General features: G+C 44.3%; 6 protein-coding genes across 17 annotated transcripts in view; 1 reads left to right on the top strand and 5 right to left on the bottom strand.

Annotated features, from left to right (window-relative positions):
- LOC309884464 (fer-1-like protein 4) overlaps positions 1-28403 on the bottom strand; it is a 37178-nt gene extending 8775 nt beyond the window's left edge. Inside the window, exons 1-37 of the mRNA XM_082773439.1 lie at positions 28320-28403; positions 28154-28209; positions 26820-26908; positions 25630-25729; positions 23858-23949; positions 23193-23234; positions 22925-23092; positions 22584-22644; positions 21414-21545; positions 21195-21257; positions 19944-20028; positions 19509-19668; positions 19120-19303; positions 18294-18480; positions 17711-18075; positions 16910-17018; positions 16224-16422; positions 15366-15486; positions 14684-14784; positions 14035-14122; positions 13540-13656; positions 12336-12488; positions 11898-12081; positions 11202-11326; positions 10663-10797; positions 9337-9510; positions 8978-9094; positions 8526-8687; positions 7946-8108; positions 6837-6928; positions 6293-6424; positions 5615-5663; positions 4654-4760; positions 4158-4289; positions 1153-1263; positions 552-679; positions 1-70 (exon numbers count right to left, since the gene is read on the bottom strand). The exon at positions 1-70 is cut by the window's left edge and continues 101 nt beyond it. Coding sequence (XP_082629565.1) covers positions 1-70; positions 552-679; positions 1153-1263; positions 4158-4289; positions 4654-4760; positions 5615-5663; positions 6293-6424; positions 6837-6928; positions 7946-8108; positions 8526-8687; positions 8978-9094; positions 9337-9510; positions 10663-10797; positions 11202-11326; positions 11898-12081; positions 12336-12488; positions 13540-13656; positions 14035-14122; positions 14684-14784; positions 15366-15486; positions 16224-16422; positions 16910-17018; positions 17711-18075; positions 18294-18480; positions 19120-19303; positions 19509-19668; positions 19944-20028; positions 21195-21257; positions 21414-21545; positions 22584-22644; positions 22925-23092; positions 23193-23234; positions 23858-23949; positions 25630-25729; positions 26820-26908; positions 28154-28209; positions 28320-28398 — 4632 coding nt within the window. The 5' untranslated portion in view covers positions 28399-28403. The remainder of the gene's footprint in view (positions 71-551; positions 680-1152; positions 1264-4157; positions 4290-4653; positions 4761-5614; positions 5664-6292; positions 6425-6836; positions 6929-7945; positions 8109-8525; positions 8688-8977; positions 9095-9336; positions 9511-10662; positions 10798-11201; positions 11327-11897; positions 12082-12335; positions 12489-13539; positions 13657-14034; positions 14123-14683; positions 14785-15365; positions 15487-16223; positions 16423-16909; positions 17019-17710; positions 18076-18293; positions 18481-19119; positions 19304-19508; positions 19669-19943; positions 20029-21194; positions 21258-21413; positions 21546-22583; positions 22645-22924; positions 23093-23192; positions 23235-23857; positions 23950-25629; positions 25730-26819; positions 26909-28153; positions 28210-28319) is intronic.
- A 3845-nt stretch (positions 28404-32248) lies between these two features.
- On the bottom strand, positions 32249-73827 carry CPNE1 (copine 1). Of its 3 annotated transcripts, none has more exons than XM_082773104.1 (17): positions 73711-73795; positions 70970-71020; positions 47558-47686; positions 47119-47298; positions 46272-46346; positions 45960-46031; positions 45233-45316; positions 44656-44745; positions 41214-41312; positions 40220-40306; positions 40059-40118; positions 39499-39632; positions 38784-38838; positions 38654-38705; positions 35498-35631; positions 33891-34127; positions 32249-33064 (listed from the first exon to the last, which is right to left on the bottom strand). In XM_082773104.1, exons 3-17 carry the CDS (start codon positions 47684-47686, stop codon positions 32948-32950), a joined length of 1605 nt encoding a protein of 534 aa, XP_082629230.1. In that variant the 5' UTR covers positions 70970-71020; positions 73711-73795; the 3' UTR covers positions 32249-32947. The 3 variants fall into 3 exon arrangements, with proteins under 3 accessions (XP_082629230.1, XP_082629229.1, XP_082629228.1); XM_082773103.1 differs by having other exon boundaries at positions 70970-71052; positions 73711-73769; XM_082773102.1 differs by lacking the exon at positions 70970-71020 and having other exon boundaries at positions 73711-73827.
- RBM12 (RNA binding motif protein 12) lies at positions 61965-73797 on the bottom strand. Of its 2 annotated transcripts, none has more exons than XM_082773101.1 (3): positions 73711-73797; positions 70970-71020; positions 61965-66573 (listed from the first exon to the last, which is right to left on the bottom strand). In XM_082773101.1, the coding sequence occupies exon 3, from the start codon at positions 66549-66551 to the stop codon at positions 63909-63911; it is 2643 nt and encodes an 880-aa protein (XP_082629227.1). In that variant the 5' UTR covers positions 66552-66573; positions 70970-71020; positions 73711-73797; the 3' UTR covers positions 61965-63908. The 2 variants fall into 2 exon arrangements, with proteins under 2 accessions (XP_082629227.1, XP_082629226.1); XM_082773100.1 differs by having other exon boundaries at positions 70970-71052; positions 73711-73767.
- Positions 73828-76534: 2707 nt separating the features above from the next.
- NFS1 (NFS1 cysteine desulfurase) lies at positions 76535-89929 on the bottom strand. Its single transcript, XM_082773665.1, has 12 exons — positions 89724-89929; positions 89368-89484; positions 88673-88756; positions 86955-87107; positions 85814-85907; positions 83997-84131; positions 82577-82734; positions 80896-81001; positions 80647-80728; positions 79210-79293; positions 78999-79088; positions 76535-78329 (listed from the first exon to the last, which is right to left on the bottom strand). Exons 1-12 carry the CDS (start codon positions 89892-89894, stop codon positions 78266-78268), a joined length of 1338 nt encoding a protein of 445 aa, XP_082629791.1. The 5' UTR covers positions 89895-89929; the 3' UTR covers positions 76535-78265.
- A 24-nt stretch (positions 89930-89953) lies between these two features.
- Positions 89954-93726, top strand: ROMO1 (reactive oxygen species modulator 1). The gene is made up of 3 exons (XM_082773666.1): positions 89954-89993; positions 91650-91780; positions 93534-93726. Exons 2-3 carry the CDS (start codon positions 91650-91652, stop codon positions 93640-93642), a joined length of 240 nt encoding a protein of 79 aa, XP_082629792.1. The 5' UTR covers positions 89954-89993; the 3' UTR covers positions 93643-93726.
- Positions 93727-95867: 2141 nt separating this feature from the next.
- On the bottom strand, positions 95868-127805 carry RBM39 (RNA binding motif protein 39). Of its 9 annotated transcripts, none has more exons than XM_082773158.1 (17): positions 127436-127801; positions 124146-124208; positions 122259-122308; positions 118192-118386; positions 113169-113234; positions 113009-113059; positions 111470-111587; positions 110737-110889; positions 110113-110250; positions 108209-108274; positions 107106-107310; positions 106825-106902; positions 100722-100754; positions 99547-99622; positions 99267-99372; positions 96961-97039; positions 95868-96871 (listed from the first exon to the last, which is right to left on the bottom strand). In XM_082773158.1, the coding sequence occupies exons 2-17, from the start codon at positions 124194-124196 to the stop codon at positions 96771-96773; spliced, it is 1566 nt and encodes a 521-aa protein (XP_082629284.1). In that variant the 5' UTR covers positions 124197-124208; positions 127436-127801; the 3' UTR covers positions 95868-96770. The 9 variants fall into 9 exon arrangements, 7 of the variants coding, with proteins under 7 accessions (XP_082629284.1, XP_082629283.1, XP_082629287.1 ...); XM_082773157.1 differs by having other exon boundaries at positions 113009-113062; positions 127436-127800; XM_082773161.1 differs by lacking the exons at positions 113009-113059; positions 113169-113234 and adding exons at positions 122572-122927; positions 123851-123923 and having other exon boundaries at positions 127436-127799.
- Between the last annotated feature and the right edge of the window lie 13749 nt (positions 127806-141554).

The following is a 141554-nucleotide window of genomic DNA, read 5'->3' as shown; positions in this document are numbered from 1 at the left end:
CAAGTCATGGTCAAATATTGCCACAGTGAGCTCTGATTCCATGGGAAAGGAGACTGTCAGCTCCACGACTCTGGACAGAAGAAGATTGGGAAAGTGCAGTTAGCAAGGAGATATGAAATACATGCTCTGTTTCACCCATCCTACCCATTTAAGAACTATATTTGCCAACCCTAAGACTCTGATAGAATTTGGCTCTGCAAAGTTCAGTGTGTGGAGTTTTTAGTGTGCATATTCAAATACAGGAGTTATTTATCCAGGAGTGTATGCTGTTGGATAGAGCTCCTTGTTGGAGGTAAGGACAAACATCTCCAAAGCTCTGTTGCTGCTTGGCTTGCTACTTTGTCTGATAAATCAAATCCTTTGAGTGCTTCACTCCTAAACCCAAACACTCCTGTGACAGATGGAGGCAGGAGACTTGTCTGGCACCTTTGTGTTATAGCAGAAGATTCTCCAGCAGAGAGGAACAGAAGACTGCAAACACTGGGCCATAGCCTGAGCCCTATATTTACACTATTCCCATTAATACTACTAGAGGAAAACTTCCTGCATACTCTCCAAACACAGGATTGAGCTGCTTTGGGATGTATCGCTCCTTGGTGTCCTTCCGCTCCTGCCCCACTGTCACCACCACGTAGGGGTCTGCTTTGCCATTGGGGTCTGCTGGAGACAGGTTTGTAGCCTGGAATACACAAGAGGTACAGCCATACATCAGCTGCAGAGAGCAACATGCATAGCAGACACTGTGTGGGGCCTGAGACCACCCAAGCTCACTGGTCAGGTCTCTCCAGTAGCTGCCCCAGCAAGTGAAACACATTTGCTGCCATGCAAATCCCCATTTAACAAGAAACAGATGTCTCCAGCTGCCAGCCCGCCTGGTTGCTCACTGTCTCAAGGCAGATGACAGGAGCTGGGCAATGCCCATCTAGATTCTTAGCACCTCATGAAGATACAAAGTCCAGTAGGTTCTCCATGGTCAAGGAATAAATACAAGCCCTCACTGTAACAGACTCCAACTGGCCAAGCAGAGCCTGTAAGCCAGTATCAAGCCTTTCACAAGTGCCACTGCTCAAATTTACCAAGTGGAGAACGGCAGGAGGTTCTTAGGAAGGGATAGACCTCCAAGCATTACCGTCACCACCACAAGAGACTTACCTTAACAATATAAACTCTAATGAGAACCTTGATGGGCCTGTTCCTTGGAACACCCTGGGAGACCCTTGGCTCCTTGCTAGCTTCCACAGTAGGGTAGACATAGAAGGAGCCCTGCAATAAAGACACTGCAGATAGAATCATAGAATCATAGAATCGTTAAGGTTGGAAAAGACCTCCAAGATTATCTGGTCCAACCATCACCCTACTATCAATGTTACCCTCTAAACCATGTCCCTAAGCACCACATCCAACCTTTCCTTAAACACCACCAGGGACAGTGACACCACCACCTCCCTGGGCAACCTGTTCCAATGCCTGACTACTCTTTCTGAGAATAAATTTCTATTAAATTCCAACCTAAACCTCCCCGGCGCAACTTGAGCCCATTCCCTCTAGTCCTATCCCTAGTCATCTGCAAGAAGAGGCTGACCCCCAGCTCCCCACAATTTCCTTGCTGGGAGTTGTAGAGAGCAAGAAGGTCTCCCCTGAGCCTCCTCTTCTCCTGACTAAACAACCCCAGCTCCCTCAGCTGCTCCTCATAGGACTTGTGTTCCGGGTCCTTCACTACTTTCGCAGCCCTTCTCTGGACATGTTCCAGGGCCTCGATGTCCTTCTTGTACTGAGGAGCCCAGAACTGAACAAAGTGCTCAAGGTGCAGCCTCACCACAGCAGAGTACAGACGGACGATCGCCTCTCTGGTCCTGCTGGCTGCACTATTCCTGATACAAGCCAGGATACCACTGGCCTTCTGGCCACCTGGGCACATTGCCGGCTCAGGTTGAGGCGAGCATCAATCAGCACCCCCAGATCCTTGCCTCTGCACAGCTTTTGAGCCACTCTGCCCCAAGCCTGTAGCACTGCACGGGGTTGTTGTGGCCAACGTGCAGGACCCAGCACTTAGCCGTGTTAAACCTCATCCCACTGGCCTCTGCCCATCAACCCAACCTGGCCAGATCCCTCCTGATTTTTTTTCTCTGCACAGCTGACAACTTCCCTGTACTCTCCCGGAGTTTCCATCCCCTTCTTCCACCAGACATAAACTCTCTTTTTCTCCTGGACACTCAGCAGAAGTTCCCTGTTCAGCCATTCCAGTCTTCTTCCCTGCTGGCTCATTTTGTGTCACATGGGGACAGCCTGCTCCTGAGCCTTTCAGCCTTCCTTCTTGAGGAGGGTCCAGCCTTCCTGGACCCCTCTGCCCTTCAGGACTAGCTCCCAAGGGACCCCCCCTACCAGTGTTCTGAACAATTCAAAGTCTGCCCTCTGGAGGTCTAAGGCAGCAGTTTTACTGACATCCCCCCCTGACTTCACCAAGAATAGAGAACTCTACCATGTCATGGTCCCTCTGCCCAAGACAACTCCTTACCACCACATCTCCCACCAGTCCTCTGTTTGTGAACAGCAGGTCTAGGGGGACACCCCTCTGGTAGGCTCACTAACCAGCTGAGTCAGGAAGCTGTCCTCCATGCACTCCAGGAACTTTCTAGGCTGCTTCCTCAGGGCTGTGTTGTATTTCCAGCACGTGTCCGGGAAGTTGAAGTCCCCCATGAGAACAAGCACTGACGATTGAGTGGCTTCTGCCAGCTGCGTACAGAACGCCTCTTCTGCCTCTTCATCATGGTTTGGCGGTCTATTACAGACCCCCACCAGGATGTATGCCTTGTTGGCCAACCCCCGATCCTTGCCCACAGGGACTCTGCTTTATCATTCCCAACCCTGAGCTCAACAACATCGAAATGTTCTCTAATATTGTCACGTCACCTCCCCTCCTAAGTTGCCTGTCCCTTATGAAGAGCTTGTAGCCATCCATTGCAGCACTCCAGTCACAGGAGTGGTCCCACCTCATGTCAGTGTTGGTGATGAAGTTACAGTTTCCCTGCTGCACAATGGCATCCAGCTCCTCCTGTTAGTTGCCCATGCTGCATGCATTGCTGTAAATACACTTCAGTTGTGCCATTGCCCTCACCCCTGACCCTGGGACTCCTCCCCCAGGCTCACCTCTATCAAGCCTCATTGCATCTCTGTCCCCCTTCATACCTCCTTTAAAGCCCTCTCAATAAGCCCTGCCAGCTCCTGGGCTAGAATCTGTTTCCCTCTTTGAGACAGGTGGGACCCATCAACAGCCATCAGGTCAGGTGCTGAGTAAAATTCCCCATGATCAAAAAATCCCAAATTCCTGCAATTGCACCAGCCTCTCAGCCATGTATTGACCAACTGGGCCTTCCAGGTCTCCTGAGTATGGAGGGATACTCCCAATGATAATGATCAGATACAAAAGAGAACATCTTAGATGGGATTGGAGCCACCAAGACCAGCCCCTCTTGCCAGCTGGGAAATCAGAGCCATTGCCCATGCAGACAACAGACACCCTGTGCCCATGGGGACAGCCCTTTACAAAAGCACCATCATGCTTGTATGGCCCAGGCCATCCCTGTTTGCAGGTTAGGCTCTCAGACCACTGCCCATGCCAGAAGATCTGAACATTTCCAAGCACATAACTGGACTGCCAAAGGTACCAAAGGCAGGAAGACACCAAAGGTTTCCTAGGGACCTTCATAAATCAACCTTTGTAGTTGATGTTTCAGTCTTCAAGAGCTCCTCTGTGGGAGAACGATGCTTATTTTAGACAAGCTTTGTTAATTTTGCAAACAGTGAAACTCACAAATACTTATTTATATACTAAACATACCCAGAGGCCTCAACCAGGATAAGTGTTCCTTCATGCTTCATGCTCTCTCTTTCTTAAGAGGTAAAAAAAATAAAATAAAATAAAAAATAATAATAATAAAAAAAAATCTAACGGAGGTGGATTTATCAGCTAACAAAAGACCACAGCACATAGTTACTTTGACAGGCCCCTATAGTACCCTGGCCATGCCTCACCATGGCCTCACATATTTGGACACACTCATCCTTGCTGAGGCTTTGCTGGCATCTGAATTCTCTGAGACACAGGTCACCCTAAGAATTTCCTTCCATATACAGCACAAACGTTATTCAAACGATACCTTGTACTTCCCCACAAAATGTTCATCCTCATTTCCATCTTCATCTTCATTTGCTTTGCCACGATGAAGGGGAAAAATACACAGCCAGTCTTCAAAATTACCAAACTCATTTTCCAGCTCAGAGTTATAGATCTGTAAGAAGTAGAAAGTCATCTTAGGACTTTTCCTGATATCTTAAGGGGAGAAGAGTCCCCTTTAAGAAGGGAAAGACCATCTTTCCCCTGCTTTGACCATTTCACCTTGTCCTGACTTACCCCAGTATTACTCAGTGCTAGGTTTTCTTTATGACCCCAGGCCCATCCTCTGATGAGCACATGCATCCCAAGTGAACTTCAGGATCTCACTAGCTGTTTCAGAGCCCAGCAAAGATGGGGCCCAGTGCACACTACTGGATCAGGTTCTCTATCCCATTCTAACCTCCACTGCAGGAAAGTGAGGACAACACGGAAAAAGGGCATGGGTTGAAAGAGGCCAGATCTGTCACCCCAATACTTACTTGAAGGGTGGCAATGAGCTTCCTCTTGGGTCGAGCAGGTTCAGCTTCAGTTACTGCCTCATCTTCTGCTTCCATGTCAATATAGGCTGCATTTAAATTGCCTCCATCTAGAAGTGTCAATAGGAGACTGGGAAATGCTCTGATCTCTCCCATCATGGCAAGTGCCCATCCATGAAATGACCCCAGCAACAGCTTTTACTTTCAGCCAGGTCTTTGACTTGTGTCAGGGTAACTAGAGTTATTGCTCTCCATAACATGTGTTCTCACAACATCTCAGCTCTCCCAGCAAGACAAGTATGCATGAGAGGACAAAAATCAGCACAGACCTGCCTACCTGAATGGCTGCTCTTCAAGAAGAAAGTGGGCAAGGACAGAGCAAATAGAGGAAGGTGCCTGGAACCTTCCACAGGTGACTGGACCCTTCCATAGGATTCACATAATTTCTATACTTACTGTCTCAACAATTCAGGTCATTGCTAGGCCAGTCACCGCTTACGCCTCAGCAAATCTGAACCTACAGCTGTAACACTGTCCTCAGATCCTCTGCTTTTTATTAATGTTTTTCTGAGTTTATTTTTTATCCAAGGTGAGTATCCACAAGCAGAGTGAAGCCCAGCTTCCAGGCAGTTTTTCCTTTCCATCATCCCTTCTGCCCATTCCACTTTCACTTCCTGCTCCCACCATGGCAATCCCATGATACTTGCAGCCAATTTTTCTGCAGAGTTTTGCTCACTCAGGAAGGCTCTTGATTCAACAAAATTTTCCAAACTTTCTCAAGGCAAGTTTAATGTTTTCAACTTGAAATGGCTTGTTAGCCTGTGCCAATATTTCTAGTCTCTCTGCTCCCTTTTGTGTTGCTTTTGCTGAATGTTGCAAAACTGTTGCCCCTCAGATCCCATTACCACAAGACCACCACCCTCTACGGCAGTGTAGAGCCTGTCTCTCCCCACAGAAGACTCACCTGCATCATTCAGGTCATCATTCTCAGCATCTTCCTCATCAATGCATGTCTGAAACACACACAGACAGTCATCCCACATTGCTGACCACAATGGCTTCTCTATCCAAGCATAGGACACTTCCAAAGCTTACTGCTAAGTAGAGTCAGCAATATGCAGACTGAGATCATTTAGCATTAACATTTTTGCAGGAGGGTGTTCAATGAGTACTTTATCAGCATACCTGAAGGAAATAACTTTTCCTCTCCCCAGATCTTCTTATTGCCTTTTTTGATTGGGATATTGGAGAAGCAAGGTAAACAAGGAAATTTGTGGCAGACCTGCCCCCATAGCCCACCCTGGGAAGACAGAGTGAAAGTCTCTGCACTGCATGAAAGTCCCTGCACTGCAGCTCAGATCAGCAATGTCACATTTTCAGGAGTGTCTTAACATGATCCCAGTCACATTATCAAAATCATCCAGCCTCAGGGATGCTTCAGCATCCCCTGCCTGCAGAAATCAGCCCACCTGGTCAGTGTTTGATACCTGACTATCTTAAGAGTGCTTGACACTCAAAAGCATACATCTTCCTGCAGATCCATGCCACAGGGCTACTGTGGCACTCTGTGCTGATGGAATCATCTTCCACAAACCAGTGCAGACACTTCTCCCCTCGGCTGGCAGCTGTGACAAGAGATTACCTGGTTATACAGCTCCTTCAGGGACTCATAGTATTTGGACCACCAATCCAGTTCTTCCAGATCTGGTTTCTCCTCTTCATATTCATCCTCTTTCTTTGCAAGCTTATTAATAGGAATCTTCTTTAAAGGAGCCTTAAAAGCACAGAGCAAGGGCTCAGAGGGAGGCAAAGATAATACAGGACACCTACACGTCCTGCACTAGTACCCTGATAGCCCCAGCAAAGGCTCAGCTTTCATGCAGAGCACAGGAGGTGCAAACCTACATGTAGCCTGGGTTCATGCTTTGCTATGAAAGCATCAGTATTCATGGCACAAGGCAACACAGCTCTTCTCCCTGTGCCACAGCCCAGACATGCAGCAGTGTCAATGACCAGCAGAAGCAGGCATGAAACTCTTCCAGGAGACAGCCAGGGGAAGATCAGTGTTTGAGTCCAGAGCAAAAGCTGGTGGTTGAAACTTAACTCTGAACTTCAGAACTTTTTGTTTGTAACCTTCAGTTTGGACTTTCAAACCTCAAAATTCCCTGGGTCAACACATCACTCACCTTTACCAGACACAAGGGGTGAATGCTGGGACCTGGGTCACCAGTAGTAGGGCCAATCTTAGAGGGAAGATGTTGGGATGAGACTTTCCTAGCTGAGATGAAGAGAAAGAGCATCATGTTCTCATGCATTTAGTTCTGCCCACAGCTTCCCAACTTTGTTCAATTGTTATTTCACAGGAAAAACCCCTCTCTTACCCACCATGATGTGATTTCTTTTAAAGCTTTTGATAGCAGATTGTGCCAAAATTTTACTGGAAAAGCAAGTACATTGCTAAGACTAGCCACCATCATCTACATGCATTACTGACTAGTAAGAATTCAGATTTATGAGATACACTTGCCCTATTTGGAAACTACCACGGATCAATCTTTTGCTTCTTAGTCTTCATATCGTATTTATTTACATACTCACAGATCAGGAGCTTTGGTTGATGCTGTCAGAGAGCTATTGGGTTAATCTATTCCCAAATGAGTAGTCCCTGACCCAAATCCTTGGTTGTAGTGGACCAGCTCACACTTCCTAAAGCTTGACAGAGGTCTCGCTGGGGACAGCCCTCCAGTTCAGTTACACATAGGTTTGGAATAGGTGAATTCAATAGTCCTTCACAGACTAAAAAACTCTGATTCCAGACACAGACTTCTCACGGGAATAAGTTACCATGTAATATCTAGCCCCAGCTAAATGACTGGCTGGATTAAGACATATTCACAAGCCATTCTACCTCCTCTGATTTCCACAACTGCAAGACAAACAGTGGCTGGGAAAAAGGCTCCAAAGAGATGGCATATCCACAGGTGAAGAGTCCTGTCGATGTGGTGGGGAGGAATATGATAAGCTAACCTCGGAGAGAACAGTCTGCAAACTACCCTCTGCCAACCCTAAAGAGATCAGCCTTATGCCATTGCTTGTCTGCAACCACTTTCCCAAAACCCGTCTTAGAGGACCACAGCCTCCAAGGCTAACCTGCCTTGGGCTATGCTTTTATTCAGCATCTTATGGTTCTTGGATGAGGACTTTGCCATCTGGCTACAGAGAAGAGGGGCGGAAGATCTCTGCCATGGGCAGAAGCTGCCTGCTGCCTCCACAGGAACCTCACCGAGCAGCTCACCTCTGGGCACATCTTCTGTTTCCTCTTCTTCAAGTTCTCTTGGAGAGAATTTCATCACGTCGGACACAACATGGGTTCCCACCAGCACAGTGCGCCCAAATGCCCGCTTTTCCACAACAAAGATGCTGAGGGGAGGGTGCAGGTAGACCTGCTCAGGGAGCTCCTGCAAAAGAGCCATGCAAGGGGTTTGCAGGAGTGAGGGCAATACCAGTGGCAGACCCACTACACACGAGGAGGTCTGATGAGAACCCTTACAGCTCTGCCCTAAGACCAGAGCCTCATGGTGACAGAATCACAGAATGGCCAAGGTTGGAAGGGACCTCTGAACATCATCTAGTCCAACCCCCCTGCCGAGCAGGATCACCTCGAGCACATTGCGCAGGAAAATGTGACAAGCAGCTGAGACTGCTCTCAGTGGGCTTCTTCCCAAAGGTTTTGATCTGCAGCCAAACCGTGGGAGAGCAAAACCCTGGGGGCAGCTCCCCTCCTGTGCCCTCACCCTGAGCAAGCAGACTGTACGTGGGTGCAGGACAGCCATGGTGCACCCCAGCATGGTAGGAGCCCCCTTCCTACTACTCACCACATCCATGTATTTGACCACCTCGGTGAAACTGGGGTTCTCTTTGTAGGCCACAATTACCTCTGACTCCACCTTCTTGCCAGCACATTCAATGATCACCTGGGGCTGATCCACCTCAAACAAGTTGACCCGCTTCAGGTCCCGCAGGCCCCAGAACAGGATCTAAAGCACACAAAGCTGCTGGTCTGCTCCAGATGTGCCAGGTGCAGCCCAGCCATGCAGCCCTGCCTGCAGGCGCCAACACAATCAGCACAGACCCCAAGAGAGGCATGAAACCGCTCTCCCAAGGTGGCCACATGGACCCAAACTCATGCTGCAGGCACAAACACAACAGCTTTGATTGTTAAACCGCTGAGCCCCAAACCCAACTCCCTCCCCAAGCCCTGCCCTGTCCATGGGCTGGCTGGCTGCGCCATCTGTTGTAGGAGCCAGCCCTGCAGAAGGCAGCTCACCTCTATGCGAAACTCCTTCAGCACTGGACGGATGCCCTCCGGGATAATGAATCGTCCATCACGGGGGTCTTCCAAATAGCTGGGCTCCTTGGGCTCCACATCCTCAGGCAATGATGGCTGAACAGACAGAGCCAGGACACACTGAGCAGCGAAAGACATTTCTCCTCTACACCACATCCCCTCTCCCTCCACTCTTGTTCTGTGCCCACAGGCTCTGTCCCTGCAGCTTCCTTTCAGTTGATAGCCAGTTGAATTTCAACAGGGAATCCTTTGGTGAGCCCCATGCAACCAGCTCTGCACCTCTTGGATCTCTCCCCCAAGTGCCAGCAACCATGTGCATCTTCCTCAACGCCCATTACCTCCAAATAGCCACTGTAATCCAGCTCAATCAGCTCAAAAGTGGCAATGAGCTCCCCAGCCGCTTTGGTGCCTTTGTAGACATCAAAAAACTGTAGGTCAGGTTTGCTGTATGGCTCATCAACCAGCTTCACGTGTGGGACAGCAAAGGCCTGGCCAAGGAACTCAGGGGAGCCCTGCAGGAAAGGAATGGGTGAAATTATCCCTGCATTATATCACCACCTCAGAGGAAAGACCACCACTAATTCCAGCCATCTGAGCCAGCATCAGAACTCTTCTCCACCCTCTGCTCCATCCAGAGCCTGGAGCAGCAACTCCTCTTAACTCCTGCTCTTCTTCCATATAGAACTGGACAAGTGGCATGGGACCATGGACCAGAGGTCATCAAAGCTAGATCAGGTTCCTCAGAGTTTTCTCCAGTCAGGGTTTGAATGTCTCCAAAGATGGAGATCCCACAAGCTATCTGAGCTCTAGGCTCAACATTTGAATGCCATCAATGTGAAACTTATATTAAGTTGGCATTTTTTCTTGTTCCAACTTGTGTCCACTGCCTGTCATCCTGTCCCTGTGTACCTCCAAGAGCAGCCTGGCTCCATCTTTTCTACCCTCTCCCATTAGCCAGCTGCAGACAGCAATAAGATGCCCACTCTGCCTCCTCTTTTCCTGGCTCTCAGCCTCTCCTTGCTCTGTTCTATGCTCCAGCTCCAGACATCTTGGTGGCCTCATCTGGTCTCGCTCCAGTATGTCAGTGACTTTCTTTTACTGGGGAGCCCCAGACAGGGCCTAGGAAAGCTGCTGAGCTACATGGGAGAGTCCAGTGCATGGGAGAGTCCAGTTATGCCATTCCCCTTGTGATAATAAAGAGGCGCCAGGAGAAGAGTGTGACTTCGGAGTACTAGTGAAGGGGGAAAGGGGAAGACTGAGGAGGGAGGGGAGATGACAGAGGGGAAAGAACAGTCCTGAGATCTACATCACCTCCCCGTGGCTGCAAGCCCTCTTCATCGAGAGCCCACTAAGGAAGCAGGGCAGACAGCTGGGAGAGGCACACTGCTTTTCCAAAGAGGGGAGATCCTGGATCCACCAAGGAGTCGCCAGAACCTGGCTTGGAGCATCTCTGAGCCATCTGTAGCCCATAGCCAGCAGCTTTGTCCCAGCTCATAGCAAAAGACTGCAGAAAATCTCAGTCACAGCCCCCAGGACTCACTGCCACCAGCAGACCAGGAACCAGAGATGTGGCTCCTAAGTGCCTGCTTGCAGCACCCACATATTGCTCTTCTACCTTCCTTGTCATTGAAGGGACAGCAGGAGGGCTGTGTGGCCATACTTACAAATTTACTGTGGTTGAAGAGATTGACTATAACGATGGGAGTCTCTGTTTTCAACTCTTCTCTTTTCCCATCAATAATGAGCTGGTCAAACAGAAGTAACTCATTCCACATTGGGCTCAGTGTCTCCTCCACTGTCTGCAGACAAAGACGGGAGGCCTGAGCCTACCACAGCCCATGGAAACAAATCACATGCACTTTGTAAAGAGAGTGGGGAAAACATGAACTGATCTCCTCTCCCCCACAGCTGCACAGAGCCAGTGCCTGGCAGAAGAGATGGTAATAGCATGAGATGGTACAAGCACTTGGGGCCAACTGGCAAATGGCAATCAACCCTTGAGACCATGCTCTGCTTGGCTGTTCTGTCAGATGTTCCCTGAAAGTAGCCACACTGCCCAGAGCACAAAAATACCTCGTGTGGAGTTACAAAATTTCCCAGAGGACTGACAAAGTACTGGCTTTCAACATGTCAAGGAGGTATGATGATTTTTTCTGTCCCCAACTCTCCAAGAAGGCAGAAGCAGGAGTTTGAGGGGTCTCACCCTGGTGGTCTGGCAATAAGTTGAAAACACCACTCTTGCAAATGGATCAGAAAGGCCATTGTCACCTGCAGGGAGGATCCCTCGAGCCTGATACAGATGGGCTCGGAGCTGGAAATAGCTGAAATCTGGTAAGAAAAAGAGAAGAGAGTTCACAGTTCCCTGGTCCAGCCCTACCTCAGGCCAAAAAAAAAAAAAAAAAAAAAAATTAAATACATAAATTAGGAAGAGCACGGTCCAGCCAGATAAGACCGGGTGCATCCCACAAGGGTACCACTTCTAGGGGTACTCACTACAGGTCTCAGAAGGCCTTTAAAGCTTTGACCAAGCAAGAGAAGCTCAGCAGGCTCCCCAGACCTGGGAATTGCCCCTGGGAATAACACATGTGAAATGTGCAGTGATTTCCTGTGAGTATCTGCCATTGGGGAGCACCACTGGGTCTCAGCAAAGGGGCAGACCTCATGCTCATTGCCAGTTTGGCACAACATCCAGTGCCTAGGAAGCCCCCGTCTTGCCAGCTGCTGCAGCTGTGAGTGTGTGAACACATCCTCTTCAGAACAAACTGGACCTGCCTGCCCCAGTCACACCTCGAAGATAATGTTGAGATGATGGGTCAGGTCCTGCTCCTCAGACACTGACCCTGGGGCAGGACATCTCGTCTCTCTACTTGCCCACTTACGGTTAAGCCATGGAACTCACCATCCCTGCTGAGTCGGCTGGGAAGGCTGTACACCGATAACTGGGTGATCTCCTGCCCACTCTCAGAGAGGTACTTGAACTCCTTGGGCAGCTCCACCATGCAGTTCTTTGCGTATTTGGTAACCCCGAGCCACATGTAGATTTCCAGTTTGGCAAAGATCTGTCCAGTATGCAGCCCAGGGACCTGAGAGTGCAGGATGTTTAGCAGGTTGCCCATCCCAGCCATGCCACCTTCAGACTAAGACCACTGGTGTTGGCCTGTGACCAGCCACAGAGCACAGGAGACATGGCAACATTTCAGCAGAGGCAATCATCACTGGTGGAGCAAGAGCTGCGTCTCCTTGCAGCCACCAAGATGACAGAAAGGAGGGCTAAGAAGAAAATAGGGGGAAGCAGCAAGAAGGAAGCAAGAACATGCTGTTTTAGTATAAACTATACCTTCAAAAAGACAGTCTGGATCTTTGCACAGTCCTTGCCTTTCTCCTCTTCGACTACCGAGTAGAGGATGTTCTGTGCAGGGACTCTTGCGTATGCCACACGCCGGTTGTTGCTGAGCATCCAGATGAGAATGTCAGGGAGGGTGCACTGGGGCTGGAGGGAGGAAAGGGAGGCAGAGCAGTGAAAGTCTCCTGATGCACATGGGGCTGGTGGCTGCATAGCACTTCGGAGATCCAGAAGCAAGTGACAGGGCCTAATGCTGGGCACATGCTTCTGAAATTCAGCCCTGCAGTATGGCTCTGCAGTTTTCCTGAAAGGATTTGTGACCCTCCCTAATTTTCATTACAAACACCAGCAGGACACACTCACCCTCATCTGACACTGGGGAGAGGGAGCCCTCATGAGGCTGGAGAACAGAAGCCCAAATGCTAATCCATGGAACCGAACCACACCTGCTGCCAATACGGCAATGCCAGCACCCAGTGTACAAATGCAGTTTGGACTCAGAACAGGCTTGCAAATGAAGGACATGCGCGGATGTAAACAATTACTTCTTTTAAATCCTAGGTTCTACTTGCTTGAAGTCTGCCCTCACTTAAAAGCGTGATAAAGATTGAACTTTGCTTGTTGAAAGGCTTCTCTGAATTGCATCAACATCTGTTCCAGCAAACAGTGCACCCTGGTTTACACTAAAAGTATGCACTTATTTTCCAGAGATGTTTAAAATAGAGCCAGTAAGACTCTGAACAAAGAGAGTCTCTCTTACAGATGAGAGACCTTATTGCAATACAAGTTTTAATTTGCAGGAAGGTCTGGTGTTGGTCCCCAGGGGGACTGCATGTAGGGCAAGGCAAGGCTGATTTCCCAGGCAGGCTTCCTGCATCCCCACTGTGGGCATGGCCTGGGGCCAGGTAGGGAGGGCAGGAGAGTCCTGGCTGCCTGGAGCTGACCCAGCTCTGCCTCCGAGCCACTACTGAGCCCTTGGACTCCTGCTCTGTCACCACTGGTCCAGCAAGGCTGCGAGGCCTCATCCCTCATGAGGGTCATTGCATGATAACTTCCAGCAACTAGAAATTGGGATTTTACATGTCAGGGAAAGATTTCAGAGAAAAAGCCCCATTTCAGGCTGGTAAAAAGCTCAGCACCCTCTCCTTGCCCATGCCCTCTCCGGGTTGGAAATGGAGTGCTCCAAGAGCAGCTGTACCTCTTGAGCCATGAAGCGTAGCTTGGCCAGGATTCTCCTCGTCTCCTTAACCTTCTCCTTGACATTGGCTCGAGTCAGCTGCCGCCTCACACGGAGCCCCTGCTTCGCATACAGGATCTGAACAGACAGCAGAGTTGTCACATGCCCAGCCGTGACCCATGCATATAACATTGGCAGCCCTCACAGGGGCTCTGTGGGGAAGCAGAGGCCACATCCACCCTGCCCCGTTGCACCCTGGCATCCACCAGTTCACTTGCCAATTGTTGAGAACAAACCTCATGAACCTGTACTGAGCCATTTAGTGAAGGGTGCTGAGAACTGGAGACTCCAGTAACTCATCAGTTCTGCTGATACCAGCCAGTAATAGAAGTCCGTGAGCTTTTGCATCATTTGGGGCAGATCAATTAGCATCAATTCTAGACGGCCCTCCAGAAGCATCCCCCAAAGCAAGGATTACACTGGCTCCCTCCACCACCCTCAAATCCCACAGCTTACGATGTTGCGCATCATGTATTTCGTCCGACATCTGTCAAGGTTGTTTGGATGTGCCATTGTTTTTCTCTCTGCACTGAGTGAATATTGCCTGCAATGAGAAAAGCAGCACAGGCTCTGCAACCCATACACCCTGCAGGGGAGCACAGTTTACACAGCATGGCCACAGGTTCCAAACCCCTGCTACTAATCTGGAGGCATCAGGAACCTCATCTCTGTAATGCCTTATTTTCTGTAACCTCTTTGATCAGAAGGTACACTGGAATTTGCTCAGCACTTAAGGCACTGTCTTTTAATGTCCCCATTCCAAGGCTAGGGACTGATGTGCATATTGGACCCCACCAGGCAGTTGCAATGATTGAAACATGAGTCTCTTGAAAGAGTGAAGGAAATGTCCTAACACTTAAGAAACACACAGGAGATCAGGAACATCAAGGCTGCAGCCTGTTACCCCTGTGCTTCCCAGGTGTGGTGCTATGTGGTGTTCTCTCTGAGCTTGCAGAATAATGGGGTCTTTTCCCCAGGTTGTCCCACTTTCCTTCTACTCATCCTCCTCTTGAAATCAAGAGTGAAGGCTGTGCACAGCCCAGGTAGGACAGAATATAACCTCCTAACCCAAAGTCAAAAATCAGGAAATCAGGGACATGAGAACCTGCACCCAGCTGCAAATTCCTCCAGCACTTCTCGGAGCCTCTCTTCTGCTTTAGCCTTTGGCCTTCTCATGAGCTTCTCCACATCATCTAGCCCCTGCTCCTGTGGGGAGAGTATAGCATTTAGGGACCTTGCACCTGGCCGTGGGGTCACAGAAAAGCATGGCAAGGATGTGTTTGCCCCAAATGTGCTGTTTTGCAGAGCTGGGACAGAGCTAGCATGGCAGGTCAGCGCTGCACTGCCAGAGACTCTGAGACTTAAGGATAACCTGAACACTGTTTGTAACAACACTATGTGCTTCAGTCTTGAGCAGTCACCAAAACACACAACTGAGAGCTTTGCTTTCAGATTTCTAAGCCTGAGCAGGAAAGACAAAGCCCTGGGAAATGATCTCACCAGAGGCTGAGAGCCCATTTACAGCAGCATCTCCCCAGTGCAGGACTGGCAGCAGAGCAGCTCTCTGTCATTGTCTGGCACTGCCACTTTCCAGGAGACACTGCCAGGCTGGGGCAGGTGGGATGGAGCCCCACAAGAGACACGGACTCACATGGCAGGGGGTTGGGGTGGGGGAGGTGGGGGCAAAGTTTGAGGTAAATATCTTGAAGAGCAGCTGTGCATGATGTGAGTAAAACGACCATGAGACAGGAAGCCCTGTGCCCCAACAGCCTCCCCACACATGCTACCAGGCGTTCTGCCAGCTTGACAATCCAGTTGGAAATGCAGAGTCTCCAGGTGTGATCCTCCCAGTAGCTCCACACGTACACGCAGGGTTTCTCATGTGTCATGGGCAGGCAGCCATATGACCTAGGGGCAGCACAGGAGATTATGGCTGCTGTTTGCAGAAAGCACACATGCCATGTCACATGGCAGCACTTACACAAGGAGCAGCATCTGGACTCTGTCTTCCTCACAGAGAACCAGCTGTTTTGGGCTCTGTACCATGGACATAGATTCAAACTGCTAGACAAGCCCTTTGGCATCCCAAACCAATGCAAGGGGTTTCTAGCAGATGGTGCATCATGTGCCCAGATGAACGAGGCTGATGGCAGTGTGGGATGCTGCTGAGATTCCCTGCTGCTATGAGATTGAGTAGGAGCAGGCACAGGGCTCACAACACAAATACCAAGACCTTGCCAGGCCCATGGGATGAGACAGGCAGCATTCCCAGAGTAGACATCTCATTAGAAGAGCTTGTGTGTGTCTTGCAGCATAGGAGAGCATGTGCCAGAGCACTCCTCTCCTTCCTCCATGCTGGAATCAAGCCTTTGTGCTGTTGTTTATCAGCCAGAAAACGGACTGCTGTTATTGATGGGTTACAGTTCCCTGTGGCCCTGTCCTTGGCCATCTGTGGACATCATGCAGACACCATGGGGCCTGTAGAGCTAATGGGCAACAACAGCCAGCTAGGATATGGCAAGCTGCAGGGTTGCAAAGCAGAGAAACACTTGCACAGTACTCACATTGCTGAGCACTAATAGCATCTGGAATAACAAAACTGGGAAGTTCAGGACCAAGGCAAGGGAGAGAGAAAGAAGACTCACCTGTCATACTCCATGGTCTCTGGTTTCTGGCTCTTTGTCACTGATTTGTTCAACGGGGCCAAAACTGGGCCCAGGACTTCAACATCTGTCTCACTGTCAGAACCAAGGTCCAGCAAAGGCTGCTTTTCTTCTCTCCCTTCTCCCTTCTCCCCTTTTTTATGTACTTTGGTCACAACCTCTTCAACTTTGCCATAGTTTCCTTGAATATAGGCATTAAAGAGCAAACAGGTAAGTGGGATCAGTATTAAACAATGAGTTAACCAGCTTGCAAAATCAGTGCAATCACATTCCCAAGAGAAGCACATGGGTCTGCACTGCTTTCAGAACCAGCACTTCAGTACCATCCAACCATCAAAGTATCACATGGACAACAAGGAGGTCTGAGATGGAGCGGGGAAATCACAAGGAAGTTCTTGTGTATGCCTGCAAGTTCCACCAGCTCCACCAAGTACACATACACATACTGCAAACCACCAGTCTCACAGGAGAGCATCCAGACTTTTAAACTAATTAAAGCACTGTGAACGCTGCCTGGCCTCATACACCATCCTTCTTGAGCTCCTGTTTTGGAGACACAAATTATGTGATGACTGGCACTGCAGGACCACAGTGCTGACCTGGGCTGGCTCAGGGAGGTTCCCACCGTTCTCATAGTTTCCTGACTTGGGACCCTGGGGAATACATACCTATAGAGACCTCAAAGCTGACAGGCTTGGAGCCAAGTGAGGAGTCCATCATCGTGGCTTCAAAGAAGGCAGCAAAGAGGAGGAATTCCTCTTTCTTCCCCAACGCATTCTGAGCAAGGAGAGAGAAATCAGCCCAAGCCTTGCGTAATAGAACTCTGCCTCAGCAGAGATTTTGGAGAGCAGCAGGGCATGGCTGATGCCTGCCAGCGCTCCTGAGGGCCTTGCCAGGGCACCAAGGACACCACAAGGACACTGCTGAGGTCAGTGCCACTGGGCTGCCAGGCATAGGGCAAGCTTGTCTGGACATCCCAAGGGTGTATTATGGAGCTGTGGCTCTGGCAGATGCTCAGCCATCAGCTTGTGTAATGCTACTGAAGATGTTTGTAGGCTAAGGGATGGCTTCTGTACCCATACAGCCACTGCTTATCCACCTTTTAGAGACCAAGTGGAGACAGAGCCAGCTAGCAGCTCCTTGACTCTGGAAAGAAGCATGTCCTCTAAGGTGGCTATGCCCTGGGAATAGCACCCACATGAGGGTCTTTCCTGGCATAGGAAAGACTGATGCATGCATGTGATGCATGCAGGGGTGCTCCAGCCTCACCGAGGGAGGCAGTTTTGGGGCTGCAGGTGGAGCCTTGGCCCTTGCAGAGGCTCAGAGAGCCCTTGATGGCATAGCAGTGGGCAGGTTGGGTTTGCTCTGGCACTGTCACACCAGCCAGCATCCCCACTGCCTTTTCCCCATTAGCCTACACATGCATCAGGTTGGCATGGGTCAGGTCATGCCAACTCAGCAGGACTCACCACAGGGAGTGGATGAAGCTCCTCCACCTCCACAATGACCTCCCCAGGTTGCTCAGCCTCCTGAGAGCCACCAGCCTCCTCCTCTCCCTGCAGCTGGCTCAGCTCTTTGGCTTTCTCCTTGGATTTTTTACTTTTCTTCTTCAGTCTCGGTTTGCTTAGGGCACTCTTCATCTTGTCCACAAGCTTCCTCTCTGCCACACTGGGGCTGCTGAAAATCTCCACTGTGATGGCCATGAGAATGCGCCCACGGTAGAAGATTCCCTCACCCACACCCTCATTCAGGTCCTTGTGGATGTCTCGCAGAGCTGAATTTTGGGGGGAGCCATACAGGTTCACCCACGCTGGGCCAAACGTGGGGTTAAAGCCTGCAGTGACAGGGCCAAGGTCTAATTACACCACAAGGTGCTGCTGCAGAGACCTTTCCCTCAAGCAAACAGCCCAGGACACACAATGTGAGCGTGTTCTGCCCAGACACACTCCTGCTTTCCACCTCCAGAAAACCACCGTGACCTGAGCAGTGGGTGTCCAGCACAGGCCTGCCCACGCCACCCTGCCCCAGGGGAGCAGCCATGCCAGGCCTCACCATTCCTGCCAGGGTCTGAGATCTGTTGCAGGTCAATGTAGTGTGTGGCGATGGCTACATCACCAACATTGGCATCATCCAGCACCCGGACTTTTATCTTCTTGGCAAGAGGTGGGAACATCTCGATGAAGCTGATCTGCTCATTCCACTCAGGCTCAGTGGTGTTGCTCTCCACTGATGTCTCCCCCTGGGAAGGATAAAGTGTGAAAGCCATGCAGTACCAACCAGACCAGCAGCCAGAGCAAGGGATGCCTCAGGGCCCATCTGCAAATGACATGCCCCCTGCCATGCCTACAGGTGGTACTTGGCAGGATCTGGAGATGGCCAGGTCCCTGCCCCTTCCCCCAGGTCCCAGCTATTGCTCTCTGCTCTTCATCAGGGGGAGCTGTCCCAAGGTGCTGGCCAAGCGCTGCACAGCCAAGGGAAACACTGACCACAAACAAGCAACACCACCAGACACAGAGATGTCATAGGGTCCCGTGGGAGAGCCACTAGGCTAACCAGGGACTGAGTGAGGGCAGCTGGCTGGCCTAGCAATTTCTCTTCTTAATGGGACAGAAACCTCAGCTATTGGTGCAAGAAAAAGGCCATTAGCTAAGTAAACTCTCCCAAGGGTGCCAAGCTGAGTTCAGCCCCCTGTGGAGCACTTCTGCTCTGGGATTTATTTGACCTTCTCCCCGTGTTTAGGCTTGGGCTATTCCAGCCTGTCTCCAGTGGGATTGCCACGTCACAGCGTCACTACCAGCAGCAGCAGCCCAGCATGGGCTGACACAGACAAGGGAGGATCAGCCCGGCCCCACACAGATCCCCCAGTAGACAGACTCACCTGCTGCCCGCAGAATGAGACCTGCACATATGGGTCAATAAACACTTTTTTCTCCCCTATGATCTTGGAGAAACCACCCATGATGCCTGCACTCATGCTGGGCAGGCCCTCAGCACGATACAGCTTGATACAGACCCTGGCCCAGGGTCTCTCTGCAGGGACTCTCTTAGGCAGCAGAAGGTTCCTGAAACACAAATTCATGTTCCAGCTCTTGCATGGAGCCCAGGAAATGTGATGCCAGGAAATGACCTGGCTGGCAGGATGTTTGGATCCTGCCCCACCAAAGGTCTTCCCCCATCAGAAGAGGGACTAAAGGGGCAAAAAAACGTGGCATGAAGAGAGACATGACTGTTTTCTTCCGGGGTCATGCAAGACCCTGCTGCACCCACCTTTCAATATCCTCAACATGGCTGCTGGAGGAGGTGGGAAGGGAGCCCACAATGTCCCCGCGTGCAGTGACAGAGATGTTGCACTTCACAAAGCCTTTCACGCCTGCCCGAGTGTCTGTGGGGTCACTGATAACAGCCCATTTCTGGAAAAAACTGTGGTCTGAGAGAGGAGGGAAGGGATTCATTATAAAAAAAGCCTTGGTTGCCATTTCACATCCAATGATGTCTGCACAAACATTGCCCCAACCCTCCCTCTGAAGGTGCAGGAGATCTCACAAGCCTACAGAAAGGCTGGAGGAGAAGTGAGTGCTGGTCCTTACACGAACACAGTGATTTAAAGACAGGACCCTCACCAGGCCCAGAAGAGCCTGAAGGAAATCTCAGCTTCAAATGAAGTTGGGGCAAGGAGCAGGTACACTGTGCAGTCAGTCATACCTGGTTGGCTGTACACTGTTACAATGTCCATCTTGAATGTTCCTATGCATGTTGCCAGAAATGGTATGTTCTTTGAGTGAAAAACCTGCAGACAGCAGAAATACAAGAGATGCGGGCAGCAGGGCAACACATCCAGACATCCCCAAGGAGGATGGGATGCTAGGAGATGCCTGTTCCAACACACAGCTCAGGTAGCAGCTGCAAGCTCCTCATGCACATTTATCCCCATCTAAGTTAGCCCTGGGCCAAACCCATTCCTGACCAAACCATTCCTGCAAAGTCTACCAGCCCGCAGCCCACAGCCAAACCTGGGCCAAGGCAAATTCATGACTTGCAACCAAGTTGGCTTCTTCTGCCAGCCCCAGATAAGATAAACACCTACAAAGAACAAAGGGCAGACCTGCTTTCCTGCAGGGAATCCCTGTGTCCACACCAGACCAGCTTCTCTTACAAAACCCAAGCCATGCTCAATGCTTGCTGAGCCCACACAGGCAGAAAGGATGTGCAGACTTTTGGAGGGAAAACACCAGAGATCAGATGGCAAAGAAGGTACTGGCTGGGTTTAGCTACCTTGAGAAAAGCCCCATAGTGCTTTGGATGAGGGGATTTTTAAGACCCCTGTCTGCCTGGCTGGGCTCTCCTACAAGCAGAAAGCACTGCTGAGCTCCCTTGTGCTCACCCTACATTGGCCTCCACACCAATGTGAGGCCAATCCACATCTGAAGGGATGAGACTTCTGAGCAAGGGACATTAGGACCCTAAAACCAGTGGGGCAGCAAGGCAACAGCAGAGAAACTACACCAGAGGCTCCACTGCAGTCACTGGAGGCAGAAAAAACCTGGAAGTGGGGAGGTGAGAAGACAGCACTGCCCAGCACTGGCTCAGAGCGGGGCCAGGGATGGATCTCTGCCCCACTGTGACCATGGGAAGGTCCTTTGGTCTCCCTGTGTCACAGCTCATAGAATCATATACCAGCTTGAGTTGGAAAATACCTTAAAGATTATCCAGTTCAAGCCACCTGCCATGGGGAGGGATGCCACCCACTAGATCGGGTTGCCCAGAGCCTTGTCCAGCCTGGTCTTGAACACCTCCAGGGATGGAGCATCCACAGGTTCTCTGGGCAGATGACTCTGCCTGCTATACCTGGCTGGTAGTATTAGCCTTGCTTTGCCCATCACTCCCAGCATTCACACACACAAGCAGCAGACTGTACCAGTTACAAATGAAGCACCATGAGAAAGACATACTTACTGAAATCTCTATGAGTCTGTGAAATAAAACTTCCCTTGGCTCATGGAATTCAAACAAAAAGTACTAAAAGAGAAGAGAAAGACAGCTGAGCCATGGGCTCCCAACAGAACCCCAAAAATGCCTTTTCCTGAGAGCAGCCGCACCCAGAGCACCTCAGGCATGGATGGCCTTGGCCACTTGGGACACAATGATGATGAAGCCTTTCTCCATAACACATACCTCATTGTAGAAAGGGCAATTTGTAGACTTCTGTGTCACTGTGTGCCTCTTTTCCTCTCCAACCTTGACTACCACAAAGGGGTTAATGTTCACCCCTACCAGCTTCTGTGCTTCAATGATATTAATCCCAACCTGAGGAAATGTGGGAGAAAACCATCACATCAACACTCTGCTTCTCTCTGGCTCCATTCTGAGCTTGTTCCAACAATACCAGTATGCAAACATGCAGGGCCCTCAGAACAGGCAAGAACACAGCTGCTGAAATCTTCTCTGGCCGGCAACAAATCAAACTGGTATTTGAGACATTTCTTCATTTCAGACAGGCAAGGAAATTAAGCCCACATCTTTGACATGTGTCTGGAACTGTCTGGAACATGGCTGTCTCATTTGCTGTTGACTGGTTACAGGTCTAAAATGTGGGAGAAATGTTCTCACAGTATAAGCAATTAGCTAGTCATTAGATTGAAGAGTAATAGCTTCAAGGAAAGGAAGGTAGGAAATTCCACCCCCACAAAAGCTTTCTGCTAGATGGATAAGACCAAGCCCTGAAAAACAGGAGACCAGGATGCAAGTCCATGTTTACTCAGAACCAGGATAGGATATCCAGCCTATGACCTGGCCCTGAAATCTGAAGGGCAAAAGTTGTGACTGAACCCCACTTCCAAACAGTGGTTTCAAATCAACCTGGTGTAGAGCACTGTCCAGAGTCAGACTCCTGGGGTGTCTGAAAAAGCCCCTGCAGCAGACATCCACCCCCAGCCATATCCCACAGGCATCCATGAGGGCCTGTGGAAGGTCCTGGGGAGGTTGGCAGGCACCAGCCATGCCCAGGAGCTCTCCAAAGCTCTGCTCAGGCTGTGTTTTGCCACAATACTCTGGGTGTCAGGGTGATTCCTTTCTCCTGTTTACCCACCCCATGTGACTCAAAAAGAAATTCTGTCCTGGACCGGCTGGTTTTGGAGCTAGTGCTTGTGGATGCTGGATGCAGACATTCAGGGAATCTTAGACCTTGCCCAGGGAAGTCACACAAAGCAAGAAGGTCTCTTCATGCTAGAGGCCCTGCTAGAGTATACAGCAACTGGAGAAGCTCAGGCCCACAGGAAGGCAGTGAGGGACCTGCTGCGGGGGCCAAGTGGCAACTGCAGGGACACACACCCAATGTTTCAGTACCTGGAAGCTCTGTGGGGTTGGGGTGGCAAACAGGTCCCGTGTGGAGCAAAGTCTGGAACGGCTGCACAGAAAAACAACCTGGGTGAGCTTGTCCCTTCAACTGCATGGACCTAAGTTAGACCCCACCAAGGGAAGCAACTTGAAAACCCAGCAAGTAACAGCCCCTCAACCCAAGAATGAGCAAATCCAAAGCAGATTGGGATCTGTTTGGGAACACTGAAATTTTCTGATATTTTATGGAAGCAAAATGCCACGAGATGCAGGATTGCCCCCAGCAGTCACCCCAGGAGCTGGCACCTCCCACTCCACAGCCCATGCAGGAAGAGCACAACCACAGATACCTCTTCACGGGGCTGAAGACAATGCCCGAGACCTCCATGTCAGATACATCATAAAAGTCTTCTTCCTCCTCTTCTTCCTCCTCCTCAGTCTCCAGTCCCTTTGCTAGCTTCCTGCCCAGCGCAGCTGCCTTTCTGTCCATCTCACTTGCTCTTGGCCCCTTGGCTGCCCTGAAATCCCCCACCACATCACCATCAGTGTTGATGAGTGGGTTGTGGACTCTCCTCCATGCGGGAGGGTGAGTGGATAACCTCAAGCACAGATACTTACTCTGGCTCCTCAAATCCAGGATTGTGGATGATTAACTCTGAACTGTAAGGAAAAAAAAAAAAAAATATTTTACTGAAAAAAAAGAACTCTTAACCAATGCACTTAGGAAACAGTGACAAAACCATGCTCCTGCTTGTCTCTTGACCACCACACCTTAACACAAGCATTCTCCAAATTGATGTTTTTCCTCTTCCCACCCTACATGCCCTCTGCTTTGCCTCTAGACACTTCAGAAGTGATGCTCCCTGGACCTTGTCATCCTGCCTGCCCTGACACCTACTAGCTTTGGGTACCTTTGAGCTCCACCTGTGTGCAGGGTGCCTGGGGCTGCTATGGTGCAAATCCATGCTCTCTGCAGCTTTGCAACCACAAAGTCTTGCTCCTATCAGCCAGGAAGGCTGCAGAAATGCCTGGGAGTCCAAAGGGGCTCTTGGGATGCAGTGGGTTATTCCAGTCAACCACAAGGTGTCTTCTTTGTGAATGCAAGATGTTTTATTTCCAAGAGCCCTGGTCACTTACTGCTAATGCAGAGCAGAAATGCATCAGCCTGGCTAGAGGTGGAGAGTCAGTGAGGCTGGATTGCATCTCAAAGAGCTCTCGGTTGCCCTTGGCAAAGGCAGCTGTAAACACCACCTGGAAATTTTCACCTCCCAGGATTTCAATACCTGTCTTTCATCTGATAGACAAAGTCCTCTTCAACCCAGGTCCCAGCTGAGCCATCTGGAGGTTGGTAGCGCAAATCCAACTCAATGTAGATCTAAAACCAGAAAATTAAATTGCCTGAGAGGTTGGCAGCCACACAACACCTGCAGAAATGCCAACAAAATCAGGAATAGATGTGTGGAAGGAAAAAACAAGTGAGATGCGGGTGGAAAGAAGGCAAAAGAGGAAGGTCACAACCCCTGAAAAGCCTCATTTCGTCAGGCTCTCCTTGCTTGTCTCCATCAGCAAGCTGGAGTTAACCAAACTCCATCCCCTACAGCTTTCCAAAGCCTGAATAAAATCTGGATCAAGTTTCCAAATCTACCTCTCAGTAGGCTGAAGTGGACATATGAGCTGGGTCCACAGCTCAGGCCCTGGAAAAGGGATGTCTCTGGGGAGAGAAATATAGCCCTGGGAAGCAAGAATACAACAGCTGGGAGAGGCAGCAGCAGAAGCTGGATGGAGGCAGAAGCTTGGGATAAGACTAGGTGATTAGCTGAGGCTCTGAAACCCCTTTAAAGCACCAGGAGTTAAAAAGGGGTACAAATAACTCAAGTTCCCATGGTTCCAGGGAAGAACAGGACTTGGAATAGTAGGATCTTGTTCACAGTTGGCAGAAAGAGCAGCAGTTGAAGCAGCCTCTTTCCTTCAGGGACTCATCTTTTCCCAGATGAGCTGAGGGTCTCCAGCTGCTCTGGTCCCACTTACATTTTTCTGCCCAGTCTGACCCAGGCAAAAACTAACCCATCAAAAATGAAAGCTCTTGGATTTTGGTTGGACTAGGTCATCTTCTTGGGCACTGCTGTTAGCACAAGGGAAGAGGTAGCTGAGCAAAGGGTTGAGGCCACAGAGAAGCTCTGACCTTAGTGTAAATGCCCCAGCTCAGTCCCTCCAAAGCACCACCAGCTGCCAGCTGGTCAGCCTGGCCCCCTCTCCCTTTGCCAGCACAAACGTTTCCACAGTGAGCTGCAGCAGGCTAAAAATCATCCTGGAAACACCCAGCTTCCACCTGGGCTCGTGGTCACTGCACCATGTCACCACAGGGGTGACTCATAAGGCCCAAAGGAAGGACAAACAGAGGTGCAGCACTTCGTAGGGCTGCCAGCAGCACCAAGCTCTGTCTGCACCACCTCTCCTCCAGCCCTGCCCTGGCACAAAGCCCTGGCCATCCAGAGCTTGCTGAACTGTGCCTCACACTGTGTGGGCAGGGAACAGCTCGTTTTCTGCTTGTGTTCACTTTCTGCCAGCACAAAGGGCTAGTGAGCCCCGGCACCAGGGCGGGCGGGGAGCAGGAGCCATGGAGCAGAGGGGCAGGCAGGCATCAGACACTTCTGCTGCTACAGACCACCATTAAGACTTTATGTTTAACTCAAAAACTGCCCGGGCACAGTGCTGGAAGGAGATGAAATACCAAGTCCTGCACACACCCCTCAGTCCCATGGAGGTGTTGTTAAGTCTCCCACTCCCCATTTACCCACTCAGCAGGTCCTCAGGTCCCGCAGCCCACCCCAAGCACTTAAGGACCTTCACAGAGCCACTTCATGGGGGTGAAGTGGCTGCACCCCTGCACAGACAGGGCTCCAAGCAGCACCTTGTGCTCCTCATCAGCCCCAGATCCACCTGGAAAGCTCCAGAGGTTTCCTACAACGCCTTTCTGAATGCTTATAGGCCTTTACACCTGCTCAGATGAGTGATGGAGCGGTGCCCATCCCCAGGCTGCCCACAAAGGACTTACGCTGGTGATGCTGTGGTTCCTGTCCACAAGGGCCTCCCGGAGGATCAGCCTCCCAGATGTCATCAGGTGCTGGAGGCTGAGGTCAAGGGTACCAAGAAGCCTGTAACAAAATCACAGGCTGCAGCAACATAATGCACAGCATCAGTGTTTTCATCCTGGGGGAGGAGAGCACCAGGGGTCCAGCAGCTGGACTGACCCTCATGCTCTGCAGCCAGCTGAGAAGCAGAGGCTTTACACACAGAAATACATCACCAGAAAATAAGCTCAGGACTGCAGGTATGTCCACAGCAAGTCAGGCCAAAATCCACACAGCCCAAAGGGACCTCTTGCTGGGGAAGGACCATCCCTGCTCGCTGCAAGTGGTGATAACGCGTGTGGAGTTCAGCAGCTTGTGTCACTGCTGTCTGGAGTCCACTCTTATTTTATCCTCTAGCTCCCTGTGGCAGCTGTGCCAGCAGCTGAGCTAAGCCCAGCATGAAACAGAGGTTCCCACTGCCTTCAAAGCCTTTGGAGTGCATCACAGCCCACCCAGAATGCAGATAGGAGCAATCAACCCCAGTCACCCCCAGGCCTCCCCCATGTCCCCTCTCACCTCCTCTTCTTCAAGATGCAGAGCCTGCCTCCTCTCTTCCCTGGAGGAAGAAGCCTCTCACCGGTACAGCAGCATAACAAGACTTTCCCTTCTGTTCTTCTATCCTCTTTCTACTTTTGAGCATCCCAGAGCACTGACCAAATGTTCTGAAACTGTAATCTCTGTCACCCACCATTACTCTGCCCATCAGCGTGGATAGATGATGCCAGTCCAGGTGTTTCCCATTGAACTTCTTTGCTCAGCACCATCAGGACTGAGTGACTTGTTACTGTTCATCAGTTTGTCCTAAAGCAGTCTCTATTGACATTTCAGTCGGAGACAATTCCTCTGATCTATCTCCGATAAGGAAAGCATCCAGTAAACAGTGGCACGAAGTTCAGCCACATTTTCTGCTCTGTTACAGCAAATAACATTCTTATTTGACTTTGTACACACAGCACTGCTGCTGCATCAGAACAACCAGCTTCATCCCTCTTCTATAAATTGTATCCTGTTTGTCTTCCTCCCGTCAATTCCAAAAAATCCTTTCTGATCTCATTTAAAGTCCAGTACACTTCTTCCCCCACCTCTGCTGGTCACCAACAACTACAGGACCTACCTGTTACTGAAAACCTTGCTGCAGTTGTAAACCTTGATGGAGAGCACCTCTCCCATGATGAGCTTCCCATAGTGAGGCCAGCGAAAGAGCTGCAAGCAAACAGTGCACAGTGAATCTCCTCAGCTCTCACTGCTTCTGCAGCACTGGGAGGTGCAGCGCAGATACTGGATAAAGTGGAGTTGTCAGTGACATGAATTTCCCCGCAGTATCGAAGATCATGATGGAGCTAACAGGAGGGAGATGAAAACTGCGACCTGCCTCAAGCACCTGAGTCCCTGCAGGGCCAGAGCAGGCTCATGGCACTGGGAAGCTGTGAGCTGAGCTCTCTGGAAGGTAAGGGTCTTCTGCTCAGTTTTATATTAGAAAGATCAGTCCCTGCAGGCACCTGGAAGATGTGGCAAAGCCAGCCTTGGACAGGGCAAGGTCCAAAGAGGTGTTTTGTTACAGCCATTTATTGTTCTCTCCTCCTGAAAGTGAGGCTATCTAGCCACAGAAAGCTTCACGTGCTCCTTTTCTGCAGGACCTCCCCAAGCCTCCCAGCTCCTGCAGAGAGGAAGGCAGCTTCTGCCCACATCTGCAGAGCACTTTCCCCCACCCTACTGGAAGCAGTCAGGCCCAGAGCCATTTCCCCATCCCCTTGTTTTATATGCACCAACTTTCAGCTAAGGATGTCCCAAAACTTAGCTGCTCCCAGGGATGCCACACCATGTCCCTCCCTTTGCTGCCATCTGTCACTGCCTCCATTCTAAGCCTCCAGCACATGAGGGAGGTGGACAGGGGGTGACAGGCGGGCAGGGAGCCACCAAGCACAGGCACGCTGCAAAGATGCGTGAGGCTGTGATTCACCCCGCTCCCAAACTGGCCAACTGGAGGCTGGTGAGATGGACAGGTCCCTGCTGCCCTGAGTCCTGCTCCTACCCACCCTGTGGCTTGGTGCCGATTGGGCTCACTGATCTGAAAAATTGTTTTGAGGAGGGCTCATTTCTGCAAGAGCAGCCAGGCTTTCCAAAAGGCAGATTAGGTTAATGCCGTGCACATTACAGATTGCCCCAGTTGTTGGTGCCTCAGGCAACACAGAGACATCCAGATGGGACAGGAGATGAGAGACAGGACTCTCCTGCAAGTCCTGACAGCCAGGCATCACAGGCTCCAGCATGGGACAGTGAAGATGGGCACAGGGAGGAAGGCTTCCCATCCTATTCTGAGATGCACACCCCATCCTCACTCGCCTCCTGCCCCACAAGGCATTGACCAAGGGGCCACCCAGTCCTGGTCCCTGTCCCTACACCCCAGTGCCCCCTGCCCTGGTCCTCACCAGTTGTCACAACACTCACCTCCCCGAACACGGCCTCCGAGCCACAGCGGATTTTCCTCGTCTTCTGCGTGAAGCCTTGGGAAAGAGATAGAAGGCTTGGGCTCTGCCACAACCAGCACGGCCCCGGCTCCCCTGCTGGGATGACAGCCCCCCGCCATGCCTCCCTCCCTGCCCACTGGGCCCACCTCGGAAGCTGAGCTGCACCTGCCGCTCGCCACGGCCTGGCAGGTGGGAGAGCCACCGGACACCGACACTGAGCGCCATGGAGCCGCCGGCCAGCAGCGCTGCCCCGCTCCTCGGCCTGCTCCCACTCCTCAGCCTGCTCCACCCGCTGTGACTCAGCCCCGGCTCAACCGGCCGGTTCGGCCGTCCCCTCCCTGTCCCCGCTCACAAGGCTGGCACTCGGCAGGCAACGGCTCCCCGCTGTCTCAGAGCCAAGCAGAGGGGAGCATTTGGCCATGGGAGGCTTAGGGGCTTGCTTTGCAGTAGCCGGGCCTTGATGGTGTCATCCTTGCGCCCTGCAGCCGCACCAACAGCATGGGGAACACAGCCCAGGGAACCCCTGCAATGGGAGGCCATCTCAGCCACACCTCACAACAGGCACGGTGGCACAGCGGGGATAAGGGCTTCCTCCAAAGCTGGAGGACACCGGCCTCAGTGCACTGCTAGTGGCGGAGCAACATGGTGAGGATGGAGCTCAGATCTGCCCCTGGACAGGCGCCCAGGACCTCTGGAACTGGAGCCGCAGCCCCTCTTGTCCACCACCCCGATGGCTTCAATAGCACAGATCGCAGCTGCAGCAATCAGAACCCTCCACAGGAAACTGGGAGGCTGAGGAATGGGAGCCACCTGGGACAGGTCATGGCCCACCAACCCCTAGTGGCTGCAGTTCCTGCTGCGCTCCCGATTTTTGCCAGGCTCAGCTGCAGCTCACAGCTCACCTGTGCAAGAACTCATAAATTAGAGAAGCTGGAGCCCAGGCACAGGCCAGATCAAAGTAATCATGTTATCATGAGTTCAGCAGGATTTTGCAAATATTTCTTTCTCCTGAGGGTCTCCCACTCAGGACCCTGCGCCAAAACACCTGCCTGCATGCCTGCCATACAGGGCATGTTCCACCGGGTCAGAGCAGCTAATTCAGCTCCACAAACACCAAGTGACTGAATCATGCCTGGGCAATGCTTGGCTGCTCCAGAGCTAGCCCTGCAGCTACCTACTTTATCTTCACCTTATCCAACAGCTTACTCAAGAACCAGGAAAGAGGTGCTGGTGGCGGTAGAAATGAGACGTGGCAGACAAGGATACTGCTTCGCTGCATGGCAATGAAGCACAGCAGGTGGGTAGTGTCTGGCACCACATCTGGGAACCCAAATGAATGAACTATTCAGTCTAAGGCAGCAGCACAGAAAGCTGAATGCACTGACCCTTTAAGCCAGTTGTGGCTGGAGGGGTAGAGGGGATGTAATTCAGGTTGTTGAAGCAGGCATTCAGACCACCAAAGAGTGTTGCTGACAGACAAACCTGGTACTTGCTCAAAGGAGATCACAAGTCATCTTCTCAGGGAGTCTGTGTGGCTTTCTTACCCCTTAAGAGCCTGATCTGCACCAGGAGGAAGCTCTGTATGGGCAGCATGGCAAACTCTGACCTGAAGTGTCATGAGTATTATTGCCAGGTGTCCTAGAAGTAAGAGCTCCCTGAGGAGCTCCCACATAAATAGCTTTCCATTTATACAAAGCCCCAAGGCTAAAATACCTTTGGTAACAGGAAGTGCCCACGTGCTTCTTCAATCTATGGCCAAGGCTAGGGTAAGCAGACTTCTGAGGTGTTCTGAAAGTCCTCAGGCCCCAAAAGGCTCTTCATGCAATCACAACTCCAAGCCTGTCACAGGACAGTGAACTACCCCTGTGCCCACAGCAAGATCCTGCTGCTTTTGTCCCTTCAGTGGAGGCTGTGAGAAGGGCCCTGGCCAGCACAGAACATGCGTGATTCTCCAATGGATATCTCAAAACTAAGAAACACAAATCAAGCACCTCCCTTGATGACAAGGATGCTATACCTACAGCTGAAAGCATAGGCTTTACTAAATTGGAGGTAGGTCTGCAGCTGTTCTTTTTCTCTGGATAGACCAGCATGCTCAGAAGGAAGCGTAGCCCTTGAAGGGGCAGCTCCTCAGAGTGGGACTCTTGCCTGAAAATAGTCCAAAAGGCAAGGGTGGAATGTCTCTCAAGTCCAGATGCATCATGGAGAATGGGTGGCAGCAGTTCTGGAGAGCAAGGTGCCCCCTGTGCCATACCTCTCAGCTGAATGTAGATTGTCTGCACATCGGAACAACTCGTGAACAAGAGTCCAACAGGACACAGCCTGAAAAAGCTTGAGGAGGACATAAAACCAAAGAGGGATGTGGAATGGCATGGAGTGCACAGTCACAGGGTGAGAAAAGCACAGCCTCCTGGGGAAGGAAACCTGAGCTCTTATCTGCCTTGAGCAAGTCATGCTGCAAGCCTGCATTCCAGCTACGCCCAGGGCAGCACAAGGCACAAAGCATCCCAGCCTCCAACGGAACTGCCCAGCAGCAGCCTCCACATTGTCTAGAACAGGAGCCCTAGGGAGAGTCAAGAATGAGAGAAACCAGTCAGAACTATGCCATCCTGCTTTAGCAGCTTCCAAGTTTGACCCTCCTGTGGCTTTTTATCTCAGCGTAGAGCCATGCAGCTCTTCTCCTCCTCCAGTGACAGCCTTCCATCCTGTTGCTCATTCACGTTTCAGCCACTTTTCTGCAGGTAAGCAGCACCTCCGACTGCAAAAGGAGGAAGTTCCTCATAACAGCCTCTACCACATCTTTTTTTTTTTCCTCTCCCAAACAGGGAAAGTCACCCCTATCATCAAATCCAGCATCTGCAGTCACCTCAGCCAGCTAAGGAACAGATTTTCTAAGCTCCCTTCATAGCCATTGAAGACAGATGGATACTAGGAAGGATTCTTTTTCCTCCTTTTGAGCAGGAACTTATTTAAAAAGGAGAGGCAAAATGCATTTCTCACTATGCATTCTGCTGTCTCAGAGTTCATATTCTGCCTCTAAAGGCTGGAGGAAAGTCACAACATGCTCATAGCTTCTTGCCAAAAGAAGTTAAACTGAAACCAAAGACTATGCAATGCTACTGGTATTACTTGGGCCAAAGGATCGTTGAAATTTCAGTATTACTGCTGTAAGCCTCCTTTAAAGAAAAACATTTTAAAAAGGCAAGAAAAGGCACACACATGTATACACATACTGGACTCAGATTTGCTTGTACACCTAAGAGTGAAGGAGGGCTCTGCCTATAGGTTGTAATAAGCTGAAAACACAAGTAGAGAACCACAGGGCAGTTTCTGAGATGACTTGGCAGTTTTCCTCCCTCTCTTCCATGCTTTTAACACATTTCAGTTTATGCAGACACTCAACTAGAGAGATTGCTTGCTTTCTCTCAAGAATCTAAGTGCAAGAAAACTGGGTGTTGCAGGCTAGAGGATGGACTGTTTCAGGCAAGACAGTCCAGCTTCCTCTAGAGTGAGGAAGCTGCTGCTGCCTATAGAAACTGGAAGAATACATCGTGGTCAACACAATGTTTGAATGAAAAACTAACATAAGTTTTCTTTGCTGAGTAGTGGTCATAGACCAGCTGCCCTTCAAGCACAAGCTATGAATTAGTTAGCTGGTGAATACAATCCATAATGACTAGTCTAGTTGAAGATACGGATCCACACCACAGTTCTGCTTTCACACATTTGTACCCTACCATTTTCATAGGTTGAATCACCAAGGCAGTCTTCCAATTTCTTCTCACAATTTCCTGGTGTGTGCAGTAGAATAGACAAATTCTTTCGTAATTTCACAGTAAAGAAACAGCTCATCTCTGCAGGACAGGGCTGCAGGATATACATTCAGCAGTCTTAGTGATTAACAGGTAACAAAACTAATGATAGACAACTTGCTCTGCTTTGCAGCTGTTCATGCTCAACCTAGGCTGAACGACCAAGGCTAATACTATAGCAAAGATCTTCCTTAAACCACGCATAAACATTGCTGGAAAACAAAAGAAAAACCCCAGAAATGAAACGAGACCAGACATGCCTGTAAATGACAGCACATTATTTATTTAAGAAAGTGATGACAGATTGTAGTGCAATGACAAGTCCAACTTCCTTTATCTCCACAGAAGCAATTTTTGCTAATACAAAACTGTGATTAAAAAAATAAGATGATTGCAAAGTATAGTAACTGAAATTTAAAAATAAACCTTTACATATAAAAAATATACTGGCACCTTATGAAGGCACAACAGGAACTACCTCAGGCATCTAGCCAACTGACTTTCATACCAACCAATGCAGATGGGTCCCCATTCCCAAGGCAGCCTGACAGAATAAAAAAAAAATTATCAAGGAACATGTACACAGTATCATTACTGTATATATGATTGTCCTAATGAACATTGAAGCAGTGTTGCGTGAGCAGTTCAGTGCACATGCCCACTCTAGCACCAAGCAGCAGGTGGGCCGTGCCAAGTATGCATGGTATGATGTATCACTATTTCAAGGCATAAAACCAACAAGGTTTATTTTTCTTTGACAAGAACTGCCAACAGCTGCATTTCTTCCTTATTTACATTTCTTGCAGTTAGAAACAGGAAAGATCAAAGATACAGAGCATAAGCAGGTAAGAGTATTAGTGTGAATGGTATGACATTAAGGCATCAAGTGTGCAAGGGAAGAGTGTGAGTGCAGACAGCTCTCTTCACTGCAGTGATACATATGGCTAGGGTGAGGATGCAATCTACATCTTCTTCGTTTCCGGCAGCTTCACAGGTGGCCACCCCTGCAATTTATAGTATGAAACCAGCTGCTTTGGCACTTCAGCCAGAACCATCTGGGAAAGAGCTTCTCGGGGAGCCTGCAAGGAACAGTGAGAATAAATCAAAGATACTGCAGGGAATGGAATTACCAGCCCAGTGACATACTCTCTTACAGAATTCAGACTGTAGCCCCCACCTGCCAGGCAAGCAAAGTTGAAAAGACAGCACAATCTGCCTTTCGTCCATGTCTCACTCCCTCTGGTTCAGTCTTGCTGCAGTCTTAGGAGCACTTGCAGTCAGTCTCAAAGAGTACTCTTGCTGAAAATCACTTGTTCCTACTCCAAGCCCAGACTCACACAGCCTTCGTATGGCCTTGATCTGGGTGGGACACTGCCCCAGCCACTACCAATTTGTCTTATTTTGGGTTTCCATTTAACTCCATTCTTCAACCTCATTCACTGCGTAACATGCATGAACACTAGTTTCCCATCAGAAAAAGCAGGGAGGAGCTGAAGAATGATAGGACTGCTTTCAATAGCAGGAAAGATTCCATCTCAGCTTAAATTTCTCATGGGACTCAACAACAGAGACCGAGACAAAACAATCTCACTTCCTTGACTAAATACTTGCATCCCAGGAGAGAAAACACCTCCTTTACTCCTTGTAACACTGCGATAGCCAAGAGATAGTAACGATACAATGAGAACTCTCTAAGAAAAGCTGCAATAGAGTTATGAGGCACACAGTTTTGAATCCAGAAGCACGTATATCTCAACTCTCACAAGAAACAGTTTGGACGGTGCTCTACCATACACTTTGGTGCCTGCAACATTAATAAGCTGCCTAGACACATGCTAATTTTTTGGATGTAATAACTGCACATATGCTACAAGCAGAATTCACACAAAGTTAAAAACAACTTACATTTTTGAACTGCTGGAAAGGCACAAACTGAACAATGTCCCGTGCAGCTGGCTCTCCTGTTAGGGATTTCAGGATGCCATTGTCCCCATCAAGAAACTCCATTGCTTTGAAATCAGCTTTACCAACTCCAACAATAATGATAGACATCGGCAGCTTAGATGCATTAACAATTGCTTGCCTGGTTTGATCCAGATCAGTGATCTCTCCATCTGTGATGATCAGCAAGATAAAATATTGCTAAAAAAAAAAAAAAAAAATACTCAGTTAGGGAGTTCAGCACCAAAGCTCACATAACTGAAAGCAAATGAAGCAATTTCTTATTCTAAAAAAGCAAGCAGATTGTGCAGTGGATAAGACAAGAACAGAACGTTAAACGAACTTTTGTTTATTCCCATTTTTTTCTTATGCAAACCACCTTTCCTTGTGCTTTTCAGGGGAATCCTCTGCATTAGATAAAAGATACAGGATTACATTCAATTTATAAAAAACAATTACACCAGTTGCCAGAATATACTAGCAATGACCAAAGTAATCCTAAATCAACAAAGGTGCATAAATAACTCACTGATGGGTGCTGCTTTATTCACTGACATCTCAAAAAGGATAAAATACATTATTCAATATCTGTTTGTAATTCAAAAAAACTTTTTTTTAGTTATCAGTAATTTAAATAAGTATTAGAAATCTGAACATACAGCGGTGACAAATGTCACGACATGATGACACTCGAGATGACAGAAGGGGAAGAACACAGGAGCTTAAGAAAAATAGGAAGATTTCCCCCAATTGTTTGAATAGCTAAAAAACACCCTCAAAAATATAACAAGTGGCTCTCCCTAGACCAAACACCCCACAGTGTGGGAAATTAATTTGATGTATGCACAAACTTATGTAGAACTCAAAATCCTTCTACAGCTAAGACCATAAAGTATCAGAGTGAACATCAAAATTCCTTCTGATTGGGTGGTCAAAAATGGAATCAGTTAAATACATCAGGAAATACGATCCCTTCATTCTTTAATACAATAAAGTTTTAAGATATGGAGTTGAATTTTAACAGCAGTCTTGGCCATGCAAGCACACAAATGAGACATGCAATGCAACTGCAGACGTAGTATGGGTGTTCTGCAACACGGTTAGCATATTGATTTGCCAATTCTCACACCACTTTGGTAGTTTGGCCCTTTAGATATTTTGATTCTGCATGCAAACATGGTGGGACAAATAGTCAAGCTCTCTGACATTTCTTAGATGGTCTTTGTATACATGCTCAAGTGAAACATTGTTTGGAATAAAATACACAGGGCCCCTTTATATTGTGTGCTCTCCCTACAGGTGATGGAGTCTGGCGAGAGAGGTTAGGGTGAGGCAACTGCTGACAAAGTCCAATTGGTCTAAAAGCCAACACGGGACCCCTGCATACTTCACTGGTACAGGTTCACGTATGAACCAAGGGAGTAGCAACAACTTCTTTGGAAGCTGGTAAGAGAAGACCAAACTTGAGATCCTGAGGAAGAAGAATGCATCACTTTACCATACAATTCTATCCCACCATGAACACAGGAAACAGAAACATCACCCATTTGCAGGAAACGACACAGACTCACAGAAGCAGTTCCTTGTTGCGCTGAGTGTGCAGCAAACCTTGCCACATGGTTTATAATGGGAGAGAAGTTGGTTGGCCCATAGAGTCGTATCTGAGGAAGGATCTGGCGATAGGCATCAACTATTCCTTGGATCCCTGTAACACAAGGAATGCAAGCTGCCAAAAGAGCCTCACAATTTCTCCAGTAATTATTCTATAAGCATAACTGAATAGTGAATCAAAATGATGATCACTCACACACAGCTGTGAACTCCTAAAGGACAAATAAACAGCAGGATAGCAGCGAATATACAAAGCAAAGGTCTAAAACCAATGGACATCTGCAGAGACAAGATTTCCAGATTTCTTCACCATTCTGTATTCTTTACATTATTCTTTATGCTTCCAACATAATAAAGTTCATGGAAGTTGATGGAAAAATAATCTAGTGAAGGCATGCTTATGACCTTGTCCTTTCTACTCTGTCATCCAGTTTCTCTTGTTTAATTGCTTACTATCTAATTAGACAACAAGGTCAGAAACTCTCTGGAATAGTTAACTGCTTATTTTTCTCTTGTGTACACTGACACCTGGATTTAAACATTTCTGTAAGATAAACCTCTAAGGATTTTCCCCTGCAAGAAGCTTTTCTTGTTTTCTTTTTTTTTTTTTTTTTTTTTCCTATAAATGTGATCTTAAATGGTGTATTTTCTTGTGGAGAGCAATTTAGATGGATCCCTATATTAACTTGTATTTATGTACTTTCATTTACTGATGCTGCTCACCTTGTCCACCACATGTGTTTTAGTGCTTTACCTCTGAACTACTGCACAGGAACCATCACAGAGCAAAGGCACAGATTCCAGTGAAGCAGACAACACAGAACTGATGAAGGAAACACTTGGATTTTAACACCAGTTCTCAGATTCCATTCTTTCTTGGCCTTAGACTGGAGAGAAAAACTAAACTGGGGAAAAAATGTTCGTTCAAGAAAAATTCTGCGCCACTCCATGCTGAGAGAGTCCTTAATCCTAGGAGTTCTTAACCTGGCTTACAGACCAGCCATTGAGATTAGCTGAAACAACTACTGCAAAAGATGGCTTTAAGGAAAATAATATTTTGAGACAACCCTTTAAAAGATAACATTCAAACATATTCACATTGCTGAAGAAGTAACCACAATCTCTAACAGACTTAGCAGATGGTTGCTTTGAAAGTGTGACTAACAGACACATTGCTGATCTGAATTCACTACCACCTCTAACATAACAAAAGTAACCAAGTTGCAGCAACAAAAATTTCCGCACAGACTGACAGAATAACAGAATGGTTAAGTTGGAAGGGACCTCTGGACATCATCTGGTCTAACCCGCTGTGCTCAAGCAGGGACACCCAGAGCAGATTGCCTAACAACCATGTCCGGCTTGTTTCTGAAGATCTCCAAGAAAGGAGATTCCTTGGCCTCTCTGGGGAACCTGTTCCGTTTCTCAGTCACCCACACAGCCCAGAAATGATTCCTTATGTTTAGAACCTCCTGTGTTCCAGTTTGTGCCCATTGTATCTTGTCCTGTCCTTGAGTACCACTGAAAAGAGCCTGGCTCCATCCCCTTTGCACACTGTGAGATGCCCCTAACCCCTCTCTTCTCCAGCCTGAACTGTCTCAGCTCTCTCAATCATAGAATTATAGAATATCCTGTGGCAAGTTTTTCGTAGTGGTAGGCTGCAGGGATGGCCTCTCTGGGAAGAATCCAGAAGCTGCTCCATGTTAGATAATGGCCAGTTTCAGCTGACCCCAAAGGGACCCACCACTGCCCAGAGCCAAGCCAACAAGTGATGTTTGTGCCTCTTGGAAAGCAGATTTAAGAAAGGGAAAAAAAAAGAAAAAGAAAAGAAAAAAAAAAAAACAAAACAAACAAACTGCTGAGAGAGCGAGGAATGAGAAAGAGTAGATATCAAGGTCAGTGAATGAGGTGCTCCAGGTGAAGGAGCTGAAGTTCCCCTGCAGCCTGTGGAGAGGCTTGCACACAGTGCTCAAGGTGAGGCCACACCAGCACAGAGTATCTGGTTGGCAGCACTGTGCTTGATGCACCCCAGGACACATTTGGCCCTCTGGGCTGCCAGGGCACGTTGCTGGCTCATATTTAACTTGCCATCAACCAGAACCCCCAGATTCCTTTCCGTCCAGCCTCCTGTCCCCTACATACAGCCAGAGCTACCCCCTTCTAGGTGCAGAATCTGGCACTGGCTGTAGTTAAACTTAAAGTGCTTGGTGATTGCCCAGCCCCCTCATTAGTCAAGATCTCTATGTGAGGCCCCTCTGCCCTCGACAGAGTCAACAGATCCTCCCAATTTACTATCATCTGCAAACTTACTCAAAACACTTTCTAGTCCTATGTCCAAGTAATTTATGAAAACGTTAAAGAGAACTGACCCTAAAATAGAGTCCTGGGGAACCCCACTAGTGACTGACCACAAGCCTGATATAACCCTTTTTATTATAAGCCTTTGAGCCCAACCTGCAAGCCAATTGTTCACCCATCATATTCTATTTTTATCTATCTGCATGCTGGACACTTTGTCCAGAAAGATATTGTGAGAAGCAGCATTGAAAGCTGTACTGAAATCCAAAAAAGATTGCATCAACAATTCCCATGGTCAACTAGATGGGTGACCTTTTCAATAAAAGGAAATTAAGTAGGACCTTTCCCTCGTGAATCCATGTTAGCTATGACCAATGACCACATTGTCCGTCAGATGTTTTTCAATAACTTCCAGAATAATTTTCGCTATAATTTTACCAGACACTGAGACTGGCAGCCCTGTAATTACCAGGGTCTTCTTTCTTGCCCTTCTTGAAAATTGGAACATTTGCCAGTCGACTGAGACCTCTCCAGATTCCCAAGACCATTGAAAAATAATGTAGAGAAGCCTAGCAATGACATCAGCCAGCTCTCTTGGTACACTGGGATGAATCCCATCAGGTCCCAATCACTGAAGCTTATGCAGACCACACAGAAATCTGCATCAACGCAATTTCACTCTTGTCACCATCCAGGTAAGAGTACTTGTAGTTTGCTGCATGTCTTCATGCTACATATGCTTTTCACCAGTTATGAAAGAAATGCAACACTTAAAATCAATCCCTGTCAGTGAAATATTAATAAAAAGGTGTCCTCACCTTGACAATAAGGGTTGCTGGGATTGAAGTTCAAAGCAAACTCATGAGACACCTAGAAATAGGGATGTTACAATCAGTTACAGAATACAGAGATGAACAGAGCAACTGCATAGTGTTGCGAAGGCCTTACCTGCCAGCTAGGAGGAACCTGAGCTCCAAATCCAAATGCAGGAAACAGCTTGTCCCTAGGGAGAAAGGGTAACAAGAAGAATTGTGAAACAGCAATTCTTTAATACTTCATTATTCTGTTTTATTCCCAGAAAACAGTTGGAGACCAAGGTTCAATTCCTGCCCTGAGGAATGGGTACGCCACCTAGCTTCCCATGGCCAGTAGCCAGCTACCCAAGTGTTTCAGGCAGGGACCTGACAGATTCAGAATTTGTTTCAATGCAGCATCCTACAGGACTCTTGGGAGATTTCAGAGTAGCAAGAGAGAAGCCAACCCAGTCACAGCTTGGCTGAAGGACAGAGCAGGCTGAACATGTTCCCAATGAATTAAACAAGAGACTTGTGTTTGAAATGCACCATCAGCAATAAAGGATTAGCAATGAGCTAAAGCAGCATTCTAGAGTAACCCAGGCCATAAAAGGGCAGATATGGGAAGACAAATCACTCTGAATTAAGCAGTGCTGCCATTGCCTTTCCTGGCAATGCCAGAAGCAGGAGGAAGCAGCAGCAGCACCTGTGGGGATCTTCCAAGGAAAGGCAGCATCTCAGTCACCCAAATGCTACAGCTCTGGAATGAGCTATCAGCCTTGATCAATGACACCCGCTGTGACACATTGTGTGTCATTTAATACACATTTTCATGTGGTGACTAGATCAATCAAGAGCCTCTTACATACGTGTCATAATCCTGGACTACACTTCCCACGCTCCAGATGGCAATCAGGTACTCATTTATCCCATCTGGGCTAATGTAGTGAAGAGAATCTGGTGACTTGGGATCGCCATTGGAGCCAGTGAAGTCTATGCCCACCTAATCAGTTCAGAAGACGATAACACAGGTCACTTAACCATCACCATAAGCAATTAAGAACCAACCATAACCAAAAACAGAGGGCTAGGCTAGCTCCACACTGCTCCCTTCCTCCCAGGCACAAAGTCCATACAGGAACGGGCAAACAAGCCTGCACACCTTTTCAGACAGGGTCACATGCATGTCTAAGGAGTAGTAGTCCTTTCCACTGACAGACTGAGAACTGATTTCTCAAAAGAAGCATAAGAAACTCAGGATCCATTAAATTTGCTACTTAATAGCAAAAAGTAAAAATTTACAGTTACTTCTTTTTGGCAGTCTTCATCACTTCCTAAGAAAACACACACTGCAAACTGAAGTACTAACCGCAACTCCGTTGCCCTTGTCTTAGCATCTACCAAGATGTGCAGCGGGGAAACAACTCACCGTAAAATTAATCTGGCAGCCTCCCATGATGTAGTCCAGGAATGAATAATCTGTTTCAATCTAGAGAAACAGACAGACAGCGTTACACCTCCTCCCCACAAAAACAGATTTCTTTACAATGAGAACATAAAAAAGCCAAATGATGACAATAATCTTCCTACCTTGCAGGATTTTATCCTAATAATGCCAGAGTTTTTGTAGCTCTTTTTCTTCTGTTTCTTCTCAGGATGAATGCATTCATATTCCACCTACAGAAAGCAAGCATTCAAGAAGCAAGTAATAGAACACCTGCATTTCCAGCAGTGCAAACTATTGAAACAGAACAGTGTCAGACATTACGCAATTTCAGAGTTATCCAGCAATATTCTGAGACTTCATTTTAAAAAGGTTTGTGATTACTGTGGCTGTTATTTGACAAGTTAAATTGATGTTTTTGCTACCATCATTACGCAAAGCACATACGTCAAGACTTCAAGAAAGTCCCTCTTTGGGACATGACTGTTAGTCTGTGCAGAATCATCGAACAGTCATTGTAACAGAGGACAAAAAAGTCTGTCACAAATGCAAGCGTTTCTCTTAACATAATCACATTCTTTATCAGTTAAGGGAAAGGAATGAACACAAACAGATGAGGAGAAGGCAAAGCAGGCAGAGGGAGGGAAGGAGGCCAAAAACCCTAGGTCACAGGTTCTCAATGGCAGACCCTTGGAAACACCATTTCTCTCCTCTAGCTGAAAAAGCAACCAGAGTGCTATTAAGGGCAACCAGCTCAGGCACAAACGTTACCTGAGAGGAGTCCTACCTCTACGCTCTTCTGTTACAGCATTAACAAGAAGCTCTTTTGTTTCCACTTGGCTCAGCAGAGACAAAAGCACAAAGAATTGCTGGCAAGAAATGGCACATGGCCAGCAGACAATGGGCTCAAGGATGTCTGTAGGAACAGGAGGGCTAACAGTACCCAAGAAAAACAGTAGTATCCTCCCCTTGTCAGTTTTTTTTTTCCCCCCCAGATACTGGCTTAGTAATACAAAGATACAAACAAAAAAAAAAAATCACTTTTGCAGACAAAACCTAAAAATCTCTTAGAGATCAGTACTAAAAAGGGTTTGTGAAAGACTGAAATATGGACTTAATTGAGGAACTAAGAAAGCTCACCAGAGAGCCGTCACCTGCTTTCTGCAGCTGAGCCAGGTTAGTTTCAAAAATGCCTATCAAGTCATGTGACCCGTCACTATCATGATCTGCACACTGTACCTGGAAGAGAAGAGACAGCAAGCAATGGGCAAGTGTACTGCATTAGGGAGAATGACAGCTGCTGACCACAGAATCCCCCTGCTTCCAACAGCTTTGCACTGATGGTAGTATATTCCCCCATCAAATCTGAACTGGTCTTGTCATCCGTATCACTAACTGAAATCTCACAGTAAAAAGAGACACACAGCATGAATTTCAGTTAGAAGTAGAGAATGCAAAAAATACAACATATTTAAAAATAAAACTGGTAACAGCTATGGCTTAGAACAAAACCAGTACAATGTACATTGGCAACAGCTCCCCAGCCAATCAACAACTACAGAAGCATTTAGAACGTGCATGATACACAGTACAGCAGGACATAAATCCAGAAGCAGTCAATCAAGAAAAAGTTTGTGGACAGCTACTTTCCCCCCTGCTGAAGTTCACGTACTACCCCGACTCAAAAGCTCGCTATGAGGTCTGCTTTTATTAGGCAAGGAACTGGTGTTGCCTCAGTGAAAAATAGTAACAGCTTTCTCCTCAGGACAATGGGACAAGACGAACCTACAAATGACACATAGATAAGGAAGTCGCATCGAATAGCTACATCACTAATCTTGAGGACAGGTTTCTTTGGAGGTTTCCTACTGCCTTCAATCCACAAGGGATTTTCCATTAGTTTCAGTGGGAAATCTGTACAAAAAGCTGGATGAATTGTGGTCTAACCTAGCCAAATTGGAAACACCATGCCATCCTTCAGTCTCTCCAATAGGAAAACAAGGTCACTTTAGAGATTGGGCCCCATGCTTCTTCCCTGTCATCTTTCCCAACCCACCACTACTCCATTCCTCTCTTCTGCATGCTTCACTACGAAGCAACCTCCAGGCTCCTCCATGAACCCCACTCTGCCTCTCTCAACAACTCTAACGTTTAAAACATCATTCAGAAGTGATTTGACCATGTGAGGGAGGTTGCTCAAGGGGGCCATCATGCAGAGGTACAGACTGGGGGTGTCGTTGGTGCTAATACAGCCAAGACATAACTGCAGAGAATTTTAGCTGCTGCCACCTCTACGCACCTCCCTTTTTCCTCCTGCTTGCTCTTGTCCACTCTTGTCCATGCCAAAAATACATATTTAGGACCTGTTCCTGTTATCAATTCACAGCATGATATAGCTTAAAACAAACCTCCTTTTGCAAGGGTTTTCTAAAATGGACTTAGATTCACAGCATGTAGTCTGAAGAGTGGTGCTGCTACAAACAACACGTGGAAGATGTAACGTAGGAACAAGTACCTGAAGCTGCCAGTAACTGCTTTCTGAAGCAAGGCCTGACCTCAGGGGTCAGCTAGCAATACTGCAAGATACTGTATGCAATTATTCTCAACTGAACAATGCAATATTCATTAAGAACCACGGAATATACTCAGTGGGTCAAAGACCCCCTTCAATCTACAAGAAAAATTTCCGACATTCACAGAAAATGGATTTGCCTTTATGCACTTGCCATCAAATGCATGGACAGGAAGGGAGTTTTGTTTGTTTAAATCTTACGTTTACTATTTCTATTTAAACAATTATGGGGGAGAAAAACTGCTTTTATTTGCCCTTTTTCTTAAAGAAACTGTAAGAAGATTACAATGTGTCAAAGAACTGAGCTGTTGTTTAGCAGGGAACAAAAACAACATGACTGCATCACAACAAAGAAAGAATTACCAAAATATTAGGCAGCATCGTTAATTTGACCTAAAGATTTATGTTTACAGACGCACATTTAGTGCACGTTTCCCACTACAGAAGTATCATGCGTTGCTAGCAAAGCTAATGTTTATGAGACACAACAAACTGACTTATGCACATACATGGACATTTTCACTATGTTGAAGTACAAGGACTTCAGCAACCATTTTTCTACATGTAACTGTTCCAAAAAAATCTTAGGCAGCCTCGAACAAGAGATTCAGAGCATCACATACCAAATGAAAAATGCAACTCCAGTGCAACATTACATTCTTTAGTGCTACTGTTCCCACCTGTCTCAAGTCCCTTTTATGATCAACTTCCATAATCCGTAGGGAAAAAGATAATATTTAATTCTTTTTCTCAGATGCATTGTGAAACTTAGTATGCTATTTGCACATGCATCAAGGATTTTATCTGAAAGGAACTAACAGCAAAAATTTTAATTTAAAATTTTTAAAACAGCTTTTCAAAGTGAATTCCAAAGCACAGAAAGCTTCCAAAAAAAAAAAAAAAAAGGAATTTAGACTGTAGTAAATTGAACTTCAGTAATGTAATGTCTAAATCATGCCATGTCATGTCAGTTTTGACAAGGTAACATACATCTCTTTGCCACTTCCTTTCCACATTTATTTCAGAACTTTTGGACCAAGACTTCTTTCTGACCTAAGACTGTTGACTCCCCTAGAGCAAAAGCTCACAACTGCCACTGAGAACATTGTCACATATTCAACAAACTCAGCAGATTTGAACATCTATTTCCAGGTTAATAATCTCAGTAATTCTTTCGATCTCTCATGCTGCACAAATTAAAAGGTTAGCATGCATTGCTTTTTGCTAAACCTTTCAAATCAAACTTCTAGCATGAGGTTTCTTCACAAACAGGGTGAGGCAGGAAAATTCTGCAAACGGAAAGTGTTTAGGAGTTAGATAAACAGAGACTATACTCAACATAAGACTAGTTATGGCTTTAAATGCCTTTGTATTATCAGTGTATTGCTTAGAACAGAAATTGAATTAATTTGCTAACAGATTATTTTTGTAGAAACTTGTAGAAAGTTGTAATTGGTCAGCTACCACCTCCGTAATTCAGGACCAGAGAACATTAATCATCATATGCAAGACTACAAGGAACTTCATTTCTGACTCAAAACCAAATTTCTTGTTCAAACATAAAGAAAAACAGCTGTGATAAGCCCACCATTCTTATGAATGGACAAAGCTGTTAGCTGCCCACTCTGTCAGTATCCTAATAAATTCAAGTTTATCAAGTACAAGTCTCACAGTTTTTACTTAGTGTTAGAAAGCCACAATTAAACAGAAAGTCCCCAACCTGAAATGCTAACCAGAATAGCCAAATAATCATTTATAATTCTTATGACGATGAATCATTAGGAAGAATGTCACTTCTGCATTCCCTAACTTCTCAATTTGACAACTCACAATGTTTTAGGACAGACTTCATACTTAATAGACATATAATCACTTATGTGCCATACTCTTATTATTCCAGAAGGGCAATCTAAAATTTTAAATATGACTAGACAACCTGATTACTCATAGTTAAGATAGCAACAGATTGGGTTTCTCACAACAACAAATTTGAAATTCTGAAGGCTGTACCTTGATAGGTTTATTAAAATCAGCACCACAGAAGGTCTGCAAGGGAACACTGAACTTCCTCCAGCATGGATTTAAGTTGTTCTTAATCACCTTAAAAAAAAACGACAGCATAATGTCACGTGAGGGATGCGGTATGCAAGTTACTAAGAAACATATCATGAGGGTTCTGTACTTCTGTGGGGCTATCTGAACAGCCCCAGTCAGTTCCACCTTGACAATGTATGGAACACCAAGCAAAAAGTTCTATTAAAAATAGAAGATAGAAATACAAAGTAGGGTTCAATTGTAGAGCCACGCCAATCATCACCACTGAAAGGCGGAAGAGTCCTACCACTCTTCTTCTCCCCTGGTGCACGGTTGGACTCTTCATCAACCCAGCTTAACCCACTGACCAGACAGCAAATTAACCATTTTCTGCCAGGTCAGTGAGCCAAATCCCTTTTTTTTTGGGTACATTACAAATTTCATCACAGAACTGGTGCACAGCATGACCAGTAGCAACACATTCCTGGTTTTGGTAGGAGCTAGCTGTCAGATCAACTCAACACTAAGAAACACATCAGTGTAGAAATACTACCTCTGATCTGTACACCAACTGCCACATTCCAGCATCGCCCTGCTTGTACAGCTCCAAAAATGGATCCGATTTACCTAGGAAATCCTGCAAACAAAACCCCGACAGAACTCATCAGACTCCTGTGTTTTACTCAAATGAGAGAACAGCTAGCTCATCAGTACGTAACATTTCAAACAAACCACAGTCAAACAAGCTATACATTTGTTTTCCTCTTTCATTTTGTTTTTCTCTTTTAAACTGCAGCACTTTCAAAGCCATCATAATACATCATCTCTGATTCCAAGACTGTGCTTCCTCAGAGTATTTTGTTACTATGAATTATGCCATTCTGCTTGGCTTAAAATAACATCAAGGTAGCACGTCTGAATTTCCACCTCTTCTGCTTTAGTATCATTACAGAAAACCCAGTTAACTGCACAGTTACAACAATCTAGACAATTATTTAATATACTAACACATACATTATTCCAAAACCAAAATAATCCTCCAGAACCAAAACCTGGTGGTTGAAATTCGCATCTAAGACTGTATTTTTCAGCATGTTGTTATGTCTCTAGTTCACTTCATTATCAGTAACAAAACACAGCAAGCCTTTCTTACACAAGGATTACAGAGCTTAGTTGAAGGTTTACAACACAGTGAGACTGACTATTTTTACAGTTACTGCCTTTTTACTAGCAAAACCTACAGAAGCATGAAGTATCATTAAAAATAAATCAATCAATACCTTCTTGTCCAAGTTTCGGGCTTCAATTTCTAAATAGACAACCCTGGTATCTTTAATCTCCTCTGCTGAAATCTGTGCCAAAGGAAAAAAAATATAAACATATATACATATACACACACACAAACACACCCTACAGAGTTTTGCTTATGCTTTGTGCTTGAAGAAACTCTGTGTATGGTTACAAATGCATACCTTTCCTGTACGCATGCAGAATTTGAAATTAGACAAACAAAACCAGAAATGTTACTTTGTCCCAGACCACATACCAAAGAATAAGAAGACATTTTTTCCACACACAACCAGGTCATTTACCGTTATGGTGCCTTTTCCTGCTGGCTTTCCCTCCTTCAGTTCCAGAGGTCGAGTGAACACTGAGCTGGACACAACCTGAGGTTAAAAGACAGATATTATAAACATCAAGGTAGACAAAAAACAAAGAATTATTCTTTAGGATTAATTTTTTAAAACTCTCCTAAAAAGCTCTAAAGGGTTTAAGTCCATTTCCTGCAGTGACAGATACCAGTTTGTGCTTCTGAAATGGTTAAGCAGTCTTAACATTTTCCCTCCCTATCCACAAAGTAATATCCGCTAGTATATCTCAAACTTTATATTAGCCTCCTATTATTGCTTCCCCCAAGATATTTACATTACAAGTAATCAAACAGCTGCTGAAAATCAGAAAAGACTATTTAGCTAATCAAGTCTTTCTTTAATATCTCAAATACCACCTTTCTTCTCCTACCCAACAATACAAACTCCTCTTCAGGAATCAACTGCAGAATCTCAGACAGTCTTACTTCCCTGAATTTATGGTCTGACGATCTTTTTGTGCAAAGGAAATCAAAAAGGCTCTGTTGGAGTTCTCCAGGCTCCACGCCTTCCTCATTCCCAATCTCCCATTAGTGCTACAATTGCTTCTTATGTTCCATAATGACTGGTAAACCATGCACATCTAACCTTCACTTTGCACTCAACGTGATTTCTCTAACTACATTCAGCAGGGACACAAACTAACATGCTAAATAAGCGTAAGGAACAAGATGTTTTGAAACGTGAATGTGGCAAAGCCTTTCATAAACCAGCCTTGCTTCCCGTTTTTCACAACAAACCCGGTGCTTGCTGCTACACTGTACATCGCTGCACGTGTTCCCCTGTGTACCTGTCCCAGCGTGCACTCGATCCCTCCAAGGTAGTCATCGTCGTTTAGATCAGGGGACTTGTTATCGATGTCATACACACCGAATTTCAACTTCTGCACTTTCTCAAAGTAGTAGTCGACAACCAGCTTCTTCGAAAACTCGGGGTTTTGGCAATTCTTTATCCTCTCCGTGCGATCTAACTGTACAAACACAGAAACAAAGTTGAAGAAAAAAGGCAAAAAAACAGAAAGAGGCCAGGAACACAGCGCGCTCTGATGAGCGCAGAAAGGACAGCACGTGCCGGAGCAGCCAAACCACGGCCCCGCCGCACCTCCAGGCGAGCACACGAGCAGCGAACGAAGCCAACAGCAGCGGGACCCCGACGCCCCCACCCCACGAGCCCCGGGAACGCCGAGCGCGGACCCGACCGCACCGCGGAGGGCGCTGCCGCCGCCGTACCTCAGCCCACTGGCGGCCGCCCACGTCCTGCAGCAGGACGCAGAGGGGATCCGACTTGGAGCCGACGTCCCGGTCGAGGAGGCGCTGGCAGGACACGGACAGCTCCACCCTGCTCACGCACTGCGCCATCTGCGGGCAGAAGCGCAGAAAGGGTCAGGCCCGGCGGCCGCTCCCGACCCCGCAAGGTGCTCGCGGCGGCGGCGGCGCGGCCCCGGGCGGTTCCGCCCCGCGGTGGGGCCGGGCCGCCACCCTCAGCCCGCCCGGGGCTCCGAGCCGCCAGCCCGGCCGCGGGTCCCTCGCCGGGAAGGGCCGGCTGCCGGCCCCCGTCCCAGCAAGATGGAGGCGCCTCTGCCCGCGCCGCAGCGCCCGGGCCGGGCTCCGCTCCCTCCTCCCCCGCGGGCCGAGCTCTGCCTCGCCCCCTGCTTTAGGGCTCCCGCTGCCCACAGGGACGCGGCTACGGCGGTGCCACCTCCGGGCAGAAAGGGGCCAGGGAGGACTCAGGGCCGCTCCGCGATTCTCCCTCAGGCCTTGAGCTTTCGCTATTGGGGGCGGGTGTAAAAACGACGGCACTTTTTTGCCCTTTGAAGGGGGCAGCTGTTGGTTCAGTATGGCAGTTGCCGAAGCTCCTGCTCTGCCTGTGCAGACACTCCCCCCTCAGCCTCCCCCTTGCTAGTCTGTGACAGGAAATCTGCTCGGGGAGGCTCCTGCACGCAGCACAGAAGCCGCAGAAGCAAAAAGGCCTAAGAGCACGGCGGCTGGACAACCCCCCAGGGGGCAAGCTCTGCCTCGGGTCCTGTCCTGTCCTTACATGCTACAAAGCCCCCTTTCTTCGGGTGCTGCCTTCACAAAAACAGAAGTGATAGTTTTATTGCATTTCAGATTACAGCCAGTTTTGCTGAAGGAACAGCTACCATCAAAACTGAAAATAAGCCTTCCAGTAGCAAATAAAATATTGTGCTGCTTGAAAGTTCTAAGAAATGCTTTGAAGTGTGATTTTTTCCATAGAGAAGCTACTTGAGCAAGGTAGATTTGTTTGGCCTTTCTGGTATTTGCCTATCCACATAGCTTTCTCGTACTTGCACGGTGTAAATATTAATTATCTCAATAAAGAGATGAAGTTTTATTAGACACCTTTTGATCCCCTTAGTGCACCACTCAGCCCTCCCAATCTGCAATCTCCCCAGACAGATGTTACCCACGTCACTTAATACACTACAGCTGTAGTGATTGCAGCAGGACAAACAGTGCTGAATAAGAATTAGCAAAGCTTTAGACAAAGAGGATAACTGTTCATCTTTCTAAGGTCATCATCATCTGCTTTAACCCCAGTATCAAAGAGGCTAACGTGAAGTAGTCTGCACTGTTCAAACAACTAGTTAGAACCCTCTGTCTTCCACTTCAGCTTCATCCAACCTCAAATAAGATTCACAAAAAACCACCATCATCTTTAATACCACATTTCTCCTAAAAATCACAACAGTTACAGGTAACAGTTTTTCATTACCTACACGTGTTGTTCCACCAGACCAGCTAACTTCACACAAAGTCTCACCTCTGCATAGCCTGCAGTTCTACAAACAGCCATACACATCCACATGACATTGTTTGACAACAAAGATCAGGACAGCTAGCCTTGGCTTCAGGGCCAACATTTCTCCTCTTTATTTTCCGTATTGCAACAGACTTCTGTACCATCATGTAACCACTTTCCCTCCCCTGTACAGCACAAAGTGATCAGGAATCAAGTTGAAAACGTCAAAGAAGTGTCTCCCCAAAATCTTCTGGCATCTCTGGACAACAGCCATCCCTTCCCAGAAGGGAACATTACTATAGGTCTGAATTTGCATGTAGAATGAGTCCCTAACCATTTGTTCAACGCCATGTTACAGAGACACTGATGAGGAAAGTTGAGAGCTTGCACTAGGAACCGTTAAACCACACAAGAAAGCCAGAAGGTAAAGTGAAGCACCAGTCTTCACAATCACCTCCCACATGCTACCTGAATCTCTTCTCACATCTGTAGTAGTGAAACCATGAAATTACTCCACTGTCTCAAGGAACTGTCTTTCAGTACACCACACACAGATAAGCCTTTTTCTGCTATTCTAGATTTTAAAACATAAGAAATCCCTTGCAACACAGCCCAGATGGATTGTTTCTGTAGTTAGACCAGAAAGGATCCTTTCCAATTACATCTTCCTGTTCTATTTGGTGACTGCAGGGCACCAGGTGATGCACCCTTACGAAAAGAGGAGAGGTAGCTCCTCAGCAGATTGAGATAAAATACTCACGTTTCATTTGAAAGTATCAGTTTGAATCTTTGCCAGCATTTGTTTATATGTTGCTGCCTACAGACATCCTTCAAAAGCCCACACTAAGCTTTTTTTTTTTTTTTTTTTTACTTCACAGCTTTTCAAATACACTGTATGGTGTTCTCCAGTTCTAATCCATTCCTTTAGAAAGTAAAACAGAAAAATCCTGATCATGAACTACTCTACGTATCTCAGCAGAAAGAGGAAAAAGTAGGTGATCTGTCAAGACAGTTTATTTCAGTCAAGCCTGAAGATCTGCCTGGCCTCTCTCTAGGTGAACTTGGGTTTTGTTTGTTCCAGTTTTATTAATAGCCTTACTTTTATTCCCTGATGTGCATTCAAAGAACCAAACAATCTCATTTACCTCAAAGATTCAAGTCAACAATTGCAAAAATAAATTTCACGTTGTCTGAGTTTTCATAAAGCACACGTTTATGTATCCATTCATACACAATATATTTAGCTTGCAGAATTCCAGTAATTCATCTTTAATGACAGAATATTGTTTACATTTGTTGTGACAATCAAAAAAAATCCTTTTTTCAACAGTTCCAGAAACTCCGAAATGCGTTGATTTCTTATTTTCACCTCACAACAACCCTAGATGACTAATATTGATGTCTTATTTGAAACTTCTGGTTTCAAGAAGTTCAAAGACAAAGGATATTCCCAAAATGAAAACAGCCAATAAAGCAAACTGGTTTTCATAAAAGTATTAAAACACATCCAACTTAGAAAGTATTTATTAGAAAATGATCCTTAATAGCTTGCAACAACAATTTATCAAACAACTTACTTGCCACAGGCAAATTAAGGTACAGCATGATCTGGGAATCACAGCGCTACTCTAGCTGCACAAATTCAGAGATCGCCAAGTAAAAATGAACTCCAAACAGATATATTCAAATTCTGTTTAGAATATATAAAACAGAGCCAGTGGATGCATCATAGCATAACAGGTTCAGAAAAAAAAGGTGACATAAGCAAGCCACTGGGTAAGTGTTGCCGTTAGAAAAGGCTTGTAAAATCACAACTGATGTTACACCACCAAGATCAACAATTTACACTGAGAATAGCTGCACACATCTGATCCAATGCTCTCACACCTCGGGGATCTCACTGTTGAGAGGCATCACCCATGAAGTTTCATCTTGAGCTGAATTCTGCACACTCCTTTCTCAAGGGAAGAGTTTCCAGCACTCGGCTTCAGATCCATCAGACACCTATGTTTTTGCCTTTTGTTAGGACATCACATAATATATTTTCTTTAAAATATGGTCTTACATCACCTGTGTTACTCCTATGAACTCAAGAGCAGGACACAACCCACAGAAGTCTACGCAAGATCCTGTGCTTGTAATCCACCAGTACTCCATAGAAGTTTTTCACTACTCAACCAGAAGTCATTCCCAGTTTTCAAGTAAACGCAAATCAGCTCCAGACCCTTAAGAACTATATATGCATTAAGAACTGCTCAGACAACCAAACTGAAGTCCAGTTTAAAAATGTCAAAATGATTAAGTCTTACTACACATACCACCTCTGCACTGTAAAGATGATCATGAATTCCAGTTGTAATACACACAAAAAAGTAAATGCCATTTCATATTTCCAAACTGTTCTACACTAAATGGAGGCACACCAATAAATAAGTTGGAAGAACTGCAGCAAGGTCCTAAATAATGTAACCAAGACCCCCCCCCCCCCCAAAAAAAAGCTGCATTCTAGGAAAACCATGTAGGAGATGCATGCTATACATGTAGAAGACTAACCCATTATCTGCTACTTTCTGGAATTTTATACAAGCTTTTCAGAATTTCCAACAATTCTCACATATTTTTATAGGAAAAAAAGAAGTTTTCACACAGAAAAGAGCATTCTCCAATGTAAACAACATTAACTCCATAGATGAGCCTAGTAGTACCTTATACTTCTCTATTATTCCTGTACTGATTCTGCTTATGTACCAATGCTTAAAAGAATAAAACAAATAAAAGAAAGCAATGCCCACCTACACTTGAAAAAAGCCCTACTTAAAGATTTTAACTGTACAAATTCATAACCTTGAAGGGTTTCACATTTCCCAGAAGTGTCATGTATTGGTGTTTGAGGCATAAACAAACTTCTCTGTACTTATCTCCCTGCAAAATGAAGGCCATCAATTAGTAGAGCCAGGAGCAACGCCTTCTGGAGAGAGGAATGTCAATGGTAACACAGAATCCAGACAGTCTTGGGTCAGCTTGGTTTCACTGCTCCACAGAGGAAGTAATATAAGCAAGGATTTTGCACAAGAAAACCTTCAGTTTATTTTCAGTTATCACTAATAAATTCTCAACTGCATCTCTGTATACAACATTCATACTACATCAATTTACACAAAATACTACACATCAACTTAAGAACTTCGTTAGAACTTGAGCTTGAAGTTTTAATGCACATGCTCAGAAATAACTGAACTCAACGAGGTTATTTGGTACTATTCTGGCTATAGCTTCCACCCTACGTTGTGCTTACAAACACCACAAACGCCAGCAATCCTGTTAGCAAAATGCACCAGCAATAACAGCTTCACCATTTTGGTGTTATGCTTCCCAACAACTCAATACACCTAGCACTTGTAACAAATTCCCAGTTAATAAATCATAATTTCCCAACAACCCTAAGGTAACCTTAGGGTTGTCCCTTGCTTAGTGAAATCTGATGTCTTGCATTTATCACCCTTACTTCTTCAAAAAAGGCTTTCTTTCCTCCCAAGATCCCTATGTGCACAGACTGTCAGATATAATGCTTTCTCAGGTTACTAGTTCACTTTTCAGAGGACAGTCTGTAACATTTCAGATTTCAATATTACAAAATCAACACTGGTGCGGAGTGCAGAAGTAGTGTCAGCTCCACTTTTTGTATGTATTACCAAAATAAAAATCTTAATATGATCATACTTTCCCACGCCTCATGAGGCCCTGCCAGAAATAATAAAGCTAGATTTTGCATCACTAGATGCACTAAAAAGCATCTTCATTCAGAGCTGAAGTCATGAGACCCACATGGGGAGGACAGTGCACAAAAATTACTAGTGATTACAGCTCCTCTGCAGCACTCTGGATCTCCCATGGGCCCCACAGCCCAGACCACTGAAGAGTTACAATTTTCCACCCTTTCATTACTCCTAGGGATTGATCGGGAAAGGGACAGGTAGGACTAGCAGTAGAAATTTCTACATGCAGATAACAAATTCTGTTCTTTATATGCAGTGTTTCATGTTATCTGGCATCATGCATCTTGATTGATTAATCAAAACTTTGGAAAAAGGAGGTTGCTTAGCCATTATTACAAACTTCACTTGTTTCACATTTCTTGCTATCTGCTAATCATTAAACAAAACATTAAAAGCACCTTTCTAACCAACGTGCTCTAACCAAGCCAGGTGCCAGCCTGATGAGTTACCTGTGCTCCACCCAGCAGCCTGAACACCTGGGAAGAGCAGCCACGAGGACAGGCACACGGCCCCCAAGCAGGGGAAAGCTGGCACGCATTTCTGAAAGGCACAATGTTTGGCTGTGCTGACACAGAAGTGACCCAAGCCCTGACCGAGGTAGGCAGGTGGCCAGCTGCCAACACAGGCAAGCCTTTCTGAGCTCCAAATTTGACTCCAAGCCATAGGAGAGTAGATTTATTGATTACAACATGCCCGCAACACTACTGAATATAGATGGAAGTTATGACCTACTTCTACTTACTGAGCTGTCTCCACACGAGCCAGAAGCTCCAGGATCACCACCAGAATTATGTTTTCTGTACCTAAAGGTGGCCTCCTGGCCCACATGCTGCAGTGGTGCTGTGGCAACCTGACCTTTGGGAGAGGTCCAAGAAATGACTGAGCAGGGACAAATCTCATTTATGCTAATAAAAATAATAAGTTTAGGACAGTTTAAAAAAAAAAAAAAAAGTCCATGTAATCATAACCAACAAGGTCAGAAGAAAAGCCTGTGACTTTCTTAGTATAGTCTCATTTTGATGAAGTAAACAAACAGATCAACTCTGATTCTATTTCAAATACTAGTTTGAACCCGATTGTAGTGTATGACAAGCTAACACCTCAAAGTTAAGCCAGTTATAAAGATAAAATCTTAAAGAGCTTGTTTTACAAGCTCCTCCTGTGAAAGAAAAAGCAGTTCCCCATAACACTTAACAGCAGACTTAAAAAAAAAAAAAAAAAAAGTATTGAAAAACTAACCTAAAGCAAGTTAGGGCTTTAGAGTCAATCATTCATTTGGCTTAATGTGGAACATGTAACTGCAACCCTTGAATCACTCATTAAGTTCACCCACCAAATAAGACTTTTTCTGTACTTTCTACATACATATTCAGCTGCTATACTTTTTGCCCTGTGATTCTCAAAAATTACCAAAATATAATGAACTTGATTTAAAAACAAAAACAACCCAGCTCAACCACTATGACCTTGTAATAACACAACACATTTTACACACTTTTGCCTTTCTCAAGGAAGACTTCGTTTTTTCTATTGAAATTTAACTATTCCAATCTCAGGCACAACCACGTGAAGATTCTGTCCCGTGCCTCAAATTAATTAAGCTGGTTATGGCTCAGACTTCCACGTTGAGCATGAACTCCTCAAGCAGAGACTGAAGACTGCACCATATTCCTCCTCTATTACACCATGCTGCAACAGGGCCTACAGGTACTTCAACATAACCCTTCTTACTTACACACATCCATGATTTTTGAGGATACTTCTTGGTGTTCATTCTTCTGCTTCCTCTAGCATCCTCTACCTTTCCCAAGAGCTGGAAAATCAACGCCCAACGCATCCCATTCTTACTCTAGAGCCTGCATGATTTTATCTACTCCCTCAAACGCAGACACGACGTTATACAGGTGACGGTGCGGCAGAAGTCACTGAGGTACATCTCTTCAGACTAGTACATACTGCACCAACAGCATAGCTTCAAAATAAAACTTCAAGGAACATGTCAGCAGTATACATTTTTACCAAAAGTCTTCGCTGTTTTACCAAATGAATTCACACAACTTAAGAATTCCGGTGATCACTTAATGAAAAATGGGCCATGTTTCTTGTTTTTATTGCACTACAGAATTATGACTAAAAAGGGTGAGATTTCCCAGATGAACTTTGGATAGTCAGTTCTGGGTTGCTCTGGAGTTATTACTGCACAGTGACAACCTTTCCTAGAGAATGAGTACGAACATAAAGCAGAAGCTACCTCTCAAGTTTTTCTCTCCTTATAGAATCACACTACATCTCCAAGGCTCTCTCTTCCATGGACTTTATCTCCTCTGAAATATGATCCAGAAACAAACCCTGTAATATTTCTGCAGGGCTCATAAGCAACCGATTTCTTAAAATGTATTCATTGCTAGTTTAGCCTCATATGCCAACATGGTCTTTCAATGTTTACTCCTCCTTCTGAGTACGTCCTTTCTTCAAGGTAAAGATTCACATTCCCAATACTTTTCTGACACTTAATTATTGCCGTCTGTAGTTGCATATCTTCACTTCTTCATCCTAATCTGTTGCAGAATAATGCTTAAAAAAAAAAAAAAAGAAAAGAAAAACCTGTGAAAAGCCACCACCACAATAGCCCGATATCAAGGAAGTACAACCAAGGAAAGGATTTGGTAAAGGAACTCGAAGTTGTTTGTTTGTTTTCACCTCTTCCCCCATTCAGACTAACAACAGAAGTATTTAAAAGGCCAGGTGAAGAAAAGCACTACGAAAGCACAAGACATTTACCTTGTGTCCCTTTTCTGTCCTCCTTCAGATCCAACGTCTCCTGCCAGTCTACCTTCCCAACAGCATGAAGTCACCTATTAGAGCTGCAAGTTCAAACTACTCTACTTATCCCAGCACAAGTGGTCCAAAATGAACATATACTCTTCTTTCATTTAGGAGATAGATGCCATTACTGCAAACAGACATCTCCTCAAGTGCTTATTCTATGTCTGCTCTCTGTAGTGTATACTCTGCAGGTTTTCAGCCTCTTCTCTAAAGAAGTCTGCTGTCAGTAAGTTTGACTTTATCTTATTTTCTCCAAGTCAAATAAACCATTCCAATGTTTTTAATGAACATGACCAAACTAGGGCAGTGGAAAGTTCATTTAGCAAGTAATAGTTATTTGATGAAAAAGAAGTGTAAATTTAACAGCTGTAAAAGTATGAATTACTTTTACTCTACACAGAGAGAGAACTTGGAGTTACCACCATTAGATGGAACCTGGAAACTCGCATCAGAAGTTGCAGCTTCTCTGGGCACCAGAGGGCTGCCTCTGTAGGAGAACAGCCAAATGCCTAAGACAAGTAAGATGCCAGGACTTAGGTGCCAAGACTCAGCACACTAACAGTTTGTTCACAGATTCTTCATCGACGGGGTTTTTATGTGTACCTAGTGCAGCAGGATTTGAAGATCACCAAAGGATTACAACAACATCTGTTTTTATATTATAGATGTAAATAACCTTGGAGTGTGGGCTGCTCTTTAAAAACATTCAAAAACAACAGGTTCATGCCACCTTTTCAAGACTAGCAAGGGGGAAGGGAATGTTATATACTTCTATCACCTCACCACAGCATGCACAGATCTCTATTACAGGGACCACTCTTGCCTTTCACCTTCCAGTTCATAACAGAATTTAATGACAACGCTACAGTCATATTCAGCCAGGTCACTGCACCAAAATAGCTGGTATTTTGTAGAGATATAAGTAATGTGGAGACTAACATTAGGATTTCTATTACATAGTAATTTATCATTGCTTTTGTTTAAATCACAGTATTTTTGTATTGGAAAACTTACACTTCTGACTTAAGTTACTTTCTTAAACGCACATCTAAAGACAAATTTTCACAAGAAGTTTCATGCTAAAGCATGAACCATCCAGCAGAAGGAAGACACTGCTTACACACTCTCCTTTCTACTGCCAGGATTAGAATAGCTAAACACCACCGCATTCAAAGAAATAGCATGACACTTAGCTTGCACTGCAAGGAATAAATGCTATTTGGATTATCACTAACAAAAATATGGTGTCAGTTATCCAGGGGGATGGATGCGAAGCTGGATGACAAGCCTCCTTAAAAAAATTCAGGGCCTTTGTGCAGTACATTGTTAGGTGGTATGTACTTTATCTAACATACTTTAAAAATTTTCTGAGATGCCTTAACATGCAATTTACTCAAAATGCTTTTATACATACACAGGTAGTATCACTGACAAAGGAAAAGAATTACAGTGTCTTTGAACAACTGACCATCCAGAACAGTTCCGATTTAAAGCTTAAGAAAAATGTGGGTACTTCACAATCTTACATTAACTGTTCCTATTAGTAAACAGCAAGCCATTTAGATCAATTACAGACCTCATATTCTACCATTAATAATTCAATTTAAATCTCATATTAGTTTAGAAGTTTAACTGGCTACTCACTGTTTTATTTTGCTCTTTTTTCACACAAGCTCGGTGCGAAGTTTTTAGACCACAAATAGTTTTCATTAGATTAAGGCATCACTTCGTGGCTTTTTGTTTTGTTTTTGGCTTTTTTTTTTTTTTTTTTTTAAACTAAAGCCAAGGTGAAACTTCTACCTCCACTTTAACCCTAGCAACTTTTCACTGATGTGAAAGCTGATGCTTCATTAAGTTGCTTCTGCCATTGATTTAACAGTGACCAGAAGGACAAGCTCACTATGCACCACCACCCTGCACACACACTTACCTCACCTCTGAAAAGTGTTCAGGTCCACAGATGAAAAACTCTATGCTCTAAAACCCGCTCCTTTCATTCTTAGAAGACTAGACCTAAGACAGAAGGCTGTCTCTGCAGGAATGCTGTAATAAGGGGAGGGAGGGGGTCCTAGAGAGGTTAATTGGCAATATTTAATAACTCTACCTCCCCTCCGCCCCTTGATGAAGAGGTTTTCCCTATATTCAATGAACTGCTAGTGTCTGATTTACTTTCATTAGCCTCTTTGCTTTTGTAGCTAGTTGCATTTAGCTTTCCTCAAGAACATGGGATTTATAAATATTGTCCTTTTATTAGAGACATTTGGCCAATAATGAAACTGTATAAGAAACGTAAAAGAAGTTTGAGTTGAGTTTCCTGCCAAACAAGCAAGGACTTTTCACATTCCATATCCGTTGTCCTGTCAAAACAAGCAGTGACATTTTAATAACTTCTGAAAACGACATTTTTTGTAAAAGATGATTTTATGGAACACGTTCTCGCAGATGCTGTCAAAGCACGCAGGTCACCAAATAAGTAGGTGCTATATAGAGGCTTGAAATCTTCCTCAGCAGGCAAGAACAATTCCACAAGTTTTTAACCGAAAAAGGCACTTAAAGTTTCCTAAAACGAATTTTTGAAGTAGGTTAGGTTCTGACCACATTGCAAGTTTCCATCCCAAAATCTGTCTTCATTTCTACGTGGCTAGAAAACATTTCTAAGCTTTCTACTATCACACAGAGCAACACTACATCCACATAACTGTATATAATGAGAAATGACTGACGTGAAACTAATTGTGTGTAACCGTGAAACAGATAGCTGGAAGTTCTACCTACCTTCAGATGGTCAGAGATCAAAGTCATATCATCCTACAGATTCTTTGATTAAAGACACTGAAATCTTCCTACTGTAGTTACAAAAGGTCACCAGCCTTCCAGAAGCAGCGACAGGTCCAAAAACCTGACTCTGCCAACCATGCAAGTTTCACGCAGGATCAATTCCTGTTTCCCTGTTGCAAGCCTGCCAAGTCCTAATTTTTCCATTTCAGAATTTACAGGGAAATTACAGTCCCTCAACCATGTACAGTAAAGGCCAAGAAAACGCTTGTTATCCCCACCCTATCAAGTTATCCTGGCAGTAATCTACTACCCAGTAAATGAAGAACAACAGTCTATTCATTGGTAACATAACAAAATTCCTCCCAAAAGCTGGGCAAAAACAGTGAAGTTAGCATGAAAGCAGTAAATTCAGAGTTATAAAACTGATTTTGTGGAAAATACTCTCATAAAAGAAATCTCTCCCAATTTGAAAGCTTGCATTAACGTGTTTGAGATGCAACTGCTAAGGCTATCTTCAAATAGCTATACATGTGAGAGCATACAAGAGAAAGCCAGCCAAAAAGGAAGAAGCTTTGACCTACAGCAATGAAAGAAACTGCCTGCTTGCTTCTCTCCTGAACTGCCATGCTGTGTATACATATATAAAAACAAAAGAACGACAAAGGAAACTGCGCACAAGTGAGTGCCACTCGGTGAAAACAAGAGTCACAACTAAACCGTCTACCACCTGTGAACCACCACCTGCGTTCAGTCTGGAGCAATGGAAAAGAAACGCTTCTAGAACTATGTGTTTTTACATTTGGTATTTAAATCCACGAGTGAGAAGAATTCAAATCAGGAATGTGTGAAGCCCTCCAAACACAAACAACACCCAAATACATTCCATATAGGAACAAAGCTCTGAGAAGTCATCTATATAGGAAACAAGCTAGAGCATACCTACCTGATCAAAAGTTAGGGAAAGAAAAGGGGAGCTCCATATGCAGCCACAAGCCTTAGTCAAATACATACAACCAACCGAGGAAAGCCAAATCCTTTCTGTAGGAAAGCCAAATCTTTCAACATCATGTTATCACTGCCGAAAACAGGTATCAAGAGCTCCCTTGAGGTTACCATTCCTTCAGAAGCATTTAAAAGGCAGCTTCACTTCCTCTTTCACCAGGAGGAAGAAACATTCAACTCCATACACAAACCATCTCAGATTTCCCAAAGACATGCAAGAGAGGACACACCCACAAAACAGAAAGCAGCACCAGCAAACCTGCAAGGGGCAAAGACAAGCATTTATCTGGCAACACTGCTTCCAGGCCCAAGGCACCATTTCTGAAAAACCTCTCACAGAAACAAAATTTAAAATTGCTAATTGCTTCCTATTATACCAGTCCAGGTTCAAAACTGCCTCGTTCCATCAGTTATCAAAGTTAGAAGCTGACCTTTTGCTTGCACTGGTCTTTGTATGAAACAGAAATTGCAATCCCCTGATTTAGGGATAATCATCTAGAAACAACTACTCTCAAATAGTGGTCCACAGTCCAAATAGTAGGTCCGTAACATGAAGTTGTTCCAAGTTTAAAGACTAGAAGGCCAACAAGGTTCAGAGGCGCACACAGCTCAACAAGACACTGAGGACCGACACCATTCACTGCTTTGGAACCACCACGCTAGAAGACTGAGGAGGAACAAGATACAGACACTGAAATCATGATTTATAGTTAACGCACCATTTGTGTACCTTGGTAACCAGAAAAAAATATATTTTTCTCTAGAGTCTGCAGTCTTTAGTATACCAACAGTCTCAGGGAAAGATGCCAACAATTTTATATAGTAGAAACAACAATATCTTCAAGGACAGCCTGAACAATTTAGCACAACCGACCAGCAGGTATGTTCTTTACAAGGCAGACCATCAAAATCAACTGGAGCACAACCAGTCTTCATTTTTGCATCAATCTTCCTCTCTATTTGCAACAAATTCAAAGCATAAACATTCAAGAACATTTAACACTATGAAAGGAACAGCTTTCATCCTTCTTAAAACTATAAAGCCTCAAACTGCTTAGAAGCCTACACTGAAAATGCGGCAACACTAACATCAATTCTCTATTGAAGTGTTTTCTATAGTATTACCAAGTTCAGATTTGTTAAAAAAAAAAAAAATCTGATTGGAACATTTACGTGTAACTATTTGAAAACTTGGTAGCCTTGATGTTATGCTTTCACGTAACTGTTACAGTTCTCCCATGTGGGTCACAAATTTCTCATTGAATAATTTATTATAGCCATGCTTTCTCTTGTGAATGATATGATTGCTGTTAAACACACACAACGTGACAAAAATATGTAACGCTCTATCACTTATTTTAACAAGTAGTACTTCGACACAAACACTTAAGGAACTGCTAAAAACACCAACTTAACCAGTTGCATAAACACAAGTACCTTCTTTCCATAATTGGAGGAAGGTGAGACACCAGTTTCGCTGTATTGTTCCAACCAGGCTATACAGGATGTCAGTTCTGGCACTCAAAGCATCAAAGCCAGAGCAGCTGATTCCTTCTAATACTACTTCTTGTTAGCAAACAGCGTTGAAGTGTATGAGAGGGCAGTTACATACTTTGCACAGTGGAGACAAGACCCCTAAGGTCCTACCCCTTATTTTTAAGGCTGTTCGTATAAACATCTGCAAAATAAAGAATTTCATCACATCCAGTTACATAGTTTTATATCAGAGTATCCTCCATAGTTTATCACAACATTCAGTTTAAGACTGCTTCTACTATGAAACTGTTCCTATGTTTATAGGAAACCTCTAACTATTATTTACAACTAATACTTGATATAGATCTTTATCTACACTTTAGAAGATCTATAACAATTCAGGACAGCAGCCGTGTTGTTTATACTACATGCTGAAATTCTAAGTATGTTAGGACTTCTGCTTTTTCCAAGGGCCTACACTTGAGAATGGTTCTTTACTCATTTACGCAAAAAAGAAAAGGAACACCAACTGATTGGCAAAACGAGGAGCCCCTTCACTGCCCCAAATCCTTCACTTAAGCATTCCATCCGTGTCCATGTTCCAAACACCAATGGCTTTTTATATTCATTTACACATTTTTAAAATAAGCATTTAAATATCCTTATCCATACAGAAAATCAAGAATCAGAAAGTGATTTCCAAAACAAACCTGCACTTTTAGAAAGTTCAAAGGAACACACACACAAGCATGTTTCACAGAATATGCTGTGTCTAACGCAAACACCAGTAACCCTGTAGCCATTACCAAGAGAATCAAGAGAAATGATATCAAAAGTAACAAAAAAAAATCTGTGTATCTAATTCCAGACACCTGTAGTTTAATTACATTTCACAACAAGGCAAGCATTGCTGTGATTCATTTGAACTTGAAAAAGTTATCACCAGTTTCTGCAAGTCAACACACGCTAATATCTTAAATCAATTCTGTGAACAATGAAGCCAAGTTTTCCTTTTCAGTAATTTTATTCTAATGTGAAACATGAAGAAACAAGCACCCAAGTAACTCCAATATAGTATGAAACTTTAATAAAAGTTGTTTAAAAAACAAAGAGCAAAATTTTAAAAATAAACTGAAAGGCTTGACTCCTAATCACACATCTTTCTGACATCAGCAAGAGTACTTTCAGACTTTCAAAGAAAAACAGATCTGCTGTTGAAACATTACTCCCAAAGACTGTTGAAACGCATAACATGAAGCTTCAGAGACAGACAGTTTTATTAACAGGAGGCTTAATTTTAAACAGTATATACAAATCACATGACTTTTCCAAAGTTGGGACCACCTAATAATCTGTCAAAAAACAAAATTATGCTAATGAATTACAGAAGCATCTGTGTAATGTGACCGCCTCTTTATTGAAGTACACCTTTATACAATCCTTCCACATATTCCTGTACTGTGAAATCCTCTCAGGATGCAGCGCCGCACAGGTTTCCAAATCTCTCCTACATACCACATGAATAAAACTGTTGCCACTTGCACCTCTCAATTTTGCCTGACAACACACTTCAGTGTTCCATGATATGCAACACCAAAAGGCACTGTTTTTCTTGTCCAAAAAACAAAACAGTTTAAAGATTACCATGTTTAAGTACAATGATTTGCAGGGAATAGCAGGATTTTTCAGGCAATGCCCAAGTCTTAAAATTTATCATAAGCCAAGCAAGGATGAACCAAAAGTTTCTACTTTCCAACTTGTGAATTACTTCCTTTCCAATTCTCCATTTTTCCATGAAAGGTTTTACTGCACAGCAAAGAAAATGGCAACTCTTTACAGACTTAAATACAACAGCACAAGTTTATTGCAAAAATATATAGTAAACTCAGTATTTTCAAGTTTTGGAAAAAAATAAATTTTATCTCTGAATTCACCCATAGCAATAATTCACGACAGAGTTGCTGAAGATAAAAGCTTCTTTCATATATAAACTAATTTAAAACTTTAGCTGGACTCCAATCTTCTACTAATAATCACCACTTTGGTTCTCTTAGCAGAGACTCTATGTAAGTAGTTCAAAAGACACATGAGAAATACAACATCAATATCCAACTAGTGTCAAAGATCCCATCCCAACTGGTTCATGTAATCCTAACAAATCAAGCTACTTAAACAATAATGAGTATTTTCAAGTTGTTACTTCTACTGAAAACGTTTTAAGTGTACTATAAAACTCATATGATGTTTGAGGTTAGCTATACTTGTGGCAAAAGTCTTATTCTGCACAGTTATAATTGCAATATATAAATAACTAAAGGTTATTCCACAAAGAACAGCTTGAATTTTACAGAACGATTCTGCTCATACTTAAAGGAATTAGTTCGGTAGACATATCAGCAATGGGCATAATTCAACTGTTCATACAGCGAGAATCTTGGAAAAAAATAAAGATACATACACAAAACAATGAATCTGTGTACACTGAGAATTCATTCAATTGGAAGGGTAAAATCAGGACTTGAAACAAAGCTTTGACCTGTAAACAAAGCAAATTCAGCCAGCTTTTAACCAAATCTAGAAATAGCTATCTATTTTACAATGGCTTGCAAGAGCACCCACTGAAGAGCTTCACTGACTTCATCTATTTCCCTTATCCGAAACTACATAAAACCAATCTAGATTCCTTGATAAGCACTGTGTCCAGTATAGTTCACCAAACCTCTATGATGAAAAGCAATCTGCCTACCTTCTCCACACATTTGTACGGGAAAATCCACTGCGCGCGTATCCTTGCAGTGTTTCTTCTGTAATGGCTAACCCAGTGCTCTGTCTTATCAAAACAAGTCTGGTTTACAGTTTAAACAATCCACAGGTTCTATCCTGGAAATACTATAAAAACCAATCCGGATGCATTTATCACAGCACTATGAATATCTATTCTACAACTACTTCATATTAACAGCTACCCTAAAACAAGTTTTACTTTTCTTGAGCCTATAGGCCTGTCATTTAAATCAACAACAGCTGCCATTGCTTCATCACGAGACTCAAATGCAACCATTGCTTCTCCTGTGGGCATGCCTTTCTCGTTGTATTTTAAGCACACTGAACTAGGGATCACTTGGTAACCATAAAAGAAATCCAGAATTTCATCCACCGAAACAGTAAAGGGCATATTTTGCACTTTTATGACAGTTGGTCCTGGCTTCCCAGACCCTGTTCCAAAACCTGGGGGTCCACTAATATGTATGTTTCCCGGTCCAGGTCCAAACCCCGGAGGTCCACTTAAATGCCCAAGACCACCAGCAATTCCTGGAGGGCCACCACCAAAATTGGGGGGTCCACTTAAATTGCCAGGACCGTTACCAAAACCCTGAGGGCCCCCTCCGAAACCTGACGGTCCACTCAAATTACCAGGACCACCTGCAAAACCTGGGACCTCAATACCTGCACCAGGCAAACCACTACTTGCAACTGCAGGTATTCCTGGTCTAGCATCAGGAAAGCCACCTAATCCAGGTGGCGGCAGAGGCGGACCAAATGCGCCAGACCCACTAAAGTTACCAGGGAAATTAAATGGAGGGCCATTGTTCGCTTCTTTAGGATTCCCCCCCAAGAAGGCATGCTCCTCCGCAGCAGGGGCCTGTGCTCCAGGCACAGGTGCATTTCCTTGTATTGGTATTTTCAGTATCTTTTTCCCTTGAGACTGTGGGTTTCTCTCGATATCTCTCATTTCTTCTACAGTAATCAAACGTAACACAACATCTCTTCCATTCAGCTTTTTACGGTGCAAACGCTCTGCCTTACGAGCATCATCTTCAGCTTTAAACTGAACCAGTGCTTGTCCTAAGCCTTGCCCATTATTATCAACAAGAATTTGTACAGAATTTTCTTCTACTGCCAGTCCCTCTAGAAACTGAAGGATTTCCATTTTTGTTATATTGTACGGAATATTAGATATATGTGCACACAATTTTGGCAAACCTGACTCTGCCTCAGCATTCATGATGATTTCTCTCTGGTCATAGTTAAAGTTCTGCAATCTTTTACGAATCAGCTCTATCTTTTCTAACATTGCCTTTTTAGTAATTGGATGAACTTGAATGAAGCGATTCCCTATGTACTGCTTATGATGACACAAAGCTGCTTTGTAATCAGCTTCATTTCTGAACTCAACAAAACCCTCTCCAATTGCCTTCCCATTAGGTCCATAAGCTATATAGATGCTGTCTTCAACTATATCCAGCTTTTTAAAAAAATCTATTACATGTTTGTTCTCCGATTCAAATGGAAGACCTTTCAAATAAACACAGAAACCCTGTTCATGGGGAGATCTAGATCGTGACCTTTTCTGTCCGCTAGGAGATTTGGACCTAGAATGAGCCTGTGGAGGAGGAGGGTGCGGTTGCCCAGAGGGACCCATGGTTTGCTTGAAAGTTATGTGGCCTCCAGCAGCCACCCACTGTCTCTCTGTTGCAGGACTAACTTCAACATAGCGCTGAATCATCAGCATTCTGTTTCGCTTCAGTGCTTCAAACGTATCTTGAGGAGAAAAGAACTTAACTAGTCCGTTTCCATTATTTCGACCTACATGATCCTTCAGCATATGGACTGCATCCACACGGAGCCCAAGGAAAAAGTCTTTCACATCAGATTCTGTTGCAGAAAAGGGCATTCCATGAACGCTGACATACAAATCGTCTGGATTGATTGGAATTGGTTTGACACTATTTTGAGAATTCATCTGGATAGGATTTACAGGATTCATGGGACCAATAAACAATGGATTCAAGCCGCTGTTCATATTCACTGCTGCTCCAGACCCATTCATTCCAGTGGGTAAAGGTGCTACGGGTGGAGGATTCATAGGAGGCATTCCCGATATGGGAGGCATAGGCGTCATCGGGGGTACAGGGGGCACAGGGGGTATTGGGGGAACCGGAGGAACAGGAGGCAGTGTGGGCACAGGAGGAGGAACAGGGATTGGGGGAATAGAAGGCATTGGTGGCAAAGATGGCATAGCTGGAATAGGAGGGATTGGTGGAGGAGGTACTGTATTCATTGGGGATGCTGTACTAGGTATAGTCGAGCTAAACGTTGGGCTACCAAAGGTACTCCCAAGATTTGGAGGTGCAGTCCCCATACTGGCAGTAGAAAATGTGGATATGTTTTTATTGCTCTCATGCACAGTAGTTGAAGCTGTTACTACACTAGGAGAAGGGTTATTAAAGTTAGGTACAGTAGTGGGCAAGTTAACCCTTCCACTCATTCCAGAACTAGGTGGTGGTCCTGACCTGCTAGCATTTGCTGGTGGCATATCTAGATTGGCAGTTTCGAAACGCCTACGACTGAGTTCTATCATGTTTTGCATTTCGGTTTTACTGCTTAGTAATAGTGTTACTTTAGACCCTTTAATTGTACCACCTGTGCGCATCATACCAAGCCTTGCATCTTCATCAGTGGCAAAAACGATGAAAGCCTCACCCAGTTCACCCCCTACAATATGCACGCCCCCATCAGGAATGGTCAATCCAGAGAAGAAGTGGCGAATGTCCATGGTCCCCGCCACAATCGGGAGACCTTGCAAGCGGATGACCACAGCCATGCTGCGCTGAAACAACACACACCTGCAGATGAGAAAAGGCAACGGCTATGTCAGACTACTGTTTATGACACCATGCAATTACCTACAGACACCATCTACTACATTTGTTTACATACTCCTAACATCTTGCAAAGATTAAGCATGTTTATATTCCAAGTTCCTTATTCGTGTTTGTTTACTTCACGCAGACTGAAGTATTAAACATTTACCAAAACAATTACTATACATTTTGCACTAGAAATTCCAAAGCAACTGTTAAACCGAGACCCGTAAGTGTCAGTGGAAAGAGAACTAGGGAACAGCATAAATTAGAACTATCATATCAATAGTTGAGTATTTAATGGAACATAAGCTAAATGCATTTTAGCCAAGCAAACAAAATTAAGTTACCATACACTGATATGGTATCCACTGTACCTGGCAAAGTGACTGCCAAGAATTCTGTACACCTATGAGCAATAAAAAGTTCTTTTTTTCAGTTGGTGACAGATTTTATCTCCAGGCAGGTGAAGAGGACTGAGAACATACAGGGAGTTATGAACAAAAACCCATTATGGACAACAGCATAAATCACTATCCATCCTGACAGAGGCCATCTACATTATAGCAACGTTAGATTTTACTCCTAGCAGAAGCAAGGGGTCAAGGCAAGAGTGAAGCTAACAGCTGTAAAATAGCCCCAGACATTTTGTGACTATACAGACCCCACCTGAACTAGAACAACACATGTGCATATCCTAGCTGGATATATGGCCTTGAAGATTTTAAAAAAAAAAAAAAAAAATCGAGCCATAACTGTAATAGCTGTAGATATTCAGTATAATATTGCATTTTCAATCTCTGGCATGAGTAAATGACTTCTACCTCTGCAGCTGAGGCTAGTGGACACTTAAGATTGATTTTGAACATCTAGATTTTGAGTTACCTTGCATACATTCTAAAGAACAACCTCCGGTCACATCAGAAGTACAAGATAAACAGAAAACTAGGTAATTCTCACTTATTCTTGACAAAGCTTCACTGAAGTCTGAAAGCAGCATAATAATACTAGCACGATTCACCAGTTCCGAAGCCAGACTCTTATCCTAAATGCTCAGCAGTAGCGCCTTGTTTCATCTGAACCATCTTACCTCTGAAGCTTCTTGACTTCCTAGAGTACAAACCAGTTCAGTAACTACATGGAAGACCTCTAAGGTCACATGTAAGCGGCATTAAAATATTCAGTGGACATTTGAAATTGAGGATGAACCAGATGATACAATGCAACACCAAGAGGCAAAGCACCACCAGAAAGACCATCTTTTAGGCTATACACCAAAGATATGACCAACTGATAGTTATCTCATAACGTTCGCATTCAGTTGAGTACTGTATCCAATTTTGAAGTCAGCTACATTTGCCTGCCCAGGTATTCCAAACAGTTTAGAGTAGAAACACCTTGATTACATCCTAAACTACTAGGTAAAGTCACTATCCAACAATTTAACTATGTGGCATAAGGCTGAACTCAGTATGTAATAAAAACAAGACTAATAATTCTTCCACAGGGAAGAACTGAATAAATTCTGCTTGCACACTGGTTACTCAAATGAGTACTGAAGTATTTTGTTCTGTTGCCCATAAACCAGAGTTAACCCCTTCTGTGCAGTAATGACCTCAAGCAACACACCGCTGTTGGAGGGCATTGGCCCACATCCAGCTGACAGGAGCCAAGCATGGGGAGACCCTTGCCAATAGCAGAGAAGCTCCTTGGCACAGCGTCAGCTCTGCTGCTCTGCTCAGCGTACGTGAACATCTGATTCCTTGCTAGACCATCTTGAACAATACACTGGAACTTCCAAGATGAACATGAAAGCATCTCAAAAATCTACTTCTACATACCACTAGAAAACCCCCCTACTTCACCAAGGAACAACAGCAACAGAAAGTAAAATATATGCTAACCCTCAAGGATTATTTTTTAAAAAGCAACTTTCCCTACTCACGGCAACATAATAAAGCAACACTTGGCATTTACCTCTTCTAGTCACACTTTTAACTAGAGAATAATGTTCATTGCCCAATCACTTTCCAACAGGAAAAAAAAGTCCACATGAAAAATAAACAGGTCAAAGAACTATCTATAAGTACACATCTAATAAATCATGAGACTTTCTGCACTGTTATAAAACCATAATATTTTTCAGTGATTCTGTAGCTTTATTTTAAATTTGCCTAGCGTCAGCAGCAACTTCTGAAATTGGAGTTAAAATTCTTCTTTCTTTAAGGAAGCCACAGTAAAGGCAACTGCAAAATATAAGAGTTTGCCAGATTATACAACAGGACTGCTTTCAAATTAGATGACTCTGAGACAACCAAGGGTTATAGAAGCAACCCTGTTTCTGCATTTATGCTTAAAAAAAAAAAAAAAAAAGCATAATAATAGTAAAACTTGCAAAGAGGTTTACATTTTTCTGTATTACCTATTATACAAATAAATTAATTTCAGAAGTTTTTATGCATCAGCAGTCAGGCATTTTAAGTTTGTTTTTTTTTTTTCCTATTAAATGGAAGATTACTTTTTCATAGGTACTTCCTTACTAATGCAAAAGGCATGACAATCTGATCTGGCCATTAGTTGAACAAAGCCATCTTGGGAAGGAATTTCTCCTCAGATGCGCTGGTGTAGAATACATCAGAATCAACAGCCTGTTAGGTAACTGTATTTACTACTTTACTAGATTCTGTGAACCTAACCCAGAAAGCAAATTAACAGATAAGGCTACAAAAATAATTCTTAGGAGTTCAAGCATCTGAAAACATTAACATAGCTGCTGGGATAATATTAGCAGCTCAGTCTTGCACTGAATTCAAAGCTTCCTTATAAATGCTAAGAAATATCAAAGTATTATTACTGAGTATACTATTTAGGTCCACTCAATCACTACTGACAAGAGAACACAGCAACAGAAGCATACAGTCACTGGGAAAACTAGCTGCAGTGACCTCTGAGTAACTAATGCCATGCATGACATTAAACAAGTGCTCAATATTAAACAAGAGCTAACAGGGACATGGCATAAAAGTTGTAACAAATATTTTTGTCAAAAATATATACTTTAAGTTTTGAGTTATCAGGATTTCACTGCTTTAAAAAAGCAATAGTTTTGCTTCTGTGCTTTAAATACTAAACATCAGAGTAATAACAAAAGGGCCAAATTTCACATTTTTACATACAAGTCAGATTTGTTTCAAAATGCACTTAGGAGACAATAAGTCACTCGCTCTAATTTTCAAACTAACACTAAAAGCAAAGTCCTGTCAAGTATTTCACTGGTCACTTGTTAAAGACAAATATACGTGCAGAGGCAACACCAGGCACAGAACAGGCTGTTAGCACCTCTAAGGTATGCACTGAAGGCAGCTTGTTGGGCTATAAGAACAATTCTCAGGCTGCCTGCTTTTCCTCCTGTATAAACAGATGCTTTAAGGCAAACGCCTTTTTTGTCGTTGCTTTGTATGCTTGAGATCTTGGAGACTAGATCCTCAAGTTCTACTATGGACGAGCCATCCCCATTACCAAGTTGAGGTCAGAAATTAAAAGTAAGGAGCTGTCTAGAATTAATCCAAGTCATCTGATCAATCTTAACAGCACCATCTTTTAAGATGTAGACGTTACACTATGAAAGGGTGTATACAAGATGGTTTCTTCCCCCTAGGCACTAGTCAGTAAAACAAACAGAAATGTTGGGTCACATGCATCAGTTGGTAAAACACCACCGGACTAGCCTTTATGCATGTAAAGGCTGATGCATGTATTTTTTCAATTCAGGACTAAAAAGATTTAACTTATTCCCTGTGAAGTACAATGCCTACATAGTACATACACAGCGTACCTGGCAGTTCCTGGATGAAGGCTAAGAACTGGAATAACATCACTGCTGTAACAAGAATTTGAAATACCCAGGCTGGGACTACGTAGCAATACCTGAGACTGCAGAGTACAGCTTTTATTTGGTTTTTAGATTTTTTTTTTTTTTTAAATGCTAAAATTAACTCATTAGATTAGCATAATTCGAATTAGCTGACAGGTAACTATCTGATCCCTTTAAATACCGCAAAAGCAAAATAGAACCTTCTGAATTAGCTTCTGCACTCCAATAGCTACATTTTCAAACAGTGCAGAATAACTTGAGAGAATGTTACAGACTACCACATGCTGATGAAACAACAAAACATTAGTTTGGCAGAAAATTCTATTTTACAAGAACGACACTGCCAGAACAACCATCACCAGTGGGAGTCAAAGGAATAAGACCAGCTACAGATAATTTGACCCAAATGTTTTGATACCGATTCACAGATTCCAAAAGCTTCAATTATTTCTTAAGGTATACTCAATAAGCATAAAAAGAAGTCTTCAATTCAAAGTCTCTTACCTGCAAAGACAGATGTTTTTTTCTTAACAAGTAGCAGAAGCCAAGCCAATCCTGTGGGCAACCAATTAAAACCAACTTTTAGACTGCAATAAAGAATAAATGGAGGCAAAAATCAATGCAGGCAACACAACAGCAGTAACAGTCCACAAAGAACTGTATATACAGAAAGTTCAAACCTGTGACCACCACAAGGCACTGTGACATAGAACAGACACAAGAGTAAGAGTGCGTTTTCTAATACCTTATCCCTGTATCACTTTTTGATAACTGCATTGCAGTTGCTATATAGTTCATGACACAAATACATGCCTTCTTCAAAGAATATAGGAAGAACCAGCAAACATTCAAAGAATCTTTCAAATTTTCCCATTCCTAACAGATGAACAAGTCACTCTTTCAAAGGCAAAAGTTAAGAAGCAAAGACTTAAATTCTGAATTTTAACATGCTGTTGCTCCATCAATATTTCTTTCTCCAATGGTGCATTTTCTAACTTGAAAAAAGGAAGAAAACCTGTAACTCAGAAAGTCTCCCTACAGCTGCACGTGAAGAACTCTTCAAGAGTCACACAAACTGGTGAAAATAAGCAACATCTCACAGACACCTCTAGGCAAGTCACCTCAACAGAGCACACCATAAGAACTCCCTGAGAGATACCATGCTTTGTAATCTGCCACTTTATAATCCAAACCCTGATGAAATGAACATTTTTTTTTCCATCTTTGAAAGTACAAAGCGTCTTCCTAGGATTACAACTCGCAAAACAGAAAAAAAAAAGCTTAACAGTTTAAGTAGCAACATGTACATTTTGCATTTAAAAGAAGGAACGGAAAACCTCTTACTCTTTCATTGCTTAGCAGACTACCTCATGCTGCAGTTTTCCTTCTGTGGAATACTACCCAGAAAAGAACCATGCTAAAAACTAACTGCCTCCTCCTCACAAAACCCCAACAATCAGTTTTCAGTTATAAGCATCCTTATCAGAGTAAAGTTACAGACAGAATTACTACTAAACCATCCACAAACTCCTTAACAGAGGGAATTAAAACAAGCGCAGATATTCACAGATCTTCAAGGACATTTAACAGCAGGCTCACAAATGAGACGACAAAACTATGCTCTCCAGACTCATATTAAAATGGCTAATGCATTTATGAAAATAAGACTTTTTATTATACCTTTACAAAAAGCAGGCAATCCCATATTAGAGGATTCAACTATATATTCAACTGTATACTTTCATTTCTAGCAGTTTTAAACAGTAGTTTACAACACAGGTAACAAAAAAATGTAACGACCTCAAAAACAGTTTTGTGCAAAAGCATATCTGCTTTTCAAGAAGCAGATAAATCTTTCATGCGCAAGGAACTTTCCAAATAAAAAAGTCGTTTGAGACACTTCCAGTCAAGCAACCACAACGTTGCAAGTGTTCCTTTTGACAACAAGCTGAGGATTTGTAGAGGACTAAGACAACACACTACAACGTGAAACACAACAAAAACCAAACCAAGCAGTTAGTTTTCTTCAGAAAAGGTGTAAAGCTCTGCTGTATATTTAAGCTTTCCAGCAAGCATCATCTGTTTTCATTCACAACTCTGAATTCTCTCAAAGAACACCCATCGCTCTCATTAAGACATCCCTTCCAGTCAACCTGACACGTAAGAGCATGTTAACAAAGCAAACATCGACCAGAGCACAGGTGGTTCAACACCACACCTCTGCGACTTCATGGGAGAGGGTCACCACAACACCCTGTCACCGGCTATGCATGGATATCCGCCCTCCAGTGAACACAGAACCCCTGGCGAAGGAACCTTTAAAGGCGTGCACCGAGGGAACAACCTGCCGATACTCCTGCACAAACCCCGCACATCGAGGGGGATAAGAAAGTCGCCAAGAAGAATGGATAAGTCCAGAAACGACTGGTAAAACAAGAGCCGAGAGACTTTTCAAGACAGCTCAGAGACACTAGGCAGCGGGACCCACTCCAGCACCTTTCTTCCCCCAGAGCTGATTTTCATTTTTGGAAAACAGACTGAAAGCACTGTGCGGCAGCCTCCCTAACGCTCACAAGGTAACCCCGAGGCGCGGTGGCAGCGCCGCAGGCACCGGGGACCTCCTGCTCCGCACCGCGCAGAGCGCTCGCCCCGCTTCGTCCCCGGGGCCGCCGCGGCCGACCCCCGCCCCGCAGAGCCCCGCCGGGAGCGGCCCCGCGCCGCTTCCTGAGGCCGCCGGGGCCGGGCTCCGCCGCCGGCCCCCGCCGCCGGCCCCTCCCCGGCCGCGCACCTCCCGCCGCAGCCCCCGCCGGGCCCCGGCCCCGCCGCTCCCCCGGGCCCGTTCGGCGCCTCTCTCCCGGGCCCCGGCGCCGCCGCAAGGTCACTCGGCCGCCCCCAACGGCCGGGCCCCGCGGCGCCGGCGCTCGGCGCGCTCCTACTCACCTGGGCCGCGGGCGGAGGCGAGGGGAGAGGAGAGGAGAGGACAGGGAGCGGGGGCGGGGGCGGGGGCGGCGGGGGCGCGGCCCGGGCCCCCCGGCCCCGGCCAGGCGGCAGCGGCGCCCGCTCGGCGCCCCCGGCCCGGCCCGGCCCGGCCCGGCCCTTTGTGCGCGGGGCCGCGTGCCAGCCGCGCCGCGCCCGGCCTCCCTCCCCTCGCCTCGCCTCGCCTCGCCACGCCGCGGGCCCGCAGCGCAGCGCGGGGCGGGCGGGAGGCGCGGGCCCGGCCCGCCCGGGCGCCGCCGCGCTCTTACCGAGGGCTCTGCACGGGACAAAGGCGGAGAGCGGAGCCAAACCGCCCCCGGGCCCCGCTGCGCGCCGAGCCCAGCGCCACCGACCGCGCAGCGCCACAAAATGGCCGCCTCGCTGCGGCGCCGCCAGGGAGGGGCGGGGCCGGAGCTCGGGGGGCGGACCCTCGCGGTGCGCGCAGCGGGCCCGGATCCCGCCCCGCCCCCGGCCTGCCCGGGGCGGAAAGGGCCGAGAGCGGGGGCGGCCGGCGCATGCGCAACGCGAGCGCCGCGCCTCGTCTCAGGGGTGGCTGGGGTGGGGCGGGGAGGGGCGGGGACGCGCGGTTGTGGGGGCAGCGCTGCCCTTTTTTAAGGCAAAGTCAGAGGTAGAAGGCTGAGCAGAGCGATGTTGGATCTCTGCTTGACGGTCTGTATCATTGGTTCCGGCACAATAGTAGTACAATGATGATATGACACGTTTTGTGGAAATTAAAGGCAGTACAAGTGAGCATGGGTGTAACTGCTGAGGAAGCAGAGGCATCAAATTTTTAACGAATATAAGAGCCCTGTGGAGACAGGTTGTTCTGACTCCTTCACTTGGAGACATGGTGCAGAATTAAGTCAAATTACCCTGAATTAATGCCCTTTTGGTTGCAATGTCCCTTTGCTGTATTTACACTTCACTTGATTGAATTTCCTGGCAATGCACATAACCAGAGAGCATCCTAACCTGAAGAGCAGCTAATGCTCCTCAGGAGATACTCTGCCACAGCACCTCGATGGACATGGATAATGCTGTAGCTTTCATTTCTAACAGAGGAGAAAATAAATAAATAAATAAATAAACGCTGCATAGCCTCCTGCAAGAAACGAAAATAATCACCTCATATAGCAATTTATTTATTTTCCTACTGACTCTGAGAGTCCATCAGCTGGGTTGGCTTGGCTGTTTCTCATCACCTAGCAGCAGCAGGGGCCAGACCGTTTTGTCCTGAGGTGTTGGGGTGAGGCTGCTCAGCAGGGCCCCCATGCTACCACCACACGGTTTGTATCCCTTCGCGCTCCTATTCATTCCTCTGTACAAGGATGGATTTTGGGTGAATGAATCCAGCTTATCAAATAGCTTGTACTACCTTTTTTTTTTCCTGACTACTATGTGCCAACTACAAGTTTTAATTGTTCCCAGATCATTTTTACAAATGTTCAATATAAATAATCCTTACAGAACCTTCCCAGATTTTTTTTTTCATTCCTCATTTGTATCTGTACTTGAAATCTGTAAATCAGATATTTGTTTCAAATTGCTTTATTGATAACTGTGTAGTTATTTTTAAAAATATCTCACCTCCCTAAATTAAATCTTTTGTTTAAATGTTTTACTACACCTACGTAGCACAAAACCACTTTGATTGTTTAAAGAAAGAGATTTACTTCTTATTAGAGTATCTTGTACCAGACTTTTTTCATTACTCTTTTGGACAGGAGTGTGGAAGATCAGCTGTTAGTGCTCAGTTCTTCCAAGCGTTCAGCTTGTCCATTTTGAAAAATGACATTCACTTTCTTCCAACGTGGAACCTTATTTACCATCCTGAGATTTAATCAAAACTGTCTTCAGTGGTGAAGATCTATTAAGGCCAACTTTGGGGAACTCAGCTTTGCAAAACTGTACCTTTTCCAAGCACGTGGTGTACATACTATTAGCAAAACCAATTCGACCTGAAAGCAGTTGGAAAGTAACTTAAGTCACAGCAGAGAACAGCAGTCCAGTTAATCAGGCAGATACGGGATCCAAAATGAGGTAATATTGTGTTGGGAACTTTTATGTTAATTTGTCATTTTAAAATTCCCAATAACAGCTTTTGGCTGGCTGTATAGCACTGTCAACAAATCTTTTAACCTACCCTCTTCTTCTCTGTCTCCACAAGCCTAAAACAGGTAACTGTCTACTTCTGTATTAGCCTTCCTGGAAAAACATTGCTTTTGTAGTTAGGTGGCATGTTCTGTCAGCTTTTAGAAGTGCTAAAACCCATCAAGGGCTTTTTTATTTATTTTTTTTTGCTTTCCTCACATATTTCCTAACTATCTTACACTACTGAAAGTTTATTTCATTCCTGTCTGTTACTGGCTCAATTTTTATGACTCTCACAGAACGATGACACTAAATCTTCAATTTTTTCAGCTCATATTATTAATGTCCTGCAGATGGCTCCAATTAATCATCAAAAAAGCCCACGAAGCCCCACAGCTTCAGGTTACAAGTGGTTCCATTTGTAAACATCCCGCTTCCAAACAAGCTTACTTCCCTGTACAAAAAGCTTTAACTGCATTCACTGGTTTAGAACTAAACATTCATCCTTGGTATTTCTCTCATGAGAATTATCTCCATTATTTTTCCACATCTTGACCTATAAGCATATTTAAACAAACATTAGTTAATAGTGTGAATGAGTTGCCCAAACCTTTACATGTAGCATTAATATACTAATATTTCAAATATAAAAGGCACTAAGGATCTTCAAGATCTGAGTTCCCTTTTCTCCAAATAATCACAAACTAGGCTATGTGAGTTTTAAAAAATATATTAGATCAGATTGAACATTAAGTTTGAGAGGAGTGACTCATCAAAAGTCAAATGTCAACTAGATGACAGAAAGGGCTTGTGTAAGCGTTCACAGAAAACTTAGGAGTCTATCTTTCACTGCTCTCTAATGGGAGGCTGCAACTTAGCAACTTAATGATTATGCTGCAGAGGTACAGCCAGAAAGGAAGATCCCCCCAAAATAATAAGTGTCCTAAACTTTTTTCTTGATATTACTCTAAGTTTACAGTCACTAACAGAGACTGAAAGTAGCCAAGTTTAAGTGTTATCTGCATTTTTATCATTCATGAAACACAAAGAACAATTTCATAAACATATAGTTCCAAAGCACACTATTACATGCTTAATCCAGAAACCATACATGGCACAAGGATAAAACATAAAACAAACACCTCTAAAACCCAGTTATACATATGGAAGTTTTAAAAATGTTGTGATGAAACATAATATGCCAGTCTTACAATATTAAAGCTGCTAAAGCTGATAAATTCAAATAGAACAATTCAGGATTAGCTTCACATTACAAACAACCAAATCTGTCCTTGGTAACAGAAAAACAAACAAGCTTTTGTAATACAATCCACCCCGTGAGACTTAGCTTTAGCTTCTACGTAAAGTGGTTCATCCTCAACGCAGAAACTATCCAGAACTGGTGACATATTGTCTGTAAGGTATACTAAATTCAACAGCTACTACAGCATCCATCAACCAACCAACTGATCTGAGAGCTGTCTGCTTATGCAACTGATACAAAGGCACTTTGGAATACTGGGTTAAGTCTCCTACTGGAAACATCAAAAAAATAAGAAAGGAGAAACATTGATATGAATTAATCTCAAAACCATTTTACAGACACTTCTCCCCAGCACTTGCAGGGAATGGATTCCTGTGGAAGTCTCAGATAGGACAGAAGTAAACTCTGGCATGCAAAGAGAAATCCAGAACCTCATGTTCTTATCTAAAGACAAAACACCCAGGCTCAGTTGAGCAAGGCCCCCAAAAGTGACAGAAGCCAAGTGTCCATAAGCAAAGTAATGGCAAAGGACTCACTACAAACGAAAAAAAAAAAAAAAAAAAAACACACGGAAAACACTGCACTTCATGTGCTTCCCCACCACCGCCGCCAAAGTTCCAACTAAACTGGTATTGCAACTGAAGCTGACATAGTCTGCATATTCCCCTCTCACAGTCATTCAAGTTTTCCTTTTTATATAAAAACTGCATTGAAAAAAACATAGTGGAAGGGATAGCAAAGTGCATCATCATTGTATTTTAAGTTCTGTAACACTGAAACATATTAAAATTTGGATTAATGCACATTGACCTGTGCGAGCATCACCCAAGTTCCCCTCCCTCCCCCCCCCCAAAAAAAAAAAAAAAGAAAATAGCAAAACACAGTTTTTTGGTAAAAAAAAATCTTAACTCCACATACAACTTAACTGTGAAGGCACCTAGCCACACTGAGGCATCCTTTTCCTCTAGAAACACTGAACTTCTTACTGTGTGAGAATTTCACAAAATATTTAAGCAGCACAAAAACATCTGCAGTTGTAGGGGTACTCGCCTCAAACAAAATGAACTGGAAGCCTGCCAACAGGTCTGTACTGCAAGCAGAACGGCTATACAGGATGCTTGAGAAGGAACCTCTCACCAGGATTCCACAAACACAGGAGTAACACGCTGATCTCATTTTTCACATTAAGAAATACATTTCGAAATAAATTATGTCTCATCATAAATTTCTGTGGGTAAATATAAATGTAGTGGGTTTGATATCATCCTGCCTTTCTTCAGAATAAAGACTTGTTTCATTTTGGCTTTTTAAGACTGTTACCAGAAAAGATAGTTTTCCAGCTAAATTGCAAGTGACAAAAAAAAAAAAAAAAAAGAAAACAGAAAAGTGCTGCATGATTTTTGTTCAGGAATGTACAGAAAATGCATTTTAATCCACGTCCATCTAGTCCATGGATAGAGCTTGTTTTCTCAGTGCTGCGTCCATTTAATGCTTTTGAGGTCAATTCCATCCTGCACCATTTCCCAGAGAGGACTGTGAAGAAGAGAAAAATGAATGTTATCTAAATCTAAAATTCACTGGACGACAACATCAAAAACAATAACCAAAGAGGCAATTTCATCAACTACACAAAAATTAAGTTTGATCTATCTATCTATCTATCTATCTATCTATCTATCTATCTATCTATCTATCTATCTTCCCCTTCTGGAAGTCAGTGAGCTTCACATGTGCTACCCTTGGACAAAATACAAAAGGGGAGAGGGCAGGTGCCTCAGCTCATTTCCTGCATTTTAGGCATAAAGTACATGTGCTTCCTAGAGACTGAGTCCTCATATTTGATAATGGCCAGATAAATCAGGAATATTTCAGTGTTCCCAAAATAAAACAAAATACATAAACACAGTAATACCACCTCTAGCTTAGAAAATTCTAGGTAACCACCCTATGCACTTGCCCTACTCACCCTGTTTCCTTGACAACGGCAGGATCTGGGAGAAAAATGGTTAAAACATTTGTTTGCTCAAAAATTTTTTTGCTACTGTTAAGATCTGGCCCACTACATATTCTGACAATACTACTTGCCTATATACAGGGACACTGACAGATTTTTAAAATAAACAATTACTTTCAACTAAATCCAATTCCTCAAATGATTATCATACCTACAAAGCCTTTAAGTTCAGTAAGAGGATGGCTCACCTCATTTCCCTAAGCCTCTTAACGTGCTGGATGCACTTCTGCACTGTATAATCTACTTCTTCTTCAGTAGTGAAACGACCGATGCCAAATCTGAAAGAGAAACATTAAGAACTGGAATAGTGTGCCTACAGATGGGTGAACCAAAACCACCACATACTTTCAGCAGAAAAGAAGCATATTTGGAAGCAACAGGGAAGACCACTCCACACACCTTATAGAGGAGTGAGCCAAGTCTTCATCTGTTCCAATCGCCCGCAAAACATAGGAAGGCTCCAGAGAAGCTGATGTGCAAGCACTACGGAAAGGGAAAAAAGGCCAATTTCATACTTCTATCCACGCGCAGATTCTACACTTCACTAATCTCCAACAAAGAACACGTCATTTACAGACATTCAATATTACTGTGAATCTTTACAATAACCTATAGCAGGTTCCCCAGCCTTTTGGAAACTACAAGTGAACACAACGCAACAGGAGCAAGAAGAGTGGTATTTCTGCTGCTAAGGAAAAAGTACAGAAGGGGAATGCATTAGAAGGGAATGAGGGTAATAAGTTAGGAGCATGACGAAAGAAGAGAGAGCATAGATAATGTTCTAAGAATTAACACAATGCCAAACAGAAGCAGTAGTACTGCAGACTGAGGTAGTTGAAGTGGAGGCTGTGGAAAGAAGACAAGAGCCAAGGCAGAAATAGCCACAGATGATAACCTATAAACGGGCACATTAAAAAAAAAAAGGCTTCATAAATTGCTATCTGATTTGTATTGCTGTCAATGGAAAACAGTGCACAGAGGAATACAGAACAAGATGATATAGCTACAAAAAGTCAGGAGGCAGAATTTCCACCTCAAAGCAGTAGGAAAAACTGGTTACATGTTACTCAATTTTCACAGGTAGCAACGTGCAGCACAAACCATAGGACTGCTTAGAAATGTGCACGAAGCAGAGCCTCAGAAGAGATTTAACACGACAGAAGCGTTGGGCTTCACAGTCATGTGAAAACTTGTTCTCTCTGTTCATAGTGTCAACACATTTCTAATTAAGATATGCATTTCTAACTGCTTTGTTCTCAAAAGGTGTGGAAAGGAGGGCATCTTTACACTTCATTAACTTCATCATAAGCATGAAGTTGGTCTTAGAAATGTCATTGGTCACTCTTGTAGAGTCGACACAGCTCTGTAAGAGTGTATTAAATTTTCTTTCTACTTTTGCATTAAACTTTGGCACTATTAACTAATTTAATTCAGATACGTGTCCAGACTCACTAGATTCTAATTATGTGAAAATTTCACTTGTGTAAAATCCTGCTGAAGGACAGAAGCTGTAGTGGATCAAATGACGGTAGCCTTTGGAATTAAAGTGTCACTGGCAGCTACGAGTCAAGGCCACTTAGACCACAGTTAACGAATCTACAAAGCTGGCAGATAGGAATTTCTGCTTTTTTGCTTTTAGGATGAATACATTTGACCTTCCTTTACAATGTGCCACTTAAGAGAAACACCTTCTCAGAACGCAGTCAATGCCAGGCTGACTCATCAACCAAACAGGAAAGTACAGGGCACAGTGGAGACCACTCCTTATTAGTAACTTTACAGCAGACATTACTTTCTCTATAAGATACTGCTCTCCTTCCTACATATTCCACCTACCTTCCTGAAGATAGAGCCACATCTTTCAGAGCCATCAGAAGACTCTCTCCTTCCACATATGCAAAAGACAAATTGATGCATCCTACATAAAAATAAATGAAATAGAAAAATGGAGAATTCCCAGCAACAGAAATCTAGAGCAAATCTGCATGGCAGTACTTGCACAGCACGTTGCTAATCTCCATTATTCAGTCATGGACATTAACAACAAGGAGCCAGCTCATAGGGCCAGGATTCTGCTCATGTTACCTGGATAACGATGTTCTTTATCTCCATTCATAACCACATCAGGAACTTCACTCATTATTTTTGTAACCAGTCGCTCTGCCAATTGTGAGATTCGCTTATGGTCATACTAGCAAAGAAACCAGAAAAGAGAGCAAAAAAATCAACAGATCACTAATTCTAGCATGTCTGAGCTCACTCAAACTGCTCATGAGCAGCCATGAGTAGACTGAAGTAGCTGCATTTGGTTAGACTGGGGAAAGAACACATTTGAAACTTAAAGCTTTCAGTACTCTAGTGACTGTTTAAAAGAGAATATTACCAGTTTGGTCCTAACTAGTTCAGTCTTCAAAAACATCATTAAAAATCATTCAGAAAGATCTATAAATACACAAATTGTCAAATTGTCTTTTGTAAACATGGCAAGCTATTTGTGCTTAAAGACAAGTTAGGCAATACAAAAAATGACTTATTTTACAACGCAAGAAAGTGCATCTACTGTGGTAAAAGTGTCTCTTACTTTCTTAGAAGCTCTCAAACTGTATTACATAACAACACACACTCACATATTACTGTGAACTCAACCATAATGTGACTTTACAACACATAACCTCCTAAATAAGAACTGCCCATGAGCATAATCTCATTCTAAACTAAAGACTAAAAAAGCAGTAAGGTATAGTATCAGCTCTAGGGTACAGAAATAGTCAGATACACACGTGCAATTCATATTTGTTTATAATCGCCTGGTCACATTCTCAAAAAAGCTTTGAAGAGAAATAAGGCATTCTCAAATATGACTTTTTTGTTTCTTTGTTTAATGTCAAAATTCTCAGAGATTAGAAAAAGATTCTAGATCTGAGGCTCCTGTAGAATTCAAACATTCAGGCTCTGCGAGCTCTCCCACCAGCAACAAGGCTTCCATAACCACACAGCTAAGATAGAAGATCTCTGCCTGCCCCCCAGGAAAAACCTCCATTTGATTTGTACAGATATCCTGGCCTATGTATCCCACTGGCAGTATTTAAATGTTTTTTTACGTTCCAGCTGTGAGGAATGCATTGATGCATAAACAGGTACAGCAGCATGCAGAGCCTTAAACACCAGGTCTAGCAAATAACCTTTTATATAGGTTAGGTATATAGGTTTTATACAGGTTATAGGTATATATATTTTACATATAAATGACCAAGAAAAAGAAGACACCGTAACATTTTTAGTTGCAAAGCTGCAGTAAACTTGAACATAAATACATTTAACAGAATCACAAAACCATAGAAAGGTTTGGATTGGAAAGGACCTTTAAAGATCATCCAGTCCAATAGATAATGGACTGGAATAATTGATTCGAAAATCTTATTGTTCCAATATATATTACATACTTGTTCAGCTTCAGAGAGGCTGCTAATACATTGGGGCAGAACAGAGAAACAAACACAAGCACTTAAAGCTGTAGTTCACTAAAACAGCCAACTATAAATCTGCTGTAAAACAAGATTCAAACCACATCAAGAAAAAAGGAATTTAAGAAAGCTGAAAATCAACTTTCAGTTATACTTGAAGATCCCAAAACTTTTAATGTTATAATAAGATAATCAAATTTAGTTCACACACAAGGACACAAAAAGACCTAAGGAACCTAAGATCCAGCTGGCCCTGTTATATTATTTTCTGTTGTCCAGGTCAAACACGCTCTCCCACATACCTCCATCTCTTGCTGTGCCACTTCACACGCCGCCCCAAGGCCCACTGCTAACGGAGTGGGCACAGTCCCAGATCGCAGTCCTCTCTCCTGGCCTCCCCCACTCTGCAGGGGTTCTAGTCTCACACGCGGTCGACGGCGAACATAAACAGCACCGACCCCTTCAAACAAGGAAAACAGTTGGATTCATGTGGTATACATGCACAGTTCTGGAATTAGGAGAAGGGACTCCCAGGATTTGGAAACATTCCTTGTTTCCACAGCAAACATGTATCTGGACACCTCACTGGAGAAAAATGTAGTGAATGCATACAGAAGCACAGTATTTTTTAGAAAATGAGGTTTGTTCCCACCATTCATGTTCCTACTAAGTCAGGCTCCCAGAGCTTCAGACATGGGAGAAGTTCAGTTTCTCCCAGCATACTTGAGTCACCTAAAGACTTGGTACTCCAGCCTTTAATCCCCCAGTCCATATGTTTCTCAGTGGCACTGATCTCCAACGGTCAGATTGGATGAGGCAGTTTTTACAGCCACCTAATTTAACCCACCAGTCTCCTCACCTAGAAACTTGATTTCCACACCTTCATGTGCTTTGGCATATACCTAACCAGTGACTGTCACCACAGGAAGAATGGCTGCAATTTCTGATCATAAGAAGTTGGGAAAATTTGTGTCTGTCTCCTGTTCAAAGTTAGTTCTTGAAAACATAATGCTTGTCCAGAGTTACATCTTCAGCTCTATATATTGAAAAAATAAGAAATCATTTTGCCTTTTGTGTCTGAATAGCACACAGAATACAGCAAAGTTGATTTCTGTCTTTCTACATGAAGTGTTACAAACTAAATGGACTGCAATGGTGATAATAGCTAAACTTTTAGTATTTGAGCGTCAGCTACAAAACCTGTAGCTGGATTGTAAACCCCATTCTGCAGGGAAGGTGCACAAAGGGGGATGGATAGGAAGAAGCAATTCAGTATAGAAGATGGCCAAAATCACCAAGAATTTAAACTTTCTACTTAATCTTTTGATCTCCATGTTGCAAGTTACACTTGGATTTAAACATAGCCCTACAGCACTGTGATTTCATTTGAACCACTGCAGTATCAAAGCTGCTTCACACCATGGAGTTGACTTCTGAAGAGCCACTCATCCTAATGCTGCCATCATTATAAAACACCATTTCTTCTTTCAACAAAGCCACCTCACAACCAATAAGTATGAGATCCACTTATCACAGCTGTTAGCCTTACAGCACTGCCTGAACTACTCCAAAGTCAGTCCACTACCCGTTCTGGAACAATTTTCTACAGTTTAAGTAGCAATAGTCACTGTCACATACAGGCTTAGGGTATACACTCATGTAGTTACCTTCTAAGGCAAGCACAAGAACTACAAATCTTTAGAAAAGTGCTTCAATAAATACCTTTGGGCCCATAAATTTTATGGCCACTGATGCTCATTAGATCAATTTTCATGTCGTTCACATCCATAGGAATTTTACCAATTGCTTGCGCAGCATCTGTGTGGAAGAAAACTTTACGTGCACGGCAGATCTCACCTGTAATAAAAACAGAAAAGCATGAAAGAAAAACACATTATCTCATCTAATTGTTACAATTCCAAAAACTCCAATAAAGCATCAGTTTATAGCAGGGACTAATTCTGAGATGACAAAGGAAGAAATGTGCATTTCACATCTCTTTTACACTACATCAAAGTGTTCTAGCTGGTGCCTAGCTGGGCACAGTTTTAGGTAGGTCAGCAGGTAACACTACAGTGAATTTCTTCAGTTGAATAGTTAAAAGGTCTTCTGAGAAGTGGAATTGTTTCCAAACCCACAGCTACCAAAGCACAGCCCTGTTTAAGTATAAACGGCCAAACAGGACACCTAAGTGTCCCCAGATGACTCCACAGCTGGACAAAATTAAAATTTTCAAATTGATTCTTTTTCTTCTCACTGTCAGTCCAGTACAAGCTAGCCTTACTTGCATGCTCATTCTTGCCAAGTGTTTTTATGCCATTTGCTCTATTTTCCAAGTTTTACAATACTCAGCTCCAAAACCATTCTCTGAACACATGCTGATGACCCACATCTGAACTGACTCAAGCCTGTTAATACCCTGAGGGACAAAATTATGTAATGTTCATAGGCAGTGAACTTAAATATTCGCTATTCTTGTCATCAAAAAACTCGTAACTCATCTTCCATAGAATCAATACTTTGCACAGATGCATTCCAGACTTCTCTGCACAGCAGATCTGGCCCCCTGTGGTCCAGCAGGAACAGCATTACTACTGCTAATATGCAGCCACAACCTTCACGAGGCTTACTCTGCAAGGCCTCAGTCCTGGCCTACTCAACTTGTTATCAAGGCATTATCAGAACACTGGCGTTTGAATGTGGGACAACTGTAATGGCCTTGAGAGCACAGGCACAGAATGAAAATAGAGTCCTCAAAGCTATAAACAATTAACTGATGGTCAATTACTTGTCTATAGTGAAGAAATATAACCTTGAAAACCAGGAAAATGCTGCCTTGAGCACAATGAAGGTTAAAGAGGAAAAAAAACAAGGCAGCAGTTAAGCAAGAGGAAAGACAGCTGCACAACAGGACAGCTGCCACAGCCTGGCAAAACAACACCTGCCAGAATCATGCAGGACAGGCACCAAGGCCTAAAACCTGCCTACAAACTCAAACATCTTAAAAAAGGACATCTTTAATACAGAACAGGGAGGATATTTTGGGGTCACTGTCACAGAAGCTGTTATCACACAATCAGAGTGGGATCCTGGGAGCTGCATCGAATCACAGAATAGCTTGGATTGGAAGGGACCATAAAGATCATCTAGTTCCAACCCCTCTGCCATAACCAGGGATGCCACCCACTAGATCAGGTTGCTCAGGGCCTCATCCAGGCTGGCCTTGAACACCTCCAGGGATGGGGCATCCACAATCTCTCTGGGCAACCTGTTCCCATGCCTCACCACCATTCAGAACATTTCAGAAATTACCATTCAGAACAACACGGGAAACAACGCAGCCACTCTATTACAAGGCTATAATCATTACTGAATTTTATACTCATTCCCCTTTTAAAATACTTATTTGGAACAGCATATTACTAAATCCTTAACTGTATTACATCAGCATGACTCTGTAGCATTTTTCTGTGAAAAAAGAATAAGTAAAATGAAGCAAAGTGCCATTAGCTATCCTCTGGAAGCAAGCATCTACTTACCAATGTCATGAATTGGCTGCTTCACTCCTATTTCATTATTGACAGTCATTACAGAAACCAAACCCGTGTCTGGCTGGAATGCAGCCTCCAGCTCCTGATGAAATATTCAAGCACACAGAAGTTATGACTAAAAGCAGAAGCAAAAGATTCTTGAAGCACACATCCATTTTGCTAGCAAGTCTTAACCAGCCCCCTAACTAGCACACAGTCAACAATCCCTGTGGCTTCTGACGAACAGTCCTGGTGACTGCTAAACATGTTTAACTAATCCACACGAACATGGGATACCTGCAGGAAGAGGAGTGTGACAAACTGCATTGCTGCATATCCTAACCATGGTACGCACAGAGCCACCTGACACGATCAAGTCAGCAAAAGTTTTTGCCACGTGTCTTGTATATTCCATGAACTATTTTTATTTTTTTTAAGAGTTAAACACCCACAAGCCATCTTAACCCACACCTAGACAAAGTTAGGCTGACTACAAAGGAATTGTACTATATACACAAAAGCATCACACAAAGGAGGAGTCTGCCAGCGAAGTTCTTATAAAACTTAATTAACACTTCTGTGCCTGCCAGCCTGATCACTCCCCTCCACCACATCCCCACAAACTCTCTCCAAGCCACATGACAGGCCTACAAGCAAAACTGATGCTGACTTGTATTACAGGACACAACTGATGAAATAAGCATACACACTTCCAAATCCCAGGACTGCAGCCCTTATACCCAGAAGGGTCAATTGATGGACAGAAACCAGAAGGGAGCTTTGCAATCATTGTGTTTGATGCCTTGGGCAGCTCAGGTCATGAAATTTCATCACTAACTCTTTTATCAAATCCCACTCCACAACAGCCACCCACAGGCTCTCCACAGGGTATGTGACAGTTCTACCTACATGGACACAACTGCCAGCAGATTGGGATGAGGGATGAACTCTGTTTGAGAAACATTTGGAGCACACGACAGAACAGAAGATCCTGCTACAGCCATCAAACATTTGACTGTGACTCTCCTTCTACGGTGTGCTATTTATCATCCTTTCTCTCTTTGTTATTAAGGGGTCACACGGTCTTCTTCAGCACCAGTTTGAAGCAAAAAGATCTTCTATTTTCACCATCTGTCAGTAAATAACCTACCTTCAAATCTATCAGCCCATTTTTTTGAACAGGCAGATACGTGACACGAAAACCTTCTGCCTCTAAGGAGCGGCAAGAATCCAACACACACTTGTGCTCTGTTTGCGTAGTAATGATGTGCTTATTTCTGGATTTATAGAATCTTGCGACACCCTGTCAGGCACAATACATGAACAAGAAATTTGCTGTTACAACACTGAAGAGAGCAAGCTTTACATAAAATGCTCAAAAACAAGAAATTGCTATATCTATATTATATAATATCAATATTATCATATATTGTATATATTATATTATCATATCTATTATCATATTATAATATTATATTTCTATATCTATATTATAAAAATTATGCAACCTTGACTGTGAAATGCACCGAGCTGTAATTCGTACTAGATACTTTCATGAGTACTCGTTGCACTAAAGCATCTCACTTCAAAAAAAAGCCTATGGAAATGCTAATAGATATAAATTCTTGACACTGCTTATTAACAGAAGCACTTTTCAGAAACTTGTTATGAGTCATATATAATGAGATGTCTGAACAACCACAGGCTCTAGATTAAAGGTTAAAACACAAACTAATCTTAGCAAAGAAAAGTTTGCAATCACCACCACTGTTTTGTTGTAAAGATTTAAATTATGTAAACAAAAGAGCTGTACTTGGTGCACATAAGTTAAGCGTATGTTTTACTTCCATGTAAAATAAAATCGAATAAATAAAAAAAAAAAGCCACACGAACTAGTTTTGTTCAGACTCAATGGAAATGCATTTTAAATCAGCATCACAAAGGAAAACTAAACCCAGAGAATTTTAGAGTATCATTGGGCCAATGGTGGAACACTGAGGTGCTTTTTCAACACAAAGCAGCCCCTAACCCCAAAAAGAAACCAAAACATTGACTATTATATACTGTCCTCAAAACCATGTTCTGGGTACAGCCTGACCCTCCCCTGTTGCAGCTCCACGCTGCTCTCTTGGGTCCTGTCACTGTCGCCAGGGAGCAGAGCTCAGTGCCTGCCCCTCTGCTCCCCTTGGAAGGGAGCTGCATCCTCCTCCTCTCTGGGCTGAACAAACCACGGGATCTCAGCTGCTCCTCATACATCTTGCCCTCTACACACTTCATCATCTTTGTAGCCCTCCTTTGGACACTCTGACAGTTTTAAATCTTTCTCATACTGTGGCACCCAAAACTGCACACAGTACTCGAGGTGAGGCCGCGCCACTGCAGAGCAAAGCGGGACAATCACCTCCCACTATCGGCTAACAGTGCTGTGCTTGATGCACCTCAGGATACAGTTGGTCCTCCTGGCTGCCAGGGCACACTGCTGACTCATGTTCAGCTTGCTGTTAACCAAAACCCCCAGGTCCCTTTCTGCGGGGCTGCTCTCCAGCATCTCATCCCCCAGTCTGTACATATAGCCAGGGTTACCCCTTCCCAGGTGCAGAATCCAACACTTGCTCTTGTTAAACTTCACACTGTTGGTGATTGCTCAGCAACCTAATTTGTCCAGATTTCTCTGCAAGGCTTCACTGCCCTAGACGGAGGTAACAGCTCCACTCAATTTGGTATTGTCTGCAAACTTGTTCAAAAAACCTTTGAGTCCTTCATCCAAATAATTTATGAAAACACTGAAGAGGACTGGTTTAATTTGTTGAAAGATGTGCACAGTTCTTAACAGTTTTAACAAAATATCTATCAGCATAAACCTTTTACCTTAATTGCCATGTTATTTGATTCTGTAGCACCACTAGTAAAGATAATTTCTCTTGAATCAGCTCCTATTAAATCCGCAACTTGCTGTTGAAAAAGACATGCAAATTTTTTTTGTTACTGTAAAATGCAACGAATTCACCATACCATAACACAGTCAAAATGTTTTCAAGAATACACTTTAGAGTCTCAGAAGGGTCACAACTAGCATCTAACAAAGTTATGCTGCAGATACAATAATCTCCATTAATACAAAATACACAAGAAGCTCATAATCATTATTAGCAATGGCATTAAGCATTAGCCTGTCATAAATTAACGTAAAAATTAAGTACACAAAAAAACAGTACATACTGCTTCCAAAATAAATTCCAAAAACACTTATCAAAGACCAGGAGAATGAGGAAATTAGTCCCCTTCCTGCAGCAGCACACTCATGATCCGAAATTCTGAGGCATCTTTGCCTGAGGTATTGCTTTCTGCCATTTCAAATTGCTCTGATGTCACTCCTTTTCCTTTCAATAAATCTGCCAAAGAATAGCTCAACACAGAGGAAAGGAAGTTGCCCAATCCAGCCTGCAGACGACTAACTCACACACACGGCTTTATCACAGAATCATCATCGCTTTTGATCGTCTTTTGGCACCAGATGCCCTCGCCAGCAGGAAAACCACCGGCTGCGTGGAGCCACCACTCACCTGCCTGGCCTTCTCCACGGCGGCCTCGCTCTCCCAGCCGTAGGCGTGGGTCCGGGAGTGTGGGTTGCCGTAGTAGGCTGTCAGGTAGGGCAGCATGCTGTCCAGGACCCTGGGATCCTGCAGGACACAAACTGCTCAGCACCAAGGAGCAAACAAAACGCATTTCTTCAAACAAACACAGCAGAAAGAGGGATTTCTGAGAAGAAGCAGGAGGTGTCACAAAGCATGACACCAACCAGGGCACGGGACAGCGCTGGGCCGGGGAGGCAAAGCCGGGCCGGGGAGGGGACGAGGGCTCGGCGGGAGGAGGACGGCGCCGGCCTCGCAAACCGCAGCGGCAGGGCCCGAGCACGCACCAGCGGGGTGGTGGCCTGGACGTCCATGTAGAGCGGCCGCAGGGCGCCGTCGCCATCGCCGCTTGGCCCTGGGGATGAGGGTCCCGGTCCCGGTCCCGGTCTCGCCGCCACCGAGAGCCGCCGGGGGCCGGGGGCCGCCCTCAGGGCCGCCAGGCGCCGCCACAGCAGCATGGCCGAGGGGGCTGTGCCGGGACACACCGGGCCCTGCCCGCCCCTTCCGCCCACGTCCCGGCAGCGACGGAAGCGGAGAGCGGAGAGGGCGGCGGCGAGGTACGGGCAGGGCCGGGCCGGGCCGCGGGGGTCGGGGCTGGGGTCGGGGCCGCCGTGAGGTGACTGCGGCGCGGGCCCGGGGGTGGGGGACGAAGCGGGGCCGCGCCGGTGCCAGGAGCCGCCCGGGGCGGGAACGCTGACGGGGGGCTCCCAGGGGAGCGGGGCTCGGGGAGCGGAGTGACGAAACCCCGAAAAGTGAGGGAAAGACAGAAGGAAAAAAAACGGGAACCACAGCGCCTGCGGTGCGGGCAGGGCCCCGGAGCAAGCCCCCTGCGCCCCGCTGTGGTGGATCTGTCGGGCTGGGCCGCTGGACGCCGCCACAGCCCCCTGAGTGCCCCTGCTCGGGAGGAGAGGAAAAGGAAAGAAACAACTGACGGGCTGAGATAAGGATGGTTGAATTGAAGGGAAAATAATTACTAGGGGAAGTTTATTAATGATTAAATAATTTAACTAAAGGGGAAAAAGAGAAAGGGGAAAAGGAAAAAGCAAGCAAACAAACAAAAAACGAGCAAAGGCCGTGTGGAAGTGCAGAGGAAAGAAATTCCTCTCTGCTTCCCACCAAGGAGCAATGCTTGACCACGTCCTTGCAGCAGGGCCTCAGTGCATGTAGCCATTGTTTGGGAGGACAGACGTTTTCACAACAGGAGCCCACCCCTCCCCTCTTCTTCCTCTTTCCACCTTTTATTGCTGAGTGTGGATTTGGTGCGTGGACCATTCAGTGGATAAGGAATGGGCCTGAAGGCCATACCCAGAGTGGTGCTCAATGGCTCCGTGCCCAGGTGGAGGCTGGTGACGAGCGGTGTCCCTCAGGGGTCTGTCCCTAGGACCGGTGCTGTTTCATATCTTTATCAACCACATAGACAGGGGGATCGAGTGCATGCTCAGCAAGCTTGCAGATAACGCCAAGCTGAGTGGTGTGGTTCATACCACAGAAGGCCAACTGCATCCTGCTGCATCTTGGGCTGCATCAAAAGAGGAGAGGGTAACAGGTGGAAGGAGGTGATCGTTCCCCTTTGCTCTGCCCTTGTGAGGCCCCACTTGGAGTCCTGCATCTCGGTCTGGGGCCCCAGCACAAAAAAAGACGTAGACCTGTTAGAGCGAGTCCAGAGGAGGGCTACAAAGATGATCAGAGGGCTGGAGCACCTCTTCTATGAAGAAGGCTGAGAGAGCTGGGGTTGTTCAGCGTGGATAAGAGAAGGCTCCAGGGAGACCTAATCACAACCTTTTAGTACTTAAAGGAGTCTTATAAAAAGATGGAGAAGGAGTCTTTACTTAGGTAGGTAATGATAAGACAAGGGGGAAAGATCTTAAACTAAAAGAAGGGAGATTTAGACTAGTGGTTAGGAGGAAATTCTTCACCCTCAGAGGGTGGTGAGGCACTGGAACAGGTTGCCCAGAGAAGCTGTGGCATTCCCTGGAGGCTTTCAAGGCCAGGCTGGATGGGGCTTTGGCCAACCTGATCTAGTGGGTGGCATCCCTGCCCATGGCAGGGCATCTGGAGTTAGATGATCTTTAAGGCCCCTTCCAACCCGAGCCATTCTATGATTCCATGACCTCACAGTTGCCGCTTTCCAGCCCAGTTTGGTTATAGAAGTGTGTGGGGCATGGCAGTAAATCCATCTGTGTTTTTTCTTGTATGTGTGCTTTGTTTTCTAGATGCCTGTGACCGTGGGCCCGTACGGGCAATCACAGCCCAGCTGCTTTGACAGAGTAAAGATGGGTTTCATGATGGGCTTTGCTGTGGGCATGGCAGCAGGAGCGCTGTTCGGCACGTTTTCCTGCCTCAGGTATGCCACAGAACTGGCTCCCATGGACAGGGCACGACAGCCGCAGCCAGGGAGAAATGTTTCCTGCTCTGGGCTAGGATGGGAGGCGCAGGTCTGGTTCTTATTTGTCAGAGAGATGAAACTTTGCCCGTGGATAAAGTTGGCCTGTTCTGGGATGGACAGGTACTACCCGTAACTGTGTACAAGTGGATCACAGTTAGGCAGACCTTTCCCTGCCACTCGTGGTGGAGGTTGTTTTGGGAAGCACTGCTGAGCTGTCAAAATGCTGCTCCAAGAGGAGCTGGGTGGATTCTCAGTGCAGATCCACATGTAGCCATGTCTTAGCTCTCAGGCTTGTCTGAGGTACCCTGCAGGCTCTCAGGTGTCTGTGCCATGTTGGCTTGGGCATCCTGCACCCATGCACAGAGGCAATTAATTACCTGGAGTCATGATTGCAAGAGCTGGTGGTTGCCATTGGCACAACCCTGTTGTGCAGTAGTCCACCTTTCCCTCACTATCCAGCGTAACAGCATGGAGACACAAAATGCTCACTGCTGCGCTGGTAGCTCTTGTGCTGCTCACTGACTGGTTTTGGCACTCTTTGTCCATTAAAGGGAATAAGTGCCTTAGTATTTTGTAGAACTCTTTGTGCTTGAGGATTTTTAATCTGTGCTTAAACATGACTGCTGATTTGGTAGTGAGCCTAAAAAGGAGGAAAAGGCACAAAACCTGATCTGATATGGTTTAAAAAGCGTTCTGATCCTTCTCAGATCCTGGAAGATATTTGTACATGGTACAACACTAGTAGAAAATACAGATTTTAGGTAGGAAGAAGCAGCAGTGGCAGTTCTGTCATTCTTGAACGATACAGCTACATTACTTCTACTGTACTGATTTTTGGGGAAAATCTCCATGTCTCAAAAATTTAATGCATGAAATTCCTTACACACTACAGTCACTGCAGCACTTAGAAGCCAAATGTTACTGGAGTTTCCCGAGAAAAACTATTTTTTTACATTGGTCCAACCTTAAGTAAATGTAAACTGGAGAACAGAAGTGTGTCTGAGCACTTTCAGGCCTTTTGAATTTCTCTTGCATTAAAAATACTGTGTCAGTGGTAAGTAGGAAGTTAGTTTACAAAATGGTTTATAGTTTGATGGTATTAAAAATACCGCCACTGAAGCTAGAGGGGCTGATGATACACCAGTTAAGATCTCTTTATTCTCTAGCAAGTCAAATATTTGGATAGCACCAAGCATTTTTCCCCCCAAAATAAGTATGCTTGGGGTGCTGGCAGTCAAAGCTGCTCCTGCTCCCCTTGTTCCCAGTATCTATGCACTCTTTGCAACCTGTCCCGCAGCTGCATCCGTTTGTGGAGTCAGGGAAGGGAAGTGGTTGGCGGAACTGGGGGGAAATACCTGTACGGTTTGGCTTGAGTGGGACCCAGATGCAGTTCACAGCACAACACTGCTGATCACTGCAATGACGTGGAAGGAGGTACAGCATCAGGCTGGTACCACTGCAGAAAATGCACAAGGACTGTTGCGAAGAGCCCCTGAAGTGCCCAAAGAAACCCTCTCCAGTTTTCTTTGTGGTGGGTCAGGCTGTTGGTCTCCTGACAGAGCCTGGGGCCATTGCTTTAAATTTAGCCTGAAGGCAGGGTATTGGATTTGGGCTCTCATGCAGCCCTTAGCTGGTTGTACCGGAGGATTTCTGCTGTTAATGTTTGTCTGCTTCAGCTTTTACATAATTGTTGTGTTTTTCTTTATCTCAGGATTGGCATGCGAGGACGAGAGCTGATGGGTGGAGTTGGCAAAACGATGATGCAAAGCGGTGGGACGTTTGGGACGTTCATGGCTATAGGCATGGGAATCCGTTGCTAATCTGGAGCTTGGGTTTTTAACCTGAAGTGTCCCTGCCCAGCCATTCCTCCTCTGTACCATAATAAAGTCTTTAGATACCTGGAACTGAGTGCTCTTCATGAAATCGTGAAGCACCATCCTCCTTGCTGTAGCTTCCTTCCGCAGATTTGCTCTTTACTGAATTTTTACTGTCCTCACTTCTCTTACTCCCGTGACAATTGCCCATGACAATGAGAATTGCTGCTTGGGCAGCTCGCGTATGTGCCACCAAACCTATTTCATTGATGCCTTCCCCAGCCTAGGAGAGTTATTCTGTGGTTAATTCAGAACAACGGTCAAATTTTTCTCCTATTGCAAAATTTTCTTCTATTGCATAAATAGTTGTAGTTGACCCTATTCCCGAGTTCTAGGTAACGTGATCATCTCATGCTTTGTTCTGGGGCAAATTCCCTAACAGAGAGCAATGAAACCCAGCTGCTGGCAATGGGATTGAGCAAGTGCTTCTGCAGCTTGCTGAGGGCAAACTGCCATAGCTCAGGCTCCTCCCTCCAGCCTGAAGGCACAGAATTGCTGGAAGAAGCCAAGGCACAGCGAGGAACAGCTGCAGGTACACTCCTGCTGCTGGAGCTGGAAATCACGAACTGGTACAAACAGGAAAAAAGCTCCCACCACCTGACAGCTGAAGGTACTTTGTGAAAGTCACACCTGCCATGGGGGATACCCAATCTGTCAGACCTTGAGCAACGTCTTTGCAAAGCTGTCTGGTCAGGACGAGCTGTACTGGCTGCAAGTTGTCAGCACAGAACAGCACCCCTGGACTGTACCGCCTCTTCCACGGCTCTCACCCCCCAGTATGGGCTGTAGGGCACAAGTGTCAGTCGTTGCCACCTCCTGTACCCGGCTCCTAGGTGACTTTCCATTCCCTTTGACAGGCAAGGTGCCTCACCTCTCAAAGCAAGCTGTGCTAACAGCCAACCCTGCTCCACACATAGTCTCCTCCAGTCTTCCTTAATGGGCTTTTATTTCCTTAAGGAAATAAAGGGCTTTATAATGGGCTTTATAAGGTGCTTCACAAGGAACCTACCATTCACCTGCTACCATGGTGTGTACAGCTGGACTATGAAACGTTTAGCTTAGTGTTGCAATCTCCTGTTACTTGGCTTTTGAAACAAGCCTTACCTTTGCTCCTCTTGTATTTCTTCTGAATGATGGAAAAGGACAAGTTAGCTTCATTGAAGCACAACTCTCAGCAGAGGAGCTTCAGCCAGTGTCTATACAAGATGGAGGTAGTCCAAGTGCCATTTCTCCACTCTTGACGGAGAAGTTGAGATTTGCCAGTAAAAGCCTGTTCTTTGCATGCTATCATGTGGCTTACTAACCTGTGAGGGAAATTCTGTACAAATAAGTTGAGCAATACAGATGCTTTGGAACGGCTGAAGTTTTACCCCAACTAGCAGTGGTGGATTTATACTGGCAACTGAAAAAATAGTCAAGCAAAATAAAGTTAAGCTTTGCTTGGATTTCTTCAGCTGTCATGTACTTCTGGGCCAGCCTCTGGCCTCCTCCCCACAATTTCCTTTCTATTTGCTCCAGTTCATCTTCCCCCCAGTCCCATTTCCATGGCCTCAGCGCTCCATCCTGGATTTCTGAAGGCCATTGCTTACCTGCTGCAGGTCAACCAAAGCTACCCAGACTCTGAATGGCAACCTAAGTAGCTGGAGCCTAGGTCACCACCGTACTGCCTGAAGGCACAGGCAGCATTCTCTGTTCAGCCCATCTTCACCAAGAGAGGCAGATACTCCCTGCCCCTTTGTCACACAGCTGCTGTTAGCCAATGATTGAAAAGTGTCACAGAAGTGACAAAGAGGTACCAAGGCAGCAATACAATTGTCCCAGGTTCTCCAGGGCTGGTGTTCAGATTTCTACACCTGCATGATTTGCAACTATTTGCAAAAGATGGGGGGGAGGGAGGAATTAACCTCTAGAACCGGTCTACAGGTAGCCTGCGAAAGTAGAAGGGTTGTCCGCTGCCAGGCTGGTGAGTAACCCACAAGCCCTCACCCACAGCTGCAGCACACAATGGGTTCAGAACAGCAGGAAAAAGCACCTGCATTTTCCCCTGGAGATAGAGTTCCAGTTTTGAAAGAGTAGATGGAGGGGGCTGTTCAGAATGGAGGCAGGTGATAGATGCTCAAACACCCTGCTTATATGGTATTAGGAGACGGGAGAAATAAAACTTCATAAAAGCCTTTTTAAGAGAATTTTATTTGAGTGGTTCTTACAAAGATTGTTGCAATATGAAAGTCTTTGTTTGATAGAAATATCAAGCTGTCCTGTCAAACACACTGAAGTAACCCAAAAATATATTTCAGAGCTCACAGAGCTTAAAAAGAGCAAAGATTATATGCAACCAGAACAAAACATGTTTCTGTATTTCCTGCTGATTTTCAGACTCTGCTGAAATCCTTCCAACTGTGCTACACTGCATACACAGAAACTTATCTGGAAATGCAGAGATCGTTTTGTTTGGAAACTTAAGACACACCTCACACAGTATTTACAAAGAAACTTTTACAGATACATTAATCAAAAGTTACCATCAAGAAATAAAACCCTTCAATCTTTCTATTCTTACCAATTATTCAGCACAAAGCAAGCTGAGTGGCTGACTGGAATCAGCTTTCAGTAGCCTTTTGAATTCTCCATTTATACACAACACTAAATATGTCCCTTCATAAAGTCTATCTCCGATATTAACCTTTAGCAGACCACCTACATTTAGTGAAATGTAAAATGTAATTGCTGCATTAAAAGAAAGGCTTGTGAAACATTAAAAATGTCATTATGTCCCATCTGCCTTTTACAGAGAATTTGTTTTCTATGAGCTACTTCTCAGTTCCTACAGATCACCTTAGTAAATGTACAAGAATTACAAGGCAGAACAAGAAGTCAACAGCTTTGTATACAGTGGAAATGCTAGTTAGGGAGAATGAACACACTGCATTTCTGCTTACTTCATTTTATTTTTAAAGGTAGCAGGAAGTGTACACAAAATGACATTAAATCCTTTCCTTTAGTTTTATCTAAATAAAAGATAACTCAATCTTCCTCCAAAAAATAACTATGTACAAAACTGACTAAATCCATCTTCATCGTCGAACAGGAACCAGTAGTTGGGTTGCAGTCATAGAATCTGGGAAAAGGCTATGGTATGTTGGAAGAGGTACATACGCTGCTGTAATCATTTTACCTAATCAGAAGATTTAAAAAAAAAAATCAGTATTTGTTAATTTCTGCAATTAAGGAATAAATGCATGTTTCTAGACGAAATCTACTCACCTGCAAACCACCTCCCATGCAATGCATTTACAGCTGCAATGGCAGCAGCAATTGAAGGACATTTGACATACACATTGCCCTGCAATACAGAAGTGTACAGTCTATTAGAAGCTTGAAGATTTCCTACATTGTCAATTCTCATAGACTTCCTTTGAATGGTTGTTACCGAGGCAAACCTGCCTCACCATGTTTCTACTGGTACCCACTGGTACTATAGAATGAACACAAGAATATGGAAGTACTGGAGAGAATTTTTACAAATATGCATTACCATACTGTAGCAGTTACTTCAGCAGGAAGCACGAATCTTTTCTAAGGTTTTGCAGAAAAAATGTGAGACAATGTGAGCTTGTTATGGAAGCAGAAAGCAATGGATTGCTTACTTGCTCCTTACACTGTTTGAATTATAATCTAATGGTTGCCAATTGCACAATTTCATTGTATAATGGAAGACATATGAGGAGTGGCTGAGGTCACTGGGCCTGTTCAGCCTGGAAAAAGAGGCTATGGGGAGGGAGACCTCATCACAGCCTACAGCTTCCTCACGAGTAGGAGTGGAGGAGCAGGCGCTGATCTATTCTCTTCAGTGACCAGTGACAGGACCCAAGGGAATGGAGTCAAGCTGTGGCAGGGAAGGTTTAGGCTGAACATCAGGAAAAGGTTCTTCACCGAGAGTGTGGTTGCACACTGCAACAGGCTCCCCAGGGACATAGTCACAGCACCAAGCCTGTTAGAGTTTAAGAAGCATTTGGACTGTGCACTTAGTCACTTGGTCTGAATTTTTGGGTAGACCCACAGGGTGCCAGGAGTTGGACTTGATGCTCCTTTTGGGTCCCTTCCAACTTGGGATATTCTATGATTCATGTGAAACGGAAGACTGCAAGAAGTTGGGCTAGCCATCAAATTTCACGAGTAACTAACATTTAATGACAAATGCTTAACTGGATGTACCAGTTAAGTCTACCTAGTATACAGTTATTTTCAACAACATTAAGTACTTGTGCCTGGGGACAGGACATCTATCACTTCAAAGAAGGCTGGTACAGTAAGAACAACCTAAGATGGTATCTAACCAGAGTGACAGACACATCATTTGTCTTTTGACGAGATACCTGGAATTGTCTATCTGCAAGCTAAGCAATAAACCAGCCTAACCCAAAGTACTGCAACATTCGCATTGAAAACCAACAAAACAAATGTATACACATTACTGTAGACTTCTGCTTCTGGCCACCTGCTTAAACAGAATACTACCAGTAATTCTTCAACCAGGTCGCATCCTAGCTGAAAGATTTTAGAGGAAAATAAGGTATTAAGAAACTGAATTCAGCCTTCGCTTCAGCAGTATTCTCCAGCCCCTGCTAACTTCTCCCACTGTGACAGCATCCTTTCTCAAGGGAACAATCTGAGGTAAGGGCTCTAGCAGACCACAACCAGGCAGCAGAAAGCTGTTGTTTAAAGCACTGAGTAATGCACACAGTTGTTCTCAGCATCCCCCTGCACAGACATCCAAGCTGTTTATACCGTGATATGAGACAGCAATAGAAAGTTTTAGTTTTCCTTACACACCACACAGATTGGTGCGGTGCAAGAGAAAATTATGCGTTCAGCTTGGACTGCAATCTTTTCACCCCCACCAATTATGACTTCACTGCTGAATACTGACAGCCCTCAGAGTTTAGGAAGTCTGTCTGTCTGGAAAGGAGCCCCAAAAGATTGGGGATGAGAAACTGAAAATGAGAGAAAAACATAACAGGAGTCTACGCCCAGAAAACAGCACAGTGAAAATTTGTGTCCGAAGAAGGTATTTTCAAATACTAGTAAGTATTTTATGTCTGAGCCATGTGTGTGAGCCATTCTGTCCTAGAACGACAAAATGGATTTCACATAACCTAGCAGGTGGTATTAAAAGAAAAGGTTACAGCTGTCACATCATGAGTTAGATGAAGTGAGGCAGAGTCGCAGCTCCATGTGCTCAGAACCTACATGGTATCTACATTAGAAGTCCCTTGCTTTTCAGAAATGCACAGCTTAAGGGAAAAGCCAAAAGCAATAGCTATTGCTATTCTCCTGCTTGCATTCCCACAGCAACTTCAGCTGTGGAAATCTTTAAGAGCAGACTGCAACACCAGAAAGCTGACTCAGAACAGAAGGAAACGATCTATGTTCTTGAAAAAACTGCAAGCCCCTTCAAGAAATTCAGACTCAGATTAAGAAAAAAAAAGTATTTGTAATGCTCCCTCTATCAAGTACAGAGCAACAAAACTCCTAAAAACTACTCAGTGTGTTCCTGGAACCAGGCGTACCTGAGCTGAATTCTTGTCTACATAGATGTGGATAACTCCTCCATGTTTGTTACATTCCTCAATCACATCATCTTTAATTTCTGTATCCCAGCCAGCTTCTTCTTCACTGCAGGGGGTAGAAGAGGAACAGGACAGAGATGGAAACATTACTCACAACAACACTGAACTCACAACCAACCAACCAACCATCAGAAAACCCACCTCCACAACATTCTAATTACTTTCTCACACATTTAGGTCATCAACAAAAGGCAAACAGAAACAATGACAAATCACTTACGTTTGAGGATTAAACATGTTGGAAAGCTGGAAGCACTGTGTTGCAAGTGGTTGTACAGAAGCAGCTGCAGCCAAAACTGTTTTAATGGGAAAAAAAACAATACCAAATCTAAGAATCCGCTATGCATTTTTCCAATTTAAATGGTTCATTTCTCTAAAACCCCAGCATTCAGCAGTCATAGCAACAAATCTAACTAAACTGAAAACTGAAGGCAAAGAACTCATTAGCTAGTCACCATCTATTATAGAAAATTCTCAAATTGATCATTATGGAAGATAGAACAGATTAACTACAACTGATATCAAAAAGTTAACAGATCACTCTGCATGTTGATTTAGGCAGATTTTCAATTTAAACACTTGAATACATTCATCTTTGTATGCATCTAAACTCTGCCAGAGCTGTATACTAGCACTTCAACTGGGGCACATACTCCACATTTAAGTCAGACAGCAGCTTCAGATGGAATGGGACCACCCCATCTGACTTCACAGGAGGTGACATCCACTTCCGAGAGTTCTCAAGATGTATTTTGAGCACAAAATACTTCTGTTATATGCATACATATTTTTTCTCCTTTACTAAGAAAGGCATCATGCTGGTAATATTTGATAACTAAACCAATAAAGTGAACTACACTCTCAGTAACTAAACTATTAGTTGCCATCTATTGTTACCAATCATCATGGTGCATCTTATTAATCTCATTAAAGTTGCATTATATAAGCTGTTTATGTAATATAAATAGGCTGTCCTCTCCATAGGCTGTAAGCTTCCGTTAATTTAGCTGAAATAAAGGCCACCTTCTCTCTACCTACACAGGCATCAAAATCAGTAACATCATGACTAATCCAGGGAAAATAATCCCAAACTCCTAATTCTAAAATGAGCCCTCCAGTCTCTACCTTTAAGGAAGGAGAAAACAAAGCCACACCGCAACCCACATATTTTCTAGGTAACATTCACAGGCTATATGTCAGTCCAATACTGAGGAAATGCTACAGGAAAAAAAGGTTTACGACACTTTCTGTTCTTTTCAGTTGATATTATGATTTCTACAAACACCAATACAACCTCAGGCTGTGGACAGACTCCACACCAGAAGCATTTCACTTAGAAACAACATTTGTAACACAAAATCTAATGGTAACAAGGTATATTAAATTATAGTTTACCTTCATTCTGCTGAGAAAGTCTTGTTTGCAAATCTGAAGAAAAATATACAGAAGTTAATTAGCACATTTGCAAGCATTATTTTATCAGGTTGGTTAGCTTGTATTTTTGTAGTTAGGAGCTTGTTCAAGAACCTAGACCTGCTCTCACTGTTCCTCTCTTAAGTATAAATAATTTCACTTAGTTCAGCTTCTCAGCTAGGATGTCTCGTATTTGAGAGATACTCCATGACCACACAGGTAAGCAAGTGTATTTCAAAAAGAAACCATAACTTAAAAGGAAAGGAAAAGGTGACCATGTCCTTTAGTTTAATATATTGTTTCTACCTTGTCTGTGTTATGCTTGAACTCTTCCTAAGACCTTTTTTTTCCTTGAGAAAATAAATACAGCAGTTCTCACATGCATTAAAAGTTTGCTACCTTAATTGAAAGCATTAAGCACATAGTTAACCATATGCAGCGTTCTGAAAGCAGTTACCAAATTTTATTTCAAGTAGAACAAGGAGGTATTTCACCTGTTATCTTTTCATATAAAATGTCTTAACAACACAAGTTAGTTTGGTGTTTTTCAATTTTAAAACACTTGAAAGTGTTCAGAGCATTTTATTTGTCAAGTAAACATAATTACTCATACAACAACACGTAGCTGTCCCAATTTGAAGTAATAGGGACAGAAAAATGCCGTTTTTTCAGCCATTTTCAAGGATATGACTCAAGTACTTGACTTAGCAACTTCAAGTCAGTAATAGAATATTTTGGAATGCAAGAAAAATTTAAACCTCCTCACTTTTTTTTTTTTAATTTTTCAATTCATTCATAAGGAGGTGGAAGATTAAAGGTAACCATTATCTGAATTTGCTCATTTAGAAAGCAGTGAGTAGATGGGCCCCTTGAAAAAGCTTACTTGGAAGTATCTGAAGACCTAATCTATGTACTTCTTCCTCTCTATAGCCTCTCCCTCCAGAACACTGGCAGACCAACAGGAAGAAAGTTAAAGGAATATTAGGCAACAAAAGCCCTGAGACATGTCTTCAAGTGCCTTCCAAATGACTTCCATATAAGAACACATACTGGGAACTATCTTGTAAAATATAAGACAAAAGGAGATAGCTCTGAAGGCTGGTTACACCTAGCATTTTTCCCCTTTGTCTTTTAACAGGAAGGAATCCTCCACTGCATAGAGCACAAAATCCTGTAATGGGGAAGACTGTCCTATGGTGTGTTCTTTACAGAAAACCAGGGATCCACATCATTTATCCAAATCTATAAATAATTTCCAAGGTAGTTATTGCCTTTTTTAAATTTTATTTTGGTAAACAAGCGTGCTTGAATAAATAAAAACAAACAAAATCTATTAAGTCACTCTAGATGAGGACAGACTTCTCCCTCTGCAACTCTGACAATCATACATTCACATCATTTCAGCTAAACCCACCAAATGTCAGTCAGCCTGGGGCTCTACAGCCGAGTCTTCCTGGCCACAAGCACCCAACATGGCAAATCTACAAGGTAACTAGTTCATTAAATTCTGTCTAGGGCTCAGAGTCAAGTCTGCTCCAGGCACAGCAGATCAGCTATCAATATCTTGGTGGCACCAAGTTTCATATGTTATCTACTACTTCTGAAACATTCCTGTCTATCAAATCTCTTTCATCAACTGAATTTTTTCCTTGGTCATGATTGAAGAATTGCCCTTTTATCTTCTAAATCCACTCGGAATTTAGAAATACAACGTCCCCTCAGAATAATATTTTTACCTACATGCAGTTTTGAACAGTACATGGAAACTCAAGCTGATATATCAATCCAGCTCAAAGTAACTTGTTGAGTATATTCTGTAAACATTATCTGAAAGAGCAGCGAGTTCAGCATGACTGAGAAGTACATAGTCAGTACAGATAAAGCAGAAACACAAATACCTATCAAAGCACTGTCTTAAAATAGTGACATTATATTTTTATTTTGAAGAACAGCTAGCTTTAATTAAATAAATGCCAGCTAAATATTTTCCAGTTTTCTCAGCAATTATTTACAATACAACAGAAGCTAAAATGCCAGTACTGAATAACACCTACTCCTCCCTCCATTGCTACAGACTAAATCTTTCTCATAAACATTTTTTTTTTCCCAAAAGTAACAAAATGTTTTGTTCCACAAAGCATTTTAAGTGCTCTGTAGCCTTGTGGTTTCTGATTTTCACACAGAATTTACACAAAGAACAACAGCTATAGCAACAGCTCTAAGTGTTAGACTCTTTTTCCTGCTGGAATTTTCTCAATGGGAATAATATTCAAGTTCTCAGGTCTCCCATATAACTATGTATCTTTAGCTACCCTATTTCAGTCTTATTTAGCTCATCATCTTGAACACTTGTGACCAGAACCATTCACCAATTTGTACCTGACCCCTCAAGACACACAGATATGCTAACTCTTAGCAACACAGCTGCCCTTTCAAAGGCACTCCACACTGACAGCTCACACTCACTCACTGACTAAACTAAGGTGGTTAGGTATTTCCCACCTCCTTGGCTATTTTTCACTGCTAAGGTCCCAGGCTATATGACTGAAATTTGTTTCAATCCCCACCAAGTGAAAAATGTGTCACACCCAAAGCATCCTGTATTTACAGCACCTCTATTTTTACACTCATCTCATTCCTACTGTTTTGCCATTGTTCTTTATGCTGTATTTAACAAGACCAGTCAAAAACCTTAACTTTGAACAACATCCTCAGACCTTCCCAGCTTCTATTAAGAAAAAGCCCCTTTCCTCCAATCCTTTACGTATTTGTACTTTCTGTACTACCTACTTTTTAGTAATTTCATTTGGAAGCTAAACTTCCAAATGACATAAATCAGCAGTTCATTTACTAATTTTTACTACAGCTATGTCTACGCAGGTCCATTTTTTATCACTGATTGTTAGTGCTCATGCACAGTTTTTCTGAAAGCATGCTATATTTAAATCTTATTTCCAGTTTGCCTGTCTTTACTATGATTCTTAAAGGAGCAAAGTGAAACAATCTGGACAGTTGCAAGTCTTGTTATTTTCTCCTTCCTTTTTCTAAGGGTAGGAGATTTATAAATAGATGTTTCAGCTACGTATCACGGACTTAAAGTATTTATTGACAATACCAGATCTTATATTTTATGTACCTATTTCCTCACTAATTTGATGGGAGTCTTCTCATTACCCTGAACTGAGAACATTCAGTTTTACTTTCAGATTTCCTTCTACCTTGTGAATTATTTTCTTCTTCAATCCATATTCTTATCTTACCTTTCTCAAAATCCAAATGTTATGACCAGTGTCCCCAGTAAAAACTGAGGGAACAAAGTTCTTTTGAAACATTGTTTGTAACACACGAGTGTTTTTTTCATTCAACTTCAGCCCTGATTCCTCCTTTTTGTTCTCTTCAAGATTTCTAAGTCTTCATGTATGCTTTCATGTCTTTTATAGAGTCAAACTTAATCTCAGTCTTGGTAGGTAATTCTCATTTTATCTATTTCCTGAACTGATAACATTGTTTTCTTTATTATCAGTCCTTTTCCTTTTTTCCTATTCTTCACAGGCTCTGTGCTAATTCTTTATTTCTTTTGAAGTACTTAATCACCCAGTTCAGCGTGTAGCCCATTTCTAAAAGGACCATTTCTTCTTTCTGTGGAATACAGATTCAATATAGCATTGGCAGTAAGGAACTGCAGAAACTTTTTATGCATTGTCTGTTCCTACACCCCAAGTTTCTTAGACCAGTTGACTTGATTTTCTTACTTCTTCAACCATCACTTTTGAAGTCAGAAGCCTTAGTTACAGACCTGATTATCCTTCCATTTAAGATTGAGCAACTCATGATCACTCAGTCAATGGTCATTTCTATTCTCATCCATAACATCTTCATTACTTACCAAAATGAGTTTAAAATAGCATCCCTTCTTCATGAGTCAGTGAGTGTTTGATGAAGAAATTTGTCGGATATCACATCCAGGAATATCTGGGCCCCACCATTATTACTAGCAAATCTTCTCCAATCTGTATCAGGGAAGTTAAAGTCTCCCATAATGACATAATTCCTGGTAGTAATTTTCTCTAACAAGAGTAAAGAGATCTTTAATCCATAACCAAATCTCACTTTGGGGATAGGTCATGACTCTATGGTAGCAAAAAGCTTTATCCTTTTCCAAAGTTACTCAAATTGTACATGTCTGCATTATTCCTTTTGTACTATACAAGCGGAATACACAATAATACTCCTACCACTTTCATTTCTACAATCGCTAAATATGCACATTCTTCAAAAACCTGTCTTCAGCCTTGCAATTTACTCCTCCACAGAACTCCAGTTATGTTGCCTCATACTGATTCAGTGCTATTCTAACAGTTTAGATGTCTTAAGGGTATTTTTGGCACCCCACTGGCTGGATTTCTTTACCTTGTTTCAGATATGGCAGAGAGGAAAGGATCGCTGTTTGTTTGTTGTTTTGTTTGTTTGTTTTTGTTTTGTTATTGTTTAAAAACATTTCTCTCCTTTCTCACCAACTACACTTGTTTTCAAGTAAGACTGTCACAACACTGTCACCTACATTAAAGGTGATCTTCTTTTACTGTTGTTTACCTTTCTTCTCCTTCTGTACTAGTTATTATTCTTTCTTGCCACCATGTCTTATTCATCTCCTTCTCTGATAAACTTTTTCCTCAATCCACATTTCTTTAACTAGCCAGTTCCTTTTCCTTCCACAATTCTGTCTAGGGGTAGATCTTATTTTTTTTTCCCACAACTATCTACAGTTACACATGTAGAATCTTCTCAACATTGCACCTGAACTTCAGTAACACGATTCAGGTGTAGCTTAAGTCTGAATCACTTCTGTCACAAACTGCTGGAAGACAAGAAAACCCTATGTATATACACTTTGTTGATTTCTTGACATTTCTTACACATTCCAGCATCTAGTTGTGACATTTCTCATCTTTTCTACTGCTATGAAATTTGCCACTCATTGTTCTCATACTAGTTTAAAAAAATCCACTCTGAATTCCCAATGTCCTATAGAAGTTACCTGAAGCCTTCTTGAATATTTTATTTAGGCCAGCTATAAACTAAGCAGCAGCAGCAATCATATCCTTAGCCTCATACTCATTCTTCCTCAAAATAGATTACAGTAAGATCTCAGTAACACTTCCAACACACCCACTGGCAGAGTACACAAGCTATAGCCAATCTCCCAAGCAACACAAAGATACCCTGATGTACAGCATCCACCTCACTAGGACAAATATAGAGTCTTGCACCTCTCCTATGAAGAAAAGCTGTGAGAGCTGTGACAGTTCAGCCTGAAGACAAGGCTCCAGGGAGACTTCATTGCAGCTTTTCAATACTTAAAGCAGGCTTATAAAATAGATGGAGAGCGACTTTTTTTTCTTGGGCAGGGGGAATGTTTTTAAACTAAAAGAGGGGAGATTCAGATTAGAGGTTAGGAGGAAATTCTTCACTCAGAGGATGGTGAGGCACTCAAACAGGTGGTCCAGAGAGATTGTGGATGCTCCATCCCTGGAGGTGTTTAAGACCAGGCTAGACAAGGCCCTGGGCAACATGGTCTAGTGGGTGGCATCCCTGCCCATGGCAGCGGGGTTGGAACTGGATAGTCTTTAAGGTCTCTTCCAACCCAAGTCATTCTGTGATTCTATTAACCATAACTACTGTAACATTCCTCCATGAAGTCCCACTAACCTTCCTGCCCCTGGTACAGTTCTGTTTCTTCAGAAGGGATTCTGCAGAGGGTCAATCCCCTTACAATGAGTCTGACAGTGTTAACAGTCAATATTTACACTGCAGTAGAACTGTGAATAGTAAAGAAAGAGATGAAGGCTTGGGATGAATTAAATGAACTAGAATAGATTTGCCAAAAGTAACATAAAATGAAGCACACCCATCAAAGCTGTTATACACTGTTTATATGCTCATGGATTTGAGAACTTCCACAATTTGTAAAACATGCTGTGGTATCTATGTTTCCATCTTAAAAGATCAGAAGATGGATTTTGGTACCTCATCTCAAAATTATAATTATTTATTTTTCTAAAATATTTAGGCAATTATTTCTTACCTGCCACAGCTCCAAATGCCAATGATCCACTCATCTGCAGAGCCTGCTGTGCAGCTGGGGGAATCTGCAAACCAGTACCTGAAAAGGGCACAAGAACATACACCTTGTAGCAAGCACTTTTTACTCAGTCATGGATGCAGTAACTGAAGTATCAGAAATTACTATTTTCAAAAATTACTATTGCTTACAAATTGTTACATGCAGAATATTTGTTGGGATGCATTAATCCAAATTCTGCAAAACTGTATTTTCATGCATTTCTTATTTATCCCCATACATACCCTCTGCAAGCCTTGCCATCAACTGAAGGCGACCAGTTGTTCCCAAGTCAATTCCAGTCCGTTCCAACTCATCACTGTCCAAAAATGAGCTAGCACTGGAAGCATCAGTGCGCTCAGTTACGTGCCCAACTTTCATTGGCCTACCAGCCAGCTCAAATCCATTGAGTTGTTCCAAAGCTTTTTTGGCACACTCAGAGTCTGAGAACTGTAGATTGGAAAAATATATATTTAGTAATATTGCCTGCACTACTCAGCAGCACTTTTGTTACATTTGAGATCCAGTTACATAAACGTGAAAAACATTACATTAAAAATAACAATAGCTACAAGCTACCATAGATGTGCTCCATATTTTCAGTTTTAACCAAACACAGATGAGGTTGGGTACATACACAACATATTATTGTTGAAGCTAGAATATCTAGATACTGCTGTCAACAAAAGTCATGGCTGCAGTTGTCTTTTAACACTTTCCAAGGACAGTCACTTCTTTCATAATTTTGTAACTGTTATGCATTTACTCACTACTCCTAGCAGATGTTCTGCATCAGGAATTAAAAATGTAAGTATGTTGTCAGCATTAAAAGCATCAAGTATCAGTTATGAAGTCAGGCCTGATTTATTTGTCTCCAAGTGCCAAAGGTCCCAGGCAGAGACATTTCTTTCATCACAAACTGTCAGGTGTCAGGTCAGTTAACACACCTAAGTTCAGAAAATTAAGTATCGAGCGCAAAGGGGAAAGGAAAGATGTTTTCAACCTTAAGTTTTAGACTCTGGAATTTGATTTCCCTATAAAAACTTGAATTTGATCATTTTCACAATACTGTGAAAAATGTAGCTTTTGCTAGTATCCTTGCCTGCAAAAATGGAATTGCTTTACAGGCACCGATCATCGAATCTGCTATTCCATTCTAAATATGTGCATTGTTCAATCATAAAACCCATAAAGAACTGTCAAAAAGAAAGAAAGGCAGGCCACTGTTGCATGTCACACAACAAGAAATTTCTAAAATGAGACTTAAGTGAGATTTAACCAAGCTACACTTGCTACATGAAAAGGTTATATTCAAGTTCTCTATAAAGTTTGATAATTCTAGTCATACCGTAATAAATCCATATCCTTTTGAACGTCCAGTTTCACTATCCATCATCAGCTGAATGCTTTCGATCTAAAAATAAGAATAAGACTATTAATTACCAAACATTTTGGAACAAAACCTGTAGACAGTCTGCCAAATATACATACATTAACGTGAAACCACTTTTTTTTTTAAATCAGTTCCTCATTCGTTCCTCTAATCAAACTTAGTATAGAGGCAGCTAGATATTTACTTTGACACACAAACTGAAACAGGCAAACATAAGGGTGATACACAACTTGTTATTTAAAGGAACTCCAGCTGCAGGCAGAGGCTTGGTCTTACGCGACATTCTAGCAGACAATGAGCAGACAGCATCAAGGATATCAATTTGTTAGAATGGGTCCAGATGAGGTCCATGAAGATGATCAAGGGGCCAGAGCACCTCTCCTACAAAGGCTGAGAGAGCTGGGGCTGTCTAGCCTGGAGAAGGCTCCAGAGTGACCTCATTGTGGCTTCTCAATACTTAAAGGGGGCTTATAAAAACAATGACGGACTTTGTGCAATTGGATAATGACAAGACAAGGGGGAACTAAAAGAGGAGAGATATAGATCAGAGGTTAGGAGGAAATTCTTCATTCAGAGGGTGGTGAGGCATGGGAACAGGTGGCCCGGAGAGGTTGTGGATCCCCCATCCCTGGAGGTGTTCAAGGCCAGGTTAGATCGGCAATGTGGTCTAGTGGGTGGCATCCCTATGGCAGGAGGGTTGGAACTAGATAATCTTTCAGGTCCCTTTCAAACCGAGCCACTCTATCATTCTATGAAATACTAACTGAAACAATATAGTCATGGCACCTCATGTGCCAAGGAACTCCATTTGACAAAGAAATGCAGTTTGCGTAACTGACCAGAGGGTTTAAGAGAAGCATGCCTGTTTTGAATAATTATTGGTATATGGTAGCTCTTAAAAATGTAGTTACTCGTGTGTTTTAAATTCAATAAGTCATCCTAGAGCCATGAAAACAGTGCTGGAAAGAGACAGCAACACAGAAGTGAGAGGAAGAACTGAGCTTAAGACCAGAGTACATGGAATTAAGAGAAGGAAAAAGCCTTCACAGCTCTTTATGTAAACCTCCTAATCTACATTAATCCTACTGCCAGACTTTGAGAGAAAAAAAACATGAGAACAGCCATGTGAATTACAATTTAATGAACGACTGTAATTTTCTAGGCTTTCATGCAACTGAATTAAAGAGATACACATACTCAATCTCAACAAAGCATCTGAAAATTACTGTTATGATATTTATGAAGCACTGTTAATGTCTTAACAGTATGAAAAATATTAATGGGATTGACAAAAAATATTTAAGCAGCGTACTGCATATATTACCTTTACTTTATCTAATAATGATATATCCAGGATGCCTTAGTTAGCACAGTGCTGTACTAGTATTTATTAGGTCTCCAATGGAAAGTTCAGATTCAATCTGCTCAGTTTCATAAACTGGGACTCACTGATCAGGAGTGTAAAGAAAGGGAAGAGGGCAGGAAGGGACACACTGCAAAGGTTAACAATGTGAATCAAAAATTAAGACAGAACCCTTCAGAAACTGATTGAACTACTACAAAATTACAGTGAACAAGACTTGATTCTAAGTAATTTTAGGTACTCATTGCATTCTCAGCTTTCCATCATATAAGACCATTAGGTCAAAAATCACTGGACCACCTCACATATCGTGGTTCTCATTTGCTCTCAAATACTAACTCAGTATCGAAAGACTTGTGGACACAGAGGTACAGAATAGTTGAGGACGTGAAGCTAACATTTTACAGTTGCTAATTATTTCCAGAAGATATTTGAGTGCTCTACATCTAATGTAGGTTTTTCAGGTAAACACCACCAGTGCCAAATCAAAATTTACCCTGCCAAATGGCTCAAAAATTCCTCGAAGCATATCTTCAGTTATGTTGAAGTGTAACGATCCTACGTAGAGCCTCATAGGACCAGCGCTGCCCTTCTGCAAATTATTTGCCATTGCTGCTGCTCTGTTTTTCTCTGCCTATGGAAAAAAAAAAAGAAAAATTATGTAAAATAATAATAATATTTTCAATTATCTGCATACTGCCTACCTGACTAATTTAAAATACAAAAGCCAAAACCATGACAAAAGTATAGAGATACAAGTCTCAAGTCTTCAAACTGGACGACTTCGTGCAAAATTCTGGCCTGTGCCTAGTAAATTGTCACTTTGCTTTTTTATATACATACACATACTATATACTATGATTTTGTAACACTATCACAATTTTGTTATTACTGTTTTCTTAGCATCATTAATTTCAAAATGCATCTTTTACCAGTTTGAGTTGCTTTAATTTGTCTGTCAGCTACTGGAACCCAAAGTCCATTTATAAATTATTTAACCATTCTTGTTATGGTTTTCCAAGTGTTCAATGACAATCAAATTTTCAAATATTAACTTTACTAGCAAGATAACAGAATAACCACTCAACATGGTTAAAAAGTTAGGTTTTCAAGTCCTTACCTGTGATGCTTGTACAATAATTGGTACACCCAAGACTCTCTGTCCAGTTAGTCCTATTGCCAGAGGTACTGAACTAACATCAACAAATTCTACATAAGCAATTCCCTTTGAACGCCTGGAATTTCTATCAGAAATCATTCGCACATCACGAACCTAAAAGACAAGTACAGACACGATGTTACAGATAGAGTTACACCAGGAAAAGAGCCAATACAGTCCAACTCCCAGAGAGATATTAACAAACAATTACTTGCAAAGACAACAGCTTTGTAACCATGCTGCAAATCTAGAATAGCATCTAACTATCCTAACAAACACATCCCAGAAAGCTAGCATTAAAAGCTATGATTCAAAGTTGAATGTAGTTGAATGCCACAGGAAAAGGGTTGATAGAACACCTGCAGCACTATAATGCTTTATACCAGAACCTTACAGCTCATGGAATAGATACTATTTTTCAAAATTAGAAGTTAAGCTAAAATTAATACTATACTGCAACTGCCAGGCCCACCTGCAAAAGACCAGAAGTTCTGAAAACTGAAGTTGTTTGAACCAGAAATGCATCCCTGGTATTTTGCATCACATAACACGATGAATCATTAACTCTTGGTAAGTTACTTTCCTGTACAAGAATCTCCAGAAAGCCACTAGCTTACCATTCTGTAGAATATCAATCCTGAACTAGGATAACTTGAGGAAGTATTCAGAATCACTTTAACTTCCCTATAATTACCTTCCCTACTGTAGAGAAAAATTCTTCCAAATCTCTTGGTCGAATTCTCGCAGCTAGCTGCATGCAGAATACTGTTCGAGCATCCCTCTCTTCAGGGGTAAGATTATCAATAGGTTCTCTGAAAAGCAGAAAGGTACATTAAAAAATAACCTAAGATAACTCATTTAAACTTTTAGCCATGCAGGGGTATCAGTGTTTTGAAGTCTGGTGGTAAAAAACCACCTGCGATATTAAAAAAGGACAAGAATTGAAAACCTAATACTAATGTAACATTTCTTTAATGTGAATAAACGTTGTGTAAACATTAAGCATGACTGGAAAAGCACGACTGTAAGCATTAAGTGTGACTGGGAAACTGTATTTTAAGTTCAGAAGCCCCACCTAAGCAGAGACTGTCAATTTGCTACTCTCTTGAACAGGTAAGAGTACCACTAAGGAGTATGCAGTTGAGAAGATGAGATGAAAGGACAGGAAAACAAAGAAAACAGGATTAATTATCACAGACCAGCCATCTAAACAGTCAGACAAGCAGTATTTTCTTTTTTTACTGGCTTTGTAAACTGTAGCGTTATATACAGCCAGTCACTTCAGTCAGAGCATGAACACTGACATCTACACAAACAGAACCCCCAGTCCTCACCTTTTTATAGTTTTAGCTTGTTAACCCAGAAAAAAAGCATGAATAGTGAATAATTACTGTCAGCCCAGACACTAGAAGAGATCAGTGTTCTATTTTAATACTGAACACCAGCTGAAATCAGTCAGATGCATCACTTTTAAACTGTTGAAGATTCAATGCTAAAAAAAAAAAAAAAAGAAGACTTGCACTTAAGTACAGGATAGAATTAATATGCCAGATCCTGGATTGAGTTTTCAGTAGTGTAATTCTTTATACTTAGATGTATCTATGTTAAAAAACCACTGAGAATACGCAAGAAAATTTTAAATTATCTCAGTAAGACTTTACTAGTAAGTGAAAAAGCGTGCAGGATTGTTTAAGTTTAGCTGTATTAATATAGCAAATAATCTTACTAGCAGCTATCTAAATCAAAGCCCCTTAATTGAAAAGCTTAAGAATGAATAAGCACTTTCTGGATTTCAAAGTTACCTGGCTTCTCTACAAATAACATCCATAGTGATTAGAAAAAAAAAAAAAAAAAAGGCATTTTCACAGTACTTTTTAATTCTCTATTTAGTATTAGTAAGATTTAACAGAAAAGCTACTTAACATTAATTAGAATTAACTTGTGAAAGCTTGGAAATACAGGAATATGACAAGCAAAGCAAGACATGTTTTGCAAACTGATATTATTTGCAATTGTACACTGATAATTGGAGGGGAGGTGGCAGTTTGTAACACAGGGAGGGAGAAAACAACCTATTTTTAATGCTCTCCTTTCATGGGCTTTCTGAATGAGTAATTCCAGCATTACTTGTGACTGTATGTCAGACAGCAAGTGGTCGTGCATTATTTCAGCATTACTTTTCCAGCTTCACTTGAGGGTGGGTAAAAAAAGTAAACTTGCAAAAAATAACTACCTAACAGGACTCTTGTCTTTTCTGAAAGGACTTTTGCTTCTGGATCTTCGTCTGCTGTAAAGAGATTAACAACAAGATTACCAAAAAACTTCAAATATACTGGTCTTACTATAAAGAAAACATATTAATGATGCAGTAAAAAGTAGAGAAAACTCAGAACCTTAATTTGATGCTGTGAGGCAGACCAATCTTCCCTCTGATGGCACTGTTGAATTTTGGACCAGAACTACGGCAAAAGCAAAGACAGACATTACTTACCAGAGTAACTGAATTCAAGATTTCCTGCTTGTACTCACAATACATTAACAGCATTCACCCACCCTTCCAGTTGAACTTGTAAACATTTTCATTAGCATTGCCCATAGCATGCATAAGCTATGCATAACACTCTAAACCACCACGCATACAATATGCTTCCTGCTCAGGTTCATATGCATCACAAAAAAAACTCAGAATATGCAGGATTCCAAGAAAGAACTGAAGCCAGAGCCAGACAGCATTTGTGTATGCAGAGTACTCTGAACTACAGTTATTGTTGTGATCTTATTTATACATTTGTCCACATGCATTCCGATGATGACAGCAAAGCAGTGCCTTTATCGCCTGGAACACAGCCTCAATTTTGAGCAAAGTAGTGCTGGCAGAACTAATCACTCAGGTATAACATCTTAAAACTGAAAGCTTCATGAGGTTTAAGATGCAAGTGGAAACCCAAGTAGCTGCTTGCAGATACTAGCAAGTGAAAGATTCTTGGAAATTCACTAGTCTTTGACTCAACTGCAACCACTACCAAGCACTACATATATATAAATGAAGCTTCCTTTAAGTAAAGTTTTTAACGGACATCAAAGCACAGAACCATTTAAGCCAGTAAACCTTACATAGTTATGCCACCACAATAGGAATTCAATCTCTTGGCTGATTTTAATTTTAGTTCACCAGGCCTCAGAGAGGCTATTACAACAGATGGTCATCTGACCATTCCCTCCACACTGAGGCAGTCCTCTTGCTAGTTATCACAGCAGAGAGTAACAAACTGTGACGCAAGTAGTAAGATTCCTCCTACATGTATCATGTTCTCCCTGAACTTGATCTCCTTGTAGATCCAAAGCAAAGACCACCACCTGTTAACATTCTTCGTGCGTATCAACTGAGCAGCAGGGGCACTACTGCACAAACTGAATGCTGGGGGGTGGGGGGGTGTTCAGCCTTTTCATCTGCACAGAATTAATTCTTTCTTCTGAGGCTATAAATTGATATGAAGACACCCTCAAAGATACAGTGGTCTGAAGACATTAAGTTGTCTTTCACTTAATCCATGTAGCCAGCCAGGTCTTTTTCCTATCCAGGGGAACAGCAATGCTGACAGTTAAGCTCAGCATCCACGACAAGGAGGATGCCCATTCTAAACATGCCATGACACCGGAACAAGTGGAAGTAGCAGGCTAAAATCCAAAACCATGCTGACCCACTTCAGGGAAAGAAAAGATGGCTCTGTGTACCACTGGGGGGCGGGGGAGGAGGGAAGAATCAGACAGTTTATTAACTATTTGTTATGAGAGCATACAAAGAAAAGAACATACAAGAAAAAAACAAAAAAACAAACAGGCACATACTAGGTAGTATGGTGGATGAGAACAGCTGCTGCAAAATGCCTTCAGTAAAATACTACAGTTCCTACTCAAGTTCAATGAATGGCTGCTGGGAGCACCTATTCAGGTTCTCCAGTGTCTGTAATATGTACTGCCAAAAGCTGCATCTGGAAACATCAACACTGGTTTTAGAGGTTTATTAGAAGGAATTACCCCTGTACCTTCACACTGTGTTGTACATTTCAATTCATATGCAGCATGACTGACTACAGTGAGCCTCATCTTCAGAATGTAACATGCAGACCAACTAACCAAGGGTTAACAACCAAGACCATGACTTTTAAGGAAATACCAAGAAATAATTTCTTATTACATACTTGCTCAAACCCAGTGGAAAAAAAAAATAAGATAAAGAGTAAGTTTTCAAATAATGCATGACTTCTGATCATGAAAAAAATGCATCCATCTTCACACTTGACAAACAAGCAGTATTTACAAGACAGATGGGGAGGAACATTAAAAAAAAAACAGCAAAGTAAAGGCATAACAGAGTGAACAGGAAGGCCTCAGAAGCTGAGGCAGTATGATGGCCTGAGTGAACTTCTGAAGATCTTTTTTCAACAGTATCTGACAAATGCATTTCTTTGCGTTGTTCTACAGAGATCTGCTTGTAAAACTGTAGATCTCGGAAATTTTTTCTCCTACTGCCTCTGCAAGAACTTTTTGCAGTCATTCTCCGGTTCATGCTTCATACATAATAAAGCACTGATTCACAAGCAATTAATCTTTATGTCTGGGGGTTCCCTTCTTCATAAATCAAATGTATGAAGCCCCACATATAACAAAAGCACAGCTAGGTAAACATTTTCCTAAACCTGCATGATGAGAAGACAACTAGTAAAGATTCAGCTTTCACATTATTGTGATGGACAAAAGAAACTCAGAGTAGGGAGACACCAAGATTTATTGCCTATTACTAACAAGCTAGAGAAGTGAGGAACAAAGGAAAGAAACCAAAGACTCCTTTCCCCCCCATCCACCCTCTTCCACCTCCTTCCCCTGAGCAGTGCAGGGGGGTTACAGTCAGTCTACAACACTCCTCAGTCACTCTGTCCCTGCTCCAGCGTGGGGTCCCTCCCACAGGATGCCGTCCTTCCTGAACTAATCCTACGTGGGCTTCCCACAGGCAGCAGCTCCTGCCAGGTCACCTGCTCCTGCGTGGTCCCCTCTCCACAGGCTGCAGCTCCAGCATGGAACCTGCTCCTGTGGTGGTTCTCCACAGGCCGCAGCCTCCTCCAGGCCACATCCACCGGCTCCACTGTGGTCCCTTCCAAGGGTGCAGTGTGCAGATCTGCTCCGCCATGGTACTCCATAGGCTGTGGGGGGACAGCCTGCTTCACCATGGGCCTTGCCAGAGGAGAACTTCTCCAGCACCTGGAGGAACTCCTGCCCTTCTTCTTCACTGACCCCGGTGTCTGTAGTGCTCTTTCTCACTCCTCACTCTCACTCCTCACTCTTCTCCCAGCTGCTGCTCCTCAGCAGTTGCTTTTGTTTTTTTTTTTAATCTATCTTAAATATGCTCTCACAGAGGCACAAACAACATCGCTTATTGTCCCTGGCCAGTGGTGGGGCCCTTATCTAGTGTGGTGCAGCTTCTGGATTCTTCTCACAGAAACCACCCCTATGGCCCCCCACTACCAAAACTTTGCCAAGTAAACCTACTAAAATACTCATAAATGAAATCCAACCACAATTTTGAAAAGTTACCATGTTTTATGACTATATCACACTTCAAGACAACAAATTCAACGTCCTCAAGTTCTCCATGCCACACTGTTCTCCTTTTCCTTCACCGTTATCTACACTATACAGACATCCACTCTCCAGCATTGCAGAGATGCGTGACCACTGGCAGCGAGAACATCTTCCAGTTTAAAGATCAGAGGATGAAGAATGAGCAAAGAATACAACCAGGAAGTATTCTCAACTAGATGCAGCAGCCAACACCACCTGCAGTAACGCCAACTCAGAACTGTCTGAACAGCCCCACAAGGTGAGACTCCAGATGTGAACTCTCCAACAGGTGATATTTTAATTTCATTAGGCAGTCTGCTTGTCACTTATCAAACATGGATCTAATTGCACTGCTAATAGAGAATCTTTCCTCACATGGAAGCATCATTTTTGGTAGATTCAAAGGTAGATGAAGAAAGGAGGCTTGTGATGCAGGAGACTTCCCCTCCAGAACTAATGACTTCCCAAAGGTCAGCATCCACTGTACAGAACTTCAATGCAGAGCCTTTTTTTTGTTCCAAAGGAGGTCCTTCTCTTTTGTATCTTCTGAACAAACCCTAGAATTTTAATGTCATCTCCACACATCTATCGTTTCAGAAGCATCATCCATGAGCTGCAGAGGAACTACAGCTAACTGCTGGCCACCCAACAATCACTGCCAATGCCTCTGGGATGCAGGCAGTTAGTTGCCCTCTCTCTCTCTTACACTAAGCTGATTTAAAAGCTGAATTCTACTTGGTTATTGAAGTAAAGAATGCAATGTTGCCAAACCAATAAGTATTCTAGTAGCCTCCCTCTAGGGCATACTAGAATATCTGGTCTTTTTGTTCACTATCTTTCAATAGCAAAGTAATTACCCGGAACAGCTAGGGAGAAATACCATAAGAATGCAGAAATCCTCTCATAATTGTATACCTTCCTTGTACAACACACCTGGATGCATCAAAATAGGCACGGGTTATTGTAGTAACATGCATACTTTCAGCTTCTACCTAAGGGAATATATTTCGGATGACAAGGATGCTGAAGCTCCTGAATTTCTCCAGGTGGAGAACTTGTATCCAGTGATGACAGGAAAACAAAGAAAACCCTTCCACCACAAACAGAAGGCACTGACTCCCAGCTAACTCATCAGAAGAGCAGCATTCTCCTTCATACACCACCACATCAGAAATAAGAGGACTGGCAGGCCCCAACAGAAAGGAGGGCAAGAGATCTTGACTGGGGCTCCTCTGTTAATAAGGCAGCCTGGAGCCTCAACAGCACCACACTCCAGCTACCTCCTGTAATTCTGCAGGTGCCAAAAAGCTACAGAACACAAGCTAACTGTGCATTGCTGCTATCTTTGGAGCTGAAGCCCAGAGCTCCAGAAGTCCTCATACCAAAAAGACATACCAGGTTGAAACACAGAGCAGGGCTGATCAGTACACAGGACTGATGACAGCACAGGAAATGCCATGCACAGCCTGCAGATGCAGCATATTTGCAGTATGAAAACACCAACATGTAGGTGGCTTCGTGCCAAATGAGACCCTGAGACCTCCAGCATTTTTGTCTGCATTCCCAGAGTACTGACAGGAATACTGCATTTAGATAAAAATGAAAACTAGTAAGAGGAATGAGGTATGTCACTGTCCTCCTCTTTTTTTTCCCCATATTTACTGAACCATCTTCAGCCTTAACCTCTCACTCCCTTCCTTGAGGCAATTAGCAGCCAATATAGAAAGACCATGAGACTTTAAGCTCTCACATCGTACACTAAGGCAAGACACATGCAATTTGACGTAAGTAACCTACTAGGGACTTCTATAGCGGCCTCTGAATCTGCGGTCTCTACTTCTAGAACGGCTGCGTCTGCGTTCTTTGCTTCTGCTCCGCTTCCTTTCCCGGCTTCTGCTCTTTTTTCTTTCCCGGTCTCGGCTCCGCTTGCGTTCCTTGCTTCTGCTCCTCTTTCTGTCATGACTTCGACTTCGGCTCTTGCTCTTTTTTCTCCTGAGAAGGGAAGGGAAAAGCAACTCTTGTTACAAATGCAGCTCAGTATCATCAGTTCCATTATTTATACGCATTCTACAGCTCTTCTAACAGAACGCTAGAGACATTAATAAGAAAAAGCTGCTACTTCTTGCTATTTGTATCAATCTTTTAGTTAAATGGGTGGTTAAGAACATCAGAAACCTTTTAAAATTCATCATGAGCAAGATAAAGTGCTCTGAAACATTTTTGTTCAATTTATTTTTGTAATCAAAGCATGCTTACAGTTAGAGTAACAGGACTGAAAAATTATTTAGTGTATTAGAACTAGTGTGTACTAAATGCAGTAGTTCATGTGTCATCTCTCAAAGATTTTAAATATACCATGACAAAGCTAAGAATAACTCGTTATTTTTATAGCAAAGTACAACAAAACACCAAAAAAAAAAAGTGAGGAAAAGGAAGGCTGTTTCTGCTGATAGTCTGCCACCAGTTTTAGCATGTTGCCTAAGAGTTTTGCTTCTACTTTAAGATTCCTACTTGCTACTCCACTCCTTGCTAAGCCACTTGCTTTTCTACATCTGTGGCTCTTACAGGTTTGGTGCGTACCTTTAAGTCAATTGTATCTCATATTTGAGAATCAATGAGCCACTGTTTCATTCTTGCATACTACATTTGGATTATCCGTGGATTTTTTTTTCCCCTATCTCAGTCTCAGCCTGCAAAAGTTTCCCATCTCCCAGTTTTTAAGGTATCTACATATGCATACTACACTTTTACATCTAAAATCTTTGTATCCCCTTCTTCAAAAGAGAGTTCTTCTTTGCTATTACTTTCTACTGCCATCTATAAACTAAGACTCCTAGTTAGGTTCAGTTACTACAGTAAAGATCTCTCAGTTCCACATATAACTGAGCCCTATCATCATTAGCAGCTTTTGCTCTCTGATCTCTACCTAGGAAGCCCCATTACAACTATCTTAGTAATTATCCCTCAAGACAAACTTTGAAATTTGGTCATTTGGTTTTAAGAACTAGAAGATGGCCATAATAAAGTGAAACATTCAGGTGTTTCAATACTTGTTGACTCCTTTACAATAACCTAATAGTTTCTCTATTACTTTTGTACAGAGAAACTGCAGCATCAAAACCCAGTACTGGGAATCCTTTTCACACCACCCCGACCATTGGAATGATCTGCATCACTGGCATTTAACCACACTTCTTACTGCAATACAATAGAGGACAGTGTTAGAGGTGTAGTCTCTCTCCTAGGATCCACAACTTACCACTATCTCCTTAAATCACAGAATGGCTTGGGTTGAAGGGACGTTAAAGTACATCTAGCTCCAACCCCCCTGCCACAGACAGGAACACCACCCACTAGATCAGGTTGCCCAAGGCCTCATCTAATCTGGCCTTGAACACCTCCAGGAATGGGGCATCCACAATTTCTCTGGGCAACCTGTTTCAGTGCCTCACCAACCTCTGAGCGAAGTTGTTCAATCACCTACTCTCATATCATCATAGTTCCCCAAAATATCATCTGGAGCTCAAGGTACTTTATCTGTAGCTCAATATATCGAGCAACACCGTAACTAGTAATTACAGATAGACTTCAGTAAGAAGTTACCAGCCATTCACTATCCCACTGTGAGCTGAACCCTGTTTGCATGCTAGGATCCTAACAGCCAAGATTCTCAAGAAGATCTGTGTTCTACCTTCCAAACATAATTAAATTGGATAGATAGTACAGACACATAGTAAAATTGTAGAGAAACTAAAGAGATTAAGAACCTAACACAAATGTAGCATTATTTGATCACTATTGCTGTAAGATGAAATTAATGTTCATTTTTAGCTGTTGATGTTTGGCATTTACAAAATGGTGTTATTTTTTCAAGATTTAAGTGAAAAACAGCATCATAAAAATCTCAACTCTGGGACAAAAAGCTCCATGCTATCACAAAACTGCAATACAGTAAGTTGGAGTAACTACTCCAAAACTGAAACAAGGGTACACCACAGGATCAATATTTTTGAATATGCACATGGGTACTATCAGGAAAGCTGAAAGAACAGCTGAAAGAAAAGCACACAAAACAGTCTGCAAGACTAATGGTATCAAAACACCTGAACTTTCTTCTGTTTCAGAATGATGTAACCTTTTTTTTTTTTTTCCTGAACTTAATTTACCCTTTGTCTCAATTAAAAATAAACTCAGATTGTACAGGACCAAGCTGAAAATGGGACTGTGAGCAAAAAGAAAAATGCCATCACTTTAATATCTGAGAGGCTATAAGCTGAAATGTATTCTAGTATTCAACTCATCTACCACAAACCCAGTGAGAATCAGTTCCAAAAATGAGGAAACACTATTTTACTTTTGATCTCACTTTATATTTTGGGGCTAGTCATTCAAACTAAAGCAGGCTTTTACATGTCAGCTATTTACGTATTCTGAAAAGACAAGAATTCCAAACAAAAATATTGGTAGGAGCTGATTTTGACAGAGTTTCAGGGGGTCTCAATATTCAACATGAGAATGATGTTCACAGCGTAAGTCTGATGTTGGTATTCCAACCCTGGAATTAAGTCACTGACCAGTTAAGAATGGCACACTTCAGCAATGCTTCCTAAGGAATGTGTGCTTATAATATGGTTCTTTAAAAAAGTTCTAGTGTGATTTTTTTTTTAAAAAAAAAAAAGGATTACAAATAAAGAAAACACTTAAAACAGCTGTTACGCGAATTAATAAATCAAGGACTAAAATACTCAAATATAAAGAGGGCAAGTATAGAGTCCTGCATCTGGGGAAGAACAACCCCAGACATCAGTATAAGTTGGGTACTGCCCTGCTGGAGAGTAGTGAAGTGGAGAGGGACCTGGGGATCCTGGTGGACAGCTGGATGACCATGAGCCAGCACTGTGCCCTTGTGGCCAAGAAGGCCGGTGGCATCCTGGGGTGTATCAGAAGGGCTGTGGGTAATAGGGCAAGAGAAGTTCTCCTTCTCCTCTACTCTGCCCTGGGGAGACCACATTCAGAATACTGCATCCAGCTCTGGGCCCCTCAGTTCAAGGACAGGGAAATGCTTGAGAGAGCCCAGCGCAGAGCCACAACGATGATTAAGGGAGTGAAACATCTCCCTTATGGGGAGAGGCTGAGGGAGCTGGGTCTCTTTAACTTGTAGGAGACTGAGGGGTGACCTCATTAATGTTTATAAATATGTAAAGGGTGAGTGTCAGGAGGATGGAGGCAGGCTCTTCTTGGTGACATCCAACGATACAGTGGGGCAATGGGTGCAAGCTGGAATATAGGAGGTTCCACTTAAATGAGACAAAACTTCTTCACATTGATGGTAACACAGCACTGGGACAGGCTCCTCTGTGACCTGATCTAGGCGTTCCTGCTCTGGCAGGGGGATTGGACTAGATGATCTTTCAAGGTCCTCTCCAATCCTTAATATTCTGTGATTCTGCGACTAAACCTTTCAAGAAAGCAACTGCATCTTTAAACGGTTTGAACTGTTCTAAATTGCTTAAAATTTCATACCAAACAATTTTTAAAGTGCAAACTTTACTGCACTGCTAAAACAAACAAAAAAAATCAAGAGATGAAATCATGCTGAACCTACCAAGTCTGTATTTTTATCTGATGTTAAAACAATAAATGTTTCCACAGATTTGATGACATCACTGACAAGGGTGTAACTATATTTGTGAAAGAAGAAAATTTCATAATTTCTGCAACTGCAGTAAATGCAAGTATCAAGCTATTCCAATTTATTTCCTTGGACATTAATGACATGCATTCAAGTTGTTTTTTGTTTTGTTTTGTTTTTTTAAAGAAAAATAGCCCCCTCCCTCAAAAACAAAGTATGGGAAAATACTTACTTCTTGCTGCGTTCTTCGTGGCCATTGGCACTGCTCAATTTGTTCTCATCCTAAGCAGGGTTGATAGAAGAACATCGTGAGGACGAAGCGGAAACATTTCAAGTGGTCAAAGGGTAATGGGAATAGGAATAAGAAAATACAAAACAAAAATTTTAATACTAAATTACTTGTTTACAGTTTAACGTGGAAAGATTTAGATAATTTAGTTAGCCATCTTTAACCACTTTGCTGCTTAATTTTTAAGTCATACAATTATAAAATGCAAAACTTACATCATTTAAAAGTGTATATTAAATTGTAGATACTTCCTTACATGGTTTAGAGGCTAAATTATCCTGTAGAATTCAGCATTCAAGTGGTTAAGTTATTTCTATAAAATGTAAGAGGAAGTTTAAGGTTTGCGTGCCCCTCGGATCAGCACCAAGGCTATTATCTCTGCCTAAGCCCCAGTGGCTATGCTAGCAGCCAGCCACTATCGATTTCCTGTGACCGATGCCATTCCCGAGATCTTCACTCATTTTCGTTGAAGGGTTGTAAGAGCTTGATGCCACCTCTGTCACACATCTCGCCCTGAAGCAAACAGGGATTCACACTGCTTTAGTAACGTCGACTCCCAAGAAAGTCATCAATAATCCACCAGTCCAGCCTAAACATTCCCTATTTCCATACCTGTTTACATGGAAAATATCCATGTTAAACCAGGACACAAGAATTTTAACATAACAATTTACAAATTACTCTTCAAGATTTTATGTAACTACTAAATATTACATAAACTATACCATTTAAAACTTACAAATGCTCATCCAAAATTCATGAGATGGTTGTAAGAAACACTGCAGAATAGGCTAACAATAGCTGCTATGTAGTTTATATACTTGCTTTACAATTTAATCACAATGGTTACATCAGAAGAACAATTACTAAATGACTTAAACTTTATATACATTACTTGTGAAACCAGTGCTAAAGCATGCATGATGTTAACACTTTACCACCATTTGGTGAAAAACAAAAAAGACAGTATTCATTCACTGCTGGTTTGGGTAAGAGAAGTCACTACACTAATCAATAAAAAAATTTGCATCAAAATTGACATTTACTAATTGAACAACTAGGACAGAAGAATACAAGAGCTTTTTTTTTTTTTTTTTTTTAAATGACACTGCAGACTGTGATACTGTCTTTTACTTGCTAAGAATGTTCTATTCAGGGATCCAAGAATTTAGGTAATTCGTCCACTCAGCAATTGATTTCCACCTGCTCTGTTAAAAGATTAACCATCACCAGTCTTCTGCATTAAAAGCAAGTCTCACTCTTCTTGCACTGAGCAGACCGTTCAAATATTTACTTGCCATGGGACTGGTGAAAAGGTTATTCTTGGAACCCTGCTGTTTTCCCAAACCACTGCATTCACCTTGTTGCTATACCAAACTGGACCTGGCAATTTTAGGAGAGGTTTTTGGTTTGTTTTTTGTTTGTTTGTTTGGGTTTTTTGTTTTTGGGTTGGTTGGTTTTTGTTGTTGGTTGGTTTTTGTTTTGTTTTTAAACCTAGGGGACCACGGTACAGCGATACGTCACTCAATTACTACCTTATGATTGACAGTTCACACTGGAATCAAAGGTGAATTCATGGGAGTAGAGGTGAGATATCGTTAGGCAAGTCTACAAAGAGAGATAGATGGGCATTTATTCATCACGCTGAAGTGAAACTACTGCACAATATAATTACATTAACAGCATATATTTACTTGCAAGTTACATGTAATGCATCTCCAGTAAGATAAATCACGAGGGCTCCAGGGATGTTAGTTTACAGTTCAGCAGTAGTTTCATGTATAATGCTAAATTAAGGTAAGCAGGACCTCAATGGCACATTTTTCTCACCTTCTTGTAAGGAGCTTCAAGCATTGCTTCAATATCAATATCATCAGCCATTTTTCAGGACACCTGAAAGAAAAAGTAAAATCCAGCTAAGAGGGTAAACACCTTTGCGCTTTATATTGCAAAAGCCTCTGCTTAACAGGCCATCATTGCACCAGCACAAATTCACAGCATTATCTCAAAAGACATTTCCAACAGGAACTAGAATGAAGCTCGCCCAGTGAGATGTTAAAGAATGTGACACAAGCACCAACCAATTACAGCTGCTAACAACAAAAATGCTACCAAACACAATTAGCAAATAGAAACCCCTGAGGTATTCCACCTGTTCCTTCCAAAACAAAGAGCAGGGATAATTTACGATGCAGAAACATGAGTCTAGTCGCCATCTTAAGACATTCTAGTGCCTGACCAGAGGACTACCCAAGGGAGACAAATGAAGAACAAACGTTCAGGCAAACCCGTTTGCCGTTTCCTTACACTTGCTACTATCAAACTTACTAGTCTGAAGACTTAGATTTCCTTTAAGAAATCTGACCTCCTGCACAGTGCAGGCCACAGAAGAAACCTGTGATTCAAGCATTAACAAAAGCATACATGAGATCCATCCAATCTGGAATTTCATGTTTAAAAAAACACCATGCCTGTAATAGCTATCACATCAGACTACTTTTCAACTTCAACTTCCTAATATCATTTTGTAGTTATTATACTCTGAATCCTATTGACATTTGATTTTCTTTCCCTGTGCAGGTACACTATTAAAAGCCTCCTGTAGATCTCTGTAGAAAAGTAGAGACTCAACACCCTGTCACCTCCTACTAGAACAGCTTCATTCTTTTCCTTTCTAAAACTAAATAAGGTCAGGCCTCCAGATCTGTGTCAGACAACCCAAGATTGAGGATTTTCTTCCATGTGTGCCATATTTTTTTTCCAAACTGGGTTAATTTTCCTGCACCTTGGTTACACATACTGCTGGTAAGAACTGTGCTTGCAAGACGCTTGCCCAGTATCATGAAATGGCTCCAGATTTCCAAGATACTTTTAACTGTTCTCCCATAACCTCAGAACTGAGGTTATAATACCAGAGCTGTGCTACATTTAAGGATGAAGTTACTCTTCCCCATTAGTACATCAAAGAATAAAACACTCCTTTAACGATATCAGAGCACTGAAGTTCATACTCAATTGCTTAACTAATAAGGCACACTAACCTCATTTTCAAGTTATTACCTCTTGGGCTGTAGTGCAACCACTTATAAGTAGTACGGCTATCCTTCATTTCCATATAACAGCTCTGTATCACTTTTTACCAGTGTATTTACATGTAGCTTTTCAAGGCCTGTGGATATACACATATGGATAAATTCACTACTACTCTGCCAACATTTGGTATGAACAAGTACATTAGTATGCTTTAGGAGCACCAAGAAGCACCAGGCCAAACCCTGGTTTCTACAAGAAACAATCCTCACCAGTGGCAACTCCCACCCGTAACTACTTTTCCATACGTGCTAGCATAACCAGCTGTACCTGGGATGTAATTCCTCATCCTAAAGGGGAATGACCACGGGGAGCATGGGGGACAAAATAGGGAGAGCCAAATCATGAATAGCACAAAAACGTGAATCAGGAATGACTTTTATTGCGCTCACCCAAATAAGAGTGAGTGAACTATCATCTGTGTGAGTTCAAAACAAAGGTCCTCATTCACAAGGAATTCAGCCATGGAACTCACTGTCCCAGAGTGCTGTAGTTGAAAAAAAAAAAAAAAAAAAAAAAAAAAAAAAGAAAAGAAAAAACCACACACAGCCTTCAAAACAAAACACCACCAAATAAACATACACAGAAGTTTACAGAAAAGGCTTTTCATTAAACAAAGACCCTCCTTGTGACCTTGAGACACAACTAGCTGATGACTAAGTAATACTTCTCTCTATGATTGTTCTTTGTTTCTATTCTTTCTTGGCCACTTGCTGTTAGCCCCTATCACAGAGGAGATACCAGATTAGGTAGACCTTTGCTCTCATCCCAAGCAATCTATATACTCTGTACTCAACACAAAACACTTTTGTTGGTAATAACACTAAACTTTCATCAATGCATCAATTCTGTTTATGTGACAGACCTATCGACTTTGCAATTCTAGCTAAAAATCACGATGTGCACAGTTTTCCGTTAAAACTCACAAATAAGAATCCATGCATTTGAAATGAATAAAAAAATCATAATTTGCAAATATATTTCATTAAATACTGAAGAAGCTCAAAATCGTTCTTAAAAAGCCTTTCCTCTTCCTCCAGAACAGAAACAACACACCTTTATATGCTTGACATCTCTGCAGAAAAGAAGCCAGCAAACAAGGAATGAATTATACTTGAATCTTTCTGGGTTAACAGAAAGCGTAAACAGACATGAAATTTACTCCTACTGATCTGGTCAGTATTTCACATCGAGATTACATCCTATTTGAAGTTCTTGTTATGTACCGACACAGCTAAAAATGACAACTCTACTCTTGTTTTGCAAAGAGCCTTCTGGAAAAGATCGGGAGGGGTTACAAAGAACTTCAGCTGTACGGGTGACAGCACAGCTTTCGGCTCCACACACACACCTCTACCCAACACGTTCCCACCCCAGAATTCTCTCCCTGCTTCCTATGAGACCAAACCCAAACGAAACCAAGTTCGGGTTCTCAGCCACACCCGCCCCACTCCGACAGCTCCACCGTACGGGGGACCAGCCGGAGACCTTTGCTCCCCCGCCGCCCAGCCCAAACCTCCACCGGCGGTCCGCCCCTGTCCCCAGCCCCACGCCCGCTCCCCACGCCTGAGGGGCCCCGGGCCCGCTCCGCTCCTCCCCGCCCCGCTCCGCCGTGGGCTCCAGCGGCGGCAGGGCCGGAGCCCCGCGCGGGCCGGCGCCGGTCACTCCGCACAGCGCCATCGTGGGGGGACTCGGGGAGGGACAAGGCGGCGGCGGGGCCAGCCGGATCCGCCCGCTACGTGGCCGTAGGAACAGCCAAACCCCGCACGACCAGGCCGCGGGGCTCGGGGCGGGGGCAGGCCGGGCGCCGCCCGCTCCGGCTCCACACGAAGGCGCGGGGCAGCCACGGGCAGGGGACGCGGCAGCAGCCCCCGGGGCCGCCCGGCCGGGGCGAGGCGCCCACGGCGGCGGGAGGGGCCCGGGCCTCCCGGCCGCCCGCGGGCCTGGGCCACGGCGCTCCCCACCCCCCCATCCCCGGGCCAGGCCGCGGCTCCTCCAGCGCCAGGGCCCGGCCCCGGCCCGGCAGTTACCTGCGCCGCGGGCAGATGCGGTCCTGGTTCGGGCGTCCGGGGCCCGGCGGCGGCGGCTCCCGGTTCCGGCGCTGGCTGCGTTGACGGTGGGGGATGGGCCCGAGCGATCGGGAGCCCTCTCCGGGCGGCCGAGGGGCAAGCGGGCGGCGCCGCTCAGCCAGCCGCGGGGCGGCAGGCGGCGAGGGGGCGGCGCGACCGTGGCGGGCAGTCCCCAGACCCGGGCTGGGCCCCGGCTCCGGCCGCGGCGGCTGCTCCCTGAAATGGCGCCCGCCGCGTCTCGCTGCTCGTAGGCTCCGCGAGCGGCACGGGGGCGCCCAGCGCCCGGCGCAGGGGCTCTCGCGAGACCCAGAGGCCGGGCCAGGCCCCGCGCCCGCCGCGCCTCGCGAGACAGCGCAGGCGGAAGACGTCACGCAGGCGCTCGCGAGGCCTGGGCCAGGAGGGGGGTTCGCTCGCCCCTTCCCTCGCCTTGGTTCTCGCGAGAGCTCCGCGCCCGCACCGGGAGGTCGGGGGTGGCCCGCGGGCGCTCAGCGCCGCGCCGCCATTTTGCCTCTCTCCCTCAGCGCCTGAGGGCGGCCCCTGTCCCCCAGGCGCTCCTCAGCACCCTGTGGTCCCGCCGGGTTCTCCGAGCCCTAGAAGGGTTGACGTTGCTGCTGCACGCAGCCCTGGCAGTTTGCATACAGACTTTGTTTATTCACCAGTACATATGCAGGCCTGGTGCTGGATACTGTGGGCTTGGAGTCCCAGTTTCTTTTTGGGGCTGTGGCTCAGGAGCACCCATGCCCTTAATGCTGTAGGGTGCTCCTGGGAGGTCCAGTACTGAGCTCCCTGTGAGGGGTCCTGTCACAGTCCTTCGTCTTGTACATTTGTGGCAACTGCTGCTTCCCCTGGGTTTTCATCTGTCATGTCACCTCTTTCCTTGCCAGCACCATTTGTAAATAAAGTTTTATTACTGTAGGAGTCTCGCCACTGTGCCTGTGTAGTTTTTCCTCCCACATCATTTGTGTGTGTGTGTGAATTGTGCAGAAACACAACAGCTTCTGCCAGTTACATGAGGATGCCTACTGAGCTACCGGGTTTTAGAACAGATTTCAAAGTGTTCCTTGTGGTCCCTTTTGATTTCAGGTTATTGACAAGGTTTCTAATAGGGCTTTTAGCTAAAGTAACCAAAAAGGAAAACTTTGTAAGATGGGGAGAAGAGAAGGGAACTGGCCAAACTAAAGTGGGCTGAGGAGAAGGGAAACAAGCAGGGCACATGTAAGGCCAGCTTGGGCTGTGAGAGAACAATTTTAGCCAGTAAGGCACTGGTAGGTCTCATCATCCGTCCACCAGAGAAGAAACTGACCAGTGATCAATGCACAGCTTTGGTGGCCTCTCACTTTGGAGTCTCTGAATCAACAGAACGTGTGGCTGTTGTCAGCTAGCAGAGGCTTTCTTGGCATTGTTGCAGCCATATGCTGATGTATTGTCTAGATTGGATGTATTTGCTGTGGGAAGTGTTATTTTTCATTTTTAAGCACCTTGTAACCACAGGCAGTATTCTAGACTTCTGTGTCCAAAAGCTGCATTGACTCATGAAGTCCTTAATGCACTGCACAGTTCATGCAATAGAAAGAGTGTTTGCCAGAAACAATCTATCCTGTGTAGGTAAGCCATTTAACATCAATGTCTAAATTTCTACCCCCATATTACATCAAATACCTTTATGATTGCTGTAAAAGAAAGCTAACACCTTTCTTAAGATCCCAGTCAATCCTCAGGGTAAAAGTCCCAGTAACAAGTGAGAATGTTGCTGAGGGTGTTAGGCCAGGGGGAGAAGGTTTGTTGCCTTTTCAACAAGTGAAAATAATAGATCTGTGGTGACAAACACACGACATGTAAGCTGTGTTCAGCTTAGGAAGCCCCTGAGCTGTGGGTGTTGGAGCCTGGGAGCACAGGAGGATGTCTGTGTTTACATTGTTGACATTGTTTCTTCTTGTCTCTGATGAAGTAAGCAATGGTCAGGGCTAGTGCTAAAGAGCAGATGTTTCAAGCTTGTTGTTTGCTGCAGTAAACTAGGTCACCTTTGGGGCAGGAAGTTGAGGTGGTCTGCATTCCTCTCATGGCTGCCTCTTCTGGTAGAGCAACTTCTGGAAGCTCTGGGATGCCAGTGTCTGAGGGCCTTTTAGCTGCTACAGACCCACGTGCAACTTGAATCAGCAGTGACCTGGGCTGCTGTGGCAGCACTCGGCCCAAGCCCCTGCTGTTGCCGGGTACAGTTTGCAAGCACCTTCGAACTCAGTGGTTTAACTTGAAAAGTTTATTCCTCGAGAAATAAAACCTGCTTGCCTCAGTAACAGTGTTTTGTTTCATCTTGGAGCCCACAAAACAGTTCATTTGTATTTAAACTTAGTTTAATAATATGCAGTAAGTTTGGGCCAATTTTTCAACATGGAAAAGATAAAATTGAATGGGTTTCCTACTGAAGTCAGCACAAGATAAGCAATAATGGTTGGATTTTTTTTTTTTTTTGTCCTATGAATATGAAACAAAAAAGTTTTAAATTTTGTCTCCTGAATATCTAATTTTTTTTATAGTGCAGAAAACCAATTAAGAGCTAATAACTTAAACCCATAGATTCCAAATCAAAATGTGTTTTATCAAGGTGGTGGCCGAATTCTGCAGGGTGCTGGGCATGGTTACTGTGACCCTATGTTGGTTCACCTCCATAGCTGACAGAAAGTCACAGAGAAGCTTTCAGCGAGGTATTTCATAGCAGAAGTGTTCCTGGTTAAGGGACAGGGCTTGACCCGTAGGAGAGGCTTGCTCTCATTCCAGAGCGGGGTGTTGCAGGACAGGCTGTGCTGGCATCACCATCCCAAACGTTTCCTCATCTGTGACACTGCTACAGACAACAGGATGCTACTGACACTGCCGTGAGAGCCTGCGGAGGGTTCAGAGTGGGAGTGGAAGTCGTTTGTTTTGTCCCGTGGCGTGGATGGTGAGCCCGACCTCGCAGATTTAAAAATAAATAAATAAATAATGAAATAAACGGGGACAGAATAAAAACGATTGCGCTTTCCCACACCGGGAGTCGAACCCGGGCCGCCTGGGTGAAAACCAGGAATCCTAACCGCTAGACCATGTGGGACTGCTTATTCGCTGTTGCTGCTGCCGCGCCCCGTCCCTGCGCTGCGCCGCCGCTCGCCCGCGGCGCCCCCTGGCGGCCGCCAATGGAACTGCGGCCGGACCGGACCGACCACCAGAGCCCCGTGCCCCCAGTCCAAGGCGGAGGTGGAAGGTGGCAAAACCCAGAAACTGGGTGATGAGCACAAAGGTGTGCCTGGTTCCGTGCAAATTAGAGCAAATCTCGGCTCACTCGTCTCATCGGAACAGGATCGTGCAAATCCCCCAGATGTGGTGTGGAGCAGATGTGGTGGGTTGACCCTGGGTGCTGGGTAAGCCCCCTTGCTCACTGCCACCCACGCAGCAGGATGAGAGAGGGAATCAGAAGGGTAAAAGCCAGAAAAATTAATAGGCTGAGATAAAGACAGTTTAGTAAGCGAAGCAAAGCGAGACGTGTGAGCAAAGCAAAATAAGGAATTAATTCACTACTTCCCATGGCAAGAGATATTCAGCCATTGCCTGGGAAGCAGGATCTCAGCACGCATAACAGGTACTCAAGAAGACAAACACTATAAGCACAAAGCCCTTCCTCCCAGCCTTCGCTGCTGGTCATGACATGGTCAGGGTCTGTGTGGGTCAGCTGTCCTGCCTGTGTCCCCTCCCAGCCGTATGCCCACCCCCTGCCTGCTTGCTGATGCGGCAGGCTAGGAAACAGAAATGGCCTTGGTGCTGTGCAAACACTGCTCAGCAACAGCTAAAACATCAGGGTGTTATCAACACTGCTTTAGTTGCAGAGCCAAAACACAGCACAACATGGGCTGCTAGGAGAGAATTAACTCCATCCCTGCCAGCTCGTGTTACTTCTGGTGGCAGCTGTGTGGGCTTCGCTGTTGTGTCAGCGCCATACACCCCCAGCCTTGCTGTCAAGCAGTCATCCTTATCGCCAGGAAGGGCTTCGGTGCTACAGGTAAGATTAAAAGACAAGGTGGCTTTACTGCTGCAGCACTGCCTGCCTCATCCTTGCACAGCCGCAAGTCACACTGGGCTTGGCTGTGTGTCAAGGATATTTTGCAGCTGGTGCAAGGCCCATAACCCTCAGAGCTCTTGTGGTATCACTAGTTATGCCCATTCCTGGCCGCCCTGCTCATGAAGACCTTTGCAGGCATCCAGAACTATTGCTAGGCAAATTTATCAACATAAGCAAAAGATTAAATAAGGTTCTACAGAAGCAAAAAGGCAGGCAGAATCAGGAATACCAAAAGCTGGCCTATCCATCCTCTTTCTTCCAGTTTCTGTATTTCCTCTGTGTGGCTTCTTCCTCAGCTAAGCACATGTGGAGGATACAGCATAAGCCAATGATGAAGTTTGGCTTCTGTTTGGGTGTGTCTGAGAACCATGCAATCAGTGCTATGGTTGTTTCAAGATTCCAGAAGCCCACTGTAGGAAGGAGCAGCTTTTCTGCTGCATGTGGTAGTCACACTGCCCTCTAGCAGCCCAGAGGTGCCCGATGGATGTGGGGAACGAGGGTCAAAGAGCAAAGCACCATTTCTTGAGGGCTGGAGTGCCCCGAGGCTGGTCATGGCAGTTGCAAAGAGACTCTGCAACCTCTCAGCACAGACTGAGAGTTCATAACTTGTCTTGCTGCAGCTTGGGTGCCCACCTGCATTCGCAGGTGGCCTGCAAGCACATACCAATGACATGTTCTTGCTGGTGCAGGCCCCAGAGACCTGGCAGCTGACACAGTGGCAGCCTGTCCACTGAGCAACCACACAGTGAGGAGCAGCAGGAGATACTCAGAAGGCCCCAAACAAACCAGGTAGGACTCCTGGGCTGAATTCCAGGTTGTCACCAGACAGCCAGGCAGGTGTCACAGCCACCAGAACTCCACATGGCTGGAGCACCCTGAGGAGCCGCTCAGCACCTCTGGAGACAGCATGGTCTTGAAGGCCATTTAGTACCAGCGATAAAAGGAACAACCCTGCCTGCCCTCAGCAAGTAGGATGTGTTCTAGGATGTGGATTGCTTTGTGCAGCCTCATAGAGGGTAAACAGCCAGGTGGCAGTGCTTCTGCTAAACATGCCTCGTCTGCTCTAAGAGGACCTGTGATGTATGCAGCCAGGATACAAGCTGCTTGATACTGCCTGGCCAAGGTGTAGGTGCTCTCCAGATGTCTCCTATGGACAACACAGCTGTAGCACATGCTCAGTGGTGTAGGCTCCTCATTCCTTGCTTTTGCTAGCTGTCCTCAACCCTTAGTCACAAAATCCGCATTTTCTTACACACCCAAAACTTATCAAAATGGTAAATGGAAGGGCTCACTGCTCTTTCCACAGCACTTGTCAGGGACCTTCCTTGAGGAATGGAAGGGTCACCACTGCCAGCTTCTCCACCCCGAAGCCAGGTAGCAATTTGTTCATGTGTGACTCCAGCATGCGCTGCTCCAGGAGCAGATGAATATGAAATAACACAGAATCACAGAATGGGTGGGGTTGGAAGGGACCTCTGAAGATCATTTAGTCCAATCCCCCTGCCGAGCAGGATCACCCAGAGCACGTTACACAGGATGGCATCCACATGGGTTTTGAATATCTCCAGAGGAGGAGACTCCACAATCTCTCGGTGCAACCCATCCTAGTGCTCTCTCACCCTCCCACTAAAGAAGTGCCCCCTCATACTCAGCCAGAACCTCCTGTGCTTTCGTTTGTGCCCACTGCCTCTTGTCCTGTCACTGGGCACAATGGAAAAGAGACCAACTCCATCCTCTTGACACCCTCTCCTCAGATATTTATATACACATTGATGAGAGGTCTCCCCTCAGTCTTCTTGTTTCCAGGCTGAACAGGCCCAGTTCTCTCAGCCTGTCCTCACATGCCATGTGATACAGTCCCCTAATCATCTTCTTGGCCCTCCTCTGAACTCACTCCAGTAGTTCTATGTCCCTCTGGTACTGGGGAGCCCAGGACTGGGCACAATACTCCACGTGTGGCCTCACCAGGGCTGAGTAGAGGGGGAGGATCACCTCCCTTGACCTACTGGAAACACTGTTTTGAATGCACCTCAGAAATTGCACATCCATTGATCTGCAGATTCCTGTCGGTTAAGCATGGATGGAAGAATGAGACAGCACAGTACCTTCCAATGTTTAAATTTCTCAAACATGGAACACTTTAATTCCATTTGGTATGATTCAGCTACCTGAAACCAAGCCCTGGTTCTGGTGGAGAAGCTGGGAGTGCCATGTGTCCAGGGGCTGCTGCACTGTTGTCTCCAGCAAATCTATTTTTTTCGAACCTGTGACATATCCCATGAGATCCCACGTCAAGTGACACTCCCCTGGGGGCAACGTGCAGCTTATGCTGTAGTGAGTAAGCCTGTGCCCATGTCGATGTCCATGCCCAGCCCTGGGTCTCTCCACAGACTGACTGCCTGGCCTGACCTCAGCTCTGTCTTGTCACTGTGCCCAGTCACCACGAGGCTGTGTCTGAGCCCGGTCTCCATCAATGGGCTCGGCCCTCATCAGTCTCATCCCCGTGAGCTGCCAGACAGCTTGGGCTCTGGGCTGCCCTTCGGGACTGCTGCAGCCTGCTGGGGCTGACCACGGCCTCCTACAGATGTGCTGTCACGGGGAATTACCCGGAGTGTGCGTCAGGTGTTCCTCTGAGCAGTATCTCAGAGGAAGCCCAGATGTTTCCTCTGACAACAGCAAAGGACAGCCTTGGAGATATTTGGACAGAAACACATACGTTCAATTTGTCAGCACACAGCCTTTGTGCACAGCAGGGAAATGAAAATACAAAAACTTGTTTGTTGAATCGATCCACTCAGTAGATATCCAAGATGTTTAGAAAACTATTAAGGAGCAGCTTCCAAAGTGGTTTGCCTAAAGCTGCTTACCTGGGAACTCAGAGGAACTAAGTGTGCCTGACAAAATCATTGCAGCAAATGCAAACAGGGAAGTTTGGCATTGCAGCACTGGCAACCACTGGTTTAGAAACGACTTCTCCTTGTGGATGCAAGATAGAGCAGAGAACTTGCTGCCATTCCCGTCAACTTCAGCACAACCATGGTTAGCCCTCAAAGCCTTAAGTGTATGAGAAAATATAAAAGAAAAAGCAGTAAACCACTTCTCACACAGTATGGGAAATTTTGTTATCAATATGTATTAGTAAACAGGCAGTGAGCAAGCAGAAGTCAAGATATTATCTGAGGGCAAAAGGGCTTAATTTTAATTAAAAAAATAAAGTATTATTTCACCAAAAGGTTATGGTAAGAAATAGCAACCTACAGATACATCAGTGAGGGACATCTGTAAACAACAAAATGCAGCAAATCTGTCTGTGTTTGTGAAGAATAACATGAATAACGGAATAAAACTGAGAAAATGTAGGCAGATTATAATGCAATTTCCCTGACAGGAACTCTGAAGATTGAGTGATGTTCCCAGGACACAAGGCCAGCAAGAGCCCCTGCACTGGTGACCTTGTGAATCCCCTTTCTTCCTCATCTCTGGAGTTATGACTGTGGGACTTTCTGTGCAGGTTTCTCACAGAAATGGGGATTCAATTCAGACTGCATGATTAGCTGTAGGAATTACAGGTTCTGTTTGCAGCTAAAAAAATAGTTCAGTTCTTGGCACGTACCTACATTACATTGTCTGGCATGAATATCAGCCACAGCAAACCCAGATGGCTCCACCAGCCTGTGTAACCTGGTGGGAGAGGGAACAGTGAGCTGAAGTGTGTTGGGACACCTGTGTCACCACTGCTCACATTGCTGCTTGGGTCCAAAGTTTCAGTCTTGTACTGTCAGTCTCACCCACTCATCTCTGGTCAGTGTCCTCTGCCCAGAGCAGCTTTTGCCCAGCCCGAGGCAGCCAGTGGAGGGACTCATGCTGCTGACCCGTGCACACAGCAGCATGTTTTACAGCTCATGATGTCTCCTGAGTGGGAGAGAGCACCACAGCCCAGCTTGTGCATTTGGACTGCTGGGTGAACTCTTAGGGGACAGACTGACAGCAGCAAAGCTCTTACCAGGCACAAAGAGGTGTGAGGGGCAGCAACAGAGTAGAAGTCCCTTGGGAACCTGTAACTGATGTGGTGGCAGGGACATGCACCTTTTTTTAGAAAGGTTCCTACTCTGGTCTCTCTATGCTCTGGCCTTGGTGGAGACCCTGGGAGTCTCGAAGCAAGGCACGACACCTCTGCTGTGGATTTCTTCCTGACCTTCATTACCAACAGCTTCAGAGTTCAGCTCATAGGAAGTGACTTGGGAACTGAGACTTCTCTTCCCATGTCTGCCTAGCTCTGGGCAAGGACTACCAACGACAGCAGGGTCAATCCCACAGTTCACAAGGGGCATTCCCACCTCCACCTTCCTCCCCAGCTATTCTGTACCCTCACTCACAGTTCTGTTGTGTCCCATTAGTGGCCTGATCATCCAGTTCAGGTTCCTAGCCTGGCAAACCACCACTCACCTCTGCTCACCACCAGTTTAATGACCTGATGTGGTTTACCCAGGCTCAGCCGAACACCAGAACCAAGCCACAGAATGGCAGGAGGAACAGGACTCAATGCACAGGGGGCCCTCTGCTCAGTTCAGCTATCTCACTTGACTTCATTATGAATCTCCTCCAGGGGCCTGTAATCATTGTCTCAGATGTCCTTCCCCTCATCCCAGTCCCCTCTAAAAAGGCAGAGCTCTCCCATGCCGTGGGGAGCTGTAACCCCTGCCAGAGCTCAGTCCACAGCTTTGCAGGCAACCAGGGAGCCACAGCAGCAGGAAAGATGGCAGAAACCTCTCCTCTGTGTTTTTAGTCACAATCTGTTTTAGAAAGCAGGAGAGGAAACAAAGAGCATTTGCTCCTCCATCTGTTTCCGTGTCCCATGCTGCTAAGGTTGGGTTACAGCCAGCTGCTGCCGTTGCCAATCAGTAACGTGATAGTGTGACTGCTTACTTTGCAAGGGAGCGAAAGATGGTAAGATGGAAAAATTTGGGACAGGATGATTTTTAAAAAGCCCCATTGCAGAACATCTGGCTTGTTATATAAATTTGCTTCATGCCCACTATAAACAAACAAACAGACAAACAAAACCACTGTTGATTGCTTCTTAAAAATGGGTATTTTGTACAAATGGCCATATATTTCCAAATAGCTCTTTCCAAATGATGGTCCTGGGCTATTTGATATCTTTAGTCAGCTTCAAAACACAGACAAGGTTAATTAAGAACAGGGATGTTTTTTATTTGCCTCATACATGCTAAGACCATTTGCTGGACAAGAATCTAACTGTGCAATCCAGAGAACCTCAGCCAGCAGCTCACACATGGAGGTCAGCAGTGTCACATTCAGTAAGGGATATGAGGTATTTTATAGATGTCTGTGCTCTGAAACAATGGAGAATTCACCACAATGGCTTGTCCAGCTTGAACCTCAAGCCCCTTGACACAGAATTGCAGAATTGCAGATGTGTTGATCAGAAGGGACCTTTGGAAGTCATTAGTCCAGAACCTTGAAGTGAGAGCATCACCAATGCTAGCTCAGGTCAGCCATGGCTCTGTGTAGCCAGGCCTTGAAAATCTCTGGGGATGGAGAGCCAATCACCTATGCTCTAATTACCTACAAGAGGGACATAGAAGTACTGGAGTGAGTTCAGAGGAGGGCCAGGAAGATGATTAGGGGACTGCATCACATGGCATATGAGGACAGGCTGAGAGAACTGGGCCTGTTCAGCCTGGAAAAGAGAAGACTGAGGGGAGACCTCTCATCAATGTGTATATAAATATCTGTGGAGAGGGTGTTGGGAAGATGGAGCTGGTCTCTTTTTCATTGTGCCCAGTGACAGGATGAGCAGCAATGGGCACAAACCAAAGCACAGGAGGTTCCAGCTCAGTATGAGGGGGCACTTCTTTAGTGGGAGGGTGAGAGAGCACTGGGACAGGTTGCCCAGAGAGGTTGTGGAGTCTCCTTCTCTGGAGATATTCAAAACCCATGTGGATGCCATCCTGTGTAACGTGCTCTGGGTGATCCTGCTCGGTAAGGGGGTTGGACTAAATGATCTTCAGAGGTCCCTTCCAACCTCAGCCATTCTGTGATTCTGTGTGGGTAAGCTGTACCCGCCGGTGAACCTAACATTTTATCATGTCTACTGGAACAACAAAGAGCTGCCCACTGTGAGAAATCTTGCTCACATGTAGGTACTTGTAGTAGCTTGGAAGTACTTTGAATGGTTTCTAGTAGTATTGGCTCCTTCTGTACAGAACTGCACAGAGCTGGGACTTGCTGCAGCTACCACGAAATGGAAGGGGAGTGAAGGGAATGGGAGGCAGAGCTGCCACTGCTGAGATGGCGTAACCCACCCCCTGGGTTATGCACTTGAGCATCCAAGGCACTGAATCTTCCTGGAGCCTGGAAAGCTGTTGGGGCTGTGGCAGGAGCAGGCTGCTCTTTTTCCTGCTCCTGCTCCCCCTTCCAGCTGTGGGAGCTCATGGTGCAGGGGAGCAGTAGGAGAGGATGGGTGAGGTGACAGCAGGGCAGTGCTGTACCTGATGGCACAGTCCCACCCTGCAAGAGGAGCAGAGCAGGTCCTGTGGTGGTAACCCACATCAGTGATTGCTGATGAGTCCACAGTGATGAGGCAGGCCCAAGGTGACGATGGTGGGCTGGGAGAGCAAGGCGCCAGGGCTGGAACAGGCTTTGCTGCAGCCTGATTCCAGCAGGTGCTGAGGATGAGGACCCTCCTGAGCTGAGCATGAGACATCCCTCAGCTCAGCCTCCCACCAGCACTGGTGCCCTGGCAGGCTTATCTCAGGTTGGAGCCACACCAGGTCAGAGCTGGCCATAAGCCCAGGCACCCAAACCTTGGCATCATCTCCCAGTATCACCAGTCTCTCTTTCACACCTGACTGGAGCTCCTAGTCACCCCATTGATGTATGTGGAGACACTCACCGTGGGGTTGGTAGTGACCTGGACAGGTTCTGGGCTGAGCAGTCTTGTTTGTTAGAAGAGGCAGAGCCAGGGCAGTACCCACAGGCCCAAACCTCTGGGACAGTGTTCTGGGTCAGCTTGCAGCTGTGGCACTTCTGCCTGGGTACTGCCCCATCTCCCCAGCCCTGCAAATGTGGGCAGGGCAGCAGCTGTACAACACCAAGCTGTCCTTACCTTTAGTGTCACCAATTCTTCCAGACCCACAGGTGAGGAAGACCCCTCATGTGAGGTCTTCCCACTGCAGTTTCCTGACATGCAGTGTGTGCACACATTCATCAGCTGAGCAGCTTCATGAAAAGAGGGCTGTGTGCATGACTCCAGACACAGTTTCTTCCACCCAGGAGGAGCATCTGAAGGAACAATTTCAGCATGATCTCAGGCACCTGGCTCTTTTTGCAGTTCTTCAGTGCTAGTTGTGGGAAATATCCTTCAGCCATGAACAGACAGCAGGGGGATACTTTGGCCTGGAAACATCTGTCATACATCTCTTAATTCATCTTGCAGTGATCTAGTGTTCACAGCCTCACAATTCATGAAGGTTCTTTTTTCCAACGCCTTACAGACAATGTGGTTCCATGACTAGCAAGAGCCAGGGGTTTATGACCTTCTGTTCTTGGAGATGCTTTGATGTCTTTGCCATGCTCTCAAAGACTATTACAGACACTGCACATTTCCCTCCTGCTGCTGTCTTTGGTGTATTAATGGGAGGCACCATGGCTGGTTGCCTTGATCTCCCATCTATGTGTCACAGTGTTACTCACCCACTGGTGCTATTGCACCAGGCAGAAGTATTCTTCTGCCCATGAAGCCTGCACAGTGAAAGCCTCTGAGAAAGTCACTGCACAGGTCCTACAAACGAGGCATTTCCCCTTAGCTGTTCCTCCCCTCCATGATCTCTGTCCTCCTCCCTCAGTCAATGCACACATGCAGTTCACATCCACGTGGCTCTCCCAAAGAGAATGACCTTGGTCTGACGGCTCTGCACGCGTGTGCAAGCCACAGCCTCACAAACCCAGCTATAGTGTCTGGTAGTTAATCCGTTTTCACTCAGCCATCATCTACCAGTGGTGAAGTTGTGTCCTTGGTGCCAGCGGGTACATGACCATCTTCTGGTGGGAGGTTCTGCCTTCATATTTGTTTCCTTGATCTTTATTTGCATGACTTTGTGTAAAACACCTGCTAGCCCATGAGTTGGGCTGGTCTGAAGGTGTCATCTTAGTGTATCTCCTACAACCCTGAGTACCTCCAGGAATCTGCTTTGGCCTCGAGAGAGAAGACTTCTCCCATCACATGAACTGGGGGTGCTGTGCACGCTGGTGCCACCTTCCCCTGGGAGAGGCAACTGGGTCATGCAGTGATGGGAAGCTGTGCTCCCACAGCTCTGCTTGAAGCTAGTCTCAGAGAGGAGGTCTCAGAGCAAGGAGGCAGCAAATGGCTAGGGGAGCAGGACCAAGTGACCATGGCAGGGCGTAGAGCACTGTGTGCAGAAGCACATCCCAAGAGTTTCAGCCACAATGCCCCAGCAGCTCAGTAATGGAGTTACTAATGCTCTTCCTGAAGCCTGTTAGGGGGGTAGGTTGGAAATAGCGTACACATTATCATTGCATAGTGAAATAAGCCCAATAAAATGACAACATCACAGAAAAACATGAATTCTTATCTGGTCCCTCCTGCAGCCAGCCCCCTGTGCACTTCATTGGGTCACTTCTTTTCGGGGTCCCTGAAACTGGGGCTCTTGTGACCTCCCATGTCCCCAGCTGCTATTTGCAGTCTGCCTAAGGGCTCTTGCCAGCACAGCAAAGTCAAACAGAGTGTTAACATTTTTACACACTGAGTCTAAATCTACAACAGCCCTTGAACAGAGGCCGTCAGGCTGCTGTAAGCATTTTCACAGATTTGCTGTGTCCCTCAGAGGACAGGTACAGCCTTTATTGGCAAAGGCGTATAGCATCTGCATCTCCGCAAGGAACGCTGCCAGTTTAACCACATTTTAGAGCTACACCAGCAAACTTCCATTTCCAGTGCAGACCTACTTTAACTCCTGTTTTTCTCCTCTGCCTGTTTAAACCCTGATCCTCAAGTTTTACCGCCTGCAGCATTCAGCCTCTCCCCAGCCCCTGCCCTGTGCTGCCACCAGCCACCTCCTCACTGCACCCTGCTGGGGGCTTTGCTGCTGCGGGGCCCCGCTCTCCCATCCCTGACATGTGTCCAGCCCATAAGCACCGCGGCCATGATCTCACTGTCTCTCTATTTGTTATTTACAAGTACAGGGGGACTTCGCATGAGTGTCTTTGGATTAAGTTACTCCAAAGTTATTCAGCAGTGCCAAAACGGTGTCTGTGAGAGAGCACTGCAAGGGCCGGATCCCTCTGTGCAGAGCCTCCACCGGCAGACTTGCCTGGGGTATGCTGTGATTAACAAGCTGCGTGGACACATTTCTGGCTGTATCAGAAATTTGCCATGCTGTGTGACAGAGCCCAAAACTCACGTTGCTAGTGACAAAATCCACCTGGTATCTGCCAAGTCTCACACCCACAGTGAGAGGGGCCTGAAGTTCCCTCAGGAACCCCCTGAGGAAGGTTTCTCCTCGTTTGTAAGAACAAGACACTGTCCAAAATGCATTGGGAGTGCTGCAGCAGCCCCTGTGGTGTGGGCTCTGCTGTCACTGTGCCAGGTGACATTGTCCGAATGGGTGGCTGACAGAAGGCTGAGCTGACTGAGCAGGGCTGTCCTTCAGTGTACAGCTTGTTTCTTCGGAGTACTCATGTCGAAGGCTTTTGGGGGTATTTGGTGCAGGGCTCTGCCTCTTCCCGGTGCGGGGACATGCCTGGTGTCTCTGCACAGCCTCATCCAGACTGCACTGTGCTCAGGACACTGATAGACACAGAAAGTCCTCATCTTAACAGATGTAAGCATTTGAGCTGCTTTATCCTGATTTCAGACTCCTTTTGTTGTTCCCACCAATGTGTTTGTTTAAAGAAACACTTGGAGTTAAATCCTCACATGCATCCTGCCACCACAAAGGCCACAGA

This window comes from Aythya marila, assembly GCF_965140915.1.
Source record: "Aythya marila genome assembly, chromosome: 16".
Classification (NCBI taxonomy): Eukaryota; Metazoa; Chordata; class Aves; order Anseriformes; family Anatidae; genus Aythya; species Aythya marila.
The sequence above is the reverse complement of the archived record's forward strand: the minus strand, read 5'-3'. Positions and strand labels throughout refer to the sequence as shown.

Bases quoted from the DNA above. Each gene is read 5' to 3' on its own strand.
- CPNE1 (XM_082773102.1), bottom strand. From the start codon at position 47,686: ATGGCGCAGTGCGTGAGCAGGGTGGAGCTGTCCGTGTCCTGCCAGCGC. The intron at 38,706-38,783 runs GTAAGGCCTTCG...CCCTATTTCTAG, and splicing joins AGGTTCCTCCTAGCTGGCAG to GTGTCTCATGAGTTTGCTTT. The intron at 33,065-33,890 runs GTAAGTTGTTTT...TGTTCCTTGCAG, and splicing joins CTTTCCAGCAGTTCAAAAAT to GCTCCCCGAGAAGCTCTTTC.
- RBM12 (XM_082773101.1), bottom strand. From the start codon at position 66,551: ATGGCTGTGGTCATCCGCTTGCAAGGTCTCCCGATTGTGGCGGGGACC.
- NFS1 (XM_082773665.1), bottom strand. From the start codon at position 89,894: ATGCTGCTGTGGCGGCGCCTGGCGGCCCTGAGGGCGGCCCCCGGCCCC. The intron at 84,132-85,813 runs GTAAGTAGATGC...TTTTTATTACAG, and splicing joins GCAGCCAATTCATGACATTG to GTGAGATCTGCCGTGCACGT. The intron at 79,294-80,646 runs GTAGGTGGAATA...CCCTTTCCGTAG, and splicing joins GTGGCTCTATCTTCAGGAAG to TGCTTGCACATCAGCTTCTC.
- ROMO1 (XM_082773666.1), top strand. From the start codon at position 91,650: ATGCCTGTGACCGTGGGCCCGTACGGGCAATCACAGCCCAGCTGCTTT. The intron at 91,781-93,533 runs GTATGCCACAGA...TCTTTATCTCAG, and splicing joins GGCACGTTTTCCTGCCTCAG to GATTGGCATGCGAGGACGAG.
- RBM39 (XM_082773157.1), bottom strand. From the start codon at position 124,196: ATGGCTGATGATATTGATATTGAAGCAATGCTTGAAGCTCCTTACAAG. The intron at 110,890-111,469 runs GTAATTATAGGG...CTTGTCTTTTAG, and splicing joins TTTTCTCTACAGTAGGGAAG to GTTCGTGATGTGCGAATGAT. The intron at 99,373-99,546 runs GTAAGTGATTTG...TACCCCCTGCAG, and splicing joins AACATGTTTAATCCTCAAAC to TGAAGAAGAAGCTGGCTGGG.